We start from the raw sequence: 144,179 nt of genomic DNA, 5'->3' as shown, positions 1-144,179 counted from the left end.
TTCCAATGAGCACACGTGAATTAGCAGCTCCACCATTTTGTGAGTGACAGCAGTCTCACTCTGAGAGAGTTCTGAATCTGCAGTTAACCACAGGGTGTGATGGCATACCATATCTGTATTGCGCAAGGAACACGCCCATTAAGGCATCAGTCTTAATGATTGGAATTTCATTGCTTTTTTGAGATTGAGTGGCAGAAATTCAGAAGGTTTTGTGAAATTGTCTAATGAAGCCTTACATGTGACACCGTAAAGTTTTTTGTCTATGGAATATATATATATATATATATATATATATATATCAAACTTATACCTATTAAAAAAACTTACTTTCAGAGGAAAGATCTTGATGGATCATGGGTCGAGCATTTTGTGTCATTAGGCTCCTCGCAACATCATGCTGTGATTCGCTAGTGCATGGAAGGGGGTGGAGCCAAAATTGTGTGATTAAAAAATTTGTGGAATATAGACCCAGCCCCCTCCCCATACAAATTATGGCATTATGCCACAAGGGGAGGGGGTTCAATCACAGCCCGTCAGGGTGGTTTCTCAGTACTCAGAACCTCCCCTGCGTGCATCACTGAAACCCAAATCTCAAGAGGAGGAGGAGCACAAACACCAAGAGGAGGCTGAGTGGCAGGAGGTGGAGTTTCTTCCTCAACCTCAGACCCATATATAATTGAGATAGAGCTGAATGGGAAGCCATCACAGGCTCACCAGCAAGAAACATTTTTTAGCATCATAAGCAACATCAATGTGTAAATAATTATGCAGGTAAATGTTTGCATGTGTAGGAAGGTAAGAGTGTATATGTGTGACACCAGAGGCGATATAGAAATTGAGTTGTTCAACTTCATAATTTGAGATGCTGAATGCAAATAATGAATTAATGTGCCCCATCATACACATTTCTAAACAAGAAAACAACCTACCTTTTCTCTGATTCATAAAACACTAATGAAACTCCCCCTCCTCCTTTTATAGGGGTCCCAGAGGTATGAGGGACAGCCATATTGGGTCATGGCCCCTTCAAAGCACCCACTAGAGACCTCCCACTCTACTGTAGAAAGTAGGGGTCACAGAAGGTGAAAACACTGTCACTGTGCAGCAAGCCAAATACTGGCATATGGTCCAGCAATGAGGTATTCTATCTCTGGTCAAACAAATGAGTCATACTCCTAAACAATAACTGCATTTTACCATTTGTAAGTAAATGTTCAGATAATGATTTTATCACATAAAAAAAAATAATTTTAATCTTTTTCACATTGCTATGTCTAGGTTGTTTGGACTGACCATTACATGACAAGAAGTGTTTGAGTCTATTATTTCATTAATTCTGTATATAATTGATATACACTTTTATTTTGCATTGATTTGCCTGTTTAACAAAAAAAATTAATTAAGCATTATTAGGACATATTCAAAAGTGAAATCTTATCCAGAGCCGGCCCTAGCCAAAGTAGTGCCCTAGGCAAGATTTTGGGTGGTCCCCTCCCCCTGTGGGAACCAGAAAAGGGGTGTGACCTCACAGAATGGGTGTGGTCTTACTGTGCCGAGGCCCGTTCCCCATTGTGCTGTGGTCCCAGCGCCCCACTCCCAGCACAGATCACACCCAGCACCCATTACCCAGCACTGCACCCCTCACACCTCTCCCAGCACAGATCACTGCACCCCTCACACCTCTCCCAGCACAGCACAGATTACAGCACCCATCACCTAGCACAGCACCCCTCTGTCCATGCACAGTAGCTTATTCTGATCGTGGTAGCGGCCACCATCCTGGTGTGTGCTGGCCCACAGCTGGCCCGGCGCTAACCACTAGCCACCGTCCAAGTGCCTAGTTCCGGCAAACCGCCGCAAGCTGTTTTGCTGCTGCCTGCTCACTTTTTGCTGTTGCCAGACTCGCAACAGTCAGTTGAGCTCCAATTGTGGACACTGCACCATGGCAGTACCAGCTGCCAGAGTCTCTGCCAAGCTGGCAGCAGATGCCCCGACCGTGCCTTCCCCAAACCTCCGCCGGTCCTAGGTGGTCTTGGATTGCCCTTAGGAATTCTAAATGCCCTAGGCATTTGCTTAGTTTGTCTATGCCTAGGGCCGGCTCTGATCTTATCGCATTTGATGAATAGCAAACACCAAAAAACATTTTTGATGTATAACTAACTTGTGTAACTTTTTTTTCTCAAAGTGTGTCTTGATATTAAGCAAAGTTATATTAATATTCCTCTTCTCATATACAGGATACATATGGCTCACCAGGCCCTCAGTACCAGAAACTGTGATTGTTTTTTTAACACTGGCCATAACTTTTGTTATTTTTTTTTTTATTGTGTCTGTCAGGGCCCAATCATTTTATTCCCTGACTGGTAATACATAGTCTGCAGTCACATAGGTCCCCACATCCTGACATAGCTTAATATGAAATCTACAATTAATATTTTATCACTCTATCTATTCCACAATACACTCATATATGTACATATCTATAAGCCATTAATCTGCCACCACCTGCAGTAAAAGTGCCTCAAGTTACCAAATCATTTAAGTTGCAATTGCGCAGTGTCTGTGACACAACTGGTACTCAGGGGCGAGGCATGTGCTCGGGGTACCAGAAGGCGCAGGGGAAGCCGCCAGGAGCAGACTGCCCGTGATTTTATGAATGGGATACAATGGATACTTAATATCGGTCACATAATGTCCGTCTTCATATCCCCTTCTGAATCCGCAACCTTCTCCTTATATATTTCACTGAATATTTCCTCCGAACTAAAAAAAGAGAGGAAAAGGAGGCCTGTAGTACAATATGCATCAACGGGCTCCAATCCACCAACCCTAAACTTATGGGATGGGTATGGGTCAGTGGCGTAAGTTTATCCCAGATGCCCGGGGGCAAGTTATAATTTGGTGCTCCTCCCCCCCTAAAAAAAGGGATAATACCATGTATTAGGTGGCTGTTATGAATACCTAATGATACACCCTAAATGTCGCTATTTAGAGTTATAAGTCGTACAAGAAATAATTGCTTTCCAGACTTTGATTGTGGTTCCAAAGCACAAAAAGATATTATTCACCAAAAAGCAAATAGTTACACGATGTGATATAAATACAATTAGCGCAAACAAATTATACAATCACTTGGTACAGTCGAATACATACACATGCGCTCTGGATCCAGATATCTGGCATCAAAGGTGAAGCCTCCGTCAATAGCAAGAAAATGATGACTAGCTATCAGATTCAGAGTGCCTGCTTATGTACTCTTACAGAGATAGGCAATACAATAGAACAAGTTGGCATAATCCCATTGGTTCTTCTTCCTGGTTCTTCTGTTACGATACAGTTCATAGGTCAGTTTGTATTGTAATAGTTCAGCCTCCAACAGCTCTTTGTGTCCGTTTTCCTGCTGAAGAACAAGTCTAAACTGGCTAATAAACATTACATTTACAGAGTACATTTCAATGCCTATCTCTCTATGATCCATAATTTGCAGACGCATGTTGCGATTTCCTCACCGATGGAACTGGAAATCTGCAAATAAACAGAGGTTCAGAATGGCACCAAACACGGTCTGCTTATCATGTACTAAACCTGAGATCTTAAATACAGTCGCTCTATTACATAATTAATAATGAATAAAACCTTGGATATTAACCTTAATGCTAGGAAACCGTAGTATGTAAGTGTGCAATGTGTAAGGATATTATTGAAAAGACGCTAGTTAGCGTTGTGCGTCTATGTGTTTGTACACCATGGTACGTGTTTTGCAGGACTGTTCATATTATATGTTTTAGTAAATGTATGTATTTATATAATGAGGACTTTTAATAGTGTTCTATTGCGTGGGAATCGCACAACGCTAAATAATAACATCGCCGTATGTACTGATATTGTGTGAGATTCGCTAAATGGCGTTGGGCGTCCATTCGCAAAATGGCGTCTTGTTGCCATTCCCAAAATGGCGTTGTGCAGATTTTAATTGTAACAAATTCTGTCTCAGCCAATTATCCAGCTTCGACAGTCCACCCTTTGATAGCCAACAACATGCTATCACACTCTGATTTTAACATTTTAATTTAGGCTTACAGTATGACATTATTTAATGTTATATTATGGGATGGCACAAGGTGGAAACCATCAATAATGTGTCTCTAAGGGGGGCATAAAACTACCCTTATATGCACACCGCGGATCTTGGAAGATCATGGGAGAGATGTGGGGATGCAACTAACCTATAAAGGAAGTTTTGGAATGGAAATATGGACTTACATTATTTAAGATGTTTTAAAATAACATTTAATAACACATTTCATGCGTGGCTAAATTTATACATCATCTGATGGTACATTCTAGTTCAGGGTTGTAATGCAGTCCTTCATTTACCTCAGTATTCTAATTGCTACTACTGACCACCATCATAATTTCAGTCCTTTGATTAACTTTAGTTTTACATTTTCCACATTTCAGCACAGTAGGAACACATCTGACACATAATCCAATTACTAAGATGACAACCAATATAAGGACCAGGAGTTTACCTATACTAGCAACCATTTCCTGGACCCACTCTCCTATACCGGAGAACCATTTCACTGGGTTTAACCATGAAACCCATTCCTCTACCTTCTCCTCTACTCCAGCCACTGAAGCATTATGGTTCTTCTGAAATTCCCATTTCAGCTGCAGAATTTCGTCCATCTTCCGGTCTATCACCTCCTTGGGGTCACTAGTATTATTTGTAATATATGTGCAACACTTTACACCAAATTGGGTGGCCAAAGTTACACAATACCCTCCAGTGAAAGCTGTTAAATAATTTAACATTAGCCTATGTTGCACAAGTTCTTTCTTATAAGCTTGCAACTCCCTATCTGTATACCTAAACGTGTCATCATACATCTCGGTGATATTATCTATTAATTTAGCAAGATCTTGAATATATCTGAAATTTAGAGTACCCCGAGCGATCCTAGTGGGATCCACTGCTACCAAAACTTGAAAGCCAGTTGTTTCGCTAATCAATTGTGTGGCTTTATGTACATTACCAGGTATCATATTTCTTTTGTCTCTATGTTCATACTGTGTGTGAAGATATGGTGATGGTGTGTTTTTATGAATACCAAGCACTACACCATGTGTAAGGGTCATAACCTCTGGGAGTACTCTTCCCAGATAACACAAACCTTCGGAACTCGGAGAGAGCCACTTATACACTTTCATTCCACATATAAAATATACATCATTGGGGAGAACATAAGGAATAGAATGCATCATGATCATCCAACACATTTCCCTAACAAATGATCCTATCTCAGGTTCTCCCATCTGGCTAATACACGTTTCTGGTTGTATAACTCTGGCACAGTACCCCTCTGGTACTCTGCCAACCATTTCTTTGATGTCACTCAGTGTGTAACGATACCGGAAGTGTCTCCCATTTAACCTAATTGTGCGTAACAGTTCAAAATTTATAGGCTCATAATCAGCTCTTAGTGAGAAGGTCATCGTCTGGTTATTCCCAGTCACATTCCAACTTCCTGGTTTATTGAAGTTGGTGATGTTCAAACATAAAAGTGATTTATCTAATTGGTACTGGTGGAGTTTAAAATGAGGTGGTTTGGTTTTAAGAAATTTTCCATCCAGCGTCTTCCCTTGTTGCAGTTCTAAAACCTCAGAGACATTTAATGGAAACAGCACTAACCCTTCATTATGCTGTCCCTGAGGCACATGAGAACACACCCAACAGTCAGTCTAGTTTAAAACTTTGCCCACCATTGTATGATAATCCTCTAAAGGATACCCAACCCAATAATGGTTTAACTTAGGTTGTCACTGCTGGATGCAATTCTCATCAACTAAGGACCCACAAAACTCACAAATACAATAATCCTCAGATGATAGACCTTCACACTGTCTCTGAGTTTCCAATATAGCAGATCTCTTAACAATTACTGTACTGGGTTTGGTCAGATACCGCCATTGTGACTGTATTGCTCCTTCTTCCAACTCCACTCCATTGATATCACCATCAGCTCCCCTCTCTGTCCTCTGTCCTTCGTCACAGAAACCAGAGATCCCGAAACAACCCAGGATAATGAGAACTCTGGGAGAAAAAGACCAAGATAACCACAGCAGACCACTCCATTGCTGAAAACAATGATCTACAAATTTCTTTAGCTCAGGTATCTCACTGTAACCTTTAACCCTCCCGGAACAGACTCGCAATTGACAGTTCTACGTTATCTGCCTCGATTCCGCCTTGTCTCTCCACCAATTGGTTGACCTTCTTACAGTGAGTGGAATGGACCCAGGTATCTCTCTCTGCCACTTTCAAGGAAGTTGTACTTGTCAGCAACACCTGACATGGACCTTCCCACCGATCAGTCAAACAACCTGAATGCAAGAAATTCCTGATCATAACAAATTCTCCAGGTTCAACATCATGACAGTTGTTCAGGCATATCATGTGACAACAATTTCAGTTTCTGCTGTTGCTGCTTTAACTGTTTACTCATTGTTATAAGATACCTTACAGTAGCCTCGTTGTTACTTTTCAAATCTTCCTGCGGACTTATAATCAAATGAGGTTGTCTACCAAACAGTATTTCAAAGGGGGACAGATTGAGAGGGGGTTTAGGAGTTGTCCTGATACTGTGGAGGACAAGTTGTAGTCCTTCTGGCCACTCCAGTCCAGTTTCTGAATAATCATTCCACTCTCATATCCCTGAGCAGAAGCATTTCTATCCAATCCATCCTAAATAGAAAGTTAAGTTTGTTTAGAAACAAAAGTATTTGGGGGGGGTCTGCAGCAATCCATCCTCGCAAGATAGTCTTCCTCTCTGCAGCACTAAGCGCTAGCAAAAGTTTCTTCCCTGCCTTTGTAATTCTTATATCTGGGTCAATAATCCCTAATATTGCTGATTCCGGAGTGAATGGTACATAGTTAATAAGTTTCGCCTCAGCATATCTTTGGATAAGATGCCAGAAATATTGAGCAACTGGACAGTCACATCTTCATATGGTCTCTCCCAATGGATCTCCTCACCCTCCCATTTGAGCGGGCATTCGCTTGATTTGGTATTCACTCACCGTTGTGATATTTCTGATTACTCCAATTCCCCATTCCCCCTCTCTGACCATCACCTTCTCTCTTTTAACTTATCCCTCTCTCCTTCCCCTCCTCTACCTCATAAGGCCACCATCACTAAGCGTAACATTAAGGCTATCAATGTTTCTTTTTCCTCCCTGCTTGACTCACTTCTCTCCCCTATTCTCTCTCTCCTGCCCTGAACAAGCCATTACCCTATACAACACCTCCCTTACTTTTCCTCTTGATTCTGTTGCTCCAGCGATCACTACTCACCCATCCACACCACAACCTTGGCATTCCAAATGCACCAGATAACTGCAAAAGTGTTCACGAACGGCCAAGTGACAGTGGAGAAGGTCACGCTCTAAGGCAGATTTTCTCCATTTCAAATGTATGCTCTTATCCTACAGTGCTCCCCTTTCTCTCTCTAAACAGCCATATTTCAAGAACCTCATCTCTTCCCAACCATCAAACCCCCAGTGTCTCTTTGCCACCTTTAATTCCTTCCTCTGTACACCCCCTCCTTGTTTTCTACCTACTTTACATCTAAAATTGATTCCATACGTCAGAACATCATATCCCACCAGTCCCCAAGTACTCCACCCCCTCCTTTCCCAGATCACCCCTCCCCATCCATTTTACCAAATCTGACATCCTTCTCTCCTGTATTTGGAGTGGAAGTCATGGGCCTCATCCAGTCCATCCCCCTCCCCCCTTGTCCCTATTCCTTCACATCTCTTCTGATACCTCTCTCCTTGTGCCTGTTTCCATCTTGCCCACCACCTCAATCTCTCCCTCTCATCTGGCACTGTCCTGTCTGCTTTCAAAGACACCCTTGTCTCCCCCATTCTTAAAAACCTACCCTTGATCACTCCAACTGCCGACCCATCTTTCTCCTCCCTTTTGCCTCTAAACTCCTTAAGCCTATTGTTTACAACTGCCTTACCGCCTTTCTTTCGTCCCACGCCCTCCTTGACTCTTTTCGGTCAGGCTTCCATTCCCTTTCCCACCATTGAAACTGCCCACACAAAAGTCAGCAATTACTTCCTTGCTGTCAATTACAAGGGCCACTACTCTCTGCTCATTTTACTCAACCTCTCTGCTGCTTTCAATAATGTGGACCGCCCTCTCCTGCTGCAAATCCTTCACTCCCTTGGTCTATGTGACACTGCTCTCTCCTGGCTGTCCTCCTACCTCTCTGACTGATCCTTCTCTGTCACCTCTCATGACTCCTCCCCCCCACATCCTTTTACAGTACAGTAGGTGTTCCCCAAATTTCTGTTCTTGGACCTCTCTTATTCTCCCTCTATACATCTTCTCTAGGTGAACTCATCAGCTCCTTTGACCTCCAATACCATCTCTATGCTGATGATACTCAGATCTACTTTTCCTTCCCTGACCTCTCCCCCTCTCTCCTCACTCGTATCACCAACTCTGCTATCTCTTCCTGGAGGTCCCAGCGATTTCTTAAACTTAATATGTCTAACACTGAGCTGATCATCTTCCCACCCTCCCACATAACCGCACTTCCCAATATTTCTTTATCAATTGATGGCACAACTATCTCCTTTAGCCCCAAAGTGCGCTGTCTTGGAGTTATCCTGGACTCCTTACTCTTCTTCAAACAATATATCCAGCACCTCTCACAGTCCTGTCATTTCCATCTCAAAAATATTTCCAAGATCAGACCATTTCTCACCAAGATGCTACTAAAACCCTCATACACTCAATGGTCATCTCCATACTGTAACCTCCTCCTATCTGGCCTCCCCAACTCCCATCTCTCTTCTCTCCAGTCTGTCCTCAATGCTGCTGTACATTTCATCTTCTTCTCCAAATGTTTTACATCTGCCTCCCCTTCAGAACCCAATTCAAGGTTCTTACACTCTCTTACAAAGCCCTCACCCATTCCTCTCCCATTTACATCTCTGACCTCATCTCCCTTCACTCTCCTGGCCATCCTCTTCATTCAACAAATGCACGCCGCCTCTCATGCCAACTGATTACTTCCTCCCACTCCCACCTGCCTGTGCTGCTCCCCACCTTTGAAACTGTCTTCCTCTCCCCATCAGACTCTACACCTCTCTACAATCCTTCAAATGGGTTCTCAAGACTCACTACTTCATCAAAGCTTTCCAGCTCTCATCCTAACCTGCTGCTACATGCTCCTTCCTCCCTGTCTACCACATCTGTGTAACACCTCTTTGTCTGCCCTTCCCCTTTAAAATGTAAGCTCATACGAGCAGGGCACTCTACCCTCTTGTGCTTCTCTTTACATCTTTTCATCCACTCCTTACTCCCTACCTAATACTTGGTTGCCTGTGCTGTTGCTATTTGGGTGTTATGGTCGCAAATGTAACAATGTATATTAGCCATGTCCTTGTCCTGGATTGTATTATATTGTAACTGGCCACTTATTTATGTACTTTGCAAGGCGCTGCGCAACACTTGTGGCGCTATATAAATAAATGATAATAATAATAAGCCCCGTTACAAATATATTTACTGAGAAAAATGTTGATGTGTTCAAAACTTATTTTAGCAGTTGTATATATATATATATATATATATATATATATATTAGGGGTGTGCATCGGCCACTTTTCGTGTTTTGTGTTTTGGATCTGGATCTTTCTTCGTGTTTTGGATCTGGATTGGTTTTGCCAAAACCACCCTTCCGTGTTTTGGGTTCTGGGTTTTGTGTTTTGGATCTGTATTTTAAAAAAAAAAAAGCATAAAAACCGCTAAAATCACAGAATTTGTGGGTTTTTCTGGTCCTATGCTATTATTAACCTCAATAACCTTAATTTCCACTCATTTCCAGTCTATTCTGAACACCTCACACCTGACAATAGTGTTTTTATGTCCAAAAGGTTGCACCGAGGTAGCTGGATGACTATGCTAAGAGATACGAGTGGGCGGCACAAACACGTAGCCCATCTAGGAGTGACACTTCAGTGGCAGACAGGAGGGCAGTTTGAAAAACTAGGCCCCAAACAGTACATAATGCAAAGAAAAAAAAGAGGTGCAAGATGGAATTGTCCTTGGGCCCTCCCACCCACCCTTACGTTGTATAAACAGGACATGCACACTTTAACAAACCAATCATTTCAGTGCCAGGGTCTGCCACACGACTGTGGCTGAAATGATTAGTTCGTTTGGGCCCCCACAAAACAAGCTGGCAATTAATCTGTCCCTGCACAAACTGGCTCTACGGAGGCATGTCGTCCTCATCCTCCTCATCCACCGATTCCTCACCCTCTTCAGTGTTGTGTACATCCTCATCCTCACAGAGTATTAACTCGTCCCCGCTGGAATCCACCACCACAGGTCCCTCTGTACGTTCTGGAGGCTGGTCTCCCTGGAAGAGTTGATAATTCATTTTTATGAACATCATCTTCTCCACATTTTGTGGAAGCAACCTCCTACGCCTTTCGCTGACAAGGTTCCCGGCTGCACTAAACACTCTTTCGGAGTACACACTGGAGGGGGGGCAACTCAGGTAAAATAGAGCCAGTTTGTACAGGGGCCTCCAAATTGCCTCTTTTTCCTGCCAGTACAGGTACGGACTGTCTGACATGCCTACTTGGATGCTGTCACCGATGTAATCCTCCACCATTCTGTTAATGGTGACAGTATCATATGCAGTGACATGTCAGAAATTGTTGCCAGGTCCTTCAGTCCGGACCAGATGTCCAAACTTGGTCCTGCCTGCCCTGCATCACCGCCAGCGGGTTGCTTAGGATACCTAAGTTTTTTCCTGGCAGCCCCAGTTGCGGGAGAAAATGAAGGAGCTGTTGATGTGTCACTTTCCGCTTCAGCTGACAGTGTTTTCACCAGCAGGTCTTTGCACCTCGGCGGAAAGAGAGACACCACATAGGCTTTAAACCTAGGATCGAGCACAGTGGCCAAAATGTAGTGGTCTGATTTCAACAGATTGACCACCCTGGAATCCTGGCAAAGCGAATGAAGGGCTTCATCCACAAGTCCCACATGCCGAGCGGAATCGCTCCGTATTAGCTCCTCCTTCACTTTCTCCAGCTGCTTCTGCAAAAGCCTGATGAGGGGAATGACCTGACTCAAGCTGGCAGTGTCTGAACTGACTTCACGTGTGGCAAGTTGGAAGGGCTGGAGAACCTTGCACAACACAGAAATCATTCTCCACTGCGCTTTTGCTGCTCCTCCATCCTCTGAAGCATATACAGGGTTGAGTTCCACCACGTCACAACCTCTTGTGTCACGCTTGGCGCTGGGGAAGTGGAAACTCTGGGTCCGGGTTGCGGGAGGAAACGAAGGTGAGGGATCTGGATATATGTTCTCCTCATCCACAGCTCTCGAGTGTTGACAAGACCTGGGCAATGGTGCGGAGTCTAACCCACAGGATGGTGTTCGCCAGTGACCCCTCCAATCGGGATTTGGGCTTAGCTGCACCCTGTGAGCAGGTCGCGGTCCTTTGACCAGGTACCCGAGCTCAGTGGGAATTGGAGACACAAATAACCGTGGCCCTAATAAGAGATGCCTAAGATTTAAGGCACTGTGGAGTGATCCACAAACAACATAAAGAAGTCTGGCAATACTGTAGCACAAAGTTCACTAGTGACACATTTAGCACACAGGCAGATATGGTAATTCACTGTTGTATGAAGATCACTAGAGGCTCGTTTAGCACACAGGCAGATGGTAATTAACTGTTGCACCTGGTTCACTAGAGACTTGTTTAGCACACAGGCAGATGGTAATACACTGTTGCATGAAGTTTACTAGAGACACGTTTAGCACACAGGCAGATGGTAATTCACTGTTGCACAAGGTTCACTAGAGACACGTTTAGCACACAGGCAGATGGTAATTCACTGTTGCACAAGGTTCACTAGAGACACGTTTAGCACACAGGCAGATGGTAATACACTGTTGCAAGAAGTTCACTAGAGACATGTTTAGCACACAGGCAGATATGGAACACACTGTAGAGGAAATAGAACGCCAGGAACCTGGACCGGAACTCAACTAGGGACTAGGAGACAACCGTTGTTCAGGCAGTTTGCAGAAAGGTGGAAGCAGGCTATATACCCCACAGAACCCTTTGATAGGTGCACAGCGATCAGCTGACGCTCACCTATCCCAGGCCGGAAGTACAGTCACATGGGCCGACTGACATGGCGGCGCCCATGCCGGGAACCCCGATTCCAGACACCGGACCGCCCGCAGTCCCCTACGCACGGGGAGAATGCTCAGCGTCCTCTCAGCAGCCGCGCCAGCTGCCCGACCGCCCGGGAGATCAAAGGAAGCTGGCGAGGAGGTAAGGCCACGCTGATCCCCGGCAGAGCCCTGACAGTACCCCCCCCTTTCAGGGTGGGCACCGAACACCCCATAGGCTTATTTGGAAATTTCCTATGGAAGTCTCGGACCAACCGTGGAGCATGCACATCGGAAGCCTTGACCCAAGCCCTTTCTTCGGGACCATAGCCCCTCCAATCGATGAGGTATTGAAGAGTATTAAACTTAAGGCGTGAATCCAAGATCTTCTCCACTTCAAACTCAGTACCCTGTAAAGTCTGTACTTGAGGCAATTTGGGAGGAACAATTTGAAATCGATTGAGCACCAGAGGATGTAAAAGAGAAATATGGAATGTCTTGCAGATTTTCATTTGTGGAGGAAGTTCCAACTTATATACTACTGGATTGATTATCTTAATGATGCGATAGGAGCCAATAAAGCGTGGAGCAAGTTTCATCGTGGGTACCTTCAAACGAATGTTCTTGGAAGATAACCAAACCCTATCCCCAACTTTTAAAAAGGGAACAGCCAAATGTTTCCTATCGGCAAATCTCTTATAATTCTTTGAGGATTGTACCAAGGAATGGTGAATTTTATTCCACAGGGTTGAAAATGACTCAATCTCCTTGACTGCAGCCAGAACTTCTACCGCTGGAAGATGTTCAAAGTCAGGGACTCGGGGATGTCTACCGAATACAATGAAGAAGGGTGTGGACTTGGATGACGAATGATACTTAAAATTGTGAGAAAATTCTGCCCATGGTAGAAGGTCCACCCAATCATCCTGAGAAGATGATACAAAAAGCCTGATGAAGGTCTCAAGTTCTTGATTAACCCTTTCGGTTTGACCATTCGTCTGAGGGTGGTATGCTGAAGAAAATTTTAATTTAACTCCACATGTATTGCACAGGGCTCTCCAAAATTTGGCCACGAATTGGACCCCACAATCAGAGATTATCTCCTTAGGGAGACCGTGTAATCTGAAGATATCCCAGATGAATATTTTAGCCAATTGAGGAGCCGATGGAAGACCAACCAGAGGAACAAAATGTGCCATTTTTGAGAAGCGATCCACGACCACCCATACCGTATTGTGTCCCTTGCATCAAGGTAGCACGGAAATGAAGTCCATAGAGATATGAGTCCATGGGGCAACTGGAACCGGTAATGGGCGTAATGGACCCATCACCCTCCTGCGAGGTGTCTTATGCTGCGCACATTTAATACAGGACAGGACAAATTCTCTGACATCTCCCTTCATGGTGGGCCACCAGTAGGAACGTAGTAGGAATTGATAAGTTTTAGTGATTCCTGTATGACCAGCAAATAACGAAGCGTGAGCCCATGTCAACAGTATTTTACGTAAACTGGGAATAACAAAAATTTTTCCCGGAGGCGGAGAGGATATCTGTGTAGGAGCGAAAACAATTGGATCAAGAATTGGACGTTTCTGCGGATGGTCCTCTTCCTCTACCATAGTCATAAAAGAACGGGAGAGAGCATCCGCTTTTTTGTTTAAAATGCCTGGGCAAAATTGAAGCCTTAGATTGAACCTGGAAAAAAAAAGAGACCATCGGGCCTGCCTGGCATTCAATCTATGAGCAGTTTGTAGATAAGTTAGGTTCTTATGGTCTGTAATGACCGTAACTGGAAATCTAGCTCCTTCCAGAAGATAACACCATTCCTCTAGTGCCAAGCGTATAGCTAATAGTTCCTGATCTCCAATAATATAATTTTTCTCTGCGGGAGAGAATTTCCGGGAGAAGAATCCGCAGGGGTGGATCTTCCCATCTTCAGCGATCTGAGACAATACGGCCCCAATTCCAACAGAGGATGCATCCACTTCTACCTTAAATGGTTGATCCAGCTGAGGCTGGTGGAGAATTGGGGCTGTGGAAAATGCCATTTTAAATTTTTTAAAAGCTTGTATTGCTGGATCAGGCCAAGAGGATGGGCTGGCTCCCTTCCTTGTGAGAGAAGTGATAGGAGAGACCAATGTGGAGAAATGTGGAATGAACCTCCTATAATAATTATCAAAACCCAAGAAACGTTGAGTAGCTTTCAACGAAGTAGGCTGAGGCCAGTCGGCAATAGCTTTCAGTTTATCAGGGTCCATTTGAAGAATTTTTCCAGAGTTTATATGCCCCAGGAAGGGTACCGAGTTCTGATTAAAGAGGCATTTTGACAACTTTCCAAAGAGACGATGATTTCGGAGACGAGACAACACTTCTAGTACATGCCGATGATGGTCTTGTAAGTTTGCAGAAAAAATTTAAATATCATCGAGATAAACTACCACAAATTTATAGAGAATGTCCCGAAAAATCTCGTTGACGTAGCCTTGAAATACAGCTGTCGCGTTACAGAGTCCAAAAGGCATTACCAGGTACTCAAAGTTTCCATCCCTATTAAAAGCGGTTTTCCACTCATCCCCTGCCTTTATCCGAATTAAATTGTAGGCCCCGCGTAAGTCTAGTTTGGTGAAAAACTGAGCTCCTCGGACCTTGTCGAAAAGTTCGGAAATCAGGGGTAGTGGATACCGATTCTTTATCGTAATTTGGATTAGGCCCCGATAATCTATACAAGGGCGGAGCCCTCCGTCCTTTTTCCCTACGAAGAAGAACCCTGCTCCAGCAGGATAGGATGACGGCCGGATAAATCCTTTAGCAAGGTTGTCCTTAATGTACTCTGCCATAGCGGTAGTCTCAGGAACAGATAATGGATAAACACGGCCACGAGGAGGGGTCTTCCCCGGAAGCAAGTCAATAGCACAATCCCATGGTCGATGCGGAGGGAGTTTATCTGCCGCTTGTTCGCAGAATACATCAGCGAAATCCTGGTAGGGCTCTGGTAAATTGGACTGAGAGGGACCCACAGAGATAGAGGGTGGAGAGAACATCTCGGATGGACAGGTAACTGTGGTTAACTTACGCAAAGGAACCACCTTGGTCAAACACTTCTGTAAACAACTTGATCCCCAGGACAAAATTTGCATCTTATTCTAATTGAACACAGGGTTGTGCTTTTTTAACCAGGGTAGCCCCAACACCAGCTCGTAGGGAGACTTAGGTAACACAAATAATTCCAGCCATTCCTGATGAAGACATCCAATCTTGATGGATACTGGATGGGAGAGAGAAGAAAGAGATTCTCCTAGCACTGTTTTACCATCTAAGCCGGAGAGTACTAGTTTATTGGGTAATGGAACGACAGGAATACCTAGAGTCCGAACAAGAGTATCTGAAATGAAATTGCCTGCCGCTCCGGAATCAATTAGAGCTTTAACCCTCTTTGTCCTGGACCCATGGGAAAGCGACACTGGTAGAAGACTGTCTGTTATTTGGGATGACTTGGACATAACCCCTAACTGAATGCTCCCTACTTCAGTCAGGGTCTCGCATTTCCCGCAAGCAGAGGACAATTCTTCAAAATGTTGTCGGGAGCAGCACAATAAATACATAATTTATTTTGGAACTGCCTGTTGCGTTCTACAGCTGTAAGCTTGGACTTATTGACCTGCATGGGTTCTTCTTCACTACTAGGAGAGAGAGAAGACTGGTTCACAGGAGGAGTACGGACCTGAAAGCGTTCCCCCCTGCCTCTACTAGCCCAGTGTTCCCGATGGCGAAGGTCGATCTTGATGCAGAGGGAGATGACATCAGCAAAGGACTCCGGTAAATCTCTGGAGGCCAACTCGTCCTTCATCCTTTCTGATAGTCCATGGAGGAAGGATGCCTTGAGAGCTTTCTCGTTCCACTTTAGCTCAGATGCCAGGGTTTGAAACTGAACTACATACTGACCAACAGATCGGGTCCCCTGGCGCACACGAAGCAAATCGGATGAGGCTGAAGCGGAGCGGCCTGGTTCGTCAAAAATCCTTTTAAATGCTGAAACAAATCCTTCATAATTTGACACAATGGGGTCAGCTTGTTCCCACAGGGGAGAGACCCAGTCCAGAGCAGCCCCGGTCAACAGGGATATAACATACGCCACCTTTGCTCGAGAGGTGGGGAAATTCTGGGGGAGACATTCAAATTGGATCTCACATTGGTTAATAAACCCTCGGCACCACCTGGGATTACCATCAAATCTCTCCGGGGTTGCCAACTGGAGACGAGATTTAGATCCCGAAGCCCCTTGAGGCAAAACAGGTGGAGGGGGTGCAGCGGCTGCAGCTGGTGGAACCGGGAGAATAGATGCCAATGTAGTTTGGATCGAGACCAGCTGTCTAGAGAGCTCCTGCAGGTACTGGGCCACTTGCTGTTGGGCTGCCTCCTGGTTATCCATCCGAGAGGCCAGGTCCTGAAGGGACCCTGTACCTTGGGACCCAGCGGCTTCCATTGTGCGGCCTGAACAAACTGTCATGCTTGGCGCTGGGGAAGTGGAAACTCTGGGTCCGGGTTGCGGGAGGAAACGAAGGCGAGGGGCCTGGATATATGTTCTCCTCATCCACAGCTCTCGAGTGTTGACGAGACCTGGGCAATGGTGCGGAGTCTAACCCACATGATGGTGTTCGCCAGTGACCCCTCCAATCGGGATTTGGGCTTAGCTGCACCCTGTGAGCAGGTCGCGGTCCTTTGACCAGGTACCCGAGCTCAGTGGGAATTGGAGACACAAATAACCGTGGCCCTAATAAAAGATGCCTAAGATTTAAGGTACTGTGGAGTGATCCACAAACAACATAAAGAAGTCTGGCAATACTGTAGCACAAAGTTCACTAGTGACACGTTTAGCACACAGGCAGATATGGTAATTCACTGTTGTATGAAGTTCACTAGAGGCTCGTTTAGCACACAGGCAGATGGTAATTAACTGTTGCACCTGGTTCACTAGAGACTTGTTTAGCACACAGGCAGATGGTAATACACTGTTGCATGAAGTTCACTAGAGACACGTTTAGCACACAGGCAGATGGTAATTCACTGTTGCATGAAGTTCATTAGAGACACGTTTAGCACACAGGCAGATGGTAATTCACTGTTGCACAAGGTTCACTAGAGACACGTTTAGCACACAGGCAGATGGTAATACACTGTTGCAAGAAGATCACTAGAGACACGTTTAGCACACAGGCAGATATGGAACACACTGTAGAGGAAATAGAACGCCAGGAACCTGGACCGGAACTCAACTAGGGACTAGGAGACAACCGTTGTTCAGGCAGTTTGGTGGAAGCAGGCTATATACCCCACAGAACCCTTTGATAGGTGCACAGCGATCAGCTGACTCTCACCTATCCCAGGCCGGAAGTACAGTCACATGGCACAGCTGACATAGCGGCGCCCATGCCGGGATCCCCGATTCCAGACACCGGACCGCCCGCAGTCCCCTACGCACAGGGAGAATGCTCAGCGTCCTCTCAGCCGCCACGCCAGCTGCCCGACCGCCCGGGAGATCAAAGGAAGCCGGCGAGGAGGTAAGGCCGCGCTGATCCCCGGCAGAGCCCTGACACTCTTGCTTCAGGTGATGGCGGGGCAGGTTCAAGAGTGTTTGCTGGCGCTCCAGTCTTCGGCACGCAGTCGTTGAATGGCGAAAGTGGCCAGAAATTTTTCGGTCACCCAAAGCGTCTCCTGCACGCCCCTGTCGCTTTTCAGAAAATTCTGCACCACCAAGTTTATTGTGTGAGCAAAACATGGGGCGTGCTGAAATTTGCCCAGATGTAATGCCCGCGCAATATTGGTGGCGTTATCAGATATCACAAATCCCCAGGAGAGTCTAAGTGGGGTAAGCCACTGGGCGATGATTTCCCTCAGTTCTCTAAGAGGTTGTCGGTGGTGTGCCGCTTACTGAAACTGGTGATACACAGTGTAGCCTGCCTTGGAACGAGCTGGCATTTCTGAGATGCTGCTACTGGTGACGCTGCTGTTGTTGCTGCTTAAGGTGATACATCTACCCAGTGGGCTGTCACAGTCATATAGTCCTTAGTCTGCCCTGTTCCACTTGTCCTCATGTCCGTGGTTAAGTGGACATTGGGTACAACCGCATTTTTCAGGACACTGAGGACCCTTTTTCTGACGTTTCTGTACAGTCTCAGTATTGCCTGTCTAGTGAAGTGGAATCTAGATGGGATTTGGAACCGGGGACACACTACCTCCATTAATTGTCTAAATCCCACTGCACTAATTGCGGATACCGGACGCACATCTAACACCAACATAGCAGTCAAGGCCTCGGTTATACATTTTGCTTCAGGATGACTGCTGTCGTACTTCATCCTCCTCGCTAAGGACTGTTGGAGGGTCAATTGTTTAGTAAAAGTAGTGGTGTTCCTACTTCCTCTCTGGGATGATGAACAACTCCCAGCAGCAGCAACAGCAGTAGGTGTAGCAATGCAGGATCCTCCGGAGGAATCCCGGATAGGAGAGTCAGTCATTCCAGTGACATGACCTGCAGGACTACTTCCGATCCTGACTAAGGAGGAAATTGACGAGGAGGGAGTTGACGGTGTGGTTTGCAGGCGCTTGGATACAACAGGACAACGGGATTTAGGTGTCCCTGGACTGCTTACGTTCTTAGCCAAAAGTTTCTGAACTTGACAGTAACTTTTTATGAACGCGCTGCAGGTGCCGTATAAGGGAGGATGTTCCTAGGTGGTTAACGTCCCTACCCCTACTTATTTCACCTTTACATATGGTACATATGGCAAGACAGTTGTTGTCCGGATTTGGATAGAAATATTGCCAGACCAAAGAGGTGGAATGTTTGGTCTTCTGTCCAGGCATGACCGTGATGGGCTTTTTCATCTCATGGACAACAACTGTCTCCCCCGGAGCCTGATTTAATCAAACCACATCACCATCAGAATCCTCCTCGCCAACTTCCTCCTCAGCGCCAGCTACACCAGTATCCTCATCCTGTTGTACTTCAACAGTGACATCTTCAATTTGCATATCAGCAAGTGGACTGTGGGTGCTCCTTTCAGCACTTGCAGGGGGCATGCAAATGGTGGAAAGAGCCACCTCTTCCCGTCCAGTGCTGGGAAGGTCAGGCATCACAACCGCCACCACACTTGGACTCTCCTTGGGGATTTGTGATATCTTCTTAGAACGCAGTTCTTCGCTGTGCTTTTGCCAGCTTAACTCGTTTGATTTTTTTAGCGGGAGGAGGGCTTCCATCGTCATGTGAAGCTGAATCACTAGTCATGAACATAGGGAAAGACCTTAGCCGTTCCTTGTCACTCCGTGACGTAAATGGCATATTGGCAAGTTTACGTTTCTCTTCAGATGATTTAAATGTTTTTTTCAAGGTCATTTTCCTGAACTTTGTCATTTGGGATTGTATGTGCCCTCTACTATGACATTGGGCATCGGCCTTGGCAGACGACGTTGATGGCATGTTATCGTCTATGTCATGACTAGTGGCAGCAGCTTCAGCACTAGGAGGAAGTGGTTCTTGATCTTTCCCTATTTTATTTTTATCGGAGAAAGTTTGGTCCTCCATTTATGTTATATTGATATATACGTGCGGCTAAGGCGCACACAAACACAGAAAATTTTTTATTTTTGTTGGAGACTAGTGCACTTTGTGGGTTACACCACCCTTTAAGAAATGAGCCAGCCGGCTCTTTACTTATGGGACACAGGCGCACGCTTGGCGCTGCTCCTTTGTTGATGCACGTGCAGCCACAGTGCACACAATTCACAAACACAGAAAATATTTTTTTTATTTTGTTTGGAGTGCACTTTGGGGGTTACAGCACCCTTTAACGGTCAAGCCAGCCGGCCCTTTACCTATGACACAGGCGCACGCTTGGTGCTACTTTGTTGATGCACGTGCGGCCCCTATGGACTTTGGAGGAGTGGACACAGCCCCTATGGACAACAGCGGCACAGCGCAGCACAGCCAGCCCCTATGGACTTTGGAGGAGTGGACACAGCCCCTATGGACAACAGCAGCGCAGCACAGCACAACACTACACTGCACTACACTACACTACACAGCCAGCCCTAACTCCCACCCTCCCTCTTCACTGTCTACAGCCGAGTGAGAAAATGGCGCCGACACGGGTACTTTATATAGAATGCAAAACCCGCGAGACCTGGAAGGCGGGATGATGACGTTTTGCCTCGATTTCAGATCCGAGTCAGGCGGGAAAAGTCGAGCCTGACTCGGATCGGCCTCGGATCGGGGGGGCTCGGAGGGGTTCGGATTTCAGAAATCCGAACCCGCTCACCCCTAATATATATATATATATATATATAAAAATTATAGAAAGCGGCACTCCTCAATCCACATAATACAGTGTAAATACGTTACATGAGCCGGTGCCCTCCATAAGCTAACTCCATGAGCCAAGCTGTATGCAAAATGTCCATAATGGCAGCACTCAGAATGAATGCACAGGCAGACAGGGATACCAATGTCTGAATGCTTTATGTGTTGCATTTTCAGCAGGGTGCTCAAAGAAACAATAAACAAGTTACTCACCTAAATACTCAGAGGACCGCCCATGTCACCGCCCGCCGCGGACTCCCGTGCTGAAAAGTGACATCACGCCGCCTCGTCGATCAGGGACAGGGAGGAAGCAAAACAACATGTGATCTACATAACCAATGATAGTGAAGGTAAGGTTACTAGGAAACAAGAATATACATAGTAACAAATGCTGCAATTAGCAACGGTATATGGTAATAATGATCAAAATGAAATAAAAGTTAATATTTAAACAGCAACCTTATGTTGCAGACTAATAATATTGCTTAATAAAGTGTAATATTCGGAAAAAAAGACATGATTATCAAATGTTTTACAGAAAGCATGATAGACCCAAATTCTCATTTACCCCTTTAGGGGCCAAGGCATCCAACTTATATATCCACCGACTTTCAGCTCTCGGTAGCAATAACAAGCGATCTCCTCCTCTCTTTGGATATGGAATATGTTCAATAATACGGAAACTTAATGTGGCCAAATTGTGTTTGGATTCGCAAAAATGTCTTGCCACCGGCTGATCACTTTGTCCATTAGAAATAGCAGCTTTGATAGATGAACGCATCCGTTCTTTAAACGCATGTTCTGTTTTTCCGACATTATGTCAGCCACATGGGCAGCTTATGAGATACACAATGAAGTTGGTCCAAGACCTTGTAGGTGTTGGCATACTGATCGGAACAACTTACTTTTGGCATCCAGTCACCATCCTGCTCCTTAAAAAAAGGGCTCCCATTATCCCAAATGCTCAGGGTACGCGGCATAACCAGTGATCCCACTAAATTGAAACAATCCTTATCTGAGATGGTTGACAAATGTTTTACATCGTGGTTATAATTTGAGACATTTGATGTCAATTAAGCAAAATGTATTAAATCTTCCGAGAGAACAAGTCTTAAAAGGCAAGGTGGACACACCACAACAGGATAAAGTCATCTGGGTGAATTCATATAATAATGCCAGTTCTGCTATTAATCAAATATCAAAATTACATTTTCACTTCGGAACCCAATTTAAATTCATTGCAGAATAAGAAGATTATGACAGCTTACAAAAAGACATTTAAGTGAAAAATGAAATCACCAAATCAGGATCTCTATCTATATCTTCCTCATTTTTGGGAGAATCACTTCCTGGCTGTTACAAATGTGTTGGCTGCGCTACTTGCAGTAATATGATGTCAGGAGATTTGTTTTATCATCCATATACCGGAAAAACATTTTTTTTAAATCTGACAGAAAGTTACATGAACCACGAAGTTCGTTGTGTATCTCATAAGCTGCCCATGTGGCCAACATTATGTTGGAAAAACAGAACATATGTTTAAAGAACAGATGGCAGCGCACCATTCCTCTATCAAAGCTGCTATTTCATCTGGACAAAGTGATCAGCCGGGGGTGAGACATTTTTGCAAAGCCAAATACAATTTGGCCACATTACGTTACCGTATTATTGAACATATTCCATATCCAAAGAGAGGAGGAGATCACTCACTATTGGTACATAGGGGTCAATCCAATTAAGTGCGAATGGCAAGGTGCGAGTTGCTATTTGCACTTCAAATTCACATAGCGAATTAATTTTGCAATCCAATTAGCAACTCGCACTGAATCAGTCAGACTGAATTTGCAACTTTCCACTCGCACTCCCTGAGGGTAAGAGATGGAAAGGAAAATCTTTTTTTAAAAGTTAAAATGTGGGCACACCGTGCTGAACCCTTGTACACCCCCCTAATGACTAATTAGGCATTTGGAAGTTTCCAATTAGCTTAATTAGTCCAATAAGTACATGTCATTTTTTGAGTTAAAAATATAAAAATGCCCTCAAATTACCCCAAAATCAACTTTTTCATTAGTTTAGGCACCCCAAAGTTAATTATAGTTGAAAAATAATTGTTTTTGTAATTTTTTTTTAAATTTTTCAAGGTGCCAAAGTACCCCAAAATCACCCTTTTTCCTACTTTTTTTGCATTTTTCGTTTAATTCGTTTGAGATTAAACAAAAAAGTTTGTTTTTTTATCATTTTCTTGCATTTAAAAAAAAACAAAACACAAATCAGCCATTTGACACCGTTTAAAAACCTACAGTAGCTTCCTAATGCCCACAAACAGCCTTCTATACGGTACTGCTAATGAAATTATCCATTTTGTGGGTCCAGGATGGTCTCCCCGCATTTTCGTGCATTTCTCGCAATCTCATTTGGCAGTCAATTCGCCACCCCTCTGCTGCGAGTAGTGCGAATAGGCATTTTTAATTGATTTGGAGAATTCTTGGGAGCGTGCTTCGTTGCGAAATGTGTGGGTTACAAGAAACAAACTCGCTACTCACAATTCGCACCTAATTGGATTGACCCCTAAGAGTTGAAAGTCGGTGGATACATAAGTTGAATATCTTAGCCCCTAAAGGGTTAAATGAGAATTTGGGTCTATCATTTTTTTTCCCGATATTACACATTTGTTTAGCAATATTATTAGTCTGCAACATAAGGTTGCTGTTTAAATATTAACTTTTATTCCATTTTGATCATTATTACTAAATACCGTTGCTAATTGCAGCCTTTGTTAACATGTATATCCTTGCTGCCTAGTAACCTTACCTTCACTATCATTGGTTATGTAGATCACATGGTGTTTTGCTCCCTCCGTGTCCCTGATTGACGCGGCGCCATTATGTCTCTTTTTAATGTGGGGGTCCGCGGCGGACGGTGACATGGACGGTCCTCTGGGTATTTAGTTGAGTAACTTGTTTCTTTGAGCACCCTGACAAAAATGCAACACATAAAGCATTGAGACATTGGTATCCCTGCCTGCCTGTGTATTCATTCCAAGTGCCGCCATTATGGACATATATATATATATATATATATATATATATATATTGAAATACTCTGGAAAAAAAGTAGAGGTTGCAAATGTGAAATAGAATACAGGGAAATCTTTGAAAAACAATGCACTGCAGGCTTGAAGAGATATCCTCATTAGGACAAGACCTCTATAGTTAAAGCTCAGCCTCCACCCCCCACCCCCACCCCCCACCAAGCAGCAATCAAGTGTAGGTGCTTACTCGGGGCTGGAAGAAAGCTTTAAAGTTGCTGTAGATAGGAATGCAGAAATAATTTAGCACCTGATTGTTATGAGTTTATAAAGTTCAACATTCCTGCCTGCAGCAGTATGAAAACTTTCTCACCTTCCTGTACTCCAGCTCTGGAAATGTCTTATCTCAAAGTGGTTGGGATTTCAGCATGTCCAAAGGTGATTTAGCTTATAACAACATTAAAAAAAGCATTTGCTGGGGATTTAAAAAGTTAAAATCCAAGTGGCTGATTTTATATATATATATATATATCGGTGATGGGCGGTGATGTCATCGGCTCGGGAGGCACACATGTATAAAACATATATATATATATATATATATATATATATGAGATATACATACTACAAATCTAACTGCACAGTCAGAGACAATCAAATAAACATAATTTAAACTACAAGTCTGTATTTTTACCAAATTTCTTTTACTAAATCATATCTAGTATTTTAACTTTTACATATAACCAACCAAAAGGTAGTGAGAACACATTTATTGCATAGTCATGCCTCCACTAGCCTGTGGGGTGCTCCTGCCTCTGCTGACTGGTGCAATGCTGGAGAGAGGCATGTTCTGTTGTAGTGCTACTGCTGCTGACCAAAGCTGTAAAGGAAGTATCTCAAGAGAGAGAGTCAGGAGCACCCCACGTGCCCGTAGTGGCATCTACTGATCAGGGATAGGCAGTAGGGATGAGGGCTGGGGAGAAATACTCACTGCAGCATCAGAGGTCTGACCTTGAAGTGAAGGTCACATGACTGCCAGGACCCAGAAGTCGCTGCAGCCATCAGGAGCAAGGTAAGTCAACGCTAGCCACCAGGGACGATATGTCGACATTTCATCACTGTCTATATTAAGAATGTAGACAGTGGTCAACATCGACATGACCATGTAGGAGAAGAAGAGAGAAGGGGAGGTAGGGGCGTATCTAGGGGCCTGAGCGCCCCTGGCAAGCTAAGGGACAGCGGCCCCCCCCCCTCTCTCTTGCATTTTCCCCTACCACACAGTAGGACGGGGGCGGCTTAAGAGTGAACCCTGACTCCTCCCATCTCTACTTATGACTCCTCCTACATCGAATCCTGACCCCTCCCATTGTATTGTTATTTGTATAGTTTATATTTGATTAATTTTTTTGTCCCAACGCAACTCTTCACTTATATGTATAGTTAATTATTTTTTGTTGTTGCCCACACCCCTTCTCTTATTTATAATTAATGTTCCCCTATTACTCTTCATGTTCACTTACTGTATATGTATGTGTGTGTTTCGTTTAATACTGCTTTGTCCCCCTTCTCCCTTTTACTTAAATTATACGTATGCTCAAAGAATTTTTGGCCCCTCTTCACATGTATACTTTTCTTGTGTGTGTCCTCCCCGGCCCTTCAACACACATACACATATATATATTGTGATAGGATCACTGGTAAAGTGGTCTGTGGCAGGTACATTTGTCCCAGATTCCTGTCTTATGTGTTTTAAACCCCCAGGAGAAAGTCTGCAGTGTAGCAGGCTTGAGTCTCGGCTTTTTGAAAAGCCGGTTTGGGACCTGGGGGTTGTGGGTGAGAGGAGAGGGAGGGCTCCACCCACGGCCACTACAGGTTTTGGTTCTCGCAGCCTGGTAACAGGCTTGTTAGGGTTTCCACCTGAGAGTGGCCAATATAAGCCTAGTGTGTTTAGGGCTGAGTGTCTCACCTGGGAGAGCAGACAGGGAGTTTGCTCAGAGACACTGGAAAAACCTATCTGTGAGTGTTGTGCTGTTCCTTTGTTGCTGGTGAGGGCATTAGGCCCTGCCAGGTTCTGGTAGTGAGGGAACCACCTGTAAAGTTAGAGCCCGGCCAGGGCTAGGATTTATGTTTATGGTTTCTTTTGTTGTTTCTGTTTTGCACAATAAAGATTGGCGCCGACCAGCTTGTACTCGAATCCAGTCTGGCGTACTGTTTCCCGGCAGCTGTGTGTGTAAGGAAGGAGTCCCCTACCCAGGAGAGGGACCTCCTAATCTGACTGTGTCACAATATGGTGGAGAATGCGGGCACACACACACACTGAAGTTGCAGCGAGAGGAAAACTTTCCGATTAAAAATTAAAGGGACAGACACCCAATTTGGTTGTGTGGAAATAACACTGTGTCCTTGGAGACCCATAGAGGAGGCATCAGCCAATGCTCAGAGAGGCAAGGTTCAGCTTCCAACCTACACCCCAGGACAAAATGGAGGACATTATTAAGGCCTTGCTCCAAGCTACAGCAGCTCAGCAGGAGACAAACAAACTTCAGCAGGAATTTACCTGGGCTCAGCAGGAATCCACCAGGGTGCAACTGTTGGCCTTGGAGACAGCCCAGAGGCAACAGCAGGTCGCCATTGAGGAAACCCACCAGGCCTTAGCGGAAACCAGCCAGACCATAAAAGAGGTGGTACAGCACCTGGTTGCCCGGCCCAGAGATGTTAATACTGGTCCTCCCACCACCACTCACTCCGTACGAGCCAGTCACTTCCTCCAAAAGATGACTTCGGGCGATGATGTGGAGGCCTATCTCACCGCATTTGAAAGAACGGCCGAAAGGGAGAGTTGGCCCAAGGAGCAGTGGGCAAGTCTGGTGGCACCTTTTTTGTCTGGGGAGCCACAAAAGGCCTATTTCGACTTATGCCTGGCTGATGCCAAGGACTATAAAAAACTAAAACAGGAGATTCTAACTCACTTGGGGGTCACCACCTTTGTTCGTGCCCAACGGGTCCACCGCTGGGAGTTCCATAAGGACAAGCCTCCACGTTCACAGATGCATGACCTCGTCCATCTGTCCTCAAAATGGCTACAGCCCGAGACGCTGACGGGACCACAGATCGTGGAAAGGGTCGTGATGGACCGGTACCTGCGATCATTACCTGTGACTCTGCGCAAGTGGGTGAGCCATGCAGACCCTAAGTCCGCGGACCAGTTGGTCGAGCTGGTGGAGAGGTACGTGGCGGCTGAGGAGCTGATGAGTATGCCCCACCGAGCCCCGATGGCGCACCGGCGAACTCCCACAGACACTGGTAAGACTGTTCCAGGGGAGAAGGGAGCTGGGCGGTGGAATGTACCTAAGACTGAGGGTGTAGAACCTGGAGACAGGCCTGCCAGGCCGGGAAGGTTCTTGCCCCGTAAATGACTAGACATTAATATGATTCAGTGTTTCCGGTGTGGTGACTTTGGCCATATTTCCGCTAATTGTTCACTTACAACTGAACCTATGCAATGTGATGCTGCTCATGTCTACCGAAGGGGGTCTTTCTTTGCACAGACAGCCTGTACGGCTGACCGGCAGGCTGAGACTGATAAGCACATGTGTGTACTCACTGTAGATGGCAACCGAGTAGAGGCACTGTTAGACTCTGGTAGCTTGGTGACACTTATGAAAGCTGAGCTGGTGAACCCCTTGAGGCGTACAGGGAAAACTGTTGGTGTGACCTGCATACATGGGGATACTCGATATTATGTTACTGCTGAGGTGAACATCGAGACACCATGTGGTTCTGTTATAGTTTCTGTGGGTTTGGTGCATGGTCTGATGTATGATGCAATATTGGGGAGAGACTTTGCTCACTTCTGGAAGTTGTGGGAAAGCCGTTTTGTTCCAGAAGTGAACAACCCCGATCCATTTGAGAAGGTTGTCGATGTAGTGGAGGGAGTTTCTTCTGAGTCAGAGGTACTCCCTTTTTCTACTATGATTGGCAAACTAGAGAATGCGGAGCGTGACGGTGGCCCGCCAACTGATGTGCCTCCCATTGAGGTGGGAAGTGTTGTTGGGCCAGTTGATCGTCTGCCTGATTTAGAGGTCAGAAGAGAGGTATTTGCCGTGGAGCAGTTGAATGACCCTACTTTGGTAAAAGCCAGGGAGAATGTAAAAGTAGTTGTTGGTAAACCCGTAGACCCTGATAGTCCTTTGTCCTATCCCCACTTGGCAATGTGTCAGGAATTGTTATATCAGGTGACTAAGAAGGGGAAAGATAGAACGGTACTGTCGGCCGTCCGAGCCCCTCCAGTAAATCCAGGGCCCTTAGTTCCCGAAGTGACAGTGGCAAAAACCCTGTCGGCAATTCAACAACAAGAGTTCAAGGAGTTTCTGATCAGAAATAGGGTGCTGTTCTCTGACGTACCTGGGAAAACCTCGGTCATTAAACATGACATCATCACTGACCCAGGGGTTAAAGTTAATCTAAAGCCCTATAGGTTACCGGAGCACAAAGAGAATCGGTGTCGAAAGAAATTAAATATATGCTAGAGTTAGGGGTTATTGAAGAATCACATAGTGAATGGTCAAGTCCCATTGTGTTGATTCCAAAGCCCGACGGGAGTGTGCGTTTCTGCAATGACTTCCGAAAGTTGAACAGTGTTTCGAAATTCGATGCCTACCCGATGCCAAGAGTGGATGAACTGATTGAGAGACTAGGGACGGCGAGGTATTTAACCACTCTTGACCTAACCAAAGGGTATTGGCAAGTACCGTTAACCGAGAGCGCCAAACAAAAGACAGCTTTTTCAGCGCCAGAGGGCTTGTTTCAGTACAAGATGTTGCCCTTCGGGCTACATGGGGCACCTGCTACCTTCCAAAGAATGATGGACAGGATTCTAAGGCCCCATAGACGGTATGCGGCTACTTATCTGGATGACGTGGTCGTTCATAGTCCTGATTGGCAGTCTCACTTACCCAGGGTACAAGCAGTGTTGGACTCCATCTATAAGGCAGGTTTGACAGACAACCCAACAAAGTGTTGTCTAGGCATGGAGGAAGTAAAATATCTGGGATACACCATTGGCAGAGGCCTGATAAAGCCTCAGCTCAATAAGGTTGATGCCATACAAAACTGGCCACGGCCTCTGAATAAGAAGCAGGTAAGAGCCTTCTTGGGAATTACAGGGTACTACAGGAGGTTTATACCCAACTTTGCCACCATGGCAGCCCCACTGACTGACCTGACCAAAGGCAAACAAAAAGTCATGGTAGAATGGAGTCCTGAGGCAGAGAAAGCTTTTCAGGAGTTGAAAGTAGCGTTGTGTTCCCAACCAGTCCTGATGACTCCTAATTTTGACAGGGAATTCATAGTACAAACCGATGCATCAGAAGTAGGTATAGGAGCGGTCCTGTCCCAGAACAAGGAGGGTGAGGAACACCCTATTTTCTATCTAAGCCGAAAGTTGAATGTACATGAGAGAAACTATGCCACAGTGGAGAAGGAGGCGTTGGCCATAAAGTGGGCGTTAGAGGCTCTCAGGTACTACTTGGTCGGAAGAAAGTTCAAATTGATCACTGACCATGCCCCTCTGAAGTGGATGTCTGAAAATAAAGACAGTAATGCGAGAATTACGAGATGGTTCTTGGCGTTACAAACTTTAAAATTTTCAGTGGAACACAGGCCAGGAAGCCAGCTGGCCAATGCAGACGCGTTGTCACGCGTTCATTGTTTGGGTGGCTTCAGTTGTTCCGCCCCACAGGTCGAAACAAAGGGGGAGGATATGTGATAGGATCACTGGTAAAGTGGTCTGTGGCAGGTACATTTGTCCCAGATTCCTGTCTTATGTGTTTTAAACCCCCAGGAGAAAGTCTGCAGTGTAGCAGGCTTGAGTCTCGGCTTTTTGAAAAGCCGGTTTGGGACCTGGGGGTTGTGGGTGAGAGAGGGAGGGCTCCACCCACGGCCACTCCAGGTTTTGGTTCTCGCAGCCTGGTAACAGGCTTGTTAGGGTTTCCACCTGAGAGTGGCCAATATAAGCCTAGTGTGTTTAGGGCTGAGTGTCTCACCTGGGAGAGCAGACAGGGAGTTTGCTCAGAGACACTGGAAAAACCTATCTGTGAGTGTTGTGCTGTTCCTTTGTTGCTGGTGAGGGCATTAGGCCCTGCCAGGTTCTGGTAGTGAGGGAACCACCTGTAAAGTTAGAGCCCGGCCAGGGCTAGGATTTATGTTTATGGTTTCTTTTGTTGTTTCTGTTTTGCACAATAAAGACTGGCGCCGACCAGCTTGTACTCAAATCCAGTCTGGCGTACTGTTTCCCGGCAGCTGTGTGTGTAAGGAAGGAGTCCCCTACCCAGGAGAGGGACCTCCTAATCTGACTGTGTCACAATATATATATATATATATATATATAATTTTTACCTCCCTCTATCTATCCTCTCTTCTGTCTTTTTCTGTAGCTGGAGGTGGGGCTTGGTTCTATTCTGACAGTGCAGCCAGGGGCCAGCGTAGGGTAATGAGGGGGGAGGGTTCAATGATTTTATATATAGACGCACAGCATACATTCCCACATAACATACACACACAACATGCTTACAAACACACACAGCATACCTACACACATAACATACACACGACAAACTTTCAAACACACACACAGCATACATACACACATGACATACTTACAAGCATACATACACACATATCATACACATGACATACTTACAAACACACACAGCATACATACATACATACATGACATACTTACAAACACACACACAGCACACATACACACACACACATAACATACTTACAAACGCACACACAGCATACATACAAACATGGCATACTTACAAGCATACATACACACATAACATACACACATGACATACTTACAAACACACACACACATAACATACACACGACATACTTACAAACACACACAGCATACATGCACACACACAAGAGACTGACCTGTTAACACAAACACACACCCTACAACCCAACCAACACTATCAATAGACTGTCACTGACCTTTTAATAACACACACACACACACCACCACCCCTTACCCTGCCAACACTAACAAGAAGAGACTGACCTGTAACCTCACAGCGCTGTGCCGCGCCGAACAGCTCCTCGATCCCTTGCACTGGGAGATGAGTCACTGCACCATGCGGGAGCCGAGGGAGGCAGAGCTCACAGCAGGGTTGTGGATAGATAACCTTCTGTATATGTACCTACTGAAGGGGAATTATATACACAACCCTCACTGCAGCACCGCTGATATACACCGCTGCAGGCACCTGGCAAACAGAAATTGCAGCAGCGGCCGGGTCAGCATTCTCCGCTCAGTGTTGCTGCGGTCACCCGCACCCTACTTACCTATCCTTTCCAGCGGGTGCCCAGCACACCATAACCTGTCTGTCCACAGCAGAGCGTATATATTGATATGGTGGCACTGCCAGGTGGCGCCCCCTGGCAGCCGGCGCCCCTGGCAAGTGCGATCCTGGCCAAATATAGATACGCCCCTGAGGGGAGGTTAGAGAAGGGGGTGGGGGCGGTCGCCAGAACGATTTTATGTTGCCCCCCAACATAAAATCGTTCCGATGCCCCTGTATACTGCTCTGCACATTGCTTACATATAGTAATCTCTTCTTTTATTGTGTTTTATTTTATCGTCACTGTCCGCAGCACCAGTGTTGTTCCACATTTTGCCGGTATTTATCTTTTGGTGGGGAGCAGCCATCTGTCATCTGAATGGGATACTTTTTTTTTAATGATTTTCTCATTAAAGGGGGAGATTTAACAAACCTTGTGAAGTGGAGGCGTTGCCCATAGCAAGCCAATCAGAGTCTAGCTATTGCTTATCTAGTACAGTCTATAAAATGATAACTATAATTTGATTGCTTGATATGGGTAACACCTACTGTATAAGATCTAATACAAGAAGACAAATAAGTGTGTTAATTAGCTAAATATTTGCTAAATATAGCAATAAATGTGAGTTTCACATAAGAAACTAATACATAAGAGCTTTACCTGTACTGGCCGCCCCTCCTGCATATGTAATGTCACATAGAAGGGTCTGCAACCAGGAACTGACCTAAGGACCCTCTGAGCAACTCTTAGGCGGATCTCTATGGTGCCTTTACTGGCTGGTCCAGAGGCAGTAATGATTCTGCCCCCTTGGCCTGGGCGATGGCACCACTCACACTACCCTAGTTACAGCCCTGCAGCTAAGGATACCATATTTATTCAAATATGAGACCAGAATGTACAGAATGTTATCCTTTTTTCCACACAATTTATTTATGAGATTGTATTACCAAATCATTTTGACATTGTGATATTATTGCTAAAGAGCTAATTATTTTGTTTAATGGAACAACTGCATGAACCAGTAGCCCAGTCATACACACATTTTCCTCTGTAATTTTCCCCAACATTAAATGTGTTTTTCTTTTTCTTTACTATGGCAACAGTTTACAAATGTGTCTGTGGACTAGCATATCTGACAAATAAATCACTCACTAAGCATTAGAGTGTTACTTTTGCATCTTAATGTTAAAAACAGAGCTAAGAGAATATGGTCCTTCAGTTTCTAAGCTAACCTAACACTTGTGATGAAAGGATTTTGTTTAAATGATAATTGTATCTTAGTACTGCAGTCTATGGTGTACATTTTGAAATACAGCTAAACTTTTCAGTTTAAATAAATAAAAATAAATGTAATCAAATTATTTACCCTTCAGATCATTGCTTTCTTTTTATCATTATAAGAAACTATATAAACCAAGTTATATGAATGAAATTCATTACCATGGCCATAAGTGAATGGAAGTCTACATATGGATGGACACAGTACAGTATTTGCATTTTGTTTTGTGTGCTTTCGCCGAGCAGGTGGAGCTCATTCTCCAGGCACCAGTGCTGGTCATAACTGTTACTATCTTCATACATAATTAATAGAGCTGGGATGGAGTGGGAAGGAAGAGGGTGCCAGCATGAGCGCCTCTATTCAGAGCTCACAACTGGCTCCATTCAGTTACCTTATGGATCATAACCAAAAGAAAACTTCCTCTCCAGATAACTAACCTCTTCCAGATTTGAAGCTTTTGGACAGTTAGCATTGAGCATACTGTATGCATCGAACAATGGAGTCATTCAGACCCGATCGCTAAGCAGTGGCCGCTCGCTTGCAAAAGGGGCCGGGTATGCAAATCAAGCGATCGCACTTTGCGGTGTAGGGACGCCCTCTATGTCCTAGAGAACGATGGCAGTGAGCGTACGCAGGACTATAAAACCGCCCACCTGTCACTCGCTGCACACGTCATCTCCGAGAAGTGTGTATTTAATCGGGAACATTGAGGGCCATCTGAGCTGCTCGCAGAGCTTGTGATAGCACTGCGAGCAGTACTGGCTAAAAAGCAACCAAGTGACGTGTTCAATGACGCTACTTTGCTAATTACGCACACCCACTAAACTCCGTTCTGACGCCCAGACACGCTTGAGTTCGCACATCCACGCCCCCGTTCACAAGCACCTTCCCGTTACCACCCACAAACGGTACTATCACTCAAAGTAGCGGCCAGTCTGTATGCAACGAGCGCACCATTCCCGATCGCTAAGACTGGCTTGCGCACACGCATTGCGAACCATACACATGCGCAGATGTGCTATTATCGGCAACAGCGAGCAGCCGCTGCTTAGCGATCGGGTCTGAATGAGCTCCTATATGTCTTTGGGAAGGAGAAGGGTAACCAATGTGAAGGGACAGTGTTTACAAATGTGGCTGCCCCGTGGTGTGAGACAATCTGTGTTGCTGTTATTATGGAGTATTTAAAAGAGGGCATTTATAGTATAGGTGATACATGTTATTCAGTATTTATACCCCTATATAAGAAGTCTGTAGTTCAGTATAGTTAGAGCGATGTCAGATCCAGTGACACAGGTGCCTGAATAAATCAATTGCAGCCTTTAATGGTGTTTACATTAGCTGCGCTACCTGACCTCTGCTCCTCCTTCAATAGGTGGTCACTTCCTGGCCTCTGCCATTGCTCTACTCATTGGTTGTGCGTCAATGGCTCTGTCATCGATGATTTAAATTGCGCATGCACAGATCGCAGCCATGTGTGTGCAGCCATCATGACTCCACCACTGATGTAATCCATCTGAGGCCTTCCATCAATGGTAAAACTAGTTACCATCACCATTAGATCATCAATGGTTGCTGATCACCATGGCCGACCCTACAGTAGCTAATTTTTTACCTGGGACAGTATTAAATAATGCATTAAATGCACAATATCTAGTATCACCTTCTGCAGCTTAAGTTGATGTCTAGTCTGATCCTGATGTTGCCAGGCGGTCAGGGAGGTAATCCTTGTGCACAAAACTGCCCATACTTGTGTACTATCTTATTTTCTTTTCTGGGAGAAGTCTGAAGAGGGGATGCAGCTGGGTGACAATGGGGGTGGGGTCAGACTGTATGTATCATTAGCCCTGCCCCGTGAATTTCACATATTTAAATAGTGGTGGGGCAAAATGATGTGATTATCATAGAATCGCATCATTAGGCTCCGCCCCCTACTTGCAGACCTCCGATCCCTGGGAAAATTCTGCCCATTTCACTAGGAAGTGGGTGGGATGCAGAAGAATTGCCTACTCTTCTGGGGGTGCGGGAGGTTACCAGAATAATTGGGAGCCTCCTGCAGGTTCCGGGGGAGTTGATACTGCCACACAACAAGAGATAAATAAAATAGCTGTTTTGGCTGAAGAACCATTTTAAATGAAAGGGTGGAGCTAAGTAGCACAAATATGGTCACACAGTAGAAATACTGATGCATTTTATAGGTGTAAAGTGCAAAATACTTTAACTTGCCCCATATGCTAGCCACATCCCCTTCCAAGGCACGCTTTAGTAACGAGGTGGCACCGTTCTAGGCGACATGGCTTCAAGCTATGCCTCTGGGTGGTTGAGCATCTGAAATAAGAACAAAAGAGTCCCCTCATCCATGCTAGGTGTAACAAATCCTAGAAAATTGTTATTTGGACACCTCAAGTAAAGGAATATAAATGTGGGAGAATAGATCTTTCCTACCATTCAACATAAATTTATTTTCAAAACAATGGTGCAAGAGAGAAGGAACAGTGACATTTAGGGTTTGGATTTGCGGAGTTTAATTTATTAAGATGGAAAATTGCCCAAAGCATTCCAGCTCTTACATAATGTTTGTAAGACAAACCTGGCAGCGAGAATGCTACAGAAAACATGTTACTGAAAAAGGACACTAATAAATGGTTTTACTTCTCATAACAAACACTGTGAGATATTTTAGTTCATAAAGTAAAGAAGAAGAAAGCTACTGTACAACTACATGACCAGCTTATCAAAATCAAAGAAAATAAAAGAAGTCTGCAGTGATTGTTTACTAGCCGGGGCAATTAAGCTAAATGGACAGAATTCTCTTGGGATGCAACACAAAAGATGTAGCTCAGTTCTAGGCTTCAGAGTAGGCAGATAACACAAATGACACTGTGATTACTGGCTCATTTGGTAACCCTAACATAGATTATGAGGGGTAAATTTAATAAGCACCAAGTTTGAAATCCTGATTTACTGTTTTGCTGCGGTTAACTGGCCGGATTGCATCCCACAGATTTACTAAGCTCAAAACCGGCAAAAGACTACACTTCAGAATATAGAATGACACTCAATGTTTTTACCCTTAGAAGAAGAATCAAAATATTTTTAAGTAAGCTGCAGGTTCCGAAATTGCCGCAACCCCGCACAAATAAATGACCTGCCTATTACACATAGGTTTGCAAGCAGTGCACAGGCTTGCAAGCCACAGATGGATCATAGCAGGTTAGGGGTTTAGAAACACCAGGGTTTGAAATGACAGCAAATCCGCCACTTAGTAAATTCACCCCTGAGTCTTTTATATTAACAAACTACTTGTCCTTACCTGATAAGACAAAGGGGTAAATTTACTATGTGGGGGCCGTTTCTCTGGGTGTTTAACCCAGGAATTTAAAAAGACAATGGCCCTCATTCAGAGCCGTACGCTCTGAGCAGAGCGCACGCTCTGAATGAGGGCCGTCCTCCATAACTATGGAGCGTCCTCCTGGTCACCACCCACAGCCTATACGAGCGTGCAGTTTGATGGCCATCGCGACCTTCGAAACTGCGAGCCGGAGCCTGCGGTTGAGGTTTTCAACCGCAAGGCCCGGAGTGATTTTGGCTCTATCAGAGCCAAAATCACTCCCACTGACATCACTAGTGATGTCAGTGGGCCGGCTTCTGACGGTAGGCGTTCCTTCGGGAACGCCCCCGTCAGGGAGGCACGCCCCCGGCACGCCCACCAAAGGGGGTGTGCTGTCAATCAACATCGACAGCACGCCCCCTTTGATCAGACACAACGAGCGAAGGAAAGTCCTTCGCTCGTCGCATGCGCACGACGGAGCTCCCGCCGTCGTGCGCATGCGCACAACATCGACCCACTTGCGAGCGGGCAGCCGCTCGCGAGTGGGTCTGAATCAGGCCCAATGTTATTAAAAGCCTTTTATTATCATTGCTGTTTTACATTTTGGGGTGAAGCAGGCTTTTGCAAGCTGTCACTTAGTAAATTTACAGCAAAGCCTTCATTTGTTCAGGTAATATAGTAAGTGCATATTATGGGGAAACTCCAATATGAAGGCATTTGTTGTTGTTGTTGCTTCACCCTGTTTACCTTTGTAAAGTTTTGATTACTTCTATGCAAAACAATACAAAAGAAGTTACATTTTGCTGCATGCAGCAAACAAAATAAATGTATTTCAAACAAGTCTGTTTTGCAAATCCAGGCTCAGGCAGAGAGCGATTTTTAAAAGCTATTCCAATATCTAACAATATCTAAAGGGGCCTATCCATTACACGACTTTTAGAACGATGTGACCAAAACCAGGAGGTTTTGGTCACATTGTTCACAAAGTCGGGTAATGGATAGCCGGCAAGGACCAGCGATGCGCCTGCACGTCCTTGCCGACCCCGACTATCTACGGAACATGCCCGTCAACCTGACTACGATCGTCAGGTTCGGCTTGTTCAGAGATAGAAGGTCGTGATCCTGGAAACTGAAAAACGTTCAGTGCGCCATTCAGTGCGCGCCCCCCCCCCCCCCCCCCCCGGCGACCTGAAAGACTGAATGCTAGATGTTCAGTGTCCAGTCTTTCAGGCCGCCTAATAGATAGACAACTTTAGATAGCCGAAGAAATAATTTTCTCTGCTACCTAAGTATGTGTGTGAATAATAGTTAGGGATCTGTCTATCTATCTACTGAATTTTGTAAATGCTTTGGGCTCATTTACACTTAGATGTAAGACAATTTTATAATATGCTATTATGGCGGTGTAGGACTCTTATGCTGGGTACACACTAGACGATGTTGTCCGACCCGGCAGATCGGACCAACATATCGGGCACATCGACTAGTGTGTACCCGCTATGTTGCTGATGATGCACACTCCTGTGGGTCGTCAGTGATATCCTATGTCGCCCCTACATGCAGTGCCGACGGGAAATGTCGTTAGCGAGGACCATGTTGCCAAATGCAGCATGGCCCCCGCTGTCGCTACCCGCATCGGCAAGTGTGTATGCACTTGCCAATGCTGGCTCCCCCGTCGGGTCCTCGCTGCAGATATCTGGCTGGGTACACATCGTCTAGTGTGTACCCAGCCTTAAGCTCTGCTTGCAGAGTTGTTGCTTTTACAATATCCCAGAAATGCTTTTTCAAAAGTAGGCAAATAAGCATACTCCCTTGATTTGCCTCCATCCTGACCGGCTACACTATGCAAACCAATCTGCACTTAGCAAATGAGAATTACTGAGTGGAAATTTACAAAAACAAAGTATAAACCCCTGCTTGGACAATGGTGTCCAGAAACAGGACATATGTAGTTTATGTGGGTCTAGGTTCGATGTGCATCTTGGGGTGGCCAAAATAAAACTTGTCACCCATTTTAAATACGCTCCTGCAGCACATGCTTACAGGTGTGACGTATGCTACTCCAGCATACGGAAAGGCACTGTTTTATCCGGATTCCCTTATCACCCCAAAAAGCATCTCACATGACTAAGTGGTTACATTGTAGGAAACTACAAAGGTAATGTATTTATTATACAGTGAGTAACCCTCTAAAGGGGCACACTTACTACCCCACCACCGACACCCAGGAAAATATCCAATTGGTATATCTGCAAAATCACCTGACTGCCAGGGAACACTAGAACTATCTGTAACTGTAGCTGTGGGGGTCATTCAGACCCGCTCGTGAGTGGCAGTACGCTCGCAAGCGGGTCGATGCTCCCCCACTGCGCATGCGCACGATGGAGGGAGCTCCGTTGTGCGACGGGCTCTCCATCGCTCCGGGTCTCACACCAAAGAGGGCGTGCTGTCGATGTTGATTGACAGCACGCCCCCTTTGGTGGGCGTGCCGGGGTCATGCCTGCCAGACGGAGGCATTCCCATGGGAACGCCTACTGTCTGAAACCGGCCCCACTGACATCACTAGTGATGTCAGTGGGAGTGATTTTGGCTCTGATAGAGCCAAAATCACTCCAGGGCTTGCGGCAGCGAGACCCTACCGCAGGGTCTCCGTCGCAAGCCCGATGGTCGCGATGGTCTTGACCATCGCGACCATCATCATGGACGCTCGCATAAGCTGTGTGTGGTAACCCACAGCTATGCGAGCATCCATGAGGACGCTCCTAAAACAGGTAGGAGGGCCCTGATTCAGAGCGAGCGCTCTGGTCAGAGCGTTCAGCTCTGAATCAGGCCCTGTATACGGTGACCTGGGGACGTAGGTACAAGATGGATAGGGGCTCCCTAAAGGAACCTACTAATTTCCCGGTCACATTTTCAAGCCACAGTCCTGCAGCATATTCATAATCATTTTTGCCTTGATTTTAGTCTCAAGTATTTTATTTTTATAGCAATGTGTCTCCTATGGATTAAGGGCCTGATTCAGAGCCGTACGCAAGTGGCTGATCGCTCGTTCGACGAACGAGCGAGAAAATGTAAATTCATGCGCTCGTATCTAATCTTCCGCCCCAAAGTCTCCCAACCCCTCCTATAGCTAACGAACGAGCAAAATTGCGGCCGTCCATCTCCAAATTTGGTTGCAGGGAACGCTCGCACAAGTCCAAACCGGAAGTGGGCCTGTCAGATTTCGATTACCTGCTCGTTCATTCTGCATACATACTTTAATCGTATCATGCAAATCAATATATTAATTAGCTTAATTGCTCTTCACATGTTTGCCATCCATTTTTTTTTTCATTTTCAATAAACTTTATTGTTGTCCGTGTGTGTCATTTTTCCCGCAGAATACGTACGGTTTCACCAATGGTTTACTTTATCAAAAATACATGTTGTAACCAATTATCCTATTGTTTTCCTGTGTTTAGGATATTCCTATTTTCAGGTTTAAATTTATTTATTTAAATTAGCTTACGCATGTCACTGCATGAAGCCTATCATAACTCACATTATATTTTGGAGCCTGTAGGACACATGACTCATACAATAACCAATATAATGGTTCCTGTTAATTTACAAAGTACATTAGCCAATCAAAAGTTTTCTCTGGCCTTTATTAAAACTGTTTGCTCTTAAAAAAATCATTGCCATCATGAGAGCCTCCGCAGTTACCACACGGGAGCTGTTGGTCCTCACCGAGGTAATGGACCGGAGGATCACCAGCCAGCCTCCCCCCATCACCAACCGGGCCAAGCGATCGGCCTATGCGGAGGTTCGCCTCCACCTGCGCTCCTTTGGCTCACGCCGTAATATCGGCCAATTAGAGCTCAGGTGGTCGGATCTGCGGTGCCGCACCCCCCGCTTGCTGGCATGTTTTCGGCAGCGGATCGCTGCAAGTAAGTGTTTTTTTTTGATTGTAGGATTTGTTTTCGGCCCTATCTGCGTGTGCTTGTTTGTTTTCAGTATAGCCCTGTTTGTTTGTTGCGGCCCTATCTGCGTGTGCATTTTTGTTTGCAGTATAGCCCTGTTTTTTGTTGCGGCCCTATCTGCGTGTGCATGTTTGTTTGCAGTATAGCCCTGTTTTTTGTTGCGGCCCTATCTGCGTGTGCATGTTTGTTTGCAGTATAGCCCTGTTTTTTGTTTTTACACATGTCTGTGTGTGCATGTTTATTTGAAGTATAGCCCTGTTTTTTGATTTTACACGTCTGTGTGTGCATGTTTGTTTGCAGTATAGCCCTGTTTTTTGTTTTTACACATGTCTGTGTGTGCATGTTTTCCTTTTTTAGAATGTTTGTTTTTTTTGGTGTTTTAAATTTGGGTTCCACCCCCCCCTCCCTAAAAAATTTTAAAAATTTCCTTAATCATTTAGGGGCTGAACGTAGAATCCGGCCTCGCTGCAGAGTTCTTCGCCGGGCTCGGCCCCTGATGCCGACGCCCAGTCCCAGCCCAACCTTCCCACAATTCCCCCTCCCCCCCTGCCCGGCCAATAGCTGAGTCCCCTCCCTCTCCCAATTTGCACCAGCCCCAAAATTCCCCCTCCCCTCCACCCCCCCTCTCTTTTCTTCACCCTCCCCTCCACCACCCCCTCGATTTTCCGGCCCATCAACCATTTCCGCCCTCTCCCCTCCCTCAACCCACCAGCACTGGCCCACCTCCGAGGAGGAGGAGGATGGAGGGCCTCCAAGACCATCCAGCCCAATGACCAGTGTGTTTACCTTTCTTTTGTTGTAAAAATACATTTTGAATTGGATATACAATGTCTTGGATATTTTCCACTGATACATATCACACATGTGAAAACACTCATTCTTGGGGTTTTTTGATTTACCCTAACAAGGGTGCTTCATCCTTTTTGTGTCGCCTTTTAGTGTGTTCATTTATAATTTGTTATTGTTACCATCTTAGCATTTGCCTGTACTTGTTTTTTAACCACAAAACTGGATCTTGTTTGCAAATAGATTTATTTGTTTAGTTTGTTTATTCAACTTATAATGTAAGGTGTCATTTCATTAAGGATCCCTTTTTTTTTATACCAACAGAGGACCAGAGGCAGATGCATGGTATGCAGGAGGGCTTGGCCGCCTTGCGTGGCCACGTCATTGCCATGCTAGTGGTCCTGGACCACATGGCGGCGCTCCTTCGGAGCTGATTTTTTGTTTGTTTGCAATTTTGTTTTGTATATTTTTTACAATAAAATAGCGTTGTATGTTAACGAGTCTCATTTCTTGACTGAAAATAATACATTGTTTAACCTTCCATAAGTCCACGATTTGGTCATATTCTTTAAAGTAAGGTAAATTAGATTGTACAAAGCGGTAGAAAGTATGTAAGCTGACACATTAAACGCCTCACCATACCAATAGGTTTGTGGAAAAACCAACAGTTTGTGTTTTTTCTTGTGGTGGGTAATGTAAATAGAAACTGAAACCTGCTTAGGCCTATTTTGAACAAACTACTGATTCACCCAAATAACTTTGTTGTTTTTTCTAAGCCACAAAGCATGTTCAAAGACTTAACAATTTCACACATTACAGGATTCGGCATTAGGAAAGGTGGCATTTTTTCAGCCAGGTTACACGTGCTTGTAATGTGTAAATAAACAGTCTTTTTAACGGAAAAGAAAACTTTAATACACAGCAAACACAAACAGAAAGTGAATTGTGACAAGCAATTCACACAGTGAAAACACACTACAAAAAACAACCTACACCAAACGCAAAAAAAAAAAACAACACTCAAGAATAGTTGAAATAAGTAGCAGGCCAACATGAATCCACAAAATGAGGTGATGAAATAATTGATCCACAAGTTAGTTCCAATGTGGCCACATGTAGACAATTTAGTGGGTCAGGTAGTAGGCATCGTTTTTACATGGTTTGAAAAGGAAGACAAGAATAAAAAATGAAAAACAAGATTAAAAAGGCACATTACAATCGTACATGTAGACTTTGGGACAATTAAGTAAATGTTTGTCAATAATTACCTGAAAAAACGGGCCACCACATCATCGCGTATGGCCCCCCACATACTGACCTCTGACCAACCTTGGGGGGGCCATCCTCAGGTAAGGCATCCTCTGGCTGCATTGGGACACCACTCCTTATGGCGATGTTGTGAAAGATACCACACAGGACCACAATTTTCGAAACCATAGCCGGCAAATACATGAGTTCGCCACCAGAGCGGTGGAGGCATCTGAATCGGCCTTTTAAAAGGCCGATACAGCGCTCCACCACCTGCCTGGTGGCTGTAAGTGCGGAATTATACTCACTTTGTGGCCCTGGTGTGGGAGCCAAATAAGGAGTGAGCAGCCAGGACGTGCAAGGGTAGCCACTGTCTCCTGTGAAAATGAAAAAACAAAAATCAGGATCACTGTGTATCAAGCTTTGCATTGGTTTCAACTAAAGGGCTCCACTTACCCAGAAGCCACACATCACCAGCTTGTAGGTTGTTTAATTTATGCCAAATCCCTGACGAATGAGTCATGTGCACTCCCGGGTAATTTTGCATTCAGGGACAGGATCTGGAGGGAGGCATCACATACCACCATTACATTCAGTGAGTGATAGTGCTTGCGGTTCCTAAAAATTGCCTCCAGCCATGCTGGAGGCTGAAGTGGTATGTGAGTACCATCCACAACCCCTATGATGTGTGGGAAGCCAGCTATTTGTTAAAAATTTGCCTTCGCCACACTAAGGGAACCCATATCCAATGGGATGTTAATAAAATGATGGAGGTGCTTGAAAAGGGCCTCCATCACTGCCCTCAAGATCCTTGAAAAGGAGGATTGGGAGATTCCGGCCACTATTCCCACCGTGGTTTGAAAGGATCCTGAGGCACAGAAATGTAACACCTCCATTAATTGCGTAAGTGGTGGTATTGCTGTAGGACTGTCAATTTGCCGCTCCAGATCACTCTCTATTAATGAGAGAGTGTCTATGATGATTTGTGGAGGAAGACGGTATCATCTTAAAACCTCATCATCGGGCATTCCAAAAAGGGTGACACGTGTTCTATATATCTTGGGCATTACACGCCTACGATGCCTATGCCTGGGACAAGGTTGAGGTTGGTCGGGTTCCGGAAGCATGGCCAAAATAAGACGACCAACATCAACCTGAAATGGCAAGCCAGGTAGTTAATGGTTGTTAAAAATGATCTTTCCAAAAAATACTTATCTTTTCCGCAAAATCCAAAGATGCTTACATGCCGGGGTATTGTCATGAGTGCAACAACCTACAGTTCAAAATTAGAAATTCGTTTTAGAATTTTGGGGTGACAGAATTTTTTTTATTAAATTTGGCAAAATGCGCACAATGATAGGGTGGAGCACACATTATTTGAAAAATGCACCCTACATTGAGTGGACAAACAAGAATGGACAAATTTATGTTAGAAAAAACATTAGTGCGCTAAATAGTTCGCATTTTTACATGGGGATTAAGGAAACATTAGTGCGCTAAATAGTTCGCATTTTTACATGGGGATTAAGGAAACATTAGTGCACTAAATAGTTCGCATTTTTACATGGGGATTAAGGAAACATTAGTGCGATAAATAGTTTGCATTTTTACATGGGGATTAAGGAAACATTAGTGCGCTAAATAGTTCGCATTTTTACATGGGGATTAAGGAAACATTAGTGCGCTAAATAGTTCGCATTTTTACATGGGGATTAAGGAAACATTAGTGCGCTAAATAGTTTGCATTTTTACATGGGGATTAAGGAAACATTAGTGCGCTAAATAGTTTGCATTTTTACATGGGGATTAAGGAAACATTAGTGCGCTAAATAGTTCGCATTTTTAAGGGATAAACCAAGGAAATATATTTGGCTAAACATTACGCTATATTTAATGATAATACATGATTGTTAAACTTATAAATCAAACAGTAATGTACAAAATATATGTGAAAAACAACACATCCAAATTGGTAAATCAGGAAAAAAGATAAACTTACAGAAATTCGACTAAGAAGTCACAGTCCAAAAACTCCAATGGGGCCCAGCCAAAATAACTGTAAAGAAATCCAAAACAAAATAAAAAAAAGAACATTTGGTTTGTATATCCCTTATTTTTTAAAGGAGTTGAATAAAATACTTACTCCAAAAATAACCGACAAAGAAAATAACCGCAATAAAAAAACGAACGGAAAATAAGGAACCAAAAAAAAAAAACAACTCCTACTCCAAAAACCCGCCTACAACCACTAATCCCGCCAACAATCCACTACTACACACGAAACCTCCAACAATCAACACCCGCCACCTGGACTCGAGTCGCCCAAAGCAATAAATAGTCTTTATTTTCCCGCTATATTTAAGGACGGATCATAGGAGCGCACAATCAATGATGCGGACGAATAATACGGACGCATGTATAAATACGTCACGGAAAAATCAAAACGGTCTGCTGTAGTTCAAGTTGTTGTTCTCAAAATGGCTACAGAGCAGCAAAACAATGGTCAAGAGACGCCCGGTAAGTATTTGACTCTTTTGGCTTAAAATTTTTTTAAGAACCAGAATTTAGTGAAAACTGAACATCTAAATGTAATCAATGTTTTTGCAAAACGGTATTGAGGATGCCATGGAAGAGGCTGCTGGGCCGAGTAGGCCCACAAAAGAAGGCAAAAAAAAAGGCAGCCACAATTCACAAGAAAGGAGATGGAGGTTTTGGTCCAAATGTGTGTTGACATCCTGCCACAGGCAGATCGGAATATGGGTGCAAGCCAGAAGTGGAAAATGTGGGATGAGATAGCCAGTGCTGTCAATAGGGTGGGTGAGTTTGAACGTCTACCCCGGGATGTCAAACGCCGGTACGTAAAAAGTACATTTTTTGAAAAAGTGGTTACAGGGCCAAATACTGCAGGAATAATGCCAACTTTTTCACCCACAGATGGACCGATTATAAATATCGGCTAAAACAAAAACTGGCAGAGAGGGCTAGGCATGCAAGGGGGACAGGTGGGGGTCCCACCCCTGTGTCATTGGAGCTGAATGACTTGGAAGAGCTGGCACAGGGGTGTGTGCAGTATGAGGTGTTTGGCGTGTCCAACATGGATACGGACATGCCAGACTTTGCGGCTCCTCATGTTGTCCCAGGTAAATGTTGTTATGTTACCAACTCTGAAATGTGTTTGGGACAATATGGAGATTCTAATGTTACTCTTTTCTCATTTTTCTAACAGAGACACAGGCGGATGAGTCTGCTCCAGAGGGGAGCCTTGGCCGCAGAATTTCTGCTGGCTCTGCAGGGGAGGAAGCAGTAGATCCGGCTGTGAACCCTGCAGAAGCCAGTCCAGGGCAATCCCCCTCGCAGGCAGTTGCCCTCCTCACGGATCTCGATTTTAAATCGATTCACCACACGGAGATTCTGCTGAGGATGGACGCCAGTCTGCTACGGGTAGCGGAGGCCATGGAGCAAAATGCTGCGGCCAACGTGACCATTGGTCAGGCCCTGGCGGAAAATACCAGGGCCAACATCCGAATTGCCAATGCCCTGGAGCAGCTCGTTCGCCAGCACATGGTGGAGCCACCCTCCCTGCCGGAACATCAGGATCCTCCACCTCTGGCACAACAACAGCCATCCCTCCAAATGTGCCTAGCCCTCTTCCTACTCCAGAGGTCCCAACATCTGCCTCTGGAGAGGCCAGCCAAAGGACATCCCGGACCCGTTCAGGCTCCCACCCTAACCCAGCCAAACGTGGCAAAAAGCGATGACAGCACTGGCTAATTTTCCCACAATTCTTCTGTGCTTGCCCCATATTCCTTAAGGGCCAAAACTTCCCTCTCCTTTCTTGTGAATTGCTTTTAATGTGTGTTATTTTATTTATGCAAAATGCCACTAATTTTGTGTATTCATATTTTGGCACAATTATTGCTGTAAGCCACACATGCAAACTTGAAAATGCACTTGAAAAGATTAAAATGTGTGGAAAAAATAAAAATAATTCAAAATCTGCTCCATTGTAATGTGACATTATTCTCAATATGGTTTTTAGGTAATCCCGGCCCCAAAAAAGGAAAATAAAAAAACAAACAAACAGATTCCAAAGGGTTAAAAACCATTTAGGAGTTTAAAGGAACACTTTGCCCAAACCAAATGGATAAGAAATTCCCGGGACCATTAAAAATGTTGCTAAAACACAAACATGATGCCAATATTGTTGCAATAACACAAAACAAAAATAAAAAAAATAAAAAAAATCAAATATGAAAAATTGGTACGCTAATTGATTGTCTAAGCCACAAATTAGCAGCTGAGTACTTCACCTGCATACGGTTTTGTGCTACTCAAAAAAACTAGTTGCTAGACACATTCCAAGCTTGTTTTCAATTCTAAGTTGATTGCTTTTCTGGCATGAAATGATAAATCGAAAAAACATCAAAGAGGCACGGGAAGGAGGACGAGACCATCGACATTGTGGTAGAGTATACCAGACCACAAGCTGTGCGAGCAGTTTGAACGCAAAGTGGATCAGACAGTGACGTATGACTTGTTCCGATCACATTTGCCGTTCGCATGAGATAATTTAGGGACGCCCACAAAATGCCTCGCCACGCCTGCGTTTTCGCATCTCCACCCCGTCACCGCCCAAAAACGGGCTGTTCTGTCAATCACATTTCACATGTCACTTCCTGTTCGATATTCGACGAACGACTTAAAAAAAGATCGCAATCAGCCGTACGCACATGTGCAGTGTAACACTGGCGCATGCGTGGTTTCACAACATCGGAACGCTACGAGCGTACTGCTGCTTACGAGCGGCTCTGAATGAGGGCCTAATTCATTAATACATTATCTTTTGACATAAACATTGGTGGGAGATCTGATATTTATAACTACAATTAAAATGTTCCTATTAATACAGAGGCTTCTATCAACATATAGGTGAGCGCTTCTGTGTAATTTTGATATACATATATGGCAACAATTAACATATACACTTTGCAACTAAACAACATAGTTACCAATGATTTTAAATACTTTTTAGTCCTGAAAGACTATTATCGGTGCTGATGCAGGACTTCGTGCACTTCAATTCCCATCATGTCATTTATTTTGCATCTTAAATACTCTCTATTAATAAGAATACACCTCTAAAGCCAAAAAATAAGAACATATTGTCGGAATTTATTATTCATAAAAAGAGGCAGCTGGTCAGAACTGAAACACAAAGACATCTCTATGGACAAAGATGCCCAAGGACTAATCTATAAAATCTTGGATGGTCCTTGTACATTATAACCAATCAATATTACGAGCTGCAATTACGCACGCAGATCCACTGCGTAAATATGCTAATAAATGCTATCGCAATGCCGTCACACAGCCAGCATAGAGACGTCCACTACCGCTATCTCACATCCATAATACCTTGCAGTCCTGCGTATACATCGGGAACATAGAGTAACATCGGCCCCTCACGCACAATTACAACAGGTCAGCCCTTACACATTGAGTACAACAGCACAGACGGTGCAATGTTTCGCATTACTGCCTCACAGCACTGAAGTCGTGGGTTTAATTCCCACCACGGTCCTACCTGTGCGGAGTTTGTATATTCTCCCTGTGCTTGCGTGGGTTTCCTCCCACACTCCAAAAATATACTGGTAGGTTAAGTGGCTCCTCTCAAAAAAAAAAAATGACCATAGTTGTATGTGTGTGAGCATGTGGTAGGGAATATAGTATAAACTCCACTGGGGCAGGGAATTATGTAAATGGCCAAATATTCTCTGTAAATGTGCTGTGGAATATGTGCGGAGTGGTTGGAGAAACGCAAGCGTGCCTTTCTGTTTGAACGCCATTGCATGGGCGCGTATAAATTAGCCATTGCATGCAACGAGGTTAGCAATATTTATTTTTTACCAGTTATTTATACAGCGCACACATATTCCACACCACGTCACGTCACCACCCCCAAATGCTCACAGCCAGTCACTATTCCTATATTTCGTAGGTGATCGCAGAGCCATCGCAATGCTAACTCACACACGCACACTGCAGTGCATACACATGCGCAGTACGCACCATCGGCCAACATGCATACTCTGTTGCAGTTGCGATTTGTAATGAATCGGGCCCATAGAGTAGTAACATAAAACAACTGATCTGCGTTACTCTTTTGGATACAGGAAACATTTATGATCTGCTTCATACTGGAAACACTTCAGAATCTGCGCAGCTTCAGTAGGGTACAAATACTGAAGGGGAGCTATCCACTTCCCCAGTACAAGGTGCTTTATAATAAATACTGTTTGAAATACTTACACCTCAGTCATTTATATAATTCTAGTTTTAACATGATTATTAATGATGAATGACTCGCACAGAAGACTCAGCTTAGCGCACGGAGATTTAGTGTTACACAGTAACACTGTCTCCGCCGGAACCTGGTGCTATGGTACAGGGTACGTGGGGAAGAATATCTGTGTGCACTGCTCCTGATCCGGTTGTCATGGACTCGGCGGGGGAATTGGGAGGTGTTGCTGGAATGAGCACCGGTGCTAGAGGGGAGGTGGAGCCCTGGATACTAGAACATCCAAAGGTCAGGAAGTGTCCCGACCCTATGCTTCAATATGATGGCGTCAGTGTTTCACCTACTGTGATATTACAGTCACTAAGGGCAGCATGGTGGCTGGGTGCAGATGCTGTACAGAAGTCGGGGTACATTTACTGAGGAAGTCCTGTTATGCCTAACACACACTGTTCTTTATATATAATACACAAATGATTCTATTATAAATATAAACTCATGTAGCTAATATCTGTGTAAGGGTTGAATCGCTGCATATAATTAGTGAGTCCTGATAACATAACTAGTAACGCTTTTATACCTAAATTCCATTTCAGAACCGGAGGTTGGAACAGGGTTCCAAACCGAATCAGACCCGGAATTTAGCTGGCGCCGACCCTGGATATTCCCGAGTCGGCGCCATTCACACCGGAGCTGGGTCTGCAGTAACCCGACTTTACCGGCGTGGAAGTGAACGCTTGGAGATGATGTCATCTCCAAGCACCACTGAAGCTGGCCATTCTGCCGGGATGCGGTGTGCTCCAGGTCATCCTGACCCGGATTGTTCCGTTTACACTGCAGTGTTCCACGGGTTATTCCCTTTTAAAACCATGCAAGTTACCTGGGTTGGATTGCGGGGTCACTCCACCCGGGAATCCAACCCAGGCCCCTTTTACACCAAGGAGCTACCTGGGTTAACCCTGCAATAACCTGGGTTTTAGCTCTGGTGTATAAGGGGGGAAATCAATTCCAGACATTAACATGATGGGCCGTTCTGGAACTGCACATTGCATCCTGCTGACATCACAAGTTTTCCCTTGCACCTCAAGACTTGCTATGTTGGCACTCCCGTAATTGGCAGATATGTTCGCATCGCTCAGGCCGCACAAATTGTGCTGATTTGAATTCCCTCCTAAGTGCTCATTGGAAAAACTTGTGTATAATAAGGAATATACCATGGTGCCCACTAAATTATGCTACCTATTAGAAGCAGCTTCTAAAGGAGAAAATGTCTGTGCTTACTCGCTCTCAACTACATAAAAAAAATATATATTTGTATACTCAGCTGGTAAGTATTTTACAGAAACTGATTTAGTAAAGATAACATACAATTAAGAACATACATTCAGTTTCTGACAGTACTCAGTGGGTGTCTCAGTACTTGCACATTCACACGTGTACCCTAAGAAAGAGCTTGCAGCGGCATTTACATGAAGGCACAGACGTGTGTCTGCACAGGAAAAAGTTTCTCAACACTTAACAGCTTTCAATCGAATAATGAAATGCAGCTACAGCCTTGGTATAATTCAGAGCCTGCATGAACCAAACTAATCTCTAAAAAATTAACACAAGGCAGCGCCCATAGTGTATTCAATAAATTACAATGTTAGATAATACATTTGTGCCAAATGGAACGTTCTTTGTAATAAATGTAAAAAGGCTTATCTCAAACCAATGGTCTCTCCAAATCCTTGGATCGAAGGTTTGATATAGCTGTGGGTCAATTATAAAAAGACTTCCATAGCGTAAAACAGTTTATTTAAAAAACACAATAAGATCTGCTGAATTGGATTAAAGTATTGCAAGCATATCTCGAACATAGGGTTCAGCAAAGTTCCAGACGTAGCTCACTGCACCACCACAAGTGCACAGTCAGTTCTTGAAGTTGATGTTTAGGAAGCAGGAAAATTTGGCAAGTTTAAAGATCTGAGCGACTTTGACAAGGACCAAATTATGATTTTTAGATGAGTAGGTCAGAGCATCTCCATAATGGAGGTCTTGTGGGGTGTTCCCGAAATGCAGTGGATAGTACCTACTAAAAGTGGTCCAAGGAAGGACAACTTGTGAACTAGGGAAAGGGTCATGGGCACCCAAGGCTCATTGATGCCCATGTGGAGCGAAGGCTAGCCTGTCTTGTCCAATCCTAAAGAAGAGCTACCGTAGCACAATTTGCTGCTTAGTTTAATGCTGACTATCCTAGAAAGGTAACAAAATACACAATGCATCGCAGCTTACTGTGTAGCCGCAGACTGGTTAGAATGCCCATGCTGACCCCTGTCCACTGCCGAAAGTGCATACAATGGGCACATAAGCGTCAGAATTGGACCATGGAGCAATGGAAGGTGGCGTGGTCTGATGAATCATTTTCTTTTACATCATGTGGGTAGGCCAGCTGCATAGAGTGCTTTGTTTACCTGTGAAAGAGGATGCACTATGGGAAGAAGGCAAGCTAGGAAGGCCTCACCTTGCAACTTACAGGACTTAAAGGATCTGATATGAATGTCTTGGTGCCAGATACTACAGCACACCTTCAGAGGTCTTGTGGAGTCCATGCCTCCATGGGTCAGAGCTGTTCTGGCAACATGAGAGGGACCTACACAGTATTGGGCAGGTGGTTTTAATCTCCCAAGAACTCCCACTACAATCCACAGTCTCTGCTTCCAAATTTGTTCTGCGTCTCTGTGCGGTACCAATTCGCAGTGCTACTCAGACACATGCAGAGTACTTATCACATCGGCCAGCTGTGCTCATATCGGTGTAGCATGCAATTTTGAATCGGGCCCTATGTTGCTTTTGCCATATTTATTAAATTAGAAAAACTAATTCTGCCAATTATGCTTGTGTAGTGTTATTAATAAAAACCAAAGGTATAGTTTATCACAGTTGGTACTCAATTTCCTGCTAGTTCAAGATGTCTGCTTTTTGTTTAAGGATTGTGTTTTTACAGGTTGGTAGATCACCCATATCACATGGTTGGTGTGTACTGAAAATAACCTGTACAACATTGAGAAAATTACAAAAAGTAATTTTTTTTTTTATTATTGAATTTAAATTTTGCAGTTTAAAGAAATGATGACATTGGATGTAGCAGAGAATGCCCAAGTTTATGCAGCATTTCTAGTATACATGGATCTTTTAGAAGGTAAGTTCTATGACTGAAAGTTGTGCTTTAAGCTTAACTGATATATTTCTCCTGCTATCTTATAAATATATAATTTGAAAAAATATATAATTTGAAGCTTGAACAAATTTAACCAACAGTTAGGATCCCGAGTCAAAAGTTAAGATTAACCAATTTCTTGCACAATTGACAAGCAACGCAATTATTGTTTTTCATGTGTGGCATGTAAACTTGTGATCAGCATAATATACCAGCACATGGTCCCCTTGTCACTCTGTAGTTGGCTATAGCGACCCCCTTGGCACAGTGCGACCGGCATTGCGGTCCACTTGGCACTCTGTGGCTGGCTGTGGCGGTCCCCTTGACACTCTCTAGCTGCCTGTGGTTGAATTTAGCACTCTGTAGTAGCTTGTGATTCCCTGTAGAACTCTGTAATTCTGTGCCCCCGCCTCCACTAGCAATATGCAGAGGCTCCCCTGTTAGCACTGTGTAGTGATCTGTGTCTTTCCACCTTTAACACTCTGTAATGACCTTTGGCTTCCCTTTTACTTTAGTTCTTTGTAGTATCCGGTAGCCACTGCATTTTTGCATTCTACAGCTGCTGCAGCCCCCATAGCACACTGGGGTAGCCCGTGGGTCCTCCCTGATAAGAAGGGACCTTTACACTTGGGGATGGAGGGGGGACTCAATTAGCCATGGTAATTTACCCCGGGCTAATTGATGCCCCGGGGCTATCCAATTAGCCCCGAAGTCAGCCCGCAGCACTGCAATTAATGCATATTTCTCTTCGGGTCTGAGTAGACTCGAGAAGTTCTACTCGATAATTAGCCTGTTGTCGGGTGCAAACAGTGGGTTAACACATAGGTCCAGGAACTTTTCCCAGATGCTATGTGTTAACGCCCAATAACAGATAATTTATTGGTCAAGAAAAAAGGGCTGTAATTGAATAGCCCCGGCCGTTAAAGCCCAAGGCTACCACCATTTTTACTTCCGTTATATTATCAGGGCTAATTGAATTCCTTCCTTATACCCCTTTTACACCAGAGCAAAAACCTGGGTTTTTGCTGGGTCTACCCGGGTCGCAGCTCAGTGTAAAAGGGTCTCTGAAAAATAACCTGGGTCAAGTGACCCTGCAATCCAACCCAGGTAGCTACCAGGGTTGGACCCAGGATGGACCCAGGTAATGGTGCAGTGTAAACGGTGCAACCCAGGTTATCTGACCTGGATCATGCCTAAAATGAGAGGATTGGTGGTTGTGGAGCATTCACCACCCACTTTTTATGACCTCACAGGTTTAGCAGGGCAGACCTGAGTTCAGTGTGAACAAGGCTGACCTGGGAGTAACCCAGATCAAAGTTGCAGTGTAAATGGGTCTGACCTGGGTCTGACCAGGGTTGGAACCATGTCCAAAAACCCAGGTCGGACCTGGGTTTTTGGTGGAAAAGAGGTATTAGTTTTACCACCAGAAAGAGGATATACCAAATATCCATAAAAAAAAACTCATCCAAGATCCACAGTGAATAAATTATATTTCCAGATAATAAGAGCTAGAATACTCGAACAAAAAATATTAGATTCATATAGGACTATTGCCTGAATGGGTACTAATTAGGGATAAAACATTAACAAGTCTTGAGTTTGAGGTGGCGGGATGACATCTAAGACGAAATTGCAGAAAGACTTTCAGTAATGCAGATGGTTAGAGATCTGGAGCAGACTGGTAGATTTGGGTATTATCTGCATACAAATTATACTGAAATCCAAAATAGCTGATTAGTTTTCCTGGAATTGTGGTATAGATAGAGAAAAGCAGAAGACCTACTGTAGGACTGAGCCTTGTGGTACTCTTAACTGATAACCGATAGAGGAAGTGGATCCAGAGAAGCAAACACTGAAATAATGATTTTAAAGAACCAGGATAGAACTGTGTCCTGAGACCAAAGGTGCCTACACACTAGGCGATTTTTTACACGATCTGCCCGATTCTGACGCATCAGAACGACAGATCTTGTAAAATATGTCCTAATCGTGAGTGTCCACTCACAATCAAGATGCCGCTGGTCGTACATCGCATCTTCAGATCTTGCCTGCTGCAGGCAAGATCTGAAAATCTCAGTCACGATGCTCTGGTATAGTTAGGATGCATGGTAGATCATAGGCCAATTTGAATAGCTTTTAACACCAAATCCTGCCCACGACTGCCGGGAAGCTGCCGGGGGAGAAATCGGACACAATATCGGATCGTGACCAGATCGCCTAGTGTGTAGGCACCTTTAGGGATTGTAGTGTTTGTACGAGAAGAGAGTGGTCAACAGTGTCAAATGCATATTACAGGATGATATGCTATTATATGCGAATAATTCATTTCATGTGGTTTATGTATGCCATATATGTACCAGCTTTTTAGTTTGTGATACATTGTTTTAATAAATCAGTTATTTATCGTCAATAAGGACACTCACGCAGTCTTTTTCTTTAGATACAAGGTTTCTCTTATATATGCAGGATAGCACATGTGCCGTTTCTTCTATGTTATATAGATTTCACAATAGCTACCTTCTGGGGTGATTACTGTCTGTTAATGGCAGCTGCTTCCTTGTGTATATGTACTGTGCGTGTGTTTCTGTTATGTATGTATGTATATATATATATATTCATTGTTTATCTATAGTTAATTGTTTAAATATTGACCTGATAATATACTATTTGATAGCACTCATTTGTTGGCGCCTCTTATTGTACACTCTTCTGTACTAGCTTTTTAGCGTCAAATACAGCAAAGATATAAGCATTAGAAGTGGGTAATGGCATTTAGACTTGGCAGTGATCAAATCATTGACTACATTAGTTAGTCAGTGCCGTCGCTGTGGAGTGTTTGGAAAGACAGTCCGACTGAAGTGGGTTCCATAAGTTATATGAGTCAAGAAAGTGTGAGAGGCAGAGGTAGGCCAGTCTCTCAAGTAGCTTATACTAGCAGAGAGATGTAATGGTAATTTATATATAATATAATGCAATACAAAACAATCGGCAGGATAATCACCAGCTCCCGTAATTCAGATCTTGCTTACACAGTGTTCCTGGGAGGAGGCAGCACTCCACACCCCAAGTCCTGACCAAAGTCAGTCATAGGAATAACTTCCATTATGCCCATCCAGAGACAAAACTCTTGGAGAAGCGTGACAACAGTTGCCCTAACAACTCCAAGGCCTGGACTACTTCCCACTGTAGAATCCTGTATTATCATCCTACTGGCAGGAGACAATGTGATGTGATGCACAACTATACGCCTCCTTTTTACTAGCTACCCCTTGTGGTTTCAGTGCCATAGTGCTATATCCCTTAACCCACAATATGTGCTACACAAACGTAAAGTCCGTGAAATATCCACTGGCAATTTAAGAGATTTGGGGGGTCATTCAGACCCGTTCGCGAGCAAAGGACGCTCGCAAACGGGTCGATGTTCCCCCACTGCGCATGCGCACGACGGAGGGAGCTCCGTCGTGCGCATGCGCGAGACCCGGACTGCGACAGCCAAGCTGTCGCTCCGGGTCTCGCACCAAAGGGGGCATGCTGTCGATGTTGATTGACAGCACGCCCCCTTTGGTGGGGGTGCCGGGGGCGTGCCTGCCAGACGGAGGCGTTCCCATGGGAACACCTACCGTCTGGAGCCGGCCCCACTGACATCACTAGTGATGTTCACTACAAACGTGAACGCGCATGAACGATAATCGTTCATCATTTGACTCACAAAGTGAACGATTTTTTCAAACGATTATCGTTAAACGATATCGTTTAACGATAATCGTTCAAAAAATCGTTGTGTGTGTATGCACCTTTAGACTACACAAATAGGTTTATTGAACTCCTTAAAAAGAAACACAAGTTTTGCAACTTTGTCAGTACCCAAGCGGTTTCTCAGTTTTGACTGCAGCAAAGCAAATGTTCAAAATATTCTTCTCTACTGAAGCTGATGATGCTGCAGCTGTTAGCAATTGCTCTACTGCTACCATGATATTTTCATTACCAGCAACAGTTTCTGAACCAATGTGCTTTTTCCACCAATCTATTGGTGCCACTGTTGACACAACATCGAGGTCAAACAAGAGGTCATTAAGCTTTTGCTTGGAACTTGACTAGTATTGGTAGAAGGGTTATTGAATTTGGATATTTTTTGTTGGCAAACTTAAGAGCATCTAATGGTGCATACACACGGTCAGATTTTTCTTCAGATCTGAACGATAACGATTTATATTCATATCTGAAGGAAAATCTGACATATCTGTCAGATGAACGATTTGAACGATGCGCGTTCCTGATGGTCAGATAACGATATCTGACATCTGATGTGTTTGCAGTCAGACTTGGACGATTCTATTCATTTTAATGCAGTCAAAAATCGTTCAAATCGTTCAAATCTTTGGTAAAATTAATTTGACAGATGTGACAAATCTGACCGTGTGTATGCTCCATAACTTATCTTCTGCAGTTAAACAACTACTACAGTAACATGGGTCCATCAATTAAGAGAGAAAATGTGCAGGTCCAAAAATTTCTTCATGCTTGGTTTGTCCAGATTTAGGCCCTCATTCAGAGTCACTCGTAAGCGGCCGCTCGTTCGTTATGAGCGATGTTCGCTCATCTGCGCATGCGTACGGATTTTAATACGCATGCGCGAACCAGTCAGTGCGGCCGAAAATAGTTTGTTCACAAAATAGCAAATGCCTGCTACTTTGAGTGACAGGATGAGGCGTATGTGGGTGGTAACAGGGGAAGGTGCTTGAAAACGGGGAGTGTAATTCAGAACGCAGGCGTGCTTAAAGGTCAAAACGGGCGTTTTAAGGGAGTGCATCATTAATCCAGCAGCGTCATTGACCACGTCACTTGGTTTTTTTTAACTCAGAACTGCTCGCAAAATAGCGGTTGAAAAAACCAACCACAAGAATAGCGAGCAGTTCATACGCTGTTCGATGTACTCGATTAATCTAATAAATAGCGGATATGACGTATGGTGCGAGCGGCCAGGGGGCGTATTTTTCAAAATTACGTTCGTATGTTTTGCTCGCTCGTTCAGCCTTAGAGGCGTGAACAGACCGCAAAGTGCGAACGGTTCATTTGAATAGCCACCACTTTTTAGAAAACGAACGACCGCAAATAGCGAGCGGCTCTGAATGAGGGCCTTAATTTTAACAATACATTAAACACCTTGATTTAAAGAAAAAAAAAATCGTGATTTAATTTGTGATATAAATCAAGTTGATTTAAATCCGCAAACACTGCTGACAATCACACACCTCCCTAGACATTAGTTGAGTGTCAAGGTGCCTACACTCATGGCGTTTTACACAATTTGCCCGATTTCGACGAATCGTGATCCCAAATCGTGACTTTCTAATCATGATGCCGATGCGCGTCCCTGCTCGTCATAAATCGCATCTTCAAATCTGTCAATCTGGGACACAATACACTGAATGCACGATAGATCTTAAGTCAGATTGGACATTTTTTACTCCAAATCGTGACCACGACTGCTGGGGAGCTGCCTGGGGAGAGTTCAGGGAAAATCGTGCCTCTAGTCAGATCGTGAGCACATCGCTATGTGTGTGGGCACCTTCATGCATGAGATAGGAGAGGGCAGAAAAGGCAGGCTCCAGCTCCTGTAATGGGGACAATGGTGTGAGGTGCCATCTCCACTTTAACATTCAAAAACTCAGTTACCATGTTCGAGAAAATGAAAAATCCAAATTCAATGCAAGTGAAGCATCCAAATGGAAAAAACCTAGTTAATGTGTTAAGTCCTTAGCAGTGGTGGGGATTCAGCACAGTCCAATATTCAAATCAGTGCTCTCCCCAGGCTGTTTGTTGCAGGTGCAACGACCGGCAATAAACAGCTAACACCCGACACTTCCCCCTGCCCCAATGCGCCGCGTCCCCGTAAAACTTACTGCCTGGCACTCTCCCCCGCCCCAATGCCTGTCACCCGGTCACCCTCAACGTGCCTTGTTACCATGGACACGGATGCCACATGTTCTTCCCATTGGAGGCTCCGTGTCCGCTGGCAATAAGGACACGTGACGTTAGTAATAATTCCGGACGACGGGACGCGGTGCCTTAAGGCGGGGGAAAGTGCCAGGTTGTGCAGCTTGGGCCCATCACAGTGTAGGGGCGTGTAAGACTGGAGGACAGAGATCCCTCCCCCTGTATAAAATCATGGGTGTGCTGTTCAGGCGGGAGCAGTCGCCTGTACACATTAGAGTAGTCCTGCGTCCATTCTCTCTGTGTAGGAGCTGAAAATAAAATCTGTGGGGACAGTATTTGGGAGCCTGCAAGTGGGGATAGTGTTCACGCTGCCCCTTATAGCGGCGCCCTGCTAAAACAGCCTGGCCGCTGACGGCATCTATTCACATTAAGGAACAGTTTCGGGGAAGCCCCTATTAATGACGCCGCCGGCTTGTCACGCTCCCAAAAGTGACGTAGAGGGTACCGCACTGCTCCCAACAGTGACGTCGGAAGTGCCGCGTCCACTTTGCGGGCACGCATGAGGTCCCTGTCTGCGCCGCCCCCTGCCCGCAACTGATCCTAGCGGGAACACTAGGGGGCAGTATTGGGAGCTGTATAGAAAAAATATCTGTGGTACCAGCAAGTGGGAACAGTGTCTGTGGACACTGTATCTGGGAGCTGCTGAAATAGTGGGGACACTATATCTGGGAGCTGCATAAAAAATAAATTCTGTGGTGCCAGCACTAATTAACACAATGTTGATTTCACTAGAGGGACCAGATCCTACAGACTTTGATTATGACAAAGCTGCAAACGACTGGGACTCTAAGAAGAAGAGGAGAATTAATATATACAATGTTATTTCAAGTTTAAATCATTATAAAGTCAGGGTTTAAAACATTTTATTATTGCGAAGGCCCCCACCTGGCTACTTCTTGATGCCACCAGCTGGAAAAATTTTCTGGGGAGAACACTGCAAATAGGAGAGCCACACCAACTGTCACCCCAAATGCTGCCAAACATCACTGGCAGTTGGTGTGGCTCCCCTATTTGAATATTGGACTGCGCTGCAGCCACACCTCTGAAGCCACTTGACCCAGACAACGAGCTTACAGTCCCAGGGCACATGGGAAATGCTGCTTTGTCACTCAATCACCTTGGTCAAGAGGAAACATTTTAGCCGTTTTCACCCCCTTAGGAGTCGAATTTCAAAAAATCCCGGCTTAGTGGGTGCCTACATCGTGGAAGGAATATACTCCCCGAATTACATATTTCTAGGTCCAGGGGTTTGGGCTGGGCATTGATGAGTTGGTCAGTGAGGACATTTGTTTTTATATAGATAAGATTTTAAAATCCTGTACATATGTAATTCTCACATATTACAATATAAGTTTTTTTTTTAATAAAATAATATATATATATATATATATATATATATTATAAGGGCACAGTCGTGTCCTTATATTGAGTCTGCATCTAAAAAAAACGAAATCTCCATAGAGAATTCCGGAGGGGCGGCATGGTGTTTAAGAGGCTATACCTCAAAAGCTGTTGGAGATACCGAGCTGAAATTGGGCACGGCCGAGTGGAACTGTCGCTCGGTGCTGCATGCCAAATTTCAGGGCATAAACGTAAAAAATTAGGATTTGGGAATAATCTAAAGCTCCAACTGTCACTTTTTTGTGACATTCTCAAATAGGACCACTTTTCTGCTGTTATCTTTGGGGGATGTTTGGAAAAGCATAACTTGAGGTAGGGGGTGAATTTAGACTTGGGGGTTTGTTTTATTAGTTAGCCATTGTGCCAGGGTACGTGCTTTTGGGGTTGAGGTAAATTAGAAAGTTACAGTTTTTACACTATTACCTCAAGAATGCGGCATTGAATAGATAGGAAATTTCAACATGTTGCCCAGGCGCAGTAGGAGCCTCCCGGCAGGTGTTCTCACAGTGGGTTCACTTGGGTGTGCAAAGATGGCCGTCGTTTGCGGGCTTTAGCGGTGGTGGGCATGGGGGAAGGAAGCTGGCGGTAGCTGCAGCAGGACCCGGGGGAAAGGTGCGGGGCAGTAGCGGGCGTTTGCTGCGGCCAGAACCTGGGACGGTAGCGGACCTTAGTGGCGGTGGTGCGGGCGACAGTGTGGTTGGCAGTGGGACAGGCATTAGGACCCGGGGGAGGTAGCACCACACAGAATGCAGGCTCGGACCTGGAAGATCCATGATACCTGCTTCTGTGTTTAAAAAAAATATATATATGGGGTGGCCCTGCCCCCCAATCATCACCCCTGACCACTATTCAACCCAGGCCGGGGATCCCTGGGGAGCTGGGGACTCCCCCAATAAAGGGGTTACCCTCTCCAGGACACCCCAGGCCCATGCTGATAGCCTGGGGCTATCCCCAGCACCCCTGGGCGGTGGTTGTTGGGTTGATTGTGTTGTGCGGTGCATATGAAAATATAAATATTGTCTTTTGCGCCCAAGGCCCAGGCTGATAGCCCGGGGCTATCCCCGACACCCCTGGAGCGATGGGTGCCGGGTTGATTGTGTAAAGTGTGGTTCAAGTAAAGAGTTAAAATATAGGGCCTGATTCAGACCCACTCGCAAGCGGCTGTCCGCTGGCAAGTGGGTCGATGGTGTGCACTGCGCATGCGCACGATGGAGGGAGCTCCGTCGTGCGCATGCGCCAGACGCGACGAGTGAAGGACTTTCCTTCGCTCGTTATGTCTGATCAAAGGGGGCGTGCTGTCGATGTTGATTGGGAACGCCAAGCGTCAGAAGCCGGCCCACTGACATCACTAGTGAGAGCCAAAATCACTCCGGGCCTTGCGGTTGAGAAACTCAACCGCAGGCTCCAGCTCGCAGTGGCGATGGTCGCGATGGTCAAGACCATCGCGGCCATCAACCTGCACGCCCGTATAGGCTGTGGGTGGTGACCCACAGCTATACGAGCGTCCAGGAGGACGCTCCATAATTATGGAGGACGGCCCTCATTCAGAGCGTGCGCTCTGCTCAAAGCGTCCGGCTCTGAATGAGGGCCATTGTCTTTTGCTGTGGAATTATAGTTCCCAGCAATCCTCCCCCGCATGCTGGTACTTGGAAAACCAGAAGTATCAGCATGCGAGGCATTACGGGCCTGCTGGTACCTGTAGTTCCACAGCAAAGTAAAATTTTATTAAAACACACATGCACACACACATGTACCCACACATGCACACACTGTCTCACATATATATATATATATATATATATATATTTAATATATAAAGTCCAGAAAGCTGCACTCACTGTAGTAAGACCTCAAATGATGGGGTGCTCCATTATAGACATCAGTCCAAAATATATGTGAATTCCAGAAACGAAATAGGCAATCACCAATCAGTTGCAAAATTGTTTAAATCACTCACATGATCTAAGGTAATGGTCGACGTTTCGGTTCAGGTAGACCTTTGTCAAGACAACAAAATCACCAACATATCTCCACCACAGGAAACTGTTTCCGTTTCTGAAATTCACATAAATATATATTAGCAATAAAATTATAGTCCACATGTGCTCTCTTTTACAGGGACACAGAGAGAGTTTTTTTAAATGCTGGTATCAGGGTCTTCCTGCATGGGGCTGAAAATCCCTAGGACATTGCTTTACTGTGTGTAATTATCTACTGCACGTCCCACCCCATCATTACAGAGATGTTTTCTGCCACAGCGAGTACAACTGGGGATACCAGTACCCCACGCTGGGAACCACTGCACTAATGTATAGCTGCCCCGTATCACTCAGGCTGAGTGAGAAACCCAGCCAGGGTAACATCCACAGTCAGTGGCCTTACTGTGAGGAGCCCCAGATGAAGGAACTACTATATTATTTATACATAGTATATCTCATTGATTGTGCTGTAAAAGAGTGTCTTTGGAGAATAGCTCACTTTTTTATAGCAATTTATTTTCTAGATGCCAAAATTATTTTTATTTTTTAATTGTCAAATTCTACTTATTCATAAAGCTTAAACAACAGGATACATTGTTACAATATTGTATGTCCATATGGGATGTAGTTATGAGGTCTCAATCTCGACAACATAATCCCGGCAAGGGATATAACATAGGCGTCGAAATACAGACGCCTATGTTAATACTGATGACAGGACACCGTACCGATCGTCCTCTCTGCCGGGTAAATATACACTTAGCCCGGGGATGGGGGGGGTTAGGTTTAGGGACCCCCAAGCGGACTTAGGGTTAGGCTTCCCCCCCCCCCAGTGAAGTTTAGGGTTAGGATAGGAAGTGGGGAGGGTTAGGGTACTTACCTCGAGGTGTCGGAATTTAAAACTGCCGGGCTGCCGCTGTCTGTATTTGATCTGGCGGATAAATAGCCGCCGGCATTACATACCAATTCCTTCCATATAACAAGATATTAAAAGATCAAATATAAAACAAAACTTTTATTCATATTAGGGATGTGCAGGCTCGGTTCTACTCGGTTCCGTTCGGTTCTTTTTACCGGATCTTATTGGGTTTCAGCTGTCATGAGTTTTGGATAGCCAATAAGATTCGGTAAAAAGAACCGAACGGAACCGAGTAGAACCGAGCCTGCACATCCCTAATTCATATATATATATATATATATATATATATATATATAGCGTTCCAGCTAGGCTGTTTTAGCAGGGTGCGGCACCCTGCCCTCCTTCTGGAGGACAAAAAGCACCCTGCCCTCCAGAAGGAGGGCAAAAAGCACCCTGCCCTCACAGGCTGCGGGTGCAGTCTTCACCCGCGGGACGCAGTGTCCCGCGGGTGGAGAAATGTGCGGTGACCCGGTCACCGCCGGAGAATAGACGCCGGGCGCATGCGCCCGGCATCTATTCTCCCTGCTTGCAGCGCTTGGGGGCTGCCCGGAATGTCCGTAAGTGCCGGGCACGCCCCCAAGTATGATGAAAAAGGGGACGCGTCTTATAGACACGCACCCTTTTATGGCCACGCCCCCTTTTCGCCCGCGCGCACAAAGTTGCCCTCTCTAGCTCCGGCACCCTGCCTGCCGCCGGAGCTAGAGTGAACACTATATATATATATATATATATATATATTTTCACAAAAATGTAAACTTTATTAAGAAAAACAATTAAAAAAGGGACAAATTGTCAGTGAGGAACTGGGAGAGAGAGGGGGGGGAAATAGAACCCTGAACAATAGATTACCGTATATACTCGAGTATAAGCCGAGTTTTTCAGCACAAAAAATGTGCTGAAAAAGTCCCCCTCGGCTTATACTCGAGTCAAGTGTTGCGCTGACCGGACGGAGTTCGGTCAGCGCTACACACTGCCAAACACATAGCCGCCGGAGCCGGCAGCTATGTGTTTGCTGTAATCAGCAGCCGCTGAGAGTCTGTCAGACTCTCAGCGGCTGCTGCTGCTCCCACTGCGGGAGCCATCTTCCGGCTCCCGCAGTGGGTGATGGGAGACACGTCGTCATGACGACGTCTCTCCCATGCAAAGCGGCCGGAGGAGCGGACAGCGGCGGGACCAGGAGCGGACAGCGGCGGGACCATGAGCGGGAGTTTCAGGTAAGTGTTTATTTTTTTTTTTATTGTTATCACGTCTCTCTCTACTAGGGGGGGGGGGGACTACAGGGGGCACTACCAGGGGGCGATGACTACAGGGGGCACTACCAGGGGGCATTATCAGGGGGCGATTACTACAGGGGGCACTAAAAGGGGGGAATACCACTGGGGGAACTACCAGGGGGGGATTACTACAGGGGGCACTACCAGGGGGGGATTACTACAAGGGGCACTAAAAGGGGGGATTACTACAGGGGGCACTACCAGGGGGGATTACTACAGGGGGGGATTACTACAGGGGGCACTAAAAGGGGGGATTACTACAGGGGGCACTAAAAGGCGGGATTACTACTGGGGGTACTACCAGGGGGGGATTACTACTGGGGGCACAACCAGGGGGAATTTCTACTGGGGGCACTACCAGCTGTTGCCATTTCCCACACTAGGCTTATACTCGAGTCAGTAAGTTTTCCCAGTTTTTTTGGGTAAAAGTAGGTACCTCGGCTTATATTCGGGTCGACTTATACTCGAGTATATACGGTATGTCATAATGGCGTCTGTTCCAGGGCTGTACTAAAGAGCTGCTCGCTGTACAGACACCTGTCTTGCTGCAGACTCACAGAACAGATAAGCAGCTGTTGGGTATTTGACCTTTTTTCATACCAAGCTAATATTGAAATGGACCTTGAAGAAACCATGGTGCAGGAATCCATTACAGTATGGGAAAAGAAAGCACAGACGTCAGCCATGTCAAATAGCTCCAGAAGACGACCAACTGAGGGTGACCATAGGGGATGATTCCATCGAGATTGTTATGTTTGGTGTTGCAAGTTCATGGAATTATGACCCTTGTATAGGCTGGACGGAGATGGCAGTGGAACACAGTGCAAGGAGGACTCTCACTGAGAGCCCACAAAGTCCTTCCCCTGCAGTAGATGAGCCTAAAGGTGATCTGAGGAACGGAGAACAGAGCAGCCTGACTGCAGGGAACCAAGAACAGCAGGAGGACATAACACAAGCTGTCCCCAATGATGATATTACAGATGCATTAGAACCACGTAAAATAGTAGCAAAAGCTGAAAGAAAAAACAAAAAGCTGAATTGAGAACTCCAGCAGGAGAAGAGGAGATTAAATGAGAGACTCCAAGAAAAGACTCCACGGTCTGGCTGACGAGGCTTCATAAGCAGGATCAGAACAGCGATGTGCAATGTATTTCTGAGGCGCAACAGGGTCACGCCTGTTACATGAACTGCCGACTGAGCCAGGCGTTTATCGCTGGAGCTCCTCCTCACCCGGCTATTTCTCCTTCTTTTTTTTGGGGGGGGGGGAAGCCCCGAAGCCCCTACCCTCTACTCAACATCTCTACTTGTTTTTGCCTCCTATTCACCCGTGGAGTGCAATATAGCCATCATCTTGTGTACCTCTTGGCCCATCTAGGGTTTACCTACCGAGGCCTACTTCTCACTGCAGGCTTTCCTGCAAACACCGACCACACTGCTTCTACTCCAGTGGTCTGAGACCCATCTTCTATTTATTTGTAGAATACATTTTGTGTAATATTAATAAATATGCATGTGCTTTCACATTATATGTATACATGTGATCCATGTTTATTCTCTTATTAAAACAGTCTTTTTTTAGTATAATTGTTCTCAATCTTCTCCAGTATCAGGATTTGGCTGGAGTTCAGGTTGCTGTAGATAATGGGTACAATATTGTCAACGTAAAGATAATTCATGCAACGTCCAATCTGTTCAGTTAAGTAGGACATGAGCTGGGAGCTTTATCCCAGCCAGGGCCAGGTGTAATGGTTCACTTCTAATATACTCCATAACCAGACAAAGCTTCAGGGCATCAGGCTAAATCTGTGTACACACTTGCCGATGTATACCCGGACGATATGTTGGCCGCTAGTACAAATTGAGCAATGTAATGAACGAAGGAACAATCCCTCCTTCTGTCCTTCATTACCTTTGGCACTGCATGCGATATCTTCCAGTTAGCCATGCAACACGTCCGACTGGACAATATTGCATGCGACCGCGGGAGTGTGCAGAATAGGTGGATCGCATAGTGTGTACAGACTATCTATTGTTCCGATACGCGTTGGAGCGATAGATCGTTCAATGGATCGCATATTGTGTACCCGGCTATGCTCCTTTTAAAGCTGCAAAGGACTGGGCCTCTAAGACAGTGGTTCTCAAACTCGAATGTCAGGATCCCACACGGGTCACATTTTTCCAGGTCACACAGCAGGTGCACAGGTGTATTCATTACTCACTGACACATTTTAAAAGATCCACGGGTGGTGATAATTATTTCACTTGTGATTGTGTGAGGACACTTGGAAAAAATGCACTGTTTGGGGTCCTGAGGACCGAGTTTGAGAACCTGTGCTCTAAGAAGAAGAGGAAAAATAATATATAAAATGTTATTTTAAGTTTAAATAATTATAAGGTCAGGGTTTAAAACGTTTTATTATTGCGAAGGCCCCCACCTGGATACTTCTTGATGCCACCAGCTGGAAAAATTTTCTGGGGAGAACACTGCAAATAGGAGAGCCACACCAACTGTCACCCCAAATGCTGCCAAACATCACTGGCAGTTGGTGTGGCTCCCCTATTTGAATATTGGACTGCGCTGCAGCCACACCTCTGAAGCCACTTGACCCAGACAACGAGCTTACAGTCCCAGGGCACATGGGAAATGCTGCTTTGTCACTCAATCACCTTGGTCAAGAGGAAACATTTTAGCCGTTTTCACCCCCTTAGGAGTCGAATTTCAAAAAATCCTGGCTTATGCTGGGCATACACAGCAAGATAAAATGTCTGTCAGACCGACAGACATTTTATCTGGCCGGCTGCCAGCCGCAGATGTCCGCGGCATACACTGTGAGAGAAATCTCACAGTGTATAGCCCGACATCTGCGCTCCGCCCCCGGGGGAGGAGACATTTCCCTGTTCCTTCCGTAGGAAGGAACACAGGAAATATCTGTCTGTCGGCTGCGCTGGGCATACACTGCCCGATGCGGCCGACAGTTACCGGGTAAATATCGCATCGGACGGGCATGCTGGACAATCCAGCATGCCCGACCGAGCAATATTTAACCGTCGGTCGCCTCGCCCCCCCCCCACGCTACAATTATCGCGGCGATCCGCCGATATCAGGCGGATCGTCCCGATAATTGCAGCGTGTATGGCCAGCTTTAGTGGGTGCCTACATCATGGAAGGAATATACTCCCCGAATTACATATTTCTAGGTCCAGGGGTTTGGGCTGGGCATTGATGAGTTGGTCAGTGAGGACATTTGTTTTTATATAGATAAGATTTTAAAATCCTGTACATATGTATTTCTCACATATTACAATATAAGTTTTTTTTTAATAAATATATATATATATTATAAGGGCACAGTCGTGTCCTTATATTAAGGCTGCACCTAAAAAAACGGAAATCTCCATAGAGAGTTCCGGAGGGGGGCATGGTGTTTAAGAGGCTATACCTCAAAAGCTGTTGGAGGTACTGAGCTGAAATTGGGCACAGCCGGGTAGAACTGTCGCTCGGTGCTGCATGACAAATTTCAGGGCATAAACTTAAAAAATGTGAATTTGGGAATAATCTAAAACTCCAACTGTCACTTTTTTGTGACATTCTCAATTAGGACCTCTTTTCTGCTGTTATCTTTGGGGGATTTTTGGGAAAGCATAACTTGAGGTAGGGGGTGAATTTAGACTTGGGGGCTTGTTTTATTAGGTAGCTATTGTGACAGGGTACGTGCTTTTGTGGTTGAAGTAATTTAGAAAGTTACAGTTTTTACACTATTACCTCAAGAATGCGGCATTGAATACATAGGAATTTTCAACATGTTGCGCAGCCGCAGTAGGAGCCTCCCGGCAGGTGTTCTCACTGTGGTTTCACTTGGGTGTGCAAAGATGGCCGTCGTTTGCGGGCATTAGCTTTAGTGGGCTCGGGGAAAGGAAGCTGGCGGTAGCTGCAGCAGGACCCGGGGGAAAGGTGCGGGGCGGTAGCGGACCTTAGCAGCGGCGGTGCAGCCGACAGTGTGATTGGCGGTGGGGCAGGCATTAGTACCCGGGGGAGGTAGCTGCACACAGAATGCAGGCTCGGATCTGGAAGATCCGTGATTCCTGCTTCTGTGTTTAAAAAAATAAATATATGGTGTGGCCCTGACCCCCAATCATAACCCCTGTCCACTAGTCAGCCCAGGCTGGAGATCCCTGGGGAGCTGGGGACTCCCCCAATAAAGGTGTTCCCCTCTTCAGGGCACCCTAGGCCCATACTGATTGTGATGTGTGGTGCATATGAAAATATAAATATTGTCTTTTGCGCCCCAGGCTCAGGGTGATAGCCCCGGGCTATCCCCGACACCCCCGGAGCGATGGGTGCCGGGTTGATTTTGTAAAGTGTGGTGCAAGTAAAGAGTTAAAATATTGTCTTTTGCTGTGGTACTACAGTTCCCAGCAATCCTCCCCCGCATGCTGGTACTTGGAGAACCACAAGTATCAGCATGCGACGTATTACGGGCCTGCTGGTACCTGTAGTGCCACAGCAAAAGCAATATTAACAAACCACAGAGAACACACACACCGTAGAAAAGTAAAATTTCGTTAAAACATACATGCACACACACATGTACCCACACGTGCACACACTATCTCACATACTCACCTAGTATCCCTTTAGCCAATCTGTCCTATTCTCCAAGTAGATAATCCTATGAATTACCTGTAATAAAAATAACATACTCACCTCCTCCTATGCGTGGATCTGTCCTCTTCAGACAATCGTCTTGGCAATAAACAACAACGAAATTACGCTGACCTTTGTACATTAGTAGTGTCCTCTAAGGACACTACTACCCGAATGACTGCTCCGCCCAGGATTTCAGTTCAGAAATCCCGTTGCGGAGCACTCATTGGGTGAGAATGGCGAGCCTTCCGCCTCTCAGCCAATTAGCTGTTCTCACCATTGATTTCAATGGTGAGAACCGAGCGTGCCCTTCAGCGCCATTTTTGAAATTCAAAGATGGCCGCCGCGAGCCAATCACTGCTCACTACTTCATCGCCCCACCCCCTTGGGTGGCTTATTATGCAGCCAGCGCGAGGCGCCGTCCACCTCCGTCGGCCGGGAGGCAGCAGAGAAGAGCTGCCGAAGACAGAAGACGCCCGGGAAGCCCTGGTTGGGCGGCAGCCGTGCAAAAGAGCTTAAAGGCCGCCGCGCTCCAAGTGAAGACGCTGTAGAAGTCCTGGGGGAGAGGCTGCCATGTAAAAGTGCTTAAAGGATGCCGCCTCCCAGGTGAAGGTGCGGCATAATGAAATATTTTAAAAAATTGTGTCTTTTTTTAAATATTAATATTTCTTTTGCAGGGGTACTATAGATACCAGCAGGCCCTTAATGCCCTGCCTGCTGGTACTTGTGGTTCTCCAAGTGCCAGTTTGCGGGGATGCCTGCTGGGTCGTGTAGTACAAAAGACAATATTTATATTTTCATATGCACCACACAAAACAATCAACCCAGCACCCACCGCCCAGGGGTGCTGGGGATAGCCCTGGGCTATCAGCCTGGGACTGGGGTGCCCTGGAGAGGGGAACCCCTTTATTGGGGGGTCCCCAGCTCCCCTGGGATCCCCGGCCTGACCTGACTAGCGGTCAGGGATGAAACTTCGGCTGGGGGACCAGGTGAAAGGGCTCCAGTAGCTGTGGGATCACCCCCCCGTTAGAAAGAGTCCGGTGCTGGTTCTGGTAAATACAGGGTGACCCTACGCATTTTTCCCCCCCAGTATTTCCAGAACCAGGGCCGGCCCAGTGCTTTGGGTGAGGGGGGCCCCTTTTTTTATTTTACACATTCAATTTCTAACATAGATGTGTAGAAGGATCTCACTGCTGCGTTCATGCATTGTGACTAATTGATTTAATTTTCTCAGGTGCATTCGCACTGCTAGTGAGCCCTCTGTCACCCGCTGATGCCCCCTTTGCACTGCACCACTGCCACTGCTCTGCACCACCGCTGCTGCACCATCGCATGCCTACAGCCTGCCCCTGCAGCCGCCTCGCACTCTGCACCTCCCAAACCACCCCCTGTGTGCTGTTCCCTCTTCCACTGCGTTAGTGTACCATTTTATTGCCCTTCTCCCCTGCAGGTGGCCCAGTTTGCTTATCCAAACCCTGATAGTTAATACATTTTAAAAAAGCTATGAAATTCCATAGACAAAAAAACCTTACGGTTTCACATGTCCCATTAAGGCTGCTTAGACATGATCTGAAAATTCACAAAACCTATTGAATTTCTGCCACTCAAACTCCAAAAAGCAATGAAATTACGATCATTAAGGTGCCTTGCATAATACAGATATTGTATGCCATGACACCATGTGGTTAACTGCAGCTTCAGCACTCTCACAGAGTGAGATTGCTGTCACTCACAAAATGGTGGAGCGGCTACTTCACAGAATTGTGTTCTCATTGAAATATACACATGCAGTGTATTATTACAAAGGCCCCCACCCGGCTACTTCTTAATGCCACCGGCTGGAAACATTTTCTGGGGAGAACGCTGCAAATAGGAGCGCCAAACCAACTGTCACCCCAAATGTTGCCAAACGTCACTGGCAGTTGGTGTGGCTCCCCTATTTGAATATTGGACTGCGCTACAGCCACACCTCTGAAGCCCCTCGACCCACACAATGAGCTTACAGTCCCAGGGCACTTGGGACATGCTGCTTTGTCATCCAATCACCTCGGTCGAGAGGAAACATTTTAGCCGTTTTAACCCCCTTAGGAGTCGAATTTCAAAAAAATCCCGGCCTAGTGGGTGCCTACATCATGGAAGCAATATACTCCCCGAATTAAGGTGCATACACACGGTCAGATTTTTCTTCAGATCTGAACGATAACGATTTTAAAAATCGTTTTATTGTTCATATCTGAAGGAAAATCTGACATATCTGACATGTTTGAACGATGAACAATGCGTATTCCCGATGGTCAGATAACGATATCTGATGTGTTGGCAGTCAGTTTTGGACGATTTCAGTCATTTTAATGCAGTCAAAAATCGTTCATAGTACAAATCGTTCAAATTGTTGGTAAAATCGTTCAGAACGTTCAATCGTTCATCTGACACATCTGACAAATCTGACCGTGTGTATGCACCATTACATGTTTCTAGGTCCAGGAGTTTGGGCTGGGCGTTGATGAGTTGGTCAGTCAGGACACATGTTTTTATATATAGAGACAAGATTTTAAAATCCTGTACATATATATTTCTCACAAATTACAATTTATGCTTTTTTTTTATATTAAGGCTGATTAGAAAAAAACGGAAATCTCCATAGAGAATTCCGAAGGGGTGTTTAAGGGGATACACCTCAAAAGCTATTGGAGGTACCAGGCTGAAATTAGGCACGGACGGATAGAACTGTCGCTCGGTGTTGCGTGGAAAATTCTAGGGCAAAAACATAAAAAATGACGGTTTGGGAATAATCTAAAGCTCCAACTGTCACTGTTTTCTGACATTCTCAGTTAGGACAAGTTTTCTGCTGTTCCCTATGGGGGATTTTTGGGAAAGCATAACTCGGGGTAGGGGTCGAATTTAGACTTGGAGTTTGTTTTATTAGGTAGCTATTGTGCCAGGGTACGTGCTTTTGGGGTTCAGGTAATTGAGAAAGTTACAGTTTTTAAACGATCACCTTACGAAGCCACCATTATAGAGATAGGAAGATTCAATTCCTTGCGCAGCCGCAGTAGGAGCCTTCAGCAGGTGTATTCACTGTGGCTTCACTTGGGTGCAGCAAGAAGAGTGGCTTTTGTGGGTTGAGCAGGGGCCGGGTCCAGGGGGATGAAAGCCGGCGTTTGAAGGTGAAGGTGCGGCTAAATAAAATACTTTAAAAAACGGTGTCTGTTTGTTTTATTTTAATGTTTCTTTAGTACCAGCAGGCCCTTAATGCTCCGTCTGCTGGTACTTGTGGTTTTCAAAGTGCCAGTATGCGGGGATGCCTGCTGGTACCTGTAGTACTACTGCAAAAGTTATATTTTCATATGCACCACACAACACAATCAACCCAGCACCCACCGCCCAGGGGTGCTGGGGATAGCCCCCGGGCTATCAGCCTGTTCCTGGGGAGCCTTGGAGAGGGGGACCCCTGTATTGGGGGGGTCCCCAGCTCCCCAGGGATCCCCGGCCTGGGCTGACTAGCGGTGAAGGGTGATGCTCCGGTTGGGGAGCTCGGTGAAGGGGCTCCCATGGCTGTGACATCACCCGCCCGCTAGAATGAGTTTGGTTCTGGTAACTACAGAGAGGACCCTACGCATTTTTTCCCCCTGTATTTCCAGAACCAGGGCCGGCTCAGAGCCCAGTGCTGGTTGCGCTGAATACAGGGGACCCATACATAATTTGTCCCTCGTATTTTGGCAACCAGGACTGGTTCTGAAAAGCCTGGTGCTGGTTGTGCTTCATACGTCGTTTGTCCCCTGTATTTAGCACATCCAGGACTGGCTTTCCAAAGGTGTTGGTTGTTGTTTTTGGGGAAGGGGTATGAATACCTAATGATCTTTACACCTTAAATGTTGCTATTTAGCATTATAAGTCGCACAAGAAATAATTGCTTTCCAGACTTTGATTGTGGTTCCAAAGCACAAAAAGATGTTATTCACCGAAAAGCAGATAGTTACACGCTGTGATCTAAATAAAATTAGCGCAAACAAATTATACAATCACTAGGTACAGTCGAATACATACGCATGCACTCTGGATCCAGATTCCCGGCATCAACTATGAAACCTCTGTCAACAGCAAAGAAAGATGACTAACTATCAGATTCAGAGTGCCTGCTTATGTACCCTTACAGAGATAGGCAATACAATAGAACAAGTTGGCATAATCCCATTGGTTCTTCTTCCTGTTTCTTCTGTTACGATACAGTTCATAGGTCAGTTTGTATTGTAATAGTTCAGCCTCCAACAGCTCTTTGTGTCCGTTTTCCTGCCGAAGAACAAGTCTAAACTGGCTAATAAACACCACATTACAGAGTACATTTCAATGCCTATCTCTCTATGATCCATAATTCGCAGACGCATGTTGCGATTTCCTTACAGATGGAACCGGAAATCTGCAAATAAACAGTGGTTCAGAATGGCACCAAACACGGTCTGCTTATCATGTACTAAACCTGAGATCTTAAATACAGTCGCTTTATTACATAATTAATAATGAATAAAACCTTGGATATTAACCTTAATGCTAGGGAACCTTTCTATGTAAGTGTACAATGTGTAAGTGTAAAGATATTAAGAAAAGACGCTAGTTAGCGTTGTGCGTCTACATGTTTGTGGAGTACACCTTGGTACGTGTTTTGCTGGATTGTTCATATTATATGTTTTAGTAAATGTATGTATTTATATAATGAGGACTTTTAATAGTGTTCAATTGCGTGGGAATCGCATGATGCTAAATAATAACATCGCCGTATGTAATGATATTGTGTGAGATTCGCAATATGGTGTCGTGCAGATTTTAATTTTAACAGATTCTGTCTCAGCCAGTTATCCGGCTTCAACAGGGGCCATGTCATTTTTAAAATAAAATTTTTTACACAGGTTTTTTTTTTTTAAACAGAAGCACAGATGGGTCTCACTGACCCGTCCCTGCTTCTGTGTTTATTTAAATACAAGTATCATGGATCGTTCAGATCCGAGCCTGCATCAGTCTGCTGCTACCTCCCGGGTCCTGCCGCCTGCACCACCACCGCCGCTAACACCCATGGGTCCCAGCCGCAGCTAACGCCTACTATCCTCCAGGATTGGCCACAGCTTACGGCTGCTTTCTTCCCCCGAGCCCACCGCCACTACCACCCACACAACCTGTCATCTTGGTGCACCCAAGTGAAGCCACAGTGACTACACCTGATGGAGACTTCTACTGAGGCTGCGCATCAAGTTGAAACTTTCTATCTCTCTAATGGCGGATTTGTGAGGTAATAGTTTAAAAACTATAACTTTCTCAATTACCTAAACCACAAAAGCACCTACCCTGTAACAATGGCTACCTAATAAAACAAACCCAAAGTGTAAATTTGCTCCTTACCCTGAGTTATGCCTTCCCAAAAATCCCCCAGTAGAAGAGTGGTCCTAATTGAGTGTCAGAGAATATTGACAGTTGGAAATTTGAATTACTCCCAAGTGCTTATTTTTTAATGTTTTTGCCCTGAAATTTGGCATGCAGCACCGAGCGACAGTTCTACCAGCCCATGCCAAATTTCAGCACCATACCTACAATAGCTTTTGAGGTATAGCCCCTAAAACACCATGCCCCCTAGGGATTTCTCTATGGGAAAATTCTGTTTTTTTCAAGGGGACCCCTATGTCGCTCGTCCCCTGTATTTTGGCAACCAAGACTGGCTCTGATTAGAATGGTGCTGGTTGTGCTTAATACAGGGAACCCCTACGTCGTTTGTCCCCTATGTTTAGCACAACCAGCACTGGGGCTCCAAAGCTCGATGCTGATTGTGCTGTGGAGGCACGTACATTTTTTGTTTTTTTATATTACACATTCATTTTTTAAAATAATACAGGGATGGATCTCACTGATACATTCATGAATCTGTGTCTTATTAATTTGATTTTCTCAGGTGCATGCCAAGCACCAGGGAGTCCCTTGGTCGCCCGCTGATGCTTCTGTGCACCTCCACTGCTGCCACTGCCCCACACACCTGCAGCCTGCCCCTGGAGCCGTCTCTCCCTCTGCACCCTTAAAACACCTCCTGTGTGCTGTCTGCTCCTCCGCCCGTGTTAGCGTACCTATTTATTGTCCTTCTGCACTGCAGGTGGCGCAGTTTGCTCGTCAAAACCGCGATGGTTAATAAAGTATAAAAAAGCAATGAAATTCCATAGACAAAAAACCTTACGGTTTTGCATGTCCCATCCCCATTACACATGATCTGAACTTTCACAAAACCTACTGAATTTGTGACACTCAAACTAAAAAAAGCAATGAAATTACGATCATTAAGGCTGACGCCTTTTCCTTGCGAAATACAGATACAGTCAGGTGCATAAATATTGGGTCATTGACAGAATTTTCATATTTTGGCCTCTATTCACCACCACAATGGCTTTGAAATGAAACAAACAAGATGTGATTTAACTGCAGACTTTCAGATTTAATTTGAGGGTAATTACATCCAAATCAGGTGAACGGTGTAGGAATTACAACGGTTTCTATATGTGCCTCCCACTTTTTAAGGAGCCAAAAGTAATGGGACTATCAACTCAAAAGCTATTTCATGGACAGGTGTGGGCTTATTGCCTCATTATTTCATTATCAATTAAGCAGGTAAAAGGTCTGGAGTTGATTCTAGGTGTGACATTTGCATTTGGAATCAGTTGCTGTTGACTCTCAATATGAGATCCAAAGAGCTGTCACTATCAGTGAAGCAAGCCATCATTAGGCTTTAAAATCAAAACAAACCCATCAGAGAGATAGCAAAAACATTAGGTGTGGCCAAATCAACTGTTTGGAACATTCTTAAAAAGAAAGAACGCACAGGAGAGCTCAGCAACACCAAAAGACCCGGAAGACCACGGAAAACAACTGTGGTGGATGACAGAAGAATTATTTCCCTGGTGAAGAAAAACCCCTTCACAACAGTTGGCCAAATCAAGAACACTCTCCAGGAGGTAGGTGTATATGTGTCAAAGTCAACAATCAAGAGAAGACTTCACAAGAGTGAATATAGAGGGTTCACCACAAGATGTAAACCATTGGTGAGCCACAAAAACAGGCAGACCAGATTAGAGTTTGCCAGACAACATCTAAAAAAGCCATTACAGTTCTGGAACAACATCCTATGGACAGATGAGACAAGGATCCACTTGTAGCAGAATGATGGGAAGAGAAGAGTATGGAGAAGGAAAGGAACTGCTCATGATCCAAAACATACCACCTCATCAGTGAAGCATGGTGGTGGTAGTGTCATGGCGTGGGCATGTATGGCTGCCAATGGAACTGTTTCCCTTGTATTTATTGATGATGTGACTGCTGACAAAAGCAGCAGAGTGAATTCTGAAGTGTTTCGGGCAATATTATATGCTCATATTCAGTCAAATGCTTCAGAACTCATTGGACGGCACTTCACAGTGCAGATGGACAATGACCTGAAGCATACTGCAAAAGCAACCAAAGAGTTTTTTAAGGCTAAAAAGTGGAATGTTATGCAATGGCCAAGTCAATCCCCTGACCTGAATCCGATTGAGCATGCATTTCACTTGATGAAGACAAAACTGAAGGGAAATTGCCCCAAGAACAAGCAGGAACTGAAGACATTTGCAGTAGAGCCCTGGCAGAGCATCACCAGGGATGAAACCCAGCGCCTGGTGATGTCTATGCATTCCAGACTTCAGGCTGTAATTGCCTGCAAAGGATTTGCAACAAAGTATTCAAAAGTGAAAGTTAGATTTAGGATTGTTTAGTTTGTCCCATTACTTTTGGCCCCTTAAAAAGTGGGAGGAACATATAGAAACCGTTGTAATTCCTACACCGTTCACCTGATTTGGATGTAATTACCCTCAAATTAAATCTGAAAGTCTGCAGTTAAAGCACATCTTGCTTGTTTCATTTCAAAGCCATTGTGGTGGTGAATAGAGGCCAAAATATGAAAATTCTGTCAATTTCCCAATATTTATTCACCCGACTGTATGTTATGCCATCACACCCTGTGGTTAACTGCAGAATCAGCACTCTCACAGAATGAGATTGCTCTCACTCACAAAATGCTGGAGCTGCTAATTCACAGAATTGTGTGCTCATTGGAATACATACATGCAGTCTATGCATCTGAGGTCTAAGCAGAAAATAGAGCTGTGCAGATGGGATAAAAGTGTTGTGGATGGGGGGAGGAGACAGAGCAGCGTGGATAGGTGAGACAAAAAGGCGTTTAGAGAAGGGAAGGTTAAAGCAGTACAGGGGGGTAGTGAAAGTGATGCAGATGGGTGAAAAACAGTGGTGCGGATAGGGTGGAGGAACAAAGTAATGCAGAGGGATGGAAAACTGGTGCGGATGGGGGGGAAACAGTAGCACGGTTTGGGGGACAGCGACGTGTATGGCGGTAGAGAGTGGCATGAACACTGGAAGACAGAGCAGTGCAGTTGGGTAAAGACAGATTGGTTCGAACAAGGGATATAGGATAATAGGAGAACACACAACAGTAAGGATTGGGGAAGGCAGATTAGTGTGGATGGGTAGGAAGACAGAGTAGTGCGGGTGGGGGGAGAAGACAGAGTTGCACAGTTTGGGGGGACAGAGTTGTGCAGGTGGAGGAAGAAAGAGTGCCACATAGGAAAGGAAGACAAAGCGGCGTGGCTTAGGGGAAGGCAGTGGTGCAGAAGGAAACAGTGGCACAGATGCAGGGCGGTGCGGATGGAGAAAGAAAGATTGGTGTGGATGAGAGAACACAGAATAGCACGGTTCAGAGACCACACAGCAGTAGGGATTGGGGAAGACGGATTGGTGTGGATGGGGAGGAAGACCGGGTGGTGGGGGAGACAGAGTTGCACGGTTGTGGGACCAGAGTAGTGCAGATGGAGGAAGAAAGAGTGCCACAGATGAGAGAGAGACCGCAACGTGGCTGTGGAGAAGGCACGGATGCAGGGCAGTGTGGCTGGGGAAAAACAGATTGGTGCAGGTGAGAGAACACAGACACAGTTGGGAGACCACACAGCAGAAGGAATTGGGGAATATATAGCAGCATGGAGGCATATAGGGGAAGAAAGTGTATATGCATAGACAGAGTATGATAGTTTTAAAAATAAGGGAGCTGAACATGTATTCTAAATGAGATAAATGTATGCAGTGAGAAGGATGTTGGAAGCCAGTGAGATTGTTGTGGTGATCAAATGGGAAGATTGTGGGCATTGAGTGAGATGTGGGAGCCACCATTTTGTGAGTGACAGCAATCTCTTTCTGTGAAAGTGCTGGATCTGCAGTTAACCACAGGGTGTGATGGCATACCATATCTGTATTGCGCAAGGAACACGTCCTTTAAAGCGTCAGCCTTAATGATCGTAATTTCATTGCTTTTTGAAGTTTGAGTGGCACAAAATCAATAGGTTTTGTGAATTTTCAGATCATTTCTAAGCAGCCTTAATGGGACATGTGAAACCATAAGTTTTTTTGTCTATGGAATATATATATATATATATATATATATATATATATATCCAGTAAAACCCGGCACTCACTCGTCCATGTAAGTAACTGGGCTCCGGTGCCCTCCTAGGGTGTATTGCTTCCCCACAAATAATCCACAATCCACAGAGGCGGCACTCATAGACTTCTTTTTCAAGTGAAAAAAAGACCCACTGCGGGGTGACACATAGGTCAACGTTTCGGGGACCGTATCCCCTTTATCAAGACAACCTATATATATATATCATACAAACTCGGCACTCACTTGTTTTTCGAACTGCAACTTTTTTGAATACAGGGAATGTTGGTTCCAAAATATTGTAATCATTTGTTAAGCTGACCATCACTTCACGGTCATTGCCATCTGGCCACTTCCTACGCTGATTCTCAGATAAATGATCTTGGTCCGCCACCTTTGGCTCAAGCTTGCATACATTTTAAACATGAATATGGGTCCTGGCTTAAAGAGACAGGACCACACCCAGGGATATCAGCTAATAAGCACCTGGAGATAGACAAATAAAAAAAAAAGTTTGTTTTACATTTGGAAAACGGTGCCCTAGCAAGTGTGACCACAGAAAGTTAATAAATGACAGGCTTAAGCCACGGCTCTCAACCATCTGGGGTGCCCTTGTTATGTGACCACACCATCTACAGAAAAAAAAAGTGTAGGGACTGGCCAGATGGGAATGACCGTGAAGTGGTGGTCATCTTAAATTATTGCAATATTTTGGAACCAACATTCCCTGTATTCAAAGGAGTTGCAGTTTGAAAAGCCAGTGAGTGCCGAGTTTGTATGATATTTTTTATGTAGATGTTGTGGTCACATACCAAGGGCACCCCAGATGGTTGAGTGCCGTGGATTAAGCCTGTCATATATATATATGCAATAAAATTATAGTCCACGTATGCTTTCTTTTACAGGGACATGGAGGGAGTTTTTTAAAATGCTAGTATCAGGGTTGCTTTACTGTGTGTAATTATCTACTGCACGTCCCACCCCGCCATTACAGAGATGTTTTCTGCCACAGTGAGTACACCTTGGGCTACCAGTACCCCAGGCTGGGAAACACTGCACTAATGTATAGCTGCTCCGTATCACTCAGGCTGAGTGAGAAGCCCAGCCAGGGTAACATCCACAGTCAGTGGCCTTACTGTGAGGAGCCCCAGATGAAGGAACTACTATATTATTTATACATAGTATATCTCATTGATTGTGCTGTATAAGAATGTCTTTGGAGAATAGCTCACTTTTTTTTATAGCAATTTATTTTCTAGATGACTATTATTTTTTTTTTATTGTCAAATTCTACTTATTCATAAAGCTTAAACAACAGGATACATTGTTACAATATTGTATGTCCATATGGGGTGGAGTTATGAGGTCTCAATCCCGATGTCAGGACGCCGGACCGATCGTCCTCTCTGCCGGGTAAGTATACACTTAACCCTTGGTTGGGGGAGGGGGTTAGGTTTAGGGACCCCCGGGGGATTTAGGGTTAGGCACCCCCACCCAGTGAAGGTTAGGGTTAGGCACTAGGGGGAAGGTTAGGGTTAGGAACCCCACCAGGAGGGTTAGGTTTAGGGTGCGGGGAGGGGGGGTTAGGTTTAGGCACCCATGGGAGGGAGGTTAGGTTTAAGCACCCCTAACGGAGGGTATGGGGGGGAGGGGAGTGTTAGGGTAATTACCTCAAGGTGTCGGGATTTCAAACCGCCAGGATGCCACTGTCGGTGGAGCCGCCAGCATTACGTACCAATTCTGTCCATATAACAGGATATTAAGAGATCATTTATAAAACAAAACTTTAATTATATATATATATATATATATATATATATATATATACCGAATTGGAATTAACCCTTAAGCGACAGGTATACTCAGTGAAATAAATATTAGCTTGTGGATAATGCAAAGAACAACAAACAAATCTGAATACAAAGTGTCTCGTGCAATCACTGTAAATTCATAACGTGCAATAAATAATTAGTCAGGTGGACCAAACTATAAATATAGAGAATAGAAAGTGCCTGTGCGTTATCAATAAATACACATAATAATAAATAAGTAAACAGTTGAGGTTCTGTGCAAAATACAGCCCTATAAACTAAGGTTACTTAGGAACAAAAGTGCTGTAGATAATGGGTACAATATCGTCATTGTAAAGATAATTCATGCAATGTCCAATCTGTTCAGTTAAGTAGGACATGAGCTGGGAGCTTTATCCCAGCCAGGGCCAGGTGTAATGGTTCACTTCGAATATACTCCATAACCAGACAAAGCTTCAGGGCATCAGGCTAAAGCTGTGTACACACTTGCCGATGTATACCCGGATGATATGTTGGCCGCTGGTACACATTGAGCGATGTAATGAACGAAGGAACAATCCCTCCTTCTATCCTTCATTACCTTTGGCACCGCATGCGATATCTTCCAGTTGGCCATGCAACACGGCCGACTGGACAATATTGCATGCGACCGCAGGAGTGTACAGATAGTGCGGATCGCATAGTGTGTACAGACTATCGTTCCGATCCGCATTGGAGCGATAGATCTTTCAATGGATCGCATAGTGTGTACCCGGCTATGCTCCTTTTAGAGCTATATAGGGTGATAACATATGCATTGCATTATGGCATCCTGCCTGACTTTTCCTACCATTACGTTCATATGTTAATTTGGACCATGCCGTATTGCCTTCATTACCACCTCTTTCTCTTTATATTTTTCCTTGTGAATCTTCCCAAAACTGCACTATTACCCTTAACCAATGATTTCCTCTAAATCTAGCTCCTCAAACTTGATTTGAAATGGATCATTTTAGCCCTTACAAAGTCAGACTCGTAAAGTGTGTTTTTTTTCTCCTTGGGAATGGTATGAAGCTTGGAAGACTCGGGTAGCATGAGGGTGGAGAGACAAAGGTAGCATGAGGCTGGAGAGACACAGGTAGCATGAAGCTGGAGAGACGGAATGGCATGAGGCTGTGGGGACTTTGTATAGAACATAGAGGGAGAATCGGGGAGGGAGTAAGACACAGAGGATGAGGCTATATGATGATGGGGTACTGTGCATGTATATATGCATTTATGTATATATATATATATATATATATATATAATGAAAAATATCCAGAAAAGAGTGCACTCACCAGGTTTTTGATAAATGAAAAACAGTTTTTATTCACATCATTCCACGAAGCGTGACGTTTCAGTCTGCCGTGAGACCTTCCTCAAGACAAGTCAACTTACCAACAGGAACCTAGTGAGTGCACTCTTTTATGGATATTTTTTATTATCTGTGTGGAACCCCCACTGGGTGACACTGAGGAACACCCCAGCTGCTACATTTACCAAGTGCGAGTGCTGACTTTTTAGAAACTGACTATATATACATATATATATATATATATATATATATATAATTTCCTTTGTAAACGCACACTCCTTCCAAAATCTTATATGCCGCGGTGCCCGCTACTAAAATGGATAAACAGCAAACAAAGTGCGGCACTCGGCGGTCTAGTATGCACAACTCAAAGTTCCTTAAGCAAGCTTTCGGGCTTTATTGGCCCGTCCTCTGGCTACATATATCAAACACAATATATACAACAGTTACCTTAAATACCCATTGGAGCTCCATTGTCGCGCCAGGAACCTTCGGTCACCTCCCAAACCGCACAAGGAACTTCCGGTAAAACCGGAACTCACCTCACTGCTGTTTAGGCTGTAACCATGGCAAACCAGCATCTGTATAGGAAAATACATCTCCAATACCGCGCCAGGCACCCTCGGTCATCTCCCCCACCGCATGAGGAACTTCCGGTAAAACCGGAACCCAGCTCCCTGCTGTCAGGCTGTAACCATGGCAACCCGGCGTCTGCAAAGCAGAACCAAAAAAAATACAAAAAACAGATACAAATCAATAACCAAAATACAAAATATGAAAGACTGTGGTATAATGAACATTTCTAAAAAAAAACCTTCACTAATACAAATGCAGGATTGAATACTCAATTACCCAAAACATGTGTGATTCTAATTTTCCTAAAATATTATATCACACATTAAATTGATTCGCAATATAGAGATCAAGTTCACCCAAAATAGCTTTAGATTTCATCCGTCCAAACACTAGATCTAAAAAAGACACCATAATTCAATACATCGTTAAGGCCCCTTGATTTAATAGTATCTAAATGATGTATCCATTTCGCCTCTAATCTTAGAAGCTTTTTGTTTCTATCACCTCCCCTCCCATCATCTGGTATATGGTCTATTAGCATGTGTCTAAAGCTTGACAGATTATGTTTAGATTCAGCAAAATGGCGAGCAATAGGCTGTTCAGACCCCTTTCCACTCAATGCTGATCTAATAGCTGATCTGTGTAGGGCCATGCGTTCCTTAAAGGAACGCATGGTCTTACCCACATAACACAGTCCGCAAGGACATTTCACTAAATAGACAACATGGGTGCTGGTGCAGGACAATCTAAATCTGATTTCATTTTTCCGTCCTGAATGCGGATGTAAGAAATACTTTCCCACAATCATATGGCTGCATGTTAAAAAGCCAGTACACTTGTAGCATCCATTTGTTGGTCTGCAAGTAACTCCAAGTGTGTTAGCATGTCCCGTAACGTCAGAATGTACTAGCCAATCCCACAAGTTCTTTCCTCTTTTGTAGCAAGATCTAAATTTCGTTTTTTTTTAAATCTGAAGTTCACGGTCATTTTGTATTTCTGGCCATAAATTGTTACTAATTTGACGTATCGTATTGTGAGCTGTGTTATAGGTATATACCCAATTTAAAGTATTATTCTGTACTGGTTTTTTCTTCTGTACCATAGTTGTTTCCCTCGGGATCAAATTCACCATTTGACGAGCCTTTATGAGAGATTTCTCAGTTTATCCTCTCTGTCTGAACTTGTACATCATTTTATCAAGTTCTTCATCAAGGACTTCTGGTTCGCTTGTTATCCTCTTAACCCTCAATAGTTGCGAGTAAGGTAAGCTATTGATCATGGGTTGTGGATGAAAACTGTCGGCTCGTAGAAGGGTATTTCTGTCCGTGGGCTTTGTATATACCCTAGTGGACAACTTGTTCTCTATCACTGATGTGTATATCCAAAAAAGAAATCTCCTCCTTACTGATCTGATAGGTAAATTTGATGGGATGATCCAAGTCATTAATACCCTCCACCAGCTCAATTAATCCTTCGGATCCATATATCTATATATATATCACTACTGTTCAAAAGTTTGGGTCACTTAGAAATTTCCTTATTTTTTTAAAGAAAAGCACTGTTTTTTTTAGTGAAGATAACATTAAATTAATCCGAAATACACTCTAGGCCTGATTCAGACCCAGTCGCAAGCGCAACCGGGTCGATGGTGGCCCAGAGCGCATGCGCACGACGGTGCCGGCTCCGTCATGCGCAAAACTCGGATAGCGACGGGCAATCCGTCGCTACAGGTCTCGTACCAAAGGGGGCGTGCTGTCGATGTTGAGTGACAGCACGCCCCCTTTGGTTGGCGGGCCGGGGGAGTGGATGCCCAAAAGGAGGCGTTCCCATGTGAACGCCTCCGTTTGGGGGCGGCCCCACTGACATCACGAGTGATGTCAGTGGGAGAGATTTTGGCTCTGTTAGAGCCGAAATCTCTCTGAGGCTTGCTGCAACGAGACCCTACCACAAGGGTCTCATCGCAAGCCCGATGGTCGCAATGGTCTTGACCATCGCGACCATCTTCCTGGCCGCTCACTATAGCTGTGGGTGGTCACCCACAGCTATGCGAGCGGCCAGGAGGCCGTTCTAACAAAAAAAATTTCCCGGCCCTGATTAAGAGCGAGCGCTCTGTCCGAGCGTCCGGCTCTGAATCAGGGCCTCTATACATTGTTAATGTGGTAAATGACTATACCAGCTGCAAACGTCTGGTTTTTAAAGGAATATCTACATAGGTGTATAGAGGCCCATTTCCAGCAACCATCACTCCAGTATTCTAATGGTACATTGTGTTTGCTAAGCGCGTTAGAAGACTAATGGATGATTAGAAAACCCTTGTGCAATTATGTTAGCACAGCTGCAAACGGGTTTTCTCGTTAGAGAAGCTATAAAACTGGCCTTCCTTTGAGCTAGTTGAGTATCTGGAGCATCACATTTGTAGCTTTGATTATACTCTCCAAATGGCCAGAAAAAGAGAACTTTCATGTGAAACTCGACAGTCTATTCTTGTTCTTAGATATGAAGGCTATTCCATGCGAGACATTGCCAAGAAACTGAACATTTCCTACAATGGTGTGTACTACTCCCTTCAGAGAACAGCACAAATAGGCTCTAACCAGAGTAGAAAGAGAAGTGGGAGGCCCCGGTGCACAACTGTGCAAGAAGACAAGCACATTAGAGTCTCTAGTTTGAGAAATAGACACCTCACAAGTCCTCAACTGGCAGTTTCATTAAAGGTACCCGCAAAACGCCAGTATCAACGTCTACAGTGAAGAGGCTACTTTGAGATGCTGGCCTTCTAGGCAGAGTAGCAAAGAAAAAGCCATATCTGAGACTGGCCACTAAAAGGAAATTATTAATATGGGCAAAAGAACACAGACCTTGGACAGAGGAAGATTGGAAAAAAGTGTTATGGACAGACGAATCGAAGTTTGATGTGTTTGGATCACACAGAAGAACATTTGTGAGACGCAGAACAAGTGAAAAGATGCTGGAAGAGTGCCTGACAAGCATGAGTGTCAAGCATGGTAGAGGTAATGTGATGGTCTGGGGCTGCTTTGGTGCTGGTAAAGTGGGAGATTTGTACAAGGTAAAAGGGATTTTGAATAAGGAAGGCTATCACTCCATAATGCAAAGCCATGCCATACCCTGTGGACAGCGCTTGATTGGAGCCAATTTCCACCTCCAACAGGACAATGACCCAAAGCACACCTCCAAATTATGCATGAACTATTTAGGGAAGAAGCAGGCAGCTGGTATTCTGTCTGTAATGGAGTGGTCAGCGCAGTCACCAGACCTCAACCCCATTGAGCTGCTGTGGGAGCAGCTTGAGCGTATGGTACGCAAGAAGTGCCCATCAAGCCAATCCAACTTGTGGGAGGTGCTTCAGGAAGCGAGGGGTGAAATTTATTCAGATTACCTCAACAAATTAACAGCTAGAATGCCAAAGGTCTGCAATGCTGTAATTGCTGCAATAGGAGCATTCTTTGATGAAGGCAAAGTTTGAAGGACAAAATTATTATTTCGAATAAAAATCATTATTTCTAACCTTGCCAATGTCTTGGCTATATGTTATATTCATTTTGCAACTCATTTGAAAAATAAAAGTCAGTTTTCATGTAAAGAATGAAATTGTCTGGGTGACACCAAACTTTTGAACGGTAGTGTATATACTGTATATAAATTAGCTGATGTACCCAGTGTTACCCAGGTACACCTTAGATATTTTAATTTCCTTCATGCAATCTTGACTTATATGCTTAGTTTATTTTATGCCTCTGCCTTCTTGGGGACAGGAAGAGGTGATACCTATGAGCGGTGTGAGGCAGAGGAGGGGTGGTGTGATGCACACTTTTTGAGGTTCCTGCGGCAGGTACTCAAGGCAATGGCCCCTAGAAAGGTCCTGCGCAAAGCATAACCTCTTCATGGGGTGATGTTCAGCACCAAAACTCTCTTAGAGCTCACCATTGTGGTAAACCTCGAAGATGAACTCGAACAGTTGACCAGCTGCTATCAGATCGCATAAACCGCCATAAGTAAAGGGTTGGGACTTGTGAAGGAGGTGCTCAGTGGCGCTGGTGTAGTTGGCCCCCTCGCTGTCGTGGGACATGATGGAGAACTCCTCCCAGTTGTCCACAATATGCCTCACAATTAGTTCATACACCTTCCTAGCCATTAGCTGAGTGTCATACATTAGATAGGAGATATACCGGAACAGAAAGGCTCGTCTCCTGTGATGGGGACAATAATGTGAGGTACCATCTCCCCTTTAACATTCAAACACTCAATTGCCATGTTTGAGAAAATGAAAAATCCAAATACAAAGCAAGTGAAGTATCCAAATGGAAAAAACGTAGTCAAAGTGTTAAGTCATTAATAGTGGCGACTTCAGAGGTGGGGCTGCAATGCAGTCCAATATTTAAATAGGAGGGCATATACTCCCCGAATTTCATGTTTTTAGGTCAAGGGGTTTGGGCAGGGGATTGATAAGTCAGTCATGATATTGCACAGGGGGGAGAAACATTTTAGCCCTTTTCACTCCCTTAGGAGTCAAATTTTTAAAAACCCCTGCTTAGTTGGTTTCTACATCTTGGAAGGAATATAGGCCCTCATTCAGACCCACTCGCGAGCGGCTGTCCACTCGCAAGTGGGTCGATGGTCTGCACTGCGCATGCGCACGACGGAGGGAGCTCCGTCGTACGCATGCGCGAGACGCGACGAGCGAAGGACTTTCCTTCGCTCGGAGTGTCTCATCAAAGGGGGCGTGCTGTCGATGTTGACTGACAGCACGCCCCCTTTGGTGGGCGTGCCGGGGGCGTGCCTGCCAGACGGAGGCGTTCCCAAGGGAACGCCTACCGTCTGAAGCCAGCCCCACTGACATCACTAGTGATGTCAGTGGGAGTGATTTTGGCTCTGATAGAGCCAAAATCACTCCTGGCCTTGCGGTTGAAAACCTCAACCGCAGGCTGTTGCTCGCAGTTTTGATGGTCGCGATGGTCAAGACCATCGCGACCATCATCCTGCACGCTCGTATATGCTGTGGGTGGTGACCCACAGCTATACGAGCGTCCAGGAGGACGCTCCATTTTAATGGAGGTGGGCCCTGATTCAGAGCGAGCGCTCTGGTCAGAGCGTCCGGCTCTGAATCAGGGCCATACTCCCCAAATGTTGCTAGGTTCAGGGGTTTGGGCTGGGCTTTGATGAGTAATTGAGTCAGTCAGTCAGGACATTTGTTTTTAGATATATAGTTCTTCATACTTCATTTACTAAGATTAAACAATGTCTAATTTACTTATCTGCGTCATTCCATGGTAACTCACGTTACAAAGTGACAGCAAGTATATGCATGGCTATCAACAGCAAAATTAGTTTATGTGAAATACATTTTATTTAATGAGAAAATAATGACAGGTCATGCTTTAAAAACTGTATACAGGAATTTTAATTGTTTGCTATGTCACTTTGTAACGTGAGTTACCACGGAACGACCCAATCTTTTCCTCCATACTAGTTACAGAACCTCAGCTAGACTACACTGCCAACAAATGCACTTCATGGACCTTTACATTGCAGAAGTAACTTATCCACAGAGACCGAATCCTTTCACAAGACATAGCTGTCATTGTCCTTGATTTTCTTAGAACAAATGCACAATTAAAAGTCTGTATCCCAAAATGTAGTTAAATGCAATGGGGATAAGAATGCTAAAATGATTTTAAAAAATTCAAACACTTTTAACAAGACTAACAAGTGATAATGCACCCCTATTTTTAAATACAAGTATATTAGAAGTGAATTTGTATTTCACTGACCTACATAGACAAGGCATGCATGGTGACAAAACTTATTGGTTGCATTTACTTTATTAATATTTTACAGTAGTTAATGTGTTGCATTTACACCTCTCACAGCATAATTTTATCATCATCATTTTTGCAACATTCATCTGGGCAGTGTTCCTCCAGGCTACACATCGGGGGATCCCAAGAATGAATGTTCTAATCTGCAGTAGCTCACGCAGGGGGGGTTTCTAAGCACCCAGAAATCCCCCTCATGACGGGCCACTTTTTCTTATTTCAGAGACGGAGACAGCCTTGTCTCAGTCTACCAGCCGCGGGTCACTCACTATCTGAGCTGCTCAGCTGCCCGGCCACTGCACTGCCTGTTTGGTAGCGGCTAGGTCCCCTTCAGCTACCGTTTAGGGTTAGCTTTCAGCGCTTCCACGTAAGGTGGCTTTCATATCACCTGACGCGGAAGCGCTGACAACTGACCCGGCAAGGTCCGGGCAGCACGTGTGTCTCGCATATATACAGTGTTTGTGTACATATATATATAGGCGGCACTCTCAGTGTACTGGAGAAAATAAAAGAGGATTCCCAGCCTCTTGCTCGTTCAACGTTTCAAATTTACTTCAAATTTTTCGTCAGGAACACGGATATCCATTTGGGGAAGGCAACCAGGACTTTTTTATCATATAAAGCGGGAGTGCCGAGCCTTTTTGGGAGGCTATATATAATATATATATATACATATATATATCTACACACAAATAAACACGGTGTATATATATATATATATATATATATATATATATATATAGTGTTTATGTGTGTGTAGAATATGAATATATATATATATATATATATATATATATATATTACAAACATATTAGAAACCCCCCACTAAAAATCCTGCGTTTGCCACTGATCTGACAGCCTGAATGTTCAGATTACACTACACTTTCCATCTGCATGGGGAAAGCATGCCTGAGAGAGCATGATGTGCTGAACAAAGTGTTCTTTCCCTGGCTCAAGGCAATATTTAGTAATGCAAAAATATAATATGGTAGAACCAAGTGACAGGTCTGCATTATTTACACTCTAATTTTCATGTAATTAAATTCTTAATTGTGTCACTGAATTGCCAATGTTCGAGGATGGCAAAACATGCTTTGTAATACTTTAGTTATTATTTTCCTTTAGTATGGCTTACTGAACAAACATGGATTGGGATCATTTTTGACATGTTCTAGTTCTGCAGCACTTCTATTGTAGACCATAGTTTGAAGGAATGAATTGGGGCGTTCCGTGGCGCAAAAGGACACCCCAATCCATCAAACTAACAGGACCTGAACTCCTGCACCATCTCTCTTGGCAGCATTAAACTACAATCACCTCCTAACAAACGCAGGTAATCTCACAGCATCCCTTACATAGTTTTGGCAAAATGTTGTAATCTAAGCAGTAGAAATTCCATCCTCTTACATCCTGTCTGGTTATATATGCAGATATGCTACTAAACTCTAAATAATAAAGATGTCTGTCTGAGTCCATCACCTGCCCAAACAAATACTGCAACATAGTGGGCAGTGCAATTAGCTGGGATGGCCTCAATACGCTGTTCTGGAACGGCACGTCACAACCAGTAACATAACTAGTTATACCTCGCACCCCATAGAGGTGCTCAGGAAAATTAGTCACGGTTCATATACAGTGTATGTCGGATTTGTGCGCATCTGAGCAACAGCAAATGCTTGCCATCATACTGGAGCTAGTTGAATTGCTGTCATAGAAGTTAATCTTTATTTTACTTCTCTAGTAAGAAACTGGCATGAAGTACAGATATTGGGCTCAGATGAGCTCCATCTTGTGTATCTACGTGGGCAAGAGAAAGTTGACAGCGTGTCTCAAGTCATAATCCCTACCCCAGTTACCATGTCCTGCAGCCATGAGAGGTACGTGATATGATGACTTCTTTGAAGTCTTCTCTTTTATTCATTAAATAAATAAAAAAAAGCTTAAAAGCTGGGAAACTTGTAACAAAGAAGGGAAGAAGGGCATTCCTTAGTGCTTAGATTATAAGAAGTGAAGTCTATAATGTGCTAAATGCACATTTTAAGTGCTAATTTACTATGTCTACAAAGACTTACTCCACATGTTTCAACTTCCCATTTGCTTGTGATGGTATGTAAAAGTGGCCATCACTTTCATCATATAGCCAGCATGCTAAATACACAAGTAACAAAATAAAAATACAAAAGCAGAAGTGACTTTATACAGTGTTTGTGTTTGCCGTAGTATTGGATCTGTGTATCTATCTATTGGCTACACCTTAGGTCTCTATGGGGTGATTCAATTCAGCGCAATGATGAATAGCACTGGGATGGAGTTCCTGCTCTATTCAATTCATCGCGCTGTTAGCCCGACTAAAGGATTTCCTCTCGCAATCTCCGGCGGGTGCAAGCAGAAATCTGACTAAAGTGCCATCTGCGATGCTGTTTTTCAGCTTAGCGCGGCGCTAACAACATCGCGCCCGGCACTTAAGACGGAAAATGCCAGTTAGTGCGCCTAAACACCCGGCTTAAGGCACGCTATCCAGCATCTCACGACCAAGTGCCGGGTACGGGGCGGAACAAATTAATATCTCCGGGAACTCCTTCAGGCCCCTATTCTCATCTTGTTCAATTGAATTGCACCCTATGACTTTTATAGTGTGAGGCACATGTGTTTATTTTGTAACTAGCTTATAGATCTTTATGTGGTGGTGGGCTGCCAAAGAGATACTAATCATACACTAAACATCTGTAAAATGTTCTCCTTAATTCTGCTAGTCTTCTAGCATTTTACAGTATTTACTTTTCTTTTTTGACACTAGATTTACTTTGACAGAACCCATCGGTGGCTACTGAGGATTATAGGGAGGATAAATCAGTCTGCTGTACTGGCAGCTTTTGTTGTGTCACTTGCCTCTGTATTGCCCAGATTTTGATGTTCAACTTACTGAGTGTAGTTATCAAAGTCTCATTCTTAAAGAATACTGCTCTATGTAGTTGCATATGCACAAATAAACAATTCAGCTTTGCAGGAAACTAATAAAGCTGCTGTAGCAATCTGTCTCTGGGGACTTCAGTTCCACATTACACAACACTGCAGATGCAAATAACAAAGTAGATGTCTACAGTCAGCTAGTAAAATGCAGCCTATGTCATGCTGTTCTGTTAATATATTGCTAATGACAACAAAAATGTCCTTTTGTGTAATAATGTAATAAGTCAATCCTAAACATTTCTCCTCTGAGGCTAATGTTGCATTCTTAAATAATGTGGCACACATTTTACATTAGCTATAAACTAGAGGCGCTTGTTTTAGTTTATAATCAGGTATGACTTTTTTCTTGCTGATCTTCGGTCTGTAATGAATGTAGTGAATTATTATTTCTTGTACTAACTGGCATACTGTCGCCAACTCCTAATCCATTTTTGATTATTCTATGATCTGTCATATTCTTTAATATTCAATATGAGAAAAAAAAGGGGGAGGGGTTTGGAATTCGCACAGGACTAATATATATAATACCACACTGAGTTCAAACAAATCTCAGTTGGTAACTGTTCCAAAATATTAGAACCAACTTGGTCAATAAAGTAACCACAAATTATGGACTAGTAGTTGCGTTGGTGGTGCTCCCCAGAGTCAGTATAAAGTTTAATAATAGGCAGAAAGAGAAGAAGACTCTTGGGTGGGGTCACAGCTTTGTAATATTAAATTAAGTTTAAAAATGAGCTTTTAATCAATTACTTAATAAAATACAGGTTAATACAGATACAAAAACACTCAATACACATATAACACGTAAATAGCATGTGACAAAATCACTAATCTGGGATCCAAGCCCAGTTGTAACGTTATGAATATACAGAATCAATCTGTCAATGCGAAAAAAGGGAATCTTATTTATTTAATTAGCCTCATTAGCTTGATAATTGTACACACAGCTCCGCAATTAAATAGCAGTAATCTCTACACAGACACAAATCAACTCAGTACATAATTCATCACCTTATTTTTGGCATATATAGACAGGGCATATATAGACAGGGCTGCCATCAGAAATTGTGGGGCCTGGTACCGGCAAAATAGGCAGGGCCCCCCTTTCCCCCCGGTATGGATGGAGCAGAGGTGGGGGGGGGGGGTTCATCAATTGATGCATAAGCCAGTTTAAAAACTGATGTAAAATTCACAAACATAAAACCAAACTTATATATATATATATATATATATATATATATACGACAGGCTCAATCCAAGGCACTCGACCATCTGGGGTGACCACACCATCTACATAAAAAATATCATACAAACTCGGCACTCACATGCTTTTCAAACTGCAACTCCTTTGAACATAGGGAATGTTGGTTCCAAAATATTGCAATAATTTGTTAAGCTGGCCACCGCTTCACGGTCATTCCCATCTAGCCAGTCCCTACACTGATTCTCAGATAAATGAACTTGATCTGCCATCTTGGCCTCAAGCTTGCATACATTTTAAACAGTTTTCTGTTTAAAATGTATGCAAGCTTGAGGCCAAGATGGCATATCAAGTTCATTTATCTGAGAATCAGTGTAGGGACTGGCTAGATGGGAATGACCGTGAAGCGGTGGCCAGCTTAACAAATGATTGCAATATTTTGGAACCAACATTCCCTATGTTCAAAGGAGTTGCAGTTTGAAAAGCATGTGAGTGCCGAGTTTGTATGATATTTTTTATATATATATATATATATATATATATATATATATATATATATAGTGACACAGTTAGGTTAGGAGGTCCCTCTCCTGGGTAGAGGACTCCTTCCTTACACACACACACACAGCAGCAGGGAAGCAGCACACCAGTCTGGATGCAAGTACAAGCTGGTCGGCGCCAGTCTTTATTGTACAATGTCAGAAATAACACAAAGAAAACATAAACGTAAATCCTAGCCCTGTCGGGGCACTAACTTCACAGGTAGTTCCCTCACTACCAGAACCTGGCAGGGCCTAATGCCCTCGCCAGCAACAAAGCACAGCACAGTACTCACAGATAGGTTTTCCAAGTGTCTCTGAGCAAACTCCCTGTCTGCTCTCCCAGGTGAGACCATCAGCCCTCAACACACTAGGCTTATATTGGCCACTCTCAGGTGGGAACCCAATCAAGCCTGTTACCAGGCTAAGAGAACCAAAACCTGGAGTGTCCGTGGGTGGAGCCCTCCCTCTCCTCTCACCCACAACCCCCAGGTCCCAAACCGGCTTTTCAAAAAACCGAAACTCAAGCCTGCTATACTGCAGACTTTCTCCTGGGGGTTTAAAACACAAAAGACAGGAATCTGGGACAAATGTACCTGCCACAGACCACTTTACCAGTGATCCTATCACAATATATATATATATATATATATATATATATACACACACATAGGGAAATCAACATTGATTCATGTGTGTGTGTATATATACATATACATATATATATACATATATATATATATATATATATATATATATATAGATATACACACACACACACACATCAGGAAAGGCTGGCTGGACAAGGGAGAGGGGGGGACAGGGTAGGGTGGCAGAACTGGGGGGGGAAACTGGGAAGGCTGGCTGGACTATGGGGGACAGGGAAGGCTGGCTGAACTAGGGAGGAGGCACAGGGTGGAAAAGGCTGGCTGGACTAGGGGGGGACTGGGCAGGGAAGGCTGGCTGGACTGGGGGGGACAGGGAAGGCTGGCTGAACTAGGGAGGGTAGCATGTCAAGGTCAGGGAGTACCTCGTTAGTGGTGTGTTCAGCTGGCTGCGCTGGTGCAGCCAGCCAGGTAGAATCCACGCCGGCTGCTTTTGAAGTATGGAGAGAGATGAGGCCCTGGGTGACAGCGCTGCTGCAGCGGCAGCCAGTATGGCAGGGAGAGAAGTGATAGAGTGGGATGCTGACATTTGCAGAGCCTCTCGGCATTTCAAACATTGTCGCTTATTGCGCCGGGCCGCGAGCCAATCACAGCTCGCGGAACGGCAGCCAATCAGGAGGGGCCGTTGCTGCTGCTCCTGATTGGCTGCCGTTCTGCAATCTCAGGCTGGCTTGCTGCCGCACTGCTTCTATCTTCCTCTCTGCATCATTTGCTGCTGTTGCAGCGGCTATGCTACCCGGGCCCCCCTCCCTCTCCCCTCCCTCTGGGCCTGGGACTCGAGGCCCGGCGGTCCCCCCCCTGATGGCGGTCCTGTATATAGAATATTTTTCTAAATAATCTACAGATACTGAGACAGCAGATATATAAATGTGCCAGAGAGTCAACTCAGTACATAATTCATCACCTCAATAAAGGCGTGTATATAGTATATTACTGAATTTGCACAGATACCTTTACAGCAGATATGTATATGTGCTACAGAATCATGCATACACCTTCAAAAGTAGATAGCAGTGAACTGTACACAATCCCAATCGCTTGTTATATAATTAAACACATATATTCTGCGATTGTGAATAGATATACACTTAGCTCCACACATAAGTAACAGTGGTCTTATACACAATTATAAGTCAACTCAATACATAATTTATAACCTTTATGAAACATTTATACAGTATATTACTAAATGTCATATGAGAGACAGCACATACATTAATGTCCCAAATAATATTACAACATACGGCTTCATATGTGAGAGAAGCACACTCATATTTTAGCTAATTATGTGCTTAAACTAGGGGTGAGCGGGTTCGGATTTCTGAAATCCGAACCCCCCCGAGCCCCCCCGATCCGAGTCCGATCCGAATCAGGCTCGACTTTTCCCGCCTGACTCGGATCTGAAATCGAGGCAAAACGTCATCATCCCGCCTTCCGAGTCTCGCGGGTTTTGGATCCTATATAAGGTACCCACGTCGGCGCCATTTTCTCACTCGGCTGTGGACAGTGAAGAGGGAGGGTGGGAGTTAGGGCTGTGTAGTGTAGTGTAGTGTAGTGCTGCTGTTGTCCACTACTTCAAAGTCCATAGGGGCTGGCTGTGTTGTGCTGTGCTGCTGTTGTTAATAGGGGCTGTGTCCACTACTTCAAAGTCCATAGGGGCTGGCTGGACTGTGTTGTGCAGTCAGTTCTCCATAGGGGCTGTGTCCACTCCAAAGTCCTGTGCAGTGTCCCAGTCCTAAAGGAGTGCTGTAGTGTTGTCCAGGGGGTGCTCTGTCCATCAGGGGTGCTCCCCCCAAGTGCTAAAAAAATAATATATTTTCTGTGTTTGTGAATTGTGTGCGCAGTAGCCGCACGTGCATCAACAAAGTAGTGCCAAGCGTGCGCCTGTGTCATAAGTAAAGGGCCGGCTGGCTTGACCGTTAAAGGGTGCTGTAACCCCCGAAAGTACACTCCAGTCCAAACCAAAAAAAAATTATTTTCTGTGTTTGTGAATTGTGTGCGCAGTAGCCGCACGTGCATCAACAAAGTAGTGCCAAGCGTGCGCCTGTGTCATAAGTAAAGGGCCGGCTGGCTTGACCGTTAAGGGTGCTGTAACCCCCGAAAGTACACTCCAGTCCAAACCAAAAAAAAAATTATTTTCTGTGTTTGTGAATTGTGTGCGCAGTAGCCGCACGTGCATCAACAAAGTAGTGCCAAGCGTGCGCCTGTGTCATAAGTAAAGGGCCGGCTGGCTTGACCGTTAAGGGTGCTGTAACCCCCGAAAGTACACTCCAGTCCAAACCAAAAAAAAAATTATTTTCTGTGTTTGTGAATTGTGTGCGCAGTAGCCGCACGTGCATCAACAAAGTAGTGCCAAGCGTGCACCTGTGTCATAAGTAAAGGGCTGGCTGGCTTGACCGTTAAGGGTGCTGTAACCCCCGAAAGTACACTCCAGTCCAAACCAAAAAAAAAATTATTTTCTGTGTTTGTGAATTGTGTGCGCAGTAGCCGCACGTGCATCAACAAAGTAGTGCCAAGCGTGCACCTGTGTCATAAGTAAAGGGCCGGCTGGCTTGACCGTTAAGGGTGCTGTAACCCCCGAAAGTACACTCCAGTCCAAACCAAAAAAAAAATTATTTTCTGTGTTTGTGAATTGTGTGCGCAGTAGCCGCACGTGCATCAACAAAGTAGTGCCAAGCGTGCGCCTGTGTCATAAGTAAATGGCCGGCTGGCTTGACCGTTAAAGGGTGCTGTAACCCCCAAAGTACACTCCAGTCCAAACCAAAAAAAAAATTATTTTCTGTGTTTGTGAATTGTGTGCGCAGTAGCCGCACGTGCATCAACAAAGTAGTGCCAAGCGTGCGCCTGTGTCATAAGTAAAGGGCCGGCTGGCTTGACCGTTAAAGGGTGCTGTAACCCCCGAAAGTACACTCCAGTCCAAACCAAAAAAAAATTATTTTCTGTGTTTGTGAATTGTGTGCGCAGTAGCCCCACGTGCATCAACAAAGTAGTGCCAAGCGTGCGCCTGTGTCATAAGTAAAGGGCCGGCTGGCTTGACCGTTAAAGGGTGCTGTAACCCCCAAAGTACACTCCAGTCCAAACCAAAAAAAAAATTATTTTCTGTGTTTGTGAATTGTGTGCGCAGTAGCCGCACGTGCATCAACAAAGTAGTGCCAAGCGTGCGCCTGTGTCATAAGTAAAGGGCCGGCTGGCTTGACCGTTAAAGGGTGCTGTAACCCCCGAAAGTACACTCCAGTCCAAACCAAAAAAAAATTATTTTCTGTGTTTGTGAATTGTGTGCGCAGTAGCCGCACGTGCATCAACAAAGTAGTGCCAAGCGTGCGCCTGTGTCATAAGTAAAGGGCCGGCTGGCTTGACCGTTAAAGGGTGCTGTAACCCCCGAAAGTACACTCCAGTCCAAACCAAAAAAAAATTATTTTCTGTGTTTGTGAATTGTGTGCGCAGTAGCCCCACGTGCATCAACAAAGTAGTGCCAAGCGTGCGCCTGTGTCATAAGTAAAGGGCCGGCTGGCTTGACCGTTAAAGGGTGCTGTAACCCCCAAAGTACACTCCAGTCCAAACCAAAAAAAAAATTATTTTCTGTGTTTGTGAATTGTGTGCGCAGTAGCCGCACGTGCATCAACAAAGTAGTGCCAAGCGTGCGCCTGTGTCATAAGTAAAGGGCCGGCTGGCTTGACCGTTAAAGGGTGCTGTAACCCCCGAAAGTACACTCCAGTCCAAACCAAAAAAAAATTATTTTCTGTGTTTGTGAATTGTGTGCGCAGTAGCCGCACGTGCATCAACAAAGTAGTGCCAAGCGTGCGCCTGTGTCATAAGTAAAGGGCCGGCTGGCTTGACCGTTAAAGGGTGCTGTAACCCCCAAAGTACACTCCAGTCCAAACCAAAAAAAAAATTATTTTCTGTGTTTGTGAATTGTGTGCGCAGTAGCCGCACGTGCATCAACACAGTAGTGCCAAGCGTGCGCCTGTGTCATAAGTAAAGGGCCGGCTGGCTTGACCGTTAAAGGGTGCTGTAACCCCCGAAAGTACACTCCAGTCCAAACCAAAAAAAAATTATTTTCTGTGTTTGTGAATTGTGTGCGCAGTAGCCGCACGTGCATCAACAAAGTAGTGCCAAGCGTGCGCCTGTGTCATAAGTAAAGGGCCGGCTGGCTTGACCGTTAAAGGGTGCTGTAACCCCCGAAAGTACACTCCAGTCCAAACCAAAAAAAAATTATTTTCTGTGTTTGTGAATTGTGTGCGCAGTAGCCGCACGTGCATCAACAAAGTAGTGCCAAGCGTGCACCTGTGTCATAAGTAAAGGGCCGGCTGGCTTGACCGTTAAAGGGTGCTGTAACCCCCGAAAGTACACTCCAGTCCAAACCAAAAAAAAATTATTTTCTGTGTTTGTGAATTGTGTGCGCAGTAGCCGCACGTGCATCAACAAAGTAGTGCCAAGCGTGCGCCTGTGTCATAAGTAAAGGGCCGGCTGGCTTGACCGTTAAAGGGTGCTGTAACCCACAAAGTACACTCCAGTCCAAACCAAAAAAAAATTATTTTCTGTGTTTAGCCGCACGTATATATCAAATCGATATAACATAAATGGAGGACCAAACTTTCTCCGATAAAAATAAAATAGAGAAAGATCAAGAACCACTTCCTCCTAGTGCTGAAGCTGCTGCCACTAGTCATGACATAGACGATAACATGCCATCAACGTCGTCTGCCAAGGCCGATGCCCAATGTCATAGTAGAGGGCACATACAATCCCAAATGGCAAAGTTCAGGAAAATGACCTTGAAAAAGACATTTAAATCAGCTGAAGAGAAACGTAAACTTGCCAATATGCCATTTACGACACGGAGTGGCAAGGAACGGCTAAGGTCGATCCCTAGTATGTTCATGACTAGTGGTTCAGCTTCACATGACGATGGAAGCCCTCCTCCCACTAAAAAAATCAAAAGAGTTAAGCTGGCAAAAGCACAGCGAAGAACTGTGCTTTCTAAGAAGATATCACAAATCCCCAAGGAGAGTCCAAGTGTGGTGGTGGTTGCGATGCCTGACCTTCCCAGCACTGGACGGGAAGAGGTGGCTCTTTCCACCATTTGCACGCCCCCTGCAAGTGCTGAAAGGAGCACCCACAGTCCACTTGCTGATATGCAAATTGAAGATGTCACTGTTGAAGTACAACAGGATGAGGATACTGGTGTAGCTGGCGCTGAGGAGGAAGTTGGCGAGGAGGATTCTGATGGTGATGTGGTTTGTTTAAATCAGGCTCCGGGGGAGACAGTTGTTGTCCGTGGGATGAAAAAGCCCATCACGGTCATGCCTGGGCAGAAGACCAAACATTCCACCTCTTTGGTCTGGCAATATTTCTATCCAAATCCGGACAACAACTGTCTTGCCATATGTACCATATGTAAAGGTGAAATAAGTAGGGGTAGGGACGTCAACCACCTAGGAACATCCTCCCTTATACGGCACCTGCAGCGCGTTCATAAAAAGTTACTGTCAAGTTCAGAAACTTTGGCTAAGACCGTAAGCAGTCCAGGGACACCTAAATCCCGTTGTCCTGGTATATCCAAGCGCCTGCAAACCACACCGTCAACTCCCTCCTCGTCAATTTCCTCCTTAGTCAGGATCGGAAGTAGTCCTGCAGGCCATGTCACTGGCATGACTGACTCTCCTATCCGGGATTCCTCTGGAGGATCCTGCATTGCTACGCCTACTGCTGCCGCTGCTGCTGTTGCTGCTGCTGGGAGTCATTCATCATCCCAGAGAGGAAGTAGGAACACCACTACTTTTACTAAACAATTGACCCTCCAACAGTCCTTAGCGAGGAGGATGAAGTACGACAGCAGTCATCCTGAAGCAAAACGTATAACTGAGGCCTTGACTGCTATGTTGGTGTTAGACGTGCGTCCGGTATCCGCCATTAGTGCAGTGGGATTTAGACAATTGATGGAGGTAGTGTGTCCCCGGTTCCAAATCCCGTCTAGATTCCACTTCACTAGGCAGGCGATACCGAGACTGTACAGAAACGTCAGAAAAAGTGTCCTCAGTGTCCTGAAAAATGCCGTTGTACACAATGTCCACTTAACCACGGACATGTGGACAAGTGGAACAGGGCAGACTAAGGACTATATGACTGTGACAGCCCACTGGGTAGATGTATCACCTTACGCAGCAACAGCAGCAGCGTCACCAGTAGCAGCATCTCAGAAATGCCAGCTCGTTACAAGGCAGGCTACGCTGTGTATCACCGGTTTCAGTAAGAGGCACACCGCCGACAACCTCTTAGAGAAACTGAGGGAAATCATCGCCCAGTGGCTTACCCCACTTAGACTCTCCTGGGGATTTGTGATATCTGACAACGCCACCAATATTGTGCGGGCATTACATCTGGGCAAATTCCAGCACGTCCCATGTTTTGCTCACACAATAAACTTGGTGGTGCAGAATTTTCTGAAAAGCGACAGGGGCGTGCAGGAGACGCTTTGGGTGGCCCGAAAAATTTCTGGCCACTTTCGCCATTCAGCGACTGCGTGCCGAAGACTGGAGCGCCAGCAAACACTCTTGAACCTGCCCCGCCATCACCTGAAGCAAGAGGTTGTGACGCGGTGGAACTCAACCCTCTATATGCTTCAGAGGATGGAGGAGCAGCAAAAGGCCATACAAGCCTATACATCCACCTATGACATAGGCAAAGGAGGGGGTATGCACCTGACTCAAGCGCAGTGGAGAATGATTTCCGTGTTGTGCAAGGTTCTCCAGCCCTTCGAACTTGCCACACGTGAAGTCAGTTCAGACACTGCCAGCTTGAGTCAGGTCATTCCCCTCATCAGGCTTTTGCAGAAGCAGCTGGAGAAAGTGAAGGAGGAGCTAAGACGGAGCGATTCCGCTCGGCATGTGGGACTTGTGGATGAAGCCCTTCATTCGCTTTGCCAGGATTCCAGGGTGGTCAATCTGTTGAAATCAGACCACTACGTTTTGGCCACCGTGCTCGATCCTAGGTTTAAAGCCTATGTGGTGTCTCTCTTTCCGGCCGACACAAGCCTGCAGAGGTGCAAAGACCTGCTGGTGAACACACTGTCAGCTGAAGTGGAACGTGACACGTCAACGGCTCCTTCTTCATTTTCTCCTGCAACTGGGGCTGCCAGGAAAAAACTTAGGTATCCTAAGCAACCCGCTGGCGGTGATGCAGGGCAGGCAGGACCAAGTTTGGACATCTGGTCCGGACTGAAGGACCTGGCAACAATTTCTGACATGTCTACTGTCACTGCATATGATACTGTCACCATTGACAGAATGGTGGAGGATTACATCGGTGACAGCATCCAAGTAGGCATGGCAGACAGTCCATACCTGTACTGGCAGGAAAAAGAGGCAATTTGGAGGCCCCTGTACAAACTGGCTCTATTTTACCTGAGTTGCCCCCCCTCCAGTGTGTACTCCGAAAGAGTGTTTAGTGCAGCCGGGAACCTTGTCAGCGAAAGGCGTAGGAGGTTGCTTCCACAGAATGTGGAGAAGATGATGTTCATCAAAATGAATTATCAGCTCTTCCAGGGAGACCAGCCTCCAGAAGGTACAGAGGGACCTGTGGTGGTGGATTCAAGTGGGGACGAGTTAATACTTTGTGAGGATGAGGATGTACACACTGAAGAGGGTGAGGAATCGGTGGATGAGGAGGATGAGGATGACATCTTGCCTCCATAGAGCCAGTTTGTGCAGGGACACATTAATTGCCAGCTTGTTTTGTGGGGGCCCAAACGAACCAATCATTTCAGCCACAGTTGTGTGGCAGACCCTGGCGCTGAAATGATTGGTTTGTTAAAGTGTGCATGTCCTGTTTATACAACATAAGGGTGGGTGGGAGGGCCCAAGGACAATTCCATCTTGCACCTCTTTTTTTTCTTTGCATTATGTACAGTTTGGGGCCTAGTTTTTCAAACTGCCATCCTGTCTGCCACTGCAGTTTCACGCCTAGATGGGTCACGTGTTTGTGCCGCCCACTCGTGTCGCTTAGCATAGTCATCCAGCTACCTCGGTGCAACGTTTTGGACATAAAAACACTATTGTGAGGTGTGAGGTGTTCAGAATAGACTGGAAATGAGTGGAAATTAAGGTTATTGAGGTTAATAATAGCATAGGAGCAGAAAAACCTACAAATTCTGTGATTTTAGCTGTTTTTATGCTTTTTAAAAAAAAAATACAGATCCAAAACACAAAACCCAGAACCCAAAACACGGAAGGGTGGTTTTGGCAAAACCAATCCAGATCCAAAACACGAAGAAAGATCCAGATCCAAAACCAAAACACAAAACACGAAAAGTGGCCGGTGCACACCCCTAGCTTAAACACATTTAATCTATGATCATATTGAGTGTTACTGACCACACTGTGGAAGTTACATCAGTAATATAATGTATGTGCAGTTTATGGATAGTAAACAAGCTCAGGTATATATAATTCAAGGTTTACTATATACATGGTCTCTTAATTCAGACCTGCATATTATTTCACAAGAGCTGTTAAATACAATTCTACTTATAATGTTTTTATATCTTACATCACATTACCAATTGCCGATAGAGAGATATACTCTGTATCCAATATACCATATATAATAACAAGTGTTATGTCCTCCGGACATCACTTCTAGCAATGTTTATTATCCTTGTCCGTGTCCTGCTTTGTATTGTATTGTATTGTAAGTCGCTGGTTACTTATTTGTTTATGTACTTTGTAAGGTGCTGCGGAACACTTATGGCGCCATATAAATAAATGATGATAGTAATAATCTAGGCTGTCCAAGAAGATGGCGCTTCCGGTTCCAGGGGCCATGTCCTTAGTGGACAGCTGAGATAGGTTAAATTGGAGAATACCCTAAAATGTATCTACTTAGCAGCAGGTGTATACCTCAGGCCAGCCTTAGGCCCATATTCAATTTGGAGCGAAAAGTCTGTTTCCGCGTGTTTTGGGCGGAAATTTTTCGCTGATGACGTCATTTTCGCCTGCTTGACTTTTACCCCGTATTCAATTTGGAAGACTTTCCGCCTACGCGGAAAGTCAATGAAGTGTAATAGGCGAAAAAGTTTCGCGGATGAATTGGATGCGGAAAAAAGTGCAGAATTGGGGTTTTGGGGTGCAATGTTGCGGGAACCCCCGTGCAGCCTTCAGACAGTCCCCCAAAGGTAACCTGTATCAAAAAATAAAAAAATACTTAAGGACACCCCAAAATATGACTTTGAAAAAGGGGGCGAAAAAAAAAATGTTGTGTTACAAAGTTAAAAACTAGCGAACTTGACTCTGGGGGGTCCCCCAAGTATGCCCCAGGTGTTTTTTTGTTTGCAGGTGCTTGCGGCAGGTGGATTTTTCCCGATTTTTCAACTTCACTTTAGCAACTTTTAAATATGCTGACCCCCATTTTCAAGTACCCCAAATTTGCTGGGAATAGTTATTTTCAGGAAAAAATACTCCTGAATACTATTCTGCACCATGTATAGAAAAACGCTATTTAGCAGCTATTGAGCCCGTTTAAAACCCCAAATACCTTCAGCAAGCCAAATCGGGGGGTATCATAGTGAACCATGTCAGAGCATCTTTTGGGGGGTGTCAGACTGATTTCCCCAAAACTGACAGCACTTTCCGCCTGTTTCAGTTTCGCCGGGTGCCGTTTTCTCGTACTTTCATATTGAATACGGGGTAAAGTGTGCACGCGTGCAATACTTTTCCGCCTGCCAAACAGGCGAAGTAGGTGGAAAGTCTGGGCCGCGAAAAAGTATCGCGGCACGGCTCATATTGAATACGGCTCTTTTTTGGAGCTTGGGTCAATAAAAGTGAATGGAACAGGTGGTTGAAGGGCTTCAGTCAGACATTCCACAAGAAGACTTGACTTGATCCCCTGGCTGAACACATTAGAGAGTTGGCCATATACCTAGGAGATACCTCCATGCATGTAGGTCAGGTGTGCTCTAAGATCTCTGCCTCTGTGATTGCGGTTCGCAGGGCCCTCTGGCATCGTTCTTGGCAGGCTAAATGCTGAGTCAAAACAAGGGGGCCTTGCCATACACTGGTGAGGGCTTGTTTGGCCCGGAGCTGTACAAGTGGATTGCTTTAGATACCTTAGGTAAGAGCCCATTCCTTCTATCTACCTCGGCAGCTCCCCTATGGCCCTTTTATGGGGCCTTCCTTTCGTTCCATTTGAGCTCCTGACTGGTTTCGGGCTAACTCCAAAGGTTCGACATCTTTGGTTCGTGGGGGAAAATCAAGAAGTCGTCAGCTGGCTCCTACCCATCGTCTGGAGTCCAAGGCTGCAGACAAGCATGCAGCATGTCTACCTTCCGTCTCACCTAGGGGCTCACACTGTGGGCGCGCATCTCTTAGTTTTCAAAGACGTTTGCTTTCAGACTTGTTCTGATGTTTGGATTCAAAATATTATGACCCTTGATTACAAGATTCAGTTTCTTTACCACAGGTTGACCGGTTTATCGTTATTTTTACCACAGGTTTACCAGGAGAAACAGAGGGCCCTACAACAGGCGGTTCAGAAGCTTCTCGTTTCAGAAGTGATTATTCCAGTTGCGGGTTCTATACAAATCTTTTTGCGGTTCCCAAGCCAGACTGTTTAGTCCGATCTATTCTGAATCTAAAATCTTTGAATGGTTATCTAGTGTATCACCGCTTCAAGATGGAGTCCCTGCATTCAGTGATCGCAGGTTTGGAGGCCGGGGAGTTTTTTGTGTCTCTAGACATCAAGGATGCTTACCTCCACATACCACTTTGGAAACCGCATCAGGCTTATCTCAGGTTTGCGATCCAGTAATCTCATTACCAGTTCCGTTAGGACTGTTCTCGGCCCCCCGGGTATTCACCAAGGTGCTGGCGGTCCTTGTTGGCCATCTCTAGTCCAAGGGTGTGTCCATTGTACCGTATCTGGACGATATTCTCATCAAGGCCCCGTCCGAGGACAGTCTTCGACAACATGTCTCCTTGACTCATCAGGTGCTCATCCAGCATGGATTGATTATGAACTTCGAGAAATCCAACCTGGTGCCTACCCAGCATCTTCAATTCCTGGGCATGATTATGGGTACTGCGTGTCAGAGGAGATTTCTGTAAGAGGACAAAATTTGGGGGCTTCAGGATCTCGTCTGGTTGGTTCTAAAGCCAAAGAAGGTGTCATTTCACCTATGCATTTGTCTGCTGGGCAAGATGATGCTCTCTTTCAAGTGCATTCAGTTTGGCAGGTTTCATTCCAGGCCCTTTCAGCTGGACCTACTATCCCAGTGATCAGGATCCTATCTTCAACTTCACCAGCTGGTTCATCTGTCCCCCAGGACTCGCTTGTCACTCCTTTGGTGGCTGCAGACCAAACACCATTCGGCAGGTCACCAGTTCGGCATATGGAATTGGACTCTCCTAACCACCGAAGCAAGCTTAAGTGGATAGGGGGCGGTGGTCCAGCGCAGGCAGTTTCAGAGTCTCTGGTCGCAGCAGGAGTCTCTTCCGATCATTGTGTTAGAGCTCAGGGCGGTTTACAAATGCCCTGCTCACTGCTACTCCCCTGCTGGAGGGTTTACCGATCCGGGTACAATCGGACAGCATCACGGCTGAGGCATACATAAATCGTCAGGGAAGGACAAAGGGACAGTCCTTTTCCAGGCAGTCGAGTTCCCGTAGGACTACCAAGCCACAACAAGGGAAGAAGTCATGGTCAGTCAGACGTCCAGCTGCCAAGCCAGATGACAAACTTTCAGCCATCAACCGATAATAGACCCATCAACCGCCTTCTTGGATGCGCTGGCAGTGGGGTGGGATTTCAGGTTCGCTTACCTGTTTCCTCCATTCTCTCTTCTACCGACAATTCCCAGAAAATTCAAGCAAGAGGGCGATTCTAATACCTCCAGCTTGGCCCAGGCACCATTGGTTCACTGACCTGATGTGTCTCTCCATAGATACTGCTCTCACACTCGCTCTATGGCCGCGTCTGCTATTGCAGGGTCCCTGCTTACATCCGGACCTACCTAGTCTGTCTTTGATGGCTTGGCTCTTGAGTCATTTATCTTAAGAGCCAAAGGGCTTACCAACTCTGTGATTCATATGATGCTTGCGGAAAGAAAGCCTTCCTCTGCCCGAATCTATTACAGAATTTGGCATTCCTTTTTTCTATGGTGTTCCCATAGTTGATCCTAAGGTTTCTAGGGTCTCTCGAGCTCTGTCTTTTCTCCAGGCTGGATTAGACCTTGGTCTCCACCTGGCCACATTGAGAATACAGGTTTCTGCGCTGTCAGTTTGGTTTCAGCGTAGAATTGCTCCCTTGCCAGATGTTTGAACGTTTTTGCAAGGTGTACTCCATCTGCAACCACCTATTGTGCCTACGGTGGCACCATGGGATTTGGTTCTCAGGGCGCTACAGGCTCCTCCCTTTGAATACAGTGGACCTCAAGTGGCCGACAGCGAAGACACTTTTTCTCCTCGCTATCCCCTCAGCTCGCAGAGTCTCTGATTTGGCAGCACTTTCGTGTCGCCCCCCATATTTGATCTTACACAAGAATAGAGCTGTGTTTCGTACGCGGGCTGTGGTATCCCGTTTTCATATAAATTAAGAAATTGTTGTACCGGCTTTCAAGTCTTCAGGCCTTTCTGCTGGTGAAGCTTCATTGGATGTGGTTCGAGCCCTTCGGATCTACGTGGATCGTACCAACTCCATCAGGAAATCACATGCGCTTTTTGTTTTGTATGGCTTTCACAAACATGGTTGGCCAGCTAATAAGCAGACTCTGGCTCGGTGGCTGCGTATGACTATTTCTCAAGTTTATACGCAGGCTGATCTCCCTGTTCCCAACAGGGTGACAGCACATTCAATTTCGTGGGCGGTTAGGCATGGCACCTTGGCTGAACAGCTTTGCAAGGCAGCCACTTGGTCTTCCGTCCATACCTTTATCAAAATCTGTGCATTTGATACTTGTGCCTCCCAGGATGCTTCCTTTGGGTGGCGGATCCTCCTGTCGGCACAGAAGCGTCCCCACCCTTAAGGGAACAGCTTCAGGACATCCCCAAGGTAGTTCCTGTTTACCCTGAAGAAGAAAATAAGAGTTATGGTAGACTTACCTTTGATAACTCTTTTTCTTTGCGGTCCATACTGTCCACAGGGCACCCTCATGACGCACCTGGCTTCATTGGGATCTGCTCCTTCTTGTCACTGATTCCCTCTTTTTTGTATGAGTGTTTCTAGTGTAATGTGTACTTCTTTCTCCACTTTCATTCTACCGCCAATGGGCTTGTTTACAACCTTAGGACCTGTGGCCGAAGGTGGGGTATATATGGGGGAGGACCCAGTGCAACATGGGACCGGAAAGAGGTGACTGTTTGGTGCCAGGTTTCCTCCAAACCACATATTCCCCAAGTTAGTTCCTTTGGACCCTATGGACCTCGAAGAAAAAGAGTTATCAAAGGTAAGTCTACCATAATCTTATTTTTTGATGCTGCTAGGAGAGGATGGCCTGCATCCAAGCAGACTTTGGCGCAGTGGATTAGTTTTACTATCTATCAGGCATACTTGGCCAATGATATGTCTCCGCCACCTGCTTCCATCTTGGCTCATTCTACACGTGCGGCTGGCACTTCTTGGGTGGCGTGCAGGGGTGTTTCTGCATCGCAACTCTGCCGAGCAGCTACTTGGTCCTGGGACCATAGCTTTGTTTGATTCTATCGATTTGATACTTTTGCGGCCTCGGATTCTGCCTTTGGCCGTAGTGTTTTGCAAAAGCCTCAGTGCTCTCCTGCCCGGGAGGGGAGCTTTGGGTTGTCCCCAGTGTAACTCCAGTGTCCCCTATGGAAGAAGGAAAAATAGGATTTTGGTACTTACCAGTAAAATCTATTTCTCCAATTCTATAGGGGACACTGGACGCCCACCTCTACGCTGAGTCCAGCTTTTTTGCTGTTTGTATGTGTCTGCATGTGCTGCTTGCAGTCTGTTCTCTCTTTTTTCCTTGGTTCCTCCTTTTCTTTCTCTCTGTTTGCCTCTGGTTTCCGTCTCCACTCAGGCTTGGTTAGTCTTAACTGAGACAGGTGGGGTATAGAGGGGGAGGAGCCAGTTTCAGTTTTAAAGAAATTGTAAAGTGCCAGGCTCCGATGAACACCCTTCTATACCCCAGTGTAACTTCAGTGTCCCCTATGGTATCGGAGAAAGATATTTTAATGGTAAGTACCAAAATCCTATTTATATTTTACAGGTGGACTACAGGTGCCAGTGGGCCCTCAATATCCAGGCGTGTAGGCACTTGTGATTCTCCAATGCCGGCATGCTGAGACAGGCTTGCTGGGACCTGAAGGCCGCCTGTAAAAAACAATAATATCATACCATGAGCCCTGCACCCACCTCCACAAGGGGTGCGAGGTATAGCTTTTGGTGCAGGGTGTTGCTTGGGAGGGGGGATTCAATGTTAATTTTTTGGGATCCCCAATTTCTGAGGAATTCCAGCCCTGGGCTGACTATTTTAGGGGTGGTGAATGTGATGGCAGATGGACCCCACACTGAGTGTACCCCCTGCTATGGCATTATCCCCCTGGCTGGTTCAGCCTGGCGCTGGTTACTATTAAATAGGGGGAACCCTACACTGTTTGTTTTTTAATCAGCCAGTGTTGTCCCAGCCATTGACCCTCACCGCATGTCATTGCACTGTACGTCACAATTGGTAAAAGCACATTGCACGTCACCCATGGTAAAAGCACATTGCACATCACTTTGGTAAAAGCACATTGCACATGACTGTACGTCACACATGACAAACTAATAATGCACATTACTGTATGCGGCAAATTGTAAGTGCACATATCTGTATGCGGCACATGGTAAATGCATATCACTGTATGTGGCACATGGTGAGCGCACATCACTGTATGTGGCACATGGTAAGCGCACATCAATGCATCACTATGTGTCACATGGTAAGTGCGCATTACTGTATGTCACAATTGGTAATCACAAGTTCACATTAATTCAAAGTCGCACACTGTTGCTGGATTTCATTTGAGTAGTCACCTCCCAGTCACTGGACAGGAACGCCCAATACATATCTGAGACTGTGCATCTCAATCAGTCCTGCCACTCTGTATGCACAAACAGAGGTACACATACGCTATGCAACTTTTAGCCTAATTAAGAGGCATGTGCTGTAAAAAAACACTGACCATTTGTGTAAATATCAGCATTACGTCTGACTCAGGCCCATATTGGGGAGGAATTAGTAGGCTAATCATAATTAATTGTGCAGGATTGTTTGGAGAGCCATATGAAAGGCAGTGCATAAAGATAAAACTGTAATATAGTCTACTGGAAAAGTCAAAAAGTGCTGCTACCTACTATATTGGTCCCTTTGGGCCATACTTACTGACTTTTGCTTTCTCCTCTGTGGAAGAAGTCCGGAGAGGAGATGCAGGTGACAATGACGGCGGCGGAATGTAGAATCGCATCATATTGGCCCCGCTACCCTTCCTATGGACCTACGATTCTCGTTATTATTCTCCAAATCCTACCCACTTCATTAGAATGTGGGCTGGATGAGGGAGATCCACCCACTCTCATGGGGTCCAGAGGACTACCCCGAAAAAATTGTCAGTCTGCCAAACCTTGCGGTAGTGTAGGTAAGTATGCTTTGGGCCTTAATTCCTATGTACAGGCAGAAGTAAGGCTTTTATGGCCCTTGCAAAGCCTTAGTTATGGATAATGTGCAATAACATTATTTCCAGACAAACCCCTAAATTTAGCTGATTTGGTAAAAAAGATTTGATTAGTTAGAAACAAAAATAATCATATCACTGCTCCTGGCACTATAACTACATCAAACCTTGCAAAAAGTATATATATATATTTCTGGTATCCCTACACTTGAGAGTATTAGACAAACATTTTCTTTGGCTGCACTAATTGCATAAAGATAACTATGGAACTAACTCTGGAGTAGTAATTGTTTCTATGATTATGCCTGTTTTTTCTAACATAATCTAATAAAACACTAATGCAGGCCATATCGCTCCTGGAAAACAACAACAACGTAAAAGTCAATTAGTTAGACATGAAAATATAAAGTTACCTTTGGAAAATATAACACAACACAAAAAAACATAAAATGGTTAACATTTTGTAGAATGATTTACATTATTTTGGGTCTTCCATTATTTATGTCTGAGCTCTGGAGAACATCCTGCATCCTATTATTCATGGATGTGCTGTGTCTATGTGGCAGCTTACTGCTGATAAATATCTTTGGTATATACATCAGATAACAGTACTTATGTTTTTAATTGCAATTCTGTAATTGCCTTCTAATGCATTTGAGACTAAATCAATGCATACATTCAATATAACCAGCTGCATATAAACAGACATTTACGTTTTTATCTTGCAGTAAATTGAAAACTCTCAAATTTTTTGTTGCCAAATGTAGGATTGCCAGTTACACAAGTACTTGATTGTTCTGCTTCCTAGCTGGGGACCAACTTCCTTTCATTTCTTACAGTCACTTGTACAAATGCCTTGCGGTGTGTAAGCTACTGTGTCCGTTGTCTGTCTTTGAATATTCAAGAGTTTTTGGAGGAACACGGCTGTACTGGAGGCTCTGGTGTTCTCTTGTATAGGGCAATAGAGACATTACTGTTCCCGTGAATGTCTTTTATTCATATACATTGTTCATTTCTATTACAAGCAATGACAGAAGTATACTCCAATTTCATTCCACCATCACACATTTTAAAGACCTCCTTTGTTTGTTTGCTTAACCATGTAAGAGGGAGTCTTGTTACTGTGCTCAGCCTTTCTGGAGCGTAGGGCTTTTACAAGTGAAGAGATTCAACAGTAAATGTGTTAATGTTTAGTGATGGACTGAGAAGGTAAAATGTTTTGATACCAGGAAATGTATTTTAGATTTGACATAATAAAAAAATAAAACATGCTACATAAGGTTATTATATACCAAAATAGCAAAGACCGGGATCTGTTTAAAATAATAATGTATGTTCATTTACAAATATTAAGCACAATGGGATACGTTTAATATGCCGGCGGACGGCATCCCGACCCCGCCATCCTGAAGGTAAGTATACGGGTAAGTATTACACTTAGCCCGGGGATGGGGTGGTTAGGTGTAGGGACCCCCAAAGGGAGATTAGGGTTAGGCTCCCCCCCGGGGAAGGTTAGGGCTGGGCTGCGGTGAGCGGCGCTTATGGTTAGGCACCACCGGGGGGAGGTTAGGGTTAGGCACTCCCCGGGGAGGGTTAGGGTTAGGGTGCGGAAAAGGGGGTTAGGGCTAGGCATCACCGCGGGGAGGTTAGGGTTAGGCACCACCATGGGAGGGTTAGGGTACTTACCACCCCTGCCAGGATTTTGGACCTTTGGGTTTCCGGCGTCGGGATTATTCATAGCCAACCCCATATAATTTAGTTTTATATTATATTTAAGAAAATTTAAAATTATTGTTGTAGACATTCAAAACTCGGTCTCATTATTGGCCAGTTCTGTTGCAAAACTGAAAATGCCCAAGTGGCAAATCATATCAAAAGATTTTTATATGAGTTTTGGTTGATTTTCAACCTACCTGGGAACTTCAGAAATTACAATGATACAGTGAATTCTACACATCCTGTTTGTAACAACCATTTACCGCCGGCTAATTGATTCCCAGGGCTAATTCAATTAGCCCTGAAGACTCGGAAGTTATCGGGGTGTGGCATAATCATGGTAGGCAAGGTCACGCCCCCCCCTTAGAAGGAAAACAAAAATGGCCATGCTGAGAGGTGGGGCTTCAGGGGGGCCGCGATCAGTGTGTTCGCACACCCCCACAGAGGAGAAGAGACTGCTTCTGCTCAGAGGCAGAAGTCTTCCTCGTCCCACTTCTGCCCAGCACACAGCAGCACATGCTGGGCTGCTGACAGGAAGCTGGCACCATCTGGAATTTTTTCCTAGGTGAAACAAAATCCCGATAAGTGCTATTTTTTTGCAGCCAGGAACTTATCCCAGGTCCTCAGTGGTTTTGCACGAAAACAGGAATTATTTTGTGCGGTAAAAATGGGGTAATTGATTGCCCAAAAAAATTTGCTGTAAAGTTCCGTTTTTACCGCACAAATAATGATCGTGGGCAATTGAGTTCCTCCCAGTGTCCTTTGAGAAATATTTATTGCTGAGAAAAGATTTGGGAGATCTAACCAACGAATATAGCACAGTCTTCATGAACTCCTACCAATCGCTTATTTCTACATCAGGGTCCATAGGGTATCCACAGGATACCTTGGGGGGTATAGGTGATGACGTCAGACATCGGGCACCATAGAGTTAAAGTTTTCAGCCTCCCAGGATGCACTAGGGTCCCCCTCCTATACCCTGCCCCCGGGCCAAGGCATCTCAGTTTCGTTGGTGCCCGGCTCGGTGTCGGATGCACCTGTTTAGAGGGGGGCTAAGGTTAGCCCCTGAAGTTTTCTTCACAGTAGCTGTGGCTGCTCATCTGGAAGTACAGCATGGACAGTCAATGCTGATGTCCATGCTGTCTTCCCTACACCCCCGCCGGTACCAGAACGCCGGTACTGATCCGGGGATGCTGGTAAGCATCTGGGGTCACAGCAAGCGGTGACCCCAGATGTTTGAGACCATGGCTAGATTCAAGGGGGCAGCAGGTAAGCAGCGGGGTCCCGCGGTGGGTCCCTGCTGAGCACATGGTCCAGAGTCCCCAGGCAGGGGGCTCCCTGGGGACTGGCTTCAGCGTGGAGCCAGGTAACTAACCTGCGCTTCCACTACCCCCCCGACAGCGGACCGCGGCTGAGCGGTAGCGCTGCGGCGTCCCAGGGATTAATTGCATGCCAGGGGAGCGCGCCTTCCCTTTACACAGCCGGCGCCTCCCCCGCTGCACACAGCCCTCTCTGCATCCGCTGACTGGCCCTGTGGCAGCGCTCCTCCCCCAGGCCGGTCTCCTCTCTGCTCCTCGGTGGCCATCTTTGCTGAAGCATGGTGAGCGCTGCTGGACGCTGATGATCGGTGGCATCGTGGTCTGGGTCCCCCGGCATACCTCTCCTCCGTTGGTAACAGGTCTGTGTATGCAGCGCTGTGTCCTACCTGGCTCTGTGTCTGCGTAGTTGAGGATCAGCGCTGATAGTGCAGGAATTGATTTCTTTGCATTGTATGTGACTGCTGCTAGCGTCTGCTGCCTGTACTTTCATTTTCTACTGTCAGCCATTTCACTGTCCCTGCTCTTCTTCTGCTAAAGCCCTTGCGGTGCGGTGATTGCAGGGTGGTCTCACACTGTACTAACAAGTATCAGTGAGAGGGGTGACATACTTATCATCATGTCTGAGAGTGACTTTCCTCTCCAGCTTATGTGTACTACGTGTAAGCTACAATAGCGGAGGGGGAGGGTAACGCGGAGGGGCTATGTCAGCAGTGTTATTCATTGGCGCGGCCAATTACTGTCACGGCTCCGGTACAGGAACCGCCCTGGGCTTGTTTCGCCAAAGCGCTTGCAACCCTAGTGGGCCAGTTAGCTCCGCAGCCTGCGTTTTCACAGATGGGATTGTCCCAGCAGTCAGTGGTGTCGTCACCCATGCAGGATTTCCTGAGACAATTGATGGTACCCCACAGTCTCCCTATTTCCCCTCCCCAGGTCTCTCTCAGGAGCCTGCGTGGGTTAATTCACTAACAAGTTCTGTACAGCATTTGACGGACGTGTTACAAGGGGAGTCTGTGTTGCGGCCACATGAGCGGCCGGTGGCGTCTTTGTCCGCTCCTTATGAGGATGACGACGGGACGTCTGATGATGGGGAGATTCTGGATCTTTCTGACCAAGAACCTCTCCGTACTAAAGAGTCGGACGCTAAGTCCAAGGTTTATATTCCTGGACTTATTCGGGCAGTCCGCACGGCTTTAGTGATTGAGGATGAAGATCCTCCGGTGTCCAAGTCAAAATATGCCATTTTTAAGGATATCAAGGGTGATGCCACAGTGTTTCCTCTTTCGGGTCAGTTAGTAGTCCATTTAGAGGAGGCATGGAAACACCCTGGTAAACGGTATCAGCCTCAGAGACGCTTGGCGGTGGCTTACCCGTTTGCAGACAATTATTTTTCTAAGTGGGAATCCCCTCCACAGGTGGATTCTCATGTGACACGCCTAGTCCGAAGTGCCACGTTGCCCATGCCCTCCATGTCCTCCTTGAAGGATGCTACGGGCTGTAAGGTGGAGATCTGCCTAAAGTCCGTTTATTCCCTCGCGGGGGGGGCAGCCAGGCCGGCTATGGCCATTTGTTGGGTAGCCAGAGCTATGGAGAGCTGGACGGATAGTTTGGAGGCGTCTTTGGATTCCGACTGTTCGGCTGAACAGACCGAGTTGGTAGGCAATCTTCGGGATTCGGCCACTTACATCAATGAAGCGGCCTTGGATATCAATACCCTAACTTCTCGGATTTCTTCGGCAGCTGTAGCTGCTCGTCGCACTTTATGGTTGCGATCTTGGAAGGCGGACGTTGATTCCAAAAAGGGCTTGGAAGCTTTGTCTTTTAATGGAGAAGTCCTATTTGGTCCGGATCTGGACAAAATTGTAGCCACGCTGGCGGCAGCCAAATCTGCATGTCTCCCATCTGCTGCAGTTCCTTCCAGTTCAGGTACGTCGTCCTTTCGGCCTTACAGGGCCCAGGGTAGGCCTAAAGCACAGTCTTTTCCCCGACAGGCTGGCCCCAAAAAATCGGCCAAGCCCCGGAAACAGGCCTGGAGTACCAGACGTCCGGCCCCTAAGTCAGATGACAAGCCTGCGGCCTGACGGTCCGGGCCTCCCTTTGGGCGATCCCAAAGTGAGAGGCCGCCTGCTGCAGTTCGCCCAGTGTTGGTCGGTAACCACGACAGACAATTGGGTTCACGAGGTGGTTTCTCACGGGTATGCCCTCTCCTTTCGGCACAGGCCCCCATCCCGATTCTTCACCACGGGTCTTCCACCAGACCGGAACAAAGCCATGGAACTGCGGAAGGTATTGCACACTATGCTCCAGGCTGGAGTTATAGTGCCTGTTCCATTCTCCCAGAGGGGCCAGGGTTTTCTATTACAAATCTGTTTTTGGTGCAGAAACCCAATGGGTCGTACCGTCCGATCCTCAACCTCAAAGCACTCAACAAGTCCTTGCGGGTGCCAGGTTTCGGATGGAGACCCTACGGTCCATCATTCTGGCCCTGGAACCTGGGGATTACATGGTGTCGTTGGACATACAGGACACTTAACTGCATGTCCCTATTCTTTTATGCCATCAACAGTTCCTCAGGTTTGCAATCCGCAACGATCACTTCGAGTTCTGGGCGTTACCTTTTGGCCTGGCGACAGCACCACGTGTGTTCACCAAGGTTATGGCGGTCATGGCGGCTTCCCTGCGGCTGCAGGGAGTCCGCATGTTGCCGTACCTAGACGACCTTCTGTTGGTAGCAAGATCTCCAGAGCTCCTTCTACGCCACTTGGACCTGACAATTGCGGTACTGCAACGGCACGGCTGGTTAATAAACTGTCAGAAGTCCACCCTGATCCCGTCTCAGGATTCTACACCACGGAGCCTTATTGGACTCCAGACAGCAAAGGATCTTTGTGACGGGGGAAAAGATCTCTGCCTTACAGTTGAGGGTGCGCAGTTGTCTGCAGAGTCGCCATGTGTCTCTGCACTCGGCGATGATAGTGTTCCCTCTAGCTCCGGCGGCAGGCAGGGCGCCGGAGCTAGAGAGGGCAATGTTGTGCGCGCGCGCGTCCGAAAAGGGGGCATGGTTACGAAAAGGGGGCGTGTCTATAAGACGCGTCCCCCTTTTCGTCATACTTGGGGGCGTGCCCGGCGCTTACGGACATGCCGGGCAGCCCCCAAGCGCTGCAGAAAGGGAGAATAGACGCCGGGCGCATGCGCCCGGCGTCTATTCCCCGGTGGTGACCGGGTCACCGCATGTTTGTCCACCCGCGGGACACTGCGTCCCGCGGGTGAGAACGGCTCCCGCAGGCTGTCAGGGCAGGGCGCTTTTTGCCCTCCTCCTGGAGGGCAGGGTGCTTTTTGCCCTCCAGAAGGAGGGCAGGGCGCCGCGCCCCGCTAAAACAGCCTAGCGGGAACACTAGATGAGGTTACTGGGCTCCATGGTGTCAGTATTCGACATGGAATATACTCAGTTTCACTCCAGACCTCTGCAGCAATTGATCCTGTCCAGATGGAATGGACTGCCTCAGAGTCTAAAGTCCCAGACGATGGTGCTCACTCCGGAGGTTCGCCTGTCCCTAGCCTGGTGGTTGCAGACGACCCATCTCAACAAGGGCCGTCTATTCTGGGTGGCGAATTGGGTCCTGTTGACAACGGACGCCAGCCTTCGGGGCTGGGGAGCAGTCACTGGTCCACACTTGTTCCAGGGCAGATGGACTCAGGCGGAAACAGAGCTTCCAATAAAAATCTTGGAGCTCCGCACGGTTTTCAATGCTCTCCAGCAGGTACATCGGGTTCTCCAAGGTCACCCCGTGCAGGTCCAGTGGGACAACGCCACCACCGTGGCCTACATAAATCGGCAAGGAGGAACCCGAAGTCGGGCGGCACTCGTAGAGGTGTCCCGAATCCTGGTTTGGGCGGAGCGCAATCTCCCGGCCATATCGGCAGTAGTCATCCCGGGAGTCCTAAACTGGGAGGCGGACTTTCTCAGTCGCCAGGACGTTCATCCAGGGGAATGGTCTCTGCACCAGGACGTCTTTCAGCTTCTGGTGGACAGGTGGGGTCTTCCAGAGATCGACCTCATGGCGTCACGGCACAACAACAAGTTGCCGGTGTACGGGTCTCGCAAAAAATGATGGATGTTCTGTCCGTCCAGTGGACGTTCCGGTTTGCTTATCTATTTCCTCTGTTTTCCCTTCTTCCACGGGTAATCCGGAAATTCAAACAGGAAGGAGGGACGCTCCTGTTGATAGCTCCCGCGCGCAAAGGCGGCACTGGTTCTCAGACCTCCAGGGGCTGTCCGTGGACATTCCTCTGCGGTTGCCGTTACGACCGAACCTACTGTCACAGGATCCTTGTCTTCACCCGAACCTGACTCGGCTGTCTTTGACGGCGTGGCTGTTGAGACGGCCATGTTAAGGTCCAGGGGGTTTTCCAGCTCTGTAGTGCAAACTATGCTAAGGGCTCGGAAACCATCCTCTGCAAGGATATACCATCCTGTGTGGCATACATTCTTCCAGTGGTGTCGACCGAGAGGTTATGCCCCTTGGGAGTTCCGCCCGTCTAGAGTGTTAGCTTTCCTACAGGCGGGACTGGACCATGGGCCTTGCATCTCTGAAGGTGCAGGTGTCTGCCCTGTCAGTCTGGTTCCATCGTAGGATTGCTGCAATCCCTGATGTGCGCACCTTTATGCAAGGTGTTCTTCGAGTTCAGCCACCTTTTGTTCCACCGGTGGCGCCTTGGGATTTAGCTGTGGTCCTGAGGGCTCTCCAGGGACCGCCGTTTGAACCACTGGGCTCGGTGGACCTTAAATGGCTGACAGCTAAAACAATTTTCCTTCTGGCCATTGCTTCGGCCAGACGTGTTTCTGACTTACGGGCTCTCTCCTGTAGACCCCCTTTTCTGATTTTTCATAGGAACAGGGCGGTGCTGCGCACTCGTCTTGGATTCCTTCCCAAAGTTGTTTCAAGTTTCCACATCAACGAGGAAATCGTTGTGCTGGCTTTCAACTCACCTGACCCTTCAGTGGGTGAGGCCACTTTGGACGTTGTGCGGGCCTTAAGGATTTATGTTGACCGCACTTCTTTGTTTAGGAAGTCGTACGCCTTGTTTGTCCTCTATGGCTTACGTAAAAAGGGTTGGCCTGCTTCAAAGCAGACTTTGGCAGGTTGGATTCGTATGGCAATTTGTGAAGCTTATCTTCATGAATGCCTTCCGGTTCCATCCTCTGTCAGGGCTCATTCCACTAGGTTTGTGGGTCCTTCGTGGGCAGTTCGACGTGGTGCCTCTGCAGTTCAGATCTGTAAGGCTGCTACGTGGTCCTCGGTCCATACCTTTGTGAGGTATTACGCTTTTGACACCTTTGCCTCTCAGGATCCTTCCTTCGGGCGGCGGATTTTCCTTTCAGCACAGGAGCGTCCCCACCCTTAAAGGATACTGCTTTGGGACATCCCCAAGGTATCCTGTGGATACCCTATGGACCCCGATGTAGAAAATATGAGATATGGTAAGAACTTACCTTTGTTATCTCTATTTCTACGAAGTCCATAAGGTTCCACAGGACTCCTGCCCTGTCACACCTGTGCTGCAGATGGGCTTTACTCTGGTCACCGGTTTTTCCGTCTCCCTCTGGTGAGAATGTGATTCTTGTGTGTGTCCAGATCTTTTTTCTCTCTCTTCCTTATCCTCCTCCGGCCTATGGCTTGGTACGTAACTGAGATGCCTTGGCTCGGGGGCGGGGTATAGGAGGGGGACCCTAGTGCATCCTGGGATGCTGAAAACTTTAACTCTATGGTGCCCGATGCCTGACGTCATCACCTATACCCCCAAGGTATCCTGTGGAACCCTATGGACTTCGTAGAAATAGAGATAACAAAGGTAAGTTCTTACCATATCTCATATTATTTATTTGTTGTAATTGTTGAGTTATATTACTCACCCACCCCCTTCTTTTCTGTCTAATGCCGCACATCCACTACCCGACCCAGGGAAGACAGTACGATTATGACATTGTAATCGTACCGTCGTTCCTCATCCCCTGCAGTGCCTACACTGAGCGATCAGTTGTTCAGTGTAGGCACCCTCCATCATCCCCAAACATGGTTAATCTGTCGGTATCGGCAGATGGACCAGCAGGTTCGGGCGATGATTGATTGTCGGAAACGACCAGCGGGAGCGTGCATCGCTGGTCGTTTCCGACATTTGCATGCCCGATTTGTGTATGATTAACGAGCGATTGAACGATATCATTATCGTTCAATGGCTCTGTTTAATCGTGTAGTGGATAACCCGCCTTTAGTATGTCTCGTTTATTTTTGGTCTTTGTAATCATGTACATATATATGTAGCTTTTGTTGCAGCTACATTTTTTAAATAAACAGTTGTAACAAAAATAACTTTTTGTTATTTTCTTTTACCAGTTTTACTTATTGCGAGAATAGTTTTTAAATTTGCATTATAAACTTTGAAAATAGATCTGAAAATAATAAGATTGCAAAATTGTGCAACAGATTTCAATTCATATTTTATTGTTCTACACACAAAATATGCAGCATTAACTAAATATGTATTTGAATATATAATATAAAATATTTAGTAAAAAAAAAGAAAAAATGTATTGTTAGAGGAACATGCTGGCAAATGAATACTTCTGATCTTTTACCCATTTTGTTATTTTCTGTAGTGTACAGTTATTGTATTTTATAATCTCTAAGATTATACTTGTTTTTTACTTCTATTCATGCTCTTTTTAGTACTGTATTTTTCTCATCATTTCTTGAGCATATTTTACATTTCATTTTTCCCTGAGCTAATTTCACAAACTTATTGTGTTGTATTTTATATCACATATTGTGTGGCCAAAGTATGTGTAACCCTTCTAGTTAGTGCTTTTGCCCATTTCAGACACACCCATTGTTAGCAGGTGTATAAAATCAAGAAATACAGCCATGTAATCTCCATAGTCCAACATTACCAGTAGAATTAGTTGTCCTGCGGAGCTAAGTGACTTTTATTGACACTGTCATAGGATGCCACCTTTCCATCAATTCAATTTGTCAAATATCTGCCCTGCAAGAGCTGCAACACAAAATTGCTGTTATTGTGAAGTGGAAATATCTAGGAACAGCAACAACTGTGGTGCAAAACTCCCATTCTGTGAACTTGTGTGGCTTGAATGCTGAACCCCATAACCTGTAAAATTTCTCTGTCCTCATTTGTAACACAAGCTAACCAGTGCCAAACTGCATATGGAAACTACTCCAGCACAAGACTTATTCAATGTGCAATGCCAAACATCTTCTGGAGTGGTGCAAAGCATACCGCCATTGGACTCTGTAGCAGTGGAAATGCATTCTCTGGAGTGACTAATCACACTTAATCACCTGAGTCTGGCAGATACCACAAATGTGTACTGTCACATGTAAAATGTGATGGAGGAAAAATAATGGCATGGGACTGTTTTTCATTATTTGGTTTGGGCCCTTAGTTCCAGTGAAGAGAAATCTTAATGTTACGGTATGCGATGACAAGCTAGAGAATTGTGTTCTTCCAAATTTGGGTTTCAGCATGATAATGCCAACTGAAAAATGATTTGCAGAGTGTGTAGTGGAAGAACTAGAGCCTCATCAAACATCATTGGGATGAATTGGAATGCTAACTGCGAGTCAGGCCTTCTTGCCCAACATCAGTGCCTGACCTCACTAATGTTCTTTTGACATTATGATGCGAATCCCTGTTGCCCTGTTTCAAAACTCTTTCCAGAAGAGTGGGCAACAAAGGAGGGACCAACTCCCATGATAATGCTCATGGTTCAGGATAGAATTTAGAATTAAATAATCAAGAATCCCATATTGGTATGCTGTTCGGGTGTGCACATGCTTTTTACCATGTTCTAAGGAGTTCAGCTTCATCTTGGTCTCCTTGGCTCCAACCCCTTGTTGTGATATCATAATGTCACATGTTCAGATTTAGAACCAGCACAGGCCAGATTTAGGCCTTGTGTGTCTAGTATTTGTTCTGTGAATCAGCCCTGTGCTGCTCCGAGAAGCCCCCCAAAGAGGGGATCCCTATCCTTCTGCTGAGTTTCTACAATCAGAGTGATTCAGGGAAACATCAGTTCAGTATCACTAAGGAGGAGAAGGTTGATGGCGGAGATTTAAAGAGGTGTATATGACTGAGCCTTGGTAAGCTTGTTACACGGTGGGACCTACTGACTGGGTCATTTGTCATTTAGTGAAGGGGGAGGCAATGTCATGTAGTTGATGCAGGGAAAAATGACAGCTGCTTTCAGCATCTCAGGCAGCTAAGTAGATATTCAAACCATTGCCTGGAGAATATGTGCATGTCCACTCTCATGGTTGAAGGTAAAGGAAAGCTTGTGTAAAGTATAGCATGATCATAGGAAGAGGTACATGACTGTGTGACTATGCACAAGATCTGTTATAGCTAACCAATAATATTTGAATAGTAAATTATTGTCTCCCTATATGTTCAGTATCGTAGGGCAAAATTTACTAAGTGTTGGGTTCTAAACCCCGGCAGTTTGGTGGCCGTTTGACGGTGGGTTCTAAACCACGGGATTTAGTGTTGGATTGGCAGCGGTTTCTAAATGATAGCCCTGTTCTATTCTATTCTAAAATTTGTTTGACTGTGGTTTTGCAGGGGCTTTGGCCTTAGTAAATCTGCGGATAGCAAAACTGCCGCCAAACCGCCGGGGTTTAGAACCCGCCGCTTTGTAAATTTTGCATGTAGTGTGATTTGTAAAAATTATTTTGTTACTTTCATTATATAGTGTTATTTATCTGAATGAATTACGTTTTAATGTGTTGCAACAGTTTATTTTTAAATGTGTGCTGATTCTTAATTAAGAAAAATGCAGACTGTCACAATTCATCGATGAATATTAGATGCATGCCCCCACTTCAGGATTGGTTAATACCCAGTACAGAGTTGCAGAGTCTAACGTGACAGTAGTATTCAACAGGGACCCTGCAAGGGGGTTTGGACTTAGGTGCACCTGAAAACCAGTTCGCGCCCCTCCGAGTAGGTTCCCTAGTATGGGTGCTGGTGTGCACTGGAGTGTAACTGGAAGTGAAGTATATGAGCGTAGTCGACAAGCCGGATCAGAACCAGGGGAACGGTGCAGAATAGAGGATCAGACTAAATCAGGTCAAGGTCAAAACCAGAATCGCTAGACGCAGTACCAAGGGGTCAAACGGAATCAGGAAAATTGAAATAGCCGAGGTCTGGATCAGATGTCAGGATACACAGATGTCAGAACGCTGGAGATAGGTGAGCCTATACTCTGGCAAGGAAGTACTCCCATGGACTTCCTTAAGTAGGACGAGTCTCCATCGGGTGCCCAAGTGAGCTCCTGTGTCATCGCGCCTGACCCTTTAAATCCTGCACAGAGCAGCGCACACATCCTTATGAAATCAGACAGCTCTCTGAATACGCTCAACTCTGCATAGCCCGCAATTCCACCCCAGAGCACTTTTCATATATGTTAATACCCTTTTTGCACCCAGTTACACTGATTAAGCCGCAAGTAGCGTTGTGACTGGGTTGCATATGACTCTAAATTGCCCATAGTCTCTCATAGTTGCAAACTCTCAGCTAAGGAGCACGTGCAGTACTAAAAGTGCAACTCTGCATCAGCCCCATAGTTTGTAGCTGATTTTGTTTGCACCACTAAATTATGGAGTTGGTCCAATGTGTCCAACTCATCCAATTACAAGATGCAGACTTTTGTACCCCTGCAGACTTGGCCTGCATAGTGAGGCAAAAGTAGCTTTGTGACCTCACACAACAACAGTTTAATTGCACTTTTGAGCTTTCATACAGCTTTACTGTAAGTTGTAATGATAAATGTAGAACTCTCTCATACCAATGCATCTGGCAGAAGTGGAACAATTAAAGTTAACCTTTTAGAATATTAAAAACTGAGCAGCCTTAACTAACTTTTGTGTTCACCTATGCCATTCCCTATTCTCTCTAATACATAGATGTACTTTCTTACAAAGTAAATTACATTGGGGATAGTGGTTAGATAGGTGCACAGAGATCCGGAGCTAACTGTGCAGCTTCTAATTTTTTGTAAAGTCTCCATCTGTCTGTGAAAAATAACAGCGTCTTGGGGAATCCTGTTGTTGAGTCTGGGAATTGTGAATTCTCTGTCTCAGGAATCTCTTTTGCTCTGGCTGCTGAGTGTTCTAAGCCCTAATGCTTCAGGTTGTAAATGTAGTCAATCAATAGCCAAGGATTCCATCCTTAGGGACTTTACCAGGACTGTTATTGTTATTACTCACAAGGAATGTTTAGATCTTTAGCACCTAACGTTCAGAGTATCGAAGTATTACATATCAGAAAATTTAGAAAAAGCCACATTCTATAAGTTTTAAGCAAGTTATTTTCATAACATCCCAAAGTAGGTATACATCGTAACAAACACTATATTCAAACCATTGGATGTAGCAGTGCTTACTTCATATATTAATGTACTCTCCTCTTTACATATTTATCCGATGGCAGGAGGACTGCGCATGACTTGTTCTACACATGTGAAGAACAGGTCCTGCATTGTTGCACACAGTACCCGCTAATCCACAGTCTGATTGACAGGCTTCGGCCATTTGGGGGTGGGGGTCATGCCAGGCAGCGTTTCTGTAAATTGGGCCGTGTCAGTTTTCACTTTTTAAAGGCACGGCCACATATTGAAAGACATTTAGGAGGTAGACTACTCCTGTGAATACATTTTTAATCAATCGGCAAAATCCTGTTTCTTGTCCTGGAGCAGACTTCAATTGGTTTGTTTTTTTTTGCTCTTTTTGTTACAATAAAATAGCTAGGTGACCTGTTACCTTTGTTTGGATTATAACATCATTCCAAACTCAAGACTTTGTGTGACCTATTGTGCCTTGTTAGGAGAGGGACCTGGGGTCCACTAGGCTCACACCAACTAAGGCCGGTATCCTATTAGCCATGACTAATTAAAGCCGACGGGGCTACCCAATTAGCCCCAAAATCCAGCACTTATTGGGGATTATGTTTCACCTACCTCAGGCAGGCGAAACGAAATCCCCGAAATCGGCCCCGTTTTCGTGTCCGTGATCGCAATAACACAGATTTCACGGACCCTGTGTGTTTTCTCACAGAGAAACAGGCTTTAAGTGGATAGCCCGATAATGAACATCCGCAAAAATAGCGTTACAAGCCCGTTTTTTTTGTGGGAAAAATGTTCAGGGCTAATAGGATACCGGCTAAAGACTATTATACAAAGTATATTGCAAGTACTGCTCATTGCAGAGGCATTGAGACATTTATACCAAGCAGCATTATTTCACACATTTATTGAAGTGATATTGTTGTGCATTAACAGCTTACACTGTGTTATTGTATGTTATATCCTACCATCTGTGCTATTAAAGCATATACTGCACATGCTGTTCATATATTCATTTTTCACTCAGCAACATGATCTTTATTGCATACTCCACACTATTTATTAGGATAATAATAACATTACACAATGCCACAACCAATCCCACAACACACTCACACAAAGGGTTTGAGCGTGATTCTTCCCAAAAATGTGACTGCCGTGAGGTTGGGCAACCTCTCTATTAGCAGCAAACCCCAACCATTAGATGCTGCAGTGCTCAGGCCCCCCCCCCCCCCCCAATTCTGTCATGATTTTTTATTTTAATATTCATTATTTACATTAGACAAATATATTTAAAAGCTTACATGATGTAGGGATGCTCAAAGCAGCACAAATCCCAGATTTCCTTATGGTTGCCTCATATATTATTTTAAATTGCAATTATTGATTGGTAAATGCAATTAATAAAGGAGGTCGTCCAATCCCTCTCATAACAACATGCTAACATTTATACCCCCTGCAGATGTAACCTACATTTACACTAAAGTATACCAGTGACTGGTGTTTTCCAGCTTGGAACATCAGATTGTAGTGTTTGGTTAATTTTTCCTCGATATTGTACTTTAATTCCATTCCATTAATTCTAATTGATCCAAAGTAAAAAGCACAAGTGTGACAGTTGGGGGGCAGGGACACATTTCTACTGGCCCCAGAAATAGATATGGAAATGGTAATTATATCATAATATTCTCTAAAGCAATGTTATGCAACCTGATAAACTTCACTGGCCGTTGCAGGCCCTCTAACCTTCAAAAAGGCTGCATATTATTTTTAATTCAGTAATAAATTAAAACAATATATTTAATCACAAAGACCTCTATCTATAATAATACTATATATCAGCAGACATTTTAAATAAGTGTTACAAGCTGTAAAAAAGTAATATTGACAATAAAGCAGGAAGGAGCTGGAGGTGACCAACAATGTTCTAAAGTATAATAAATGTCAGGAATTTCACAGTTTGTAGTAAATTAGCACCTTTCTATAAGCGTCCTCTTCATTTCCCTACTCTTCTTCTGTGTGGGCTGGAAGAATCCTGTCTGTTCTCTGGTTACATTTCTTTGTTTCAGGGAACCTTATTTCTATGCTTACTATATAATGCACAATGTTCTACCAAGGAGAGCAAACAATAAAGTATGTAAACAAGGATGGTCTTGCAATAAATAGGTTTTTCCCATGGCATTCTTTTAATTGTATTTATGATTGAGATAACTAATCTATATGATAAAAGCCACCTCAGTTGTCTCCACCATGCTTTGCTTTCTCTGTCAAGCACTTATTGTCTGATATGCCAAAAGGCAGCACAATAACACACAGTTAGTTATTCTGGCGATACATGGTGAGACTCACTTTGATAAATACTTACAAATATTTTAGACCACCCCAAAAGATGGAGTCTATCAGTATGTATGAGCAAATTAATCTAAAGGGAGCACATATCCTCCTGGACAAACCATGTTGAGATGGAAGGGGTGCTAATACAATATTCTTCCAGCAGGAATACTTCTGGCTGCTTTTGCATAAAGCGCACATACACTGGTTAGCTCTATTTTTATACTTGCATTTAAAGTTGAGCTAAAATGTGTCCGATTCCCACTCTAATTTGATCTGTACATTTTAAAGTTGCCCCCCCCCCCTTTCTACAGTGCATTATTGAACCTTTTTTCTGGATTTACTTCGAACTTATGATTCCGTTAATGTGTAAATTATGGGTCAATTTTCCCCTCTAGGGTTGCATCACCTTTTTGAAGTCAACCTTCATCTCCCACTCATCTGTTATCTTGCCAATGGGTAAGGGCAGAAAATCTTGCAGTCATTCAGATCATAAGAATGTTCAGGGTAGAGTATACCAGGAGATTAATAGACCTATACGATTTTGGTGATAAGGACATTGGTGCATTTGGCATGATGTGAAGAGTCCATTGGAGGCAAGCAGGAAGCCACAGACTGAGAGTTACATAGTGAAAGGAGCAGAATGCCCTAAGCACAAAAAGTGGAAACTCCTGACAAACAGATGCATGAATATTGTGGCATAAAACACCACAGTACTGTACATTATATACCTTTTATTTCTTATTTATCTGACTTTTTTAAAATTACTTGTTAAAAATATATTTTTCCATTTTTCTTCTCCAGGATTCAACAATTTGTGAACCTCGGTCACACATCAGAAGAGGATCTGAGCACATCAAATTATTGTCTTTTAGCTATTGTTGAATCAGATTCAACTATTGTTTATTACAAATTGACGGATGGATTTGTGATACCAGATCCCCCAGATTTTGCAGAGGATGTGGATAATAAACGGTGGAAAAAGAAGAAAATTAGGAATTTAAGGTAGCCAGAAAAAGCAGCAGTTTCTAAAGGATTCCTTTCACAGATTTATTTTTAAAATGCAACACTAGATATTTCCGAGGAATGAAAGTGATTTTATTTTTTTCAATTCATGCCAATACGTGACACTCAGATAGGAGGACTGGCAATTTTTGGTTACATTGTGAAGTGCAAGCAATGGGCGATTATACCGGAGCTCCACACAACACGTTTATAGTTACAAGCTATGATTTGAAGGATTTCGTTTCTAACCTAAAGCCTTGGGGTAAAGTCTGCTGTGTAACTGCTCACATAAGCCTATGACATCATGTCACGTGTATGCTTCATACAGAGGCTGAAGTGCTGTGTAACTGCTCACATAAGCCTGTGATATCATGTCACGTGCATGCTTCATACAGAGGCTGAAGTGCTGTGTAACTGCTCACATAAGCCTATGACATCATGTCACGTGCATGCTTCATACAGAGGCTGAAGTGCTGTGGGACAATGAAGGTATCCCTCCTGTAATACCATTAGCATTCTTTCCCCGACTGATATGAGTGTTAGCCTAATAACGTGTACCGGATGCGGTGTATCAAGTTCCGTTTTAGTTTAATTAAGTCGGTAATTTGACTTTTGGTAAAAATACGTATTTGACATTGAAATAATGTTATTGAACATTCATATAAAAGTCCAGTTGTGAATCTTTTTTTTTTTTATCCTACATAAAGATTCATTTTACACTGAAAATTAGTGTTTAGATATTTTCTGCATTCTCTTCTTATCTGTAGGCCTTTGCTACAGAGCATACATCCAGTTATCACTACTTTATTAGGATTCCTCAAAGTAGGACACAATCTCTGTTTCTTTATGTCAGCTCTGCTTCCTTCATCTGTCCTCATGTTGCATCTGGCTGCGGACATCTATGTTATATATCTTTCCTTTGCCTCCTTATTTGTTAAGTTGGGTACACACTAAACAGATATATCTGCAGATGATGGTTGTTCATACACACTGACCAACCGTCATCTGTGTTCTGTGTGTTGGAGGGGGGCGGGTCCCGCTGGCTGGGGGCGTGTCGCTGCCGCTGCAAGTGTATGGGCAGTTGGCTGACCGCCTGTACACACAGTACGATGCCCCAATATATCTGCAGATATATTTGGCATTGGCTGTTCAGCACAGCCGACGTGATATGTCTGTGAACAACGTCATTCATAGACATATCGCTGGTACACACTGGCCTACGGGTATCTGATATATTGGCCGTTCAATTGATCGGCCAATATATCTGCCAGTGTGTACCCAGCTTTAAACTAGTTTATCCCTTTCTCAAGTTATTTGATCTGTTTTTTTTTTCCACCAGGTTTCTCCCTCTCTCCCTCTACCACTGTCTCCCTCTCTCCTATCTCTCTGTCCCTCATAAGAATGCTGGAGGCTAGAGCATGTTTGGTGGGAAGGTGCCAAATTAGAAGGTGGCAGTGAGGAAACAAATCTTGAATGAAAGACCAGATCAGGTGGAAGGAGATGGGGGTCAAAGAGGTAGGTGGAGAGGAGGGCACGGACATCAACATTAGAGGCCGGGGAGGAGGAGGACAATGTTATCAGTCATTATGGGGGAGGGAGGTGAGATGGAATAGTAACCTGAAGGGATGATATGTCACAGCGGGGCTAACTATAATAGCCTCTGAACTGCCGATGCTGCAGGGATGTATGCGCATCTCCCCATATTTTTAAAGTGACAATCCTTTTAAAGTAGGGGTGGGAAATAAGCAGCCCCCCAGCTGTTGTAGAACCACACATCCCAGCATGCCCTGCCACAGTTTTGCTATTTGGCCATGCTAAAACTGTTGCAAGGCGTGCTGGGATGTGTAGTTCAACAACAGCTGAAGGGCTCAATATTGCTCACCCCTGTTTAAAGGTTAAACCAGCTTGATTCAGCCTTTAAAAGGATTGTCACTTAAAAAATATGGGGAGACTCGCATAAATCCCTGCAGTGTCAGAAGTTCGGAGGCTATTACATTAGCCCAATATGTCATTTTTTTTGCGTTTGTGATGCTGTACGCAATAAGAATGTCTCCACCATCTCAGTACATGCGGCCATTCTGCGCGACCATAGAGTTACTCAGCCGATTATCAAAGGATCTGCGACTGATGCTGTATCTTGTACAAAGTCTCTTGGATTTGCAAAGCCGCCGGTGGGTGTCTCAATACAAATCTAGGTGTCTGAGACATTTGCATATTTTCGCACAGCCGCTACGTACACCTTGTGGTGGCATTAGCGTACATCTCTGAGTCAGGCCCTGAGTCATGTAGGTGCTCTTGAAGGTTTGGTGTATGACAGTGTGTACAGTTTAAGGAGGGTATGCATGACAGCTTGAAAAGAGATAAAGGGGTCTATGTACTAAGCCTTGGAGAGAGACAAAGGGGTCTATACTAAGCCCTGGAGAGAGATAAGGGGTCTATGTACTAAGCCTTGGAGAGAGATAAAGGGGTCTGTACTAAGCCCTGGAGAGAGATAAGGGGTCTATATACTAAGCCCTGGAGAGAGATAAGGGGTCTATGTACTAAGCCCTGGAGAGAGATAAGGGGTCTGTGTACTAAGCCCTGGAGAGAGATAAGGGGTCTATGTACTAAGCCTTGGAGAGAGATAAATGGGTCTATGTACTAAGCCTTGGAGAGAGATAAATGGGTCTGTACTAAGCCCTGGAGAGAGATAAAATGGGTCTGTACTAACCCTGGAGAGAGATAAATGGGTCTATCTACTAAGCCCTGCAGAGAGATAAGGGGTCTATGTACTAAGCCTTGGAGAGAGATAAAGTGGTCTGTACTGAGCCTTGGAGAGAGATAAATGGGTCTGCACTAAGCCCTGGAGAGAGATAAAATGGGTCTGTGCTAAGCCCTGGAGAGAGATAAATGGGTCTATGTACTAAGCCCTGAAGAGAGATAAGGGGTCTATGTACTAAGCCTTTGGAGAGAGATAAATGGGTCTATGTACTAAGCCCTGAAGAGAGATAAATGGATCTATGTACTAAGCCCTGAAGAGAGATAAGGGGTCTATGTACTAAGCCTTTGGAGAGAGATAAAGTGGTCTGTACTGAGCCTTGGAGAGAGATAAATGGGTCTGCACTAAGCCCTGGAGAGAGATAAAATGGGTCTGTGCTAAGCCCTGGAGAGAGATAAATGGATCTATGTACTAAGCCCTGGAGAGAGATAAGGGGTCTATGTACTAAACCTTGGAGAAAGTTAAGGGGTCTATGTTCTAAGCCTTGGAGAGAGATAAGGGGTCTATGTACTAAGCCTTGGAGAGAGAGATAAGGGGTCTATGTACTAAGCCTTTGGAGAGAGAAAAAGTGGTCTGTACTGAGCCTTCGAGAGAGATAAATGGGTCTGCACTAAGCCCTGGAGAGAGATAAAATGGGTCTGTACTAACCCTGGAGAGAGATAAATGGGTCTATCTACTAAGCCCTGGAGAGAGATAAGGGGTCTATGTACTAAGCCTTGGAGAGAGATAAAGTGGTCTGTACTGAGCCTTGGAGAGAGATAAATGGGTCTGCACTAAGCCCTGGAGAGAGATAAAATGGGTCTGTGCTAAGCCCTGGAGAGAGATAAATGGGTCTGTACTAAGCCCTGGAGAGAGATAAAATGGGTCTGTACTAAGCCCTGGAGAGAGATAAATGGGTCTGTACTCAGCCCTGGAGAGAGAGAAAGTGGTCTGTACTAAGCGCCGGCGAGAGATAAAGTGGTCTGTACTAAGCCTAGGAGAGAGATAAATGGGTCTGTACTAAGCCTAGGAGAGAGATAAAGTAGTCTGTACTAAGCCTAGGAGAGAGAGAAAGTGGTCTGTACTAAGCCCTGGAGAGAGAGAAAGTTTTCTGTACTGAGCCTTGGAGAGAGATAAATGGGTCTGTACTAAGCCCTGGAGAGAGATAAAATGGGTCTGTACTCAGCCCTGGAGAGAGATAAATGGGTCTGTACTCAGCCCTGGAGAGAGAGAAAGTGGTCTGTACTATGCCTAGGAGAGAGATAAAGTGGTCTGTACTAAGCCCTGGAGAGAGAGAAAGTGGTCTGTACTAAGCCCTGGAGAGAGATAAATGGGTCTGTACTAAGCCCTGTAGAGAGATAAAATGGGACTGTACTAACCCTGGAGAGAGATAAATGGGTCTATGTACTAAGCCCTGGAGAGAGATAAGGGGTCTATGTACTAAGCCTTGGAGAGAGATAAAGTGGCCTTGGAGAGAGATAAATGGGTCTGCACTAAGCCCTGGAGAGAGATAAAATGGGTCTGTGCTAAGCCCTGGAGAGAGATAAATAGGTCTATGTACTAAGCCCTGGAGAGAGATAAGGAGTCTATGTACTAAGCCTTGGAGAGAGATAAAGGGTCTATTTACTAATCCTTGGAGAGAGATAAGGGGTCTATGTACTAAGCCTTTGGAGAGAGATAAAGTGGTCTGTACTGAGCCTTGGAGAGAGATAAATGGGTCTGCACTAAGCCCTGGAGAGAGATAAAATGGGTCTGTACTAACCCTGGAGAGAGATAAATGGGTCTATGTACTAAGCCCTGGAGTGAGATAAGGGGTCTATGTACTAAGCCTTGGAGAGAGCTAAGGGGTCTATGTACTAAGCCTTGGAGAGAGATAAGGGGTCTATGTACTAAGCCTTGGAGAGAGATAAAGTGGTCTGTACTGTGCCTTGGAGAGAGATAAATGGGTCTGCACTAAGCCCTGGAGAGAGATAAAATGGGTCTGTGCTAAGCCCTGGAGAGAGATAAATGGGTCTGTACTAAGCCCTGGAGAGAGATAAAATGGGTCTGTACTAAGCCCTGGAGAGAGATAAATGGGTCTGTACTCAGCCCTGGAGAGAGAGAAAGTGGTCTGTACTAAGCCCTGGCGAGAGAGAAAGTGGTCTGTACTAAGCCTAGGAGAGAGAGAAAGTGGTCTGTACTAAGCCTAGGAGAGAGAGAAAGTAGTCTGTACTAAGCCTAGGAGAGAGAGAAAGTGGTCTGTACTAAGCCCTGTAGAGAGAGAAAGTGGTCTGTACTAAGCCTAGGAGAGAGATAAAGTGGTCTGTACTAAGCCTAGGAGAGAGAAAGTGGTCTGTACTAAGCCCTGGAGAGAGAGAAAGTGGTCTGTACTAAGCCCTGTAGACAGAGAAAGTGGTCTGTACTAAGCCCTGGAGAGAGATAAATGGGTCTGTACTAAGCCCTGGAGAGAGATAAGGGGTCTATGTACTAAGCCTTGGAGAGAGATAAATGGGTCTGCACTAAGCCCTGGAGAGAGATAAAATGGGTCTGTGCTAAGCCCTGGAGAGAGATAAATGGGTCTATGTACTAAGCCCTGAAGAGAGATAAGGGGTCTATGTACTAAGCCTTTGGAGAGAGATAAAGTGGTCTATACTGAGCCTTGGAGAGAGATAAATGGGTCTGCACTAAGCCCTGGAGAGAAATAAAATGGGTCTGTACTAAGCCCTGGAGAGAGATAAATGGGTCTGTGCTAAGCCCTGGAGAGAGATAAATGGGTCTCTACTGAGCCTTGGAGAGAGATAAATGGGTCTGCACTAAGCCCTGGAGAGAGATAAAATTGGTCTGTGCTAAGCCCTAGAGAGATAAATGGTCTGTGTACTAAGCCCTGAAGAGAGATAAGAGGTCTATGTACTAAGCCTTGGAGAGAGATAAGGGGACTATGTACTAAGCCTTTGGAGAGAGATACAGTGGTCTATACTGAGCCTTTGGAGAGAGATAAATGGGTCTGCACTAAGCCCTGGAGAGAGATAAAATGGGTCTGTACTAACGCTGGAGAGAGATAAATGGGTCTATGTGCTAAGCCCTGGAGAGAGATAAGGGGTCTATGTACTAAGCCTTGGAGAGAGATAAAGTGGCCTTGGAGAGAGAGAAATGGGTCTGCACTAAGCCCTGGAGAGAGATCAAATGGGTTTGTGCTAAGCCCTGGAGAGAGATAGATGGGTCTGTGCTAAGACCTGGAGAGAGATAAATGGGTCTGTACTGAGCCTTGGAGAGAGATAAATGGGTCTGCACTAAGCCGTGGAGAGAGATAAAATGGGTCTGTGCTAAGCCCTGGAGAGAGATAAGGGGTCTATGTACTAAGCCTTGGAGAGAGATAAGGGGTCTATGTACTAAGCCTTGGAGAGAGATAAGGGGTCAATGTACTAAGCCCTGGAGAGAGATAAGGGGTCTATGTACTAAGCCTTGGAGAGAGAGAAAGTGGTCTCTACTGAGCCTTGGAGAAAGATAAATGGGTCTACACTAAGCCCTGGAGAGAGATAAAATGGGTCTGTGCTAAGCCCTGGAGAGAGATAAATGGGTCTGTACTCAGCCCTGGAGAGAGAGAAAGTGGTCTGTACTAAGTCCTGGCGAGAGATAAAGTGGTCTGTACTAAGCCTAGGAGAGAGATAAAGTGGTCTGTACTAAGCCTAGGAGAGAGAGAAAGTGGTCTGTACTAAGCCTAGGAGACAGAGAAAGTGGTCTGTACTAAGCCCTGTAGAGAGAGAAAGTGGTCTGTACTGAGCCTTGAAGAGAGATAAATGGGTCTGTACTAAGCCTTGGAGAGAGATAAAATGGGTCTGTACTAAGCCTAGGAGAGAGATAAATGGGTCTGTACTCAGCCCTGGAGAGAGAGAAAGTGGTCTGTACTAAGCCTAGGAGAGAGATAGTGGTCTGTACTAAGCCTAGGAGAGAGATAAAGTGGTCTGTACTGATCCTTGGAGAGAGATAAATGGGTCTGCACTAAGCCCTGGAGAGAGATAAAATGGGTCTGTACTAACCCTGGAGAGAGATAAATGGGTCTATGTACTAAGCCCTGGAGAGAGATAAGGGGTCTATGTACTAAGCCTTGGAGAGAGATAAGGGGTCTATGTACTAAGCCTTGGAGAGAGATAAAGTGGTCTGTACTGAGCCTTGGAGAGAGATAAATGGGTCTGCACTAAGCCCTGGAGAGAGATAAAATGGGTCTGTGCTAAGCCCTGGAGAGAGATAAATGGGTCTGTACTAAGCCCTGGAGAGAGATAAAATGGGTCTGTACTAAGCCCTGGAGAGAGATAAATGGGTCTGTACTCAGCCCTGGAGAGAGAGAAAGTGGTCTGTACTAAGCCGTGGCGAGAGATAAAGTGGTCTGTACTAAGCCTATCAGAGAGAGAAAGTGGTCTGTACTAAGCCTAGGAGAGAGATAAGGGTTCTATGTACTATGCCTTGGAGAGAGATAAAGTACCAACTGACCTGCTCCTAACTGTCTTTGAATAATGACAGTTAGGAGCTTATAGGTTGGTACTTTATATTACAATATTTTATCACTCTCCAAGCTTTCATGAATCCCATCCTATCTCTTTAATACCTCAAGTATCTTCAAATAACACCAGTCATCTTCAAAATGATGGACAGGTAGCTACTCATATCCATGATAGGGGACTTTGGAGCCAGTTACACACCACCAGAGGAGAATGGAAAAGAAGAGGCATCTAACATTCTACCACACTTATTGACATCTCATTTCTGATAGTCTGTACTTTATATACGCCATGATATTTACTCATTTTGTTTTCTTAATACTCGGTTTACCATGTTAATAAAGTGTGTAAACTTTTAAAGAAGGTATCATACTACTATTATTAATATTTAAATTTTCCTGTTTTAAATTTGAAATATATAAAGAGGAGTTATCAATTGGAAAGAACTCCAACATTGAGTTCACATGCCCAACCCAAAGACCTCACGTAAGGAGAATATACTAAGGAGGAAGTTATCCTAGCCATATATATACTGTAACTTATTCTTTTGTGAAAGGTTCTACACTATATCAATTTATTTTCTTTCATCTATGACACCCACCGGACTAAGAAGACCTTATTATAAAGATGTGTCCTCCTACATCTATCTTCAATATGCCATGCAGTGCAACATGCCTGGCATGAGAGTTCCGCCAGGTCCTGTGCTACTCTGATAGCGCCAGGCGTCTTTCTTTTGGCGAAAATGCGTGTTAGTCACAAAGAGCCTGTGCTGAATACTTTGATATGTAACACTTGTATATCTGTGTGCGACTGAATCTGTAAATGAAACTTTGCATGGAGAAAAGCTGCAGGCGTTACATTGTATACTGATTCAGAGACTCATTCACAATGTGATGCGCACCGAGAGGGGCTGTTTGATGGAAGTGTGACGAAGATGTGCAAGGACACTTCTGTATGTATGTGTATGTATATATATATATATATATATATATATATAGGTGCAAAGTCGAGCTCCGGCACTCCAGTGCTGATGATGTAGATCTTGCTCCGATGCCCTCCTGCCTCCTGGAGGGTCAGCGCCCCCCAAAATATAGTCACATAAGAAGAACAAGTGGCACTCGGAGACTTATACCCCTTTTACAGAGGAGCTAAAACCCGGGTTTTTGAAGGGTTAACCCGGGCAGCTCCCTGGTGTAAAAGGGGAGAGAGTTGGATCGCCGGGTCGAGTGACCCGGCAATCCAACCCAGGTAACTAGCAGGGTTTAACACGGGCGTAGCCCGTGAAACCCTGCTGTGAGAACAGCGCACTCCGGGTCACGATGACCTGGAGTGCGCTGCTAGCCGGCCGATTGGTCCGGCTTCAGTGGCGCTTGGAGATGACGTCATCTCCAAGCGACCACTTTCACTCCGCAAAAGCCGGGTCTATGCAGACCCGACTGCGGTGTGAGCGGCGCTGACTCGGGAATATCCCGAGTCGGCGCCGGCAAAATTCCGGGTCTGATCCAGATAGGAACTTTGTTTCAACTCCGGGTCAGACCCGGAATTTAGGTGAAAAAGGGGTAATAGGTATTCAAACAGAAAACCCCATGACGGGAGTTTATCGTGATGCCAATATATATATATATATATATATATATATATATATGTATATATATATTTATATTTATATACACACAGTCAGGTGCATAAATATTGGGACATTGACAGAATTTTCAGATTTTGGCCACTATTCACCACCACAATGGCTTTGAAATGAAACAAACAAGATGTGCTTTAACTGCAGACTTTCAGATTTAAATTGAGGGTAATTACATCCAAATCAGGTGAACAGTGTAGGAATTACAATGGTTTCTCTATGTGCCTCCCACTTTTTAAAGGGCCAAAAGTAATGGGACTATCAACTCAAAAGCTATTTCATGGACAGGTGTGGGCTATTCCCTCGTTATTTCATTATCAATTAAGCAGGTAAAAGGTCTGGAGTTGATTCTAGGTGTGACATTTGCATTTGGAATCAGTTGCTGTCGACTCTCAATATGAGATCCAAAGAGCTGTCACTATCAGTGAAGCAAGCCATCATTAGGCTGAAAAATCAAAACAAACCCATCAGAGAGATAGCTTTGAGTTGATAGTCCCATTACTTTTGGCCCCTTAAAAAGTGTGAGACACATATAGAAACCGTTGTAATTCCTACACCGTTCACCTGATTTGGATGTAATTACCCTCAAATTAAATTTGAAAGTCTGCAGTTAAAGCACATCTTGTTTGTTTCATTTCAAAGCCGTTGTGGTGGTGAATAGAGGCCAAAATATGAAAATTCTGTCAATGTCCCAATATTTATGCACCTGACTGTATATTTAAACACACACACACCCACACATATCTACAGTAATATTCTTATACATTTTATTGTATATCATATTCTATTTAATTAAGCGCCACACTATTTTCCCACAATATGTTTTCTATAGAGCCATTCTGGTTTTGGTGTGAAACCAGGCCACACAGAGGCTCCTAAAATCTTGAAGCGCTCTTTGGGCCTAATACATAGATGTACGCTAATGCATTCACAGCTGTGGTCCCCCACAAGATTGTATTTAGCATAGAGATTAATGATCAGGATTAGGGATATTCAAAATGTATCACTCCAGCGTCTGTGACACTACCCATCCCAGCATGCCCTGCCACAATTTTAGCATGCCCTAATAGCAAACTTACCTTCTCTCCCAGAAGTTGCGGGAGGCTCCCGAATTTTTGGGTAGCCCCCCTCAAGAGTGTCTGATTCTCCCGCGTCCTGCCCACATCCTAGTGAAGTCGGCAGGATGGGGTGATAATTGGCGGGAATCACAGCTCTCTATGAAGGGGGTAGAGCTAAATGATGCAAAACTTCTTTATTAAACCCCACCCCCTCCTTTTGGTCCCGCGATATGCGACAGTTTACCATGACGGGAACGGTGCCTAATGACATAGGAGCCCGGCCTGGCCCCCAAAGTGTACAGCAGCATCTCCTTTTCCGGGCTTCTCTCTGAGAGGAGATTTAAAAAATCAGCAAGTATACCTTTTATTATTATTATTATCGTTTATTTATATGGCGCCACAAAGGTTCCGCAGCGCCTTACACAGTACATAAATGAGCACACAAGAAAAACAGTTAATAGTAATACAAAACAATGCAGGACAAGGACAAGGTAATAAACTCAGCTGCAAAACACAAGCAGCAGTACATGAGCAACCAGGTGTTAGGTGCCGTTGTGGGGAGTTAGGAGTAAATGATACTATAAGTAGGGGGAGGAGAAACACGTGAGGATGAGGGCCCTGCTCGTGAGAGCTTACATTCTAAAGGGGAAGGGCAGACAGACAGGGGCGACACAGAGGGGTAGATAGTGAAGAAGGAGCATGGAGCAGTGGGTTAGGATATGTGCTGCGGAATGTGTGTGTATAAGATGACCTGATGTTATGTAAAAATTAAGTCATTCATACATCTATCTCTATGATAGAAAATAGATTGTTTGTGTTATTTACATGAGAGATGTACAAAGTAAAGTAGAAGCACTTTAATTTGTGTGTTACATTTTAGCATCTATATACAGCCTGACAAGAAATGCAGCTATTATGGGACTGTCCCGCCATCCTAATACAGTAGTGACTACTTTAGTTCCAGCTGCTGGGTGCTATGCCATGCTCCTGTGAGTGGGTGCATCTCACATGCTAGACCCACTCACAAATGGGTGCAGCCATACATGATGTGGTCCCACAGGATGTTGCAGTACCCGGGCCCAGAATTTCTCTTGGCAGCCCTGGAGGTGACAGACAGAACGAGGAGGGAATGGGGCTTAGTAGTGGGGTAACAAGACCATGGAGGGAGGTGGTTGAGAGTGGAGGTATAGGAGAGGTGGGGGAAAGAAGCAGAGGGTTGGAAGCAGACTGATGAGAGAAAAAAAGGAAGAACAGCAAGTGGAGGAAACAGGAGGGGGAAGAGAGGGATGGATAAAGTAGAGGATTATGTGGACATAGAATATGGGGGTTGTGTGAAGTAAGGGTGTTCATGCTGTGGACAAGGTAATAATTGAGATGTAAACTGGAGTGGAGGCTGTGAGATATAGAGTCAGTGTGGATTAAAGTTGTTAAATGTTCAAAAATACATGTAAAGAACAGTGCTGCTAATGTATGAGCACAGCTCCAAAAGTGATATATAAAGGAGAGGTATGTGAGTAGTGGGTGCAGGAATTAGTTTTTAAACAAATGATTAAAGTGGATAGATGTGACAATTGGAAAAGGCAATACAAAATGAATGAGGACAAAATTACAATGTACCCGAGCTGATCCAGTCTGAAGTGTTCTGATCAACAAAGATCAATCAACAAGAGCAGCACACAGACAGGGGAGCACTTGCAGTGTCCAAGCAGTGAGTGCAGTAAGTAGTTGCCTGGATATGCATACAGCAGAAGATGTTGATTTTGTTCATTCACATAAGTATGTTGCTTCTTGTTGTTCAGAAATTGTTCTGCTTTTGAGTTTCTTTTCCCTCAGTTTTCCTCCAGTTTAACTCCAGCGTAACTCCGACTTAGTTATCAAATTGTATTTACACTTATAATCAGAACACTTTGAATCTTAACACAGACTATGGCAGCCACCGGCTATGCAGCCTGTGGGAGCAGTAAATACCTAATATTAATACAGTGGCAGGGCATGCTGGGGGGCGTATTTTGAATATCCCGGATCTAGAACGTCAGGCACTCTAGCATTTAATGTTTTTGACGCAGCTAACAAAATTGTTTATATCAGTTTTTTTGTTTGTTTGTTTTTTCAAAATATCAACTAGTTAAAACTTGATTGTTTAAAGGTCAGTGAGTCCTTTAGAGAAATATAATTTTATTGTTTTACTCATCCAGTGAACTGCTTTGCACCTGGAGATGTTCCCAGCTTACTGTAGTAAGTAAGGACATATACTTGCATTCCAGACAAGTTGTAACATGGAACATTCACAGCTGTTATTGCCTTTTTTTTTTTATTAGAAGATAAAACGCAGAATACCAAAGCTGAATACATTTTTTAGAATATGACCTCAAAGTTCATTATGCCCAATGATGCCATCTGGTAAATATGGTACATTAATTAACAGTTTATCATATGACACATTATTTAAAAGCTCAATAGTTTCTTTAATATCTAGTTCAGTTCTTTAAAGCGGCACTAATATATACAGAAAGTCTTTACTAATCCATGCCTCTCCATAGCTGAATACACAGGAACTTGTACAGTACTTACAGCTGGTTTTTTGTGGGTTTCTGCCAATTCTATAATAGAGAACAAACAAAACAATTTCATTTGACAACTTAAAATAGGGAAAGATGGAGCAGGAGGACTTATCACAATCTCTTCATTGCGGATTGCAATTAGTGCTTCAACTCACAACCCCCTGAGTTTTTGGCCGGTAGTTTAAGAGGACTGGAAGATTCTAGGACAATGGTCGAGGGCAGCGTAGTGTAAGTAAACTCTTTGCAAATCCTTCTGCTGGCTCCTCTCCCCTACTTAGAGGCCTATTATCCACATTTATCAGCTTCTATTTTTGAAAAACACATCAAGAGTGCTGCATGAGTTGGCATGGGAGCAGGAAATGGGGCAGACCCTTGACTTAAAAATATGGGAGTAAGTGTATTAGCTTGCGCAACGCAGGCATGGATGAGATTCCAGTGAGTCTGCCTGATGTTTTAAAGGTCAGTCATTTAAAAGCCAATGTCAGGTTGGTTTTGTCTTTTAAATGATTACCCGTTTTCAGCATAGGGCAGACTCACTGCATCGCGCAGGCTAGTACATTTACCATCGAGGACACACATCCGTACTAATATATCATCAATCTGTACACATCAGATACAATTCTTTGAAGATATACAGTACTAGTGTTAGGATGTCGCCCTTGTGTGGCTTTGGAAATTCTTCCTGGATGTCTTAAATCTCATTGGGGGGGGTTACAGACAGTCCCTGTCCCACATTTTCTGGTCATGGGCAAAACTAATCGCCCTGTGGACCCATTAGATGTATAATGTTTCTAACATAAACACTCCAAGCTTACACTGATTACTCCGTAGATCTATTCCTAATGCTCCAACACATCTCCAAAAACATATTTGGCATAACGTAATTGCAACCAAATGAGGAACTGCTGCTTTCTGAAAGCTGCAGAAACCTCTGTCTCTGAATGACATAATAATAAAAAAAAAAACATATGGATGGTTTACAAAGTGGAGCACATATCCTGCATCATAATGTCTCATCTAAATGTTCTGCCATCTGGACCCCTTTGCTTCAATCCTATAGACTCTCTTGCCCCTGGATTATGACTCTGCTGGTACCTTGCACCTTGGGAGGCCATTGTTTATCCTATTCATTCATGAGTGTTTGATTCCTTATGGCAATGTGAACTTGTTTCTCTACACTGCACCTAAAATGTTATTATGCATTGTCTTGTCTGCCATGTTGTGCTGCCCCTCACATCTTCTTTCTTTCTCTTCTGCATCCCCATTTTTTACATTCAAAATTAAATTTAAGAAGTATATTTGATAAAATATTTTCTGCAAGTGGTAATACAGCTATAAGTATGTACATGGATTTACATTAATAGAGTAGACATTCTAACTCAGGGGTTCCCAAACACGGTCCTCAAGGCACACTAAAGCTGGCCACACACTAGACCAACTTACATCCAACCAGCCAACTTGTTGATTGGTTGGAATGAAAATCTGGTAAGGAATGGGAGTAACTGATGATCAGCAATTTGCTCCTAAATGCCAGAAAACAGATGAAAATGGCCATCAGACAAGTTTGTTAAATGTTTGATCTAAACAATTTGTTCAAACAACAGTTTTTGTCCATTTTCCAGCATTTGGGAGCAAATTGCTGATTGTCATTTGCTTTCATACCTTACCAGATTTTCATTCCAACCAATCAACTAGTTGGCTGGTTGGATGTAAGTTGGTCTAGTGTGTGGCCAGCTTAACAGTCCAGGTTTCAAGGATAGCCATACTTGAGCACAGGTGTCTTAATTAGAAACTCAGTTTTGATTTAACCATCTGTGTTCAAGCATGGTTATCAGTAAAACCTGGACTGCTGGTGTACCTTGAGGACCAAGGGAAACACTGGTGTAGCTGATAGAGGCCCTCATTCAGAGCCGTACACTCTGAGCAGAGCGCACGATCTGAATGAGGGCCGGGCTCCATTTTCATGGAGCATCGTCCTGGACGCTCGTATAGCTGTGGGTCACCACCCACAGGCTATACGAGCGTGCTTTGTGATGGCCGCGATGGTCGAGACCATCGCGACCATCGAAATTGCGAGCCGGAGCCTGCGGTTGAGGTTTTCAACTGCAAGCTCCGGAGTGATTTTGGCTCTATCAGAGCCAAAATCACTCCCACTGACATCACTAGTGATGTCAGTGGGCCGGCTTTTGACGGGAGGCGTTCCCGTGGGAACGCCCCCGTCAGGGAGGCACGCCCCCGGCACGCCCACCAAAGGGGGCGTGCTGTCAATCAACATTGACAGCACGCCCCCTTTGATCGGACACAACGAGCGAAGGACTTTCCTTCGCTCGTCGCGTCTGGCGCATGCGCACGACGGAGCTCCCTCCGTCGTGCGCATGCTCAGTGCATAACATCGACCCACTTGCGAGCGGACAGCCGCTCGCGAGTGGGTCTGAATCAGGCCCAGAGTTCATAGGTAGACTCCAATGGCCAGAGCGATTCAGGTAAGAAGCACTGCTTATAAAATGTATATCAATGCTGACCAGGGGTGGAGTCAGTGGCGGAACTTCCTGCAGCAATGGAAGCATTTGTGTTCAGGCGCCAGCTGTCAAGGTGGCACAGATAAATCTTTCTACACCCTCTGCCTGAGCCCTGTTGGTCACTGCAGCGGTGCAGGTGGCGGGTATAGCTGCTCGTCCAGTTGTGATGCCATTTGCAATGGTTCCTGCAGCCAACACACTGAAAATTCACTTTGACTTGCTTACACACTATAAGATGTGAACACCATCTCTGTACGATATATCGCATCTGCCATGTAGCACAGCCAATGCAACATATATGTGAAAGACATCATTTAGAGATATATTGTGTGTACACATGTGCAGATGGGTGATACGATATATCATTCGTCTGCTGTACAAACAATATATCGCCTAGTGTGCACACAGCTAACCTATAGTGAAAAGTGCTTTGACAGGCAGCAGAACATAGGAGACAATAGCAGAGGAATAGATGGCAGGGTTCTTGTGGACAAACTGGGATACAGATTGAATGAACAGTAATGTAGTCTAGCACAGTCCGGGATCTGGAACACTTACGGGATATATAAGGCACCGAAGGTTTAAGCATTAACGTAGTATAACTGCAGTCCAGGGTCTGGTACACTTGCAGGAAATCTAAGCAATAGTATATGAGAGCTAAGCAGATGCAAAGTCAGGATATAACGTAGTCACGAATACACAGCGTACATCACAAGTTTACTAGGAACCAACAACTTTTTATCCCCCATTCAGCTGGACAACTGACTGCTCAAATAGAAGTGGGCAGTGTTGCACATGTGCAGATCATATCCACAGATACTGAGAACTGGCGCAGTCTTTGGGCAATAATGGTAAATTGTTGCGACCCAAATCGCTGAACAAGGTGTTGAAAATGACATATCGCCACTGACAATTATTCAGCTTGACAGTTTAAAAATATAGAAATTTTACACAGGGCCGTAGCATGGGCAAAGCAGATGGAGCTTGTGCTGTATGTACCAGGGCGATATGGTGTGCATAGACGATAGCAGTTCCCTATCAGAAGACTTCCTGATGATTTTATTGTCATGTGATTGCTGCAGTGATACTAAACGGAGGGCTGCTGGTGTCCCAGCAAGGTTCTGACAGCACTCCAGGAAAATCAGGTCATGTAATGAGGGGACTAATCTGTTGTGCAGAGTGCGCAGGGAGAGCATGTTGGTGTGCAGAAGCAGCAGCATCACTAACCTTCGTGACACTGGTGCGGTGAACAGGGATACTCTCGCGTGTCACGCCCACTCATGTGTGCCACTCTTGGGGGCGTGACCGCATGTAATGCCCCCATTCTCCGCACTCAATGGGCTTAGAGGCAGGGGAGAGGCTGGGGCTGCCCAGCAGCTGCTGCTCTGCTGAGTCAGCCAGGTCACTCAGCACATCAGGAGCTGCTGGACAGCCTCCAGCCTCTCCCCTGCTTCTCTGCAGTGTGGCTGCTCAGTGACATCATCAGACGGGGTGACACCAAAATAGCAGAGAAGCTCTGCTATTTTTGTGGCACCCCCTCAGATGGTGTCACCAGTGTGGCCCGTGCCCCCCTAGTGACACCAGCAGGGAGCATTTTGATGTGCAGAAGAGGGGGCATTCTGATATGCAAAAGGAGGCATATTGGTGTGCAGAATTGTCGCATTTTGTTGTGCAGGAGGGTAGAATGTTGTTGTGTAGGAAGGGGGCATGTTGGTTTGCAAATTCACAAATGCAGTCTTGAATGGTAGTCCATGGAATAATGGCTGGCATTGCAATTCAGTCTGGTTGAGTTCAGGACTCTGGGTCTCATTCAGACAAGCTCGCGAGCGCAGGACGCTCGCAAGCGGGTCGATGGTACCCAAATGCGTATGCACACGAAGGAGGGAGCTCTGTCGTGCGCAGGACGCTCGCAAGCGGGTCTCGCACCAAAGGGGGCGTGCTGTCGATGGTGAGTGACAGCACGCCCCCTTTGGTGGGCGTGCCGGGGGCGTGGCTGCCAAACGGAGGCGTTCCCATGGGAACGCCTACCGTCTGGGTCCGGCCCCACTGACATCACTAGAGCCAAAATCACTCCTGGGCTTGCGCAGCGAGACCCTACCGCAGGGTCTCATCGCAAGCCCGATGGTCGCGATGATCTTGACCATCGCGACCATCATCATGGACGCTCGCATAAGCTGTGGGTGGTAACCCACAGCTATGCGAGCGTCCAAGAGGCTGCTCTAAGTTGAGGTAGGAGGGCCCTGATTCAGAGCGAGCGCTCTGGTCAGAGCGTCCGGCTCTGAATCAGGCCCTCTGTGCGGGCCAGTCACGTTCCTTTATACCAAACACGTCAAAGCATTTTGATGGACCTCGCTTTGTGCATGCAAAAACAGGAAGAGGCCTTTCCAAAACTGTTGCCACAAACATGAATGCACACAATTCTCTAGAACAGAGATTCCCAATCACGATCCTCAAGACTCCCCAACAGTTCAGGTTTTAGAGGAATCCATGGTTGAGCACAGGTGATTTAATTAGTAACAAAGTAAATTTGATATAACCATCTGTGCTTAACCCAGACCCGGCCCTAGCCAAAGTAGTGCCCTAGGCAAGATTTTGGGTGGTGCCCTACCCCTGTGGGATCCTGAAAAGGGGTGTGACCTCACGGAATGGGTTTGGTCTTACTGTGCCGAGGCCCCTTCCCCATTGTGCTGTGGTCCCAGCGCCCCAATCCCAGCACAGATCACACCCATTACCCAGCACTGCACCCCTCACACCTCTCCCAGCACAGATCACTGCACCCCTCACACCTCTCCCAGCACACCACAGATTACAGCACCCATCACCTAGCACAGCACCCTTCTGTCCATGCACAGTAGCTTATTCTGATCATGGTAGCGGCCACCATCCTGGTGTGTGCTGGCCCACAGCTGGCCTGGCGCTAACCACTAGCCACCTTCCAAGTGCCTAGTCCCTGCAAACCGCCGCAAGCTGTTTCGGTGCTGCCTGCTCACTTTTTGCTGTTGCCAGGCTCGATCGGAGCTGTCAGCTGAGCTCCGATTATGGACACTGCACCATGGCAGTACCAGCTGCCAGAGTCTCTGCCAAGCTGGTAGCAGATGCCCCGACCGTGCCTGCCCCAAACCTCCGCCGGTCCTAGGTGGTCTTGGATGCCCCTAGGAATTCCAAATGCCCTAGGCATTTGCTTAGTTTGTCTATGCCTAGGGCCGGCTCTTGCTTAACCATGGATATCTCTAAAACCTGAACTGTTGGGGAGCCTTGAGGACCGCGTTTGGGAACCTCTGCTCTAGAATGTCATTGCTTGCTGTAGCATTAAGATTTCTATTCACTGGAATGAAGAGGCCCAGGCCAAAACAACCCCAGACCATTATTCCTCCATCATAATTTAAGTTGACAGTATGCTGTCTGGTAGGAATTGTTCTCTTGGCATCAACAAGCTAAGATTAGTCTACCTGACTGCCAGATAGTGAAGCATGATTTGTCATTACAGAAACTAGTTTCCACTTATACAGATCCAATACCATTGTACCATACAGTACTCCAGCTGACATTTTTCATTGAGCGTGGTGATTGTAGGCTTATGTGTGGTTGTTCAGCAATGTAAATCCAATCCATGAAGCTCCCGACCAACAGTTTTTGTGATGATGTTGTTTCAGAGGCAGTTTTTAACTCTATAGCAAGTGAGGACAGATGAATTTACACACTACATCCGAGATGGCTAAAACGTTGATCGCAATCGACCGGTTTATCGCAGACACATGACCGGTCAATCGTCGTGGGTGTCCAGGAGTAGCCAGCAGACACAACAAGAGTCTTATTGGCTGCTGCACTGAAGCCGCAGCTGACATGTACTGTCTGTGGTCAGGTGTATCACCAGCAGCCAATAAGAATCAGTATGATTGCATCTGCACCTTGAGTGGCTGATTATTCTTTTAAAAAACTGAGCGGCCGGGGAGCATCACCTGATGTCTCCTGCCCGTCAGACATTTGACTAGGACAGTCACCCAAGACCCTTTTCTTGATGGCATCTGGCTGCAACTCCGCGGACATCATGTAAGACATCGCAATGTTTGCCTGTGGACTGGAGTCACCCATAGTGACTGGAGTGAGACTGCTTTGCAGGAGGAAAACAGGTAAGTTAACTTCTGTAGGGGAGTGAGCAGAGAATAGAAAATACTCAAATGGGGAGGGGGACATTGTGATTGGGTATTTTGCTGTAGGGGCCAATGTCTGTGTGTTTTTTAATGGGAGCCAGTGTGTTTCATTTTTTTATGTGGGGGCAGGACAGACCCCACTCCCCTAGCTGTGAGGTGACACCCCTTTTTGCTCACCATGGTCCCTCTTGCATATCACGCCCTCTTTTTCAGATACTTTGTAGATCACGAAAGCTTTTTAGCTTTATAAGTAGGATCACCAAGTCCAAAAGTCTGTCCACCCCTGCACTACAAGCTTTAGCACATGGCAGTCCTGTGAGATTGTGTGCCTACTTGTCATGCATTGGGGGCTTAGCCCTTGTTATTGAGTCCAACTGTGTCATGTCATCGCCATCTGTGCCATTCCTGGTCGTGCTTGGCACTCCAGAGACCTATTCAGACACATCTCCATGTGGGTCTGGCAAATTCCATCTGGTAGGCCTGCAGTGGTGGAGCATGTGAGCCATCATCTTTTATTTGTTCATTTGACTACATTGGCTTATTAGATTCCTCCAGAACAACACTTTTCTCCCTGACTTTTCCCTCCTGGCTGCAGTGGCTCACATCTTCTGTTGGGATGTAGTCAGGAAGCCGACGGTCTAAATCCCGGCCGCCGGCTTCCCGACTGTCTAATCCTGGCAAGGTAATAATGACAGGCGTCGAAATCCCGACACCTGTCATTAGACCTACGCCGGGAGGCCGACACCCGGCTAACCGATCGAAGGTAAGCTGGGCGCTGACAGCCGCGGGGGGGGAGGGTTAGGTTAGGGGCTCCCGGGGGGGACTTAGGGTTAGGCACCCCCCTGGGAGGTTAGGATTTGGCTAGGGGAAGGGGGGGGTTAGG

At 45.1% G+C, this 144,179-nt stretch overlaps 1 protein-coding gene across 2 annotated transcripts; it reads left to right on the top strand.

Moving 5' to 3' along the window:
* Window positions 1-47,995: 47,995 nt before the first annotated feature.
* On the top strand, window positions 47,996-124,839 carry TSEN15 (tRNA splicing endonuclease subunit 15). Of its 2 annotated transcripts, none has more exons than XM_088453898.1 (4): window positions 47,996-48,149; window positions 50,958-51,039; window positions 88,079-88,214; window positions 123,959-124,839. In XM_088453898.1, exons 1-4 carry the CDS (start codon window positions 48,003-48,005, stop codon window positions 124,161-124,163), a joined length of 570 nt encoding a protein of 189 aa, XP_088310024.1. In that variant the 5' UTR covers window positions 47,996-48,002; the 3' UTR covers window positions 124,164-124,839. The 2 variants fall into 2 exon arrangements, with proteins under 2 accessions (XP_088310024.1, XP_088310025.1); XM_088453899.1 differs by lacking the exon at window positions 47,996-48,149 and adding an exon at window positions 48,171-48,268.
* Window positions 124,840-144,179: the final 19,340 nt, after the last annotated feature.

Source organism: Taudactylus pleione, unplaced genomic scaffold (genome assembly GCF_031769625.1).
Source record: "Taudactylus pleione unplaced genomic scaffold, aTauple2 ptg000602l, whole genome shotgun sequence".
NCBI classification, from domain to species: Eukaryota; Metazoa; Chordata; class Amphibia; order Anura; family Myobatrachidae; genus Taudactylus; species Taudactylus pleione.
Note: the sequence above shows the minus strand (reverse complement) of the source record. Positions and strands in the feature narration are given on the sequence as shown.

What these genes read in the sequence shown, in the direction of transcription:
- TSEN15 (XM_088453898.1), top strand. Translation starts at nt 48,003, where the DNA reads ATGGTACAGGGTACGTGGGGAAGAATATCTGTGTGCACTGCTCCTGAT. An exon ending in ATACATGGATCTTTTAGAAG is followed by an intron (nt 51,040 to 88,078) that starts GTAAGTTCTATG and finishes TTACTTCTCTAG; the next exon opens with TAAGAAACTGGCATGAAGTA. An exon ending in ATGTCCTGCAGCCATGAGAG is followed by an intron (nt 88,215 to 123,958) that starts GTACGTGATATG and finishes TTTCTTCTCCAG; the next exon opens with GATTCAACAATTTGTGAACC.